We start from the raw sequence: 119,938 nt of genomic DNA on the forward strand, positions 1-119,938 counted from the left end.
TCAGCTACTTGGTGAGGCCCTTTGCCACTCAGTGAGACCCTGTTTTCAAAATAAAGAATAAAAATCGAGCTGGGGTATAGTCCGAGGTAGAATGTCCCTGGATTCAACCCCCAGCACCATAAATAAATAAATAAATAAATAAATAAATAAATAAAGCAAGGCTTCTGCATGTCCTGGTGTGAGCCGTGGGGCTGCGTGGTCTTGGTCGGCGTCTTCTCTGGATCTCTGTGGAGTTACATTTATCCCTTGAGGATCCCATTACTGAGTTGACCTTGTTGGTATTTTGTTTGTTTGTGGTACTGGGGATTGAATCTAGGGCCGAAACCACATCCCAGCTCCTTTTTTAAAATTTTAAGTTGGCCTCCTTCATCCTGGTCCTGACCAGGAGAGTTCCTCAGGGACCAGGGGACCTCTAGCCATTTTGGTCACTTCCTTCCTGCCCCACCCCGCCACGCCCCGGGAAGGTTCTTCCAAGGCTGAGTCCCTGGGTGCTCTTTAGGGCTACGCCTGGGAGCCAGGCGCTCTGCAGTGAATCTGGGGTCCCCACTGGGGGTCTACATTCTCCCACTCCCGTGTTTAGACTACTTCCTGGGGTGTGTCTACACTTCCCTAGGTGTCTACACTGTAGGAAGGACCCTGTGTGTTTTTTTCCTTGCCTTAAAGGCAGGGCCCTGCCCTGTGGGAATTGGCACCAGATCTTCTTCTTCTCCTTCTTCTTCTTTTTGTGTACTGGGGATGGAAACCAGGGGCATTCTACTTTCAAGCTACTACCCAGCCCTATTTTTTATTATTTATTTTGAAACTGGGTCTCATTGAGTTACAAAGGGCCTCACTAAGTGGCTGAGGCTGGCCGCAAACAGTGATTCTCCTGTCCCAGCCTCCCAAATGCTGGGATTACAGGCGTGCACCACCACGCCTGGCTGGATTTTCTATTCTGACCACAGAGTTGCCCTGTTCCGGGGAGGAAGTAAAACAGGGCGGCATACTTCAGGCAGGAGGCTAAGCCCCGGTTCAGTGGAAGCCTGCCTAGGTCCAAGGTGAGGGCCCCCACAACCTGCCCAGCCTTCACCCCACAAGTTTCTCTGTCACTTGTCCAGAGCCGGGGGAGCTGGCAGACAATGGCTTGGATCGTCTCGGGGCCCAGGTTTGTGCCCACAAACACCAGCTTGAGGGTGGCATCCGCCCAAGTTACACTGGTGCCAAAGCCTTGCTCTGTGCTTTTGAGATGTTTTGCTCTCCTCTGACCCAGTCTCTCCCTGCTTCTATGTGCGTGTGTGTGTGTGTGTGTGCGTGTGTGTGTATGTGTGTGTGCGTGTGTGTGTGTGCGTGTGTGTGTGCGTGTGTGTGTGTATGTGCGTGTATGTGTGTGTATGTGCGTGTATGTGTGTGCGTGTGTGTGTATGTGCGTGTGTGTGTGCGCGTGTGTGCGTGTGTGTGTGCATGTGTGTGTGCGTGTGTATGTGTGTGTATGTGCGTGTGTGTGCGCGTGTGTGCGTGTGTGTGTATGTGTGTGTGCGTGTGTGTGTATGTGCGTGTGTGTGCGTGTGCGTGTGTGTGTGTGCGTGTGTATGTGCGTGTGTATGTGCGTGTGTGCGCGTGTGTGCGTGTGTGTGTATGTGTGTGTGCGTGTGTGTGTATGTGCGTGTATGTGCGTGCGTGTGTGTGCGTATGTGCGTGTGTGCGCGTGCGTGTATGTGCGTGTGTGCGTGTGTGCGTGCGTGTGTGTGCATGTGTGTGCGTGTGTGTGTGCGTGTGTATGTGTGTGTGCGTGTGTGCGCGTGTGTGCGCGTGTGTGCGTGTGTGTGCGTGTATGTGTGTGCGTGTGTGTGCGTGTGTGTGTGCGTGTGTGTGCGCGTGCGTGTGTGTATGTGTGTGCGTGTGTGTATGTGTGCGTGTATGTGTGCGTGTGTGTGTGCGTGTGTGTGCGTGTGTGTGCGTGTGTGTGTGCGTGTGTGCGTGTATGTGTGTGTGTGTTGTATGTGCGTGTGTGTGTGTGTGCGTGCGTGTTATATGTACTGGGGCTGACATCCAGGGGCCTCCTATATTATTTTGAAACAGGTTCTCGCTAAGTTGCTGAGGCTGGCCTCAAGCCTGTGATCCTCCTGTCTCAGCCTCCCAAGTACCGGGATTACAGACCTGCACCACCACACCTGGCTCACAGGGCAAATTTTATTTCAGCTCTGGAAGTTGCAGACCTGCATTTGAGCCTGGCCCCGAGGCCACAGTGGCTCATGGGCCTTTGCTGACTACTGGGGTGTCTGTGCCTGCCTGGCCTGGATAGGGAAGGAAGGGCCCTGGTGACAAGCCACGGGCTTCTGGGTGGGGTGACAGCGGAGAGCTAAGCAGAAAATTCACTGAAGAGTGCTTTGAAATCTGATTCTAAAGTGTGGAGACTTTGTGGAAGATCCTGTGGCTGGGGAAAGAGGACACCGGTCAGGAGGCGGGCAGGGGACTTGGCCTTGGAGATGGGGAAGAACTGCAATAATTTGCTTCGTGTGTATAGATCTACACCACGGTGTGCTGTGTACTCTAAACCAGGGGCTTCATTTTCTTGTGGCACTGGAGATTGAACCCAGGGGCATTCTTTTTCTGAGCTACACCCCCAGGCCTTGTTTATTTTATTTTATTTTAATTATTTTGCAGTACTGGGGATTGAACCCAGGGGCATTCTACCTCTGAGCTACACTACCAGCCTTCTTTTTTATTCTTTACTTTGAAAAAGGGTCTCACTGAGTTGCAAAAGGCCTCGCTAAGTAGCTGAGGCTGTCTGTGAACCGCGATCCACTGGTCTTAGCCTCCCAAATGCTGGGATTACAAGTGTGCCCCATCTTGCCCAGCTCTATTCTTTATTTTGAAACAGGGTCTCACTAAATTGTGGAGGGCCTCACTAAGTTGTGGTGGCTGTCCGTGAACCTGCGATCCTCCTGCCTCAGCCTCCCAAGTACTGGGGTTACAAGTGTGCACCACCACGCCCAGCCAGGGACCTCATCCTTATGGGACTAGTTCTTGTAGATTTGTGGAATTAACCCATTCTTGTCAGCCCATTTACTTTTCAGTCTTCTGCTTATATCTTTGTTTTGGGGACACTAGGCATTCCATGTAAACCCTGCTTAATGGCAACAACTAGCCCAAGAAAGCAGATGTCCCAGGTCACTTTGTCACCCAAGTGGTCCTCTCCTTGGGAAGCTCCTGCAGGGATCTCCCTTGTAAATAATTAAACAGTTCCAAAGCCTCGTGGTTCAGGGGGATGTGCATTTGCTGTTCATTCTTAAAACGCATCTGGTTTCTCTCTTCAGCCTAAAGCCAGCAAATTCCAGCGCTAGGAAAACCTGGGCCTGATTAGTCTTGGCAGAGTCCCCGCAAGCTGTCTTCCCGGTTCCCTAAGAAGGAAAGATTGGCTGGCGGGACGCCAAGGTCAGAGGGAGACTCACCCCTGGTGCACATGTGCCTCCTGCCAAGATTTCCTGTCCCTTTGGTGGCAAATCTGCCCCTGCTGGGGGAACAATCGTGCCATCTGCACGGAGTCTGCGGGAAAGAAAGCACGAAGCAATGATGCATATATAATTGGTCCCCCGCCCCAGCCCTTCAAGCTGCCGTAACCACTACTCCAGCACATTCGCTGGGGAAACAGGAAATCCTTTTAAGAACTTAGTGATGACAGCAGCGCTATTTCACCAACTCTAGAAGATGATTACTTAATTTCCAGGTGGAAAATCAAATGCAGAGCAAAGGGGCATTTGGAAGTAACTGTTTTAGAGAGACCGAATTCTAGAGCGGCAGCCTTCAAGCACTCTAGAAACATCTTTTTCTAGGACACATTTTTACACTCTAGAGAAGCATGATTTCTTCATGTTCATGACAGTGTCTGTGGCAAAAGCCCTTGTTCTTGCTTGTTTGGCAACTGTAATTTGTTTGTGTGTTTGTTTTCTTGCTTGATTATTTACTTAGCTATTTATATCGGTGCTAGGGACTGAACCCAGGGATGTTCTACCTCCGCGCTACACCCCCAGCCCTATTCCATTTTTTTTTTACTTGGAAACAAGGTCTCACTAAGTTGCTGAGAGCCTCACTAAGTTGCTGAGGCTGGCTTCAGATCTGCATTCATTCATGTCTCAGCCTTCCAAGTACTGGGATTACAGGTGCTAGCCACCAAGTCTGGCTAGCATCTGCAATTTTAATAGGACCATTGGCAGGACTTATTCATATAGACCCATCAGGAAAATGTATTAGAAGATCAAAGGCCCCCTTCTCTGCTGCTCACACTGCTTTGAAATCTGATTCTCTGGTGCCAGCTCTTTCTAAACATCTCCAGTGGCTAGGGAAAGAGGGAGGCCAGTCAGGAAACGAGGACTTGGAGGCAGTCAGCCCTGGGGACAGGAAGAATACAATAATTTGTTTTTTACATATAGTCTTCACGTAAAGACTGGCAAGTGACTTGGGGATGTGGGGGAGGTGGTGCACATTCGGAAACCAGGCACAGAGGCGTCTAGTCCCACGGTTCCTAGACCTGTGCTCTCAGGACCCATTTGTATTTGTTTAAAAAAAAAAAAAAAAGGAAAGCAATCTTTCCTATGGAAGTTACAAGATCACATAGAAACTGGCAAGCTTCCATTTTGTAACTAGCATGGGTATCCATTTTGTAACTGTTGTAGGCAAATAATTGGGGAGGATCTATAGTATACATGTATTGTAAACACATCCCGTACATATTAGTTTCCTGTTTCTCCTTTTGTAAAATCTGCCCAGGGAAAACCAGCCAATGGGGTTCGGTTGTGAAGTCTTACTCCAGCCAATGGGAGATGGTGCAGTGGCCTACAGTTAGGGGGGATGATAGACCCGTGGCCTACCCACGGTGCACTTGTTTATCAACTTTATGGTGGTATTCTGTTATGAATACTATCTGTGACAAAGCTTGATTAACAGTAAGTTCGATTAATAGTATGATTTTGATTGACAGTACGCTGTGAAATATTATAGCATAGTTGTGAACAGATATTATGGGATGAAATACTAAAGGATAGTTGTAAACAAATATTATGGGATGGAATACTATAGGATAGTTGTAAATAAATATTATGTAAGTGACCAATTGGAGAAAGAAAGCAATCCGCACAACCCACTAACCAATCAGAAGAGAGGTAAACAATCCTGCCATGACTGCACAGAGAAACCCTATATAAAGGATTTCCAGGCAGAATGTGAGTGAGGCAAGTGTTTGTCTCAGCGTCACGACCACCTCAACTCCATTAAGCCCAGTCATCCACCCAAAGGTGTATGGCTGGCCTGACTGTGGATCGCCCAGCACCCAGGCCCTTGCCCCTGAGAGACGCAAGCCGCTGCGGCCTGCCCCTCAGGTTAGGAGCTCCAGAGACCTGCGGGTCGCTCACCTGGAGTGGGCCACGGTCAAAGCCAGAACCCTCTGCTTTGCAGATCGGACTTTTAATTTGAACACTGAACTGATGTGAGTGAACTTTGTGAATGTGAACTTAAAATCTGTGTGTAATTAAAGGACTATGCATTGCCTCCCCATCTGACCAGTCTGCCAGTGATAGACTTGAATACTGTGTGGTGATTCCTTTCCCCCTTTTGCTTTATGATCGGCAAAGTCGACATTCTGGAAAGATACAATTGTGCGCATTCCTTGTCTTATGGCGTGGAGTATTTGTGACATTTGGGCACAGTCTGCAGGATTGCTTACCTTTCTTCTGATTGGTTAGTGGGTTGTACAGGCTGCTTTCTTTCCTCCAATTGGTTATTTACACTTACATAATATTTGTTTACAACTACCCTAAACCATTCTATTCTTTTTTTTTTTTTTTTTTTTTGCGGTAGTGGGGTGGAACCCAGGGTCATTCTACCTCTGAGCTATACCCCCAGCCATATTCTTTTATTCTTTATTTTGAAACAGTCTCACCGAGTGGTGAGGCAAAGGGCCTCACTAAGTAGCTGAGGTTGTCTGTGAACCTGGATCCTCCTGTCTCAGCCTCCTGAATGCTGGGGTTACAAGCGTGCGCCAACACGCCTGAGTCTATCCCATATTTGTTTATAACTATGCTATAATATTGTACAGCACACCGTCAATTAAAAGCACACTATTAATCAAACTTACTGTTAACCAAGTTAATCAGACTTTGTCACTGATAGTACTCATAACACATTCACACCCTTCTGCACAGAAATAAATTGCCTTGATAAGTTACTTTTGACTTCATGAGTTTTTATTTGCGGCTTCCCTAAAATCTGTTTCTAACACATTCTTAAACATTGAGGGTTACACAGAGCTTTTTTTGTATTTTAATAAATTTTTCTTTAGCTGGGCGTGGTGGCGCACACTTGTAATCCCAGTATTCGGGAGGCTGAGCCCAGAGGATCGCGGTTCGCAGACAGCCTCAGCTACTTAGTGAGGCCCTCTGCAACTCAGTGAAACCTGGTTTCAAAATAAAGAGTAAAAAATAGGGCAGGGGTTGTAGCTCAGAGGTTGAATGCCCCTGGGTTCCATCCTCAGACCCTCAAAAAAAAAAAGTTTTTCTATTAATATTCACCATGTTCAAAATTTAAATGGAGAAAATGTAAAAACACAGGAATACTCAAGTCCAGGTGCTCTTAGCTGAGAGATGACATTGCCATGCCTCAGATTGCCTCTGGGGAGCACTATTCTCTGTGTGTGAATGAAGGTGCAGAAGGCAAGGGCTATCTCCCTGTTGTAGAGATGGCCTTGACCTCAGAGACACCTCGCAAGTGTCTCAGGGCCCCCGTGGGGGTCGCGACACCACACTTGTGGGGAATGCTGATATGGCGAAAGGCAAATAGTTCCTGCTCCCTGCTGGGTACCACTGAGGACTAAACTCTGCACACAGGTGACCCTCCATCATTGCTGCTTAGTTAAAAATCTATAGCCCAAGCCAGGCGTGGTGGCGCACACTTGTAATCCCAGCATTTGGGAGGCGGAGACAGGAGGATCTCAGTTTGCAGCCAGCCTCAGCTACTTAGTGAGGCCCTCTGCAACTCAGTGAGACCCTGTTCCAAAATAAAGTATAAAAAATAGTGCTGGGGATGTCGCTCAGACATAGAATGCCCCTGGGTTTCATCCTCAGTACCACAAAAAATAAAAATCCAACAGTTCCTCTGTGTGTGTGTGTGTGTGTGTGTGTGTGTGTGTGTACGTGTGGTGTGTGTGTTTGCTGAGTACTTCCTCTGTGAAGTGTGCACGAAAGCTCTTTATCGGGTGCTCTGCATGTGTGGCAGGGTGCTAGGCACCTTCTATCCATTAGTGACTATACACTCTGGGCCGTTCAGGGAGGTTAAGTAAACCATGATGGTGTTCCAGCTAGAGTGTAGGTGAGCAGGGTTTCTAACTCAGGATGCCTTCTTGAAAGCCAGGTGCTTAATCTCCCACACCCTAGTGTACCCCATAAACGCTCTAAGTGCTCAGGGCCCTGGGGAAAGGCTCACACAGTCGATCCCCTGTGCCCACCCTTATCACACCAACTCAACGTCCAGTACCTACACGTGTCACTCCATGCTGGGTGTCTTAGCTTTATCACTGTGACTTGACAAGAACAATTAGAGGAGGAAAGGTGATTCAGGCTCATGACTACAGAGGTTTAGTCCACAGTCACCTGGCTCTAAACAGAAACATCACGATGGCAGGATACAGCGCAGGAAGGCTGCTGGACACACAGAGAGGAGAGGGGAGACCAGGACTATGCAGGGTCTCCAGGGCCACTCCCACAGTGACCCACCTCCTCTAGACACACACACACACACACACACACACACACACACACACACACACACACACACAATATTAAATGCAACCCCTGCCTTTGAGCTTACCAAAATAAATGCTGAAAGATGGAAAGTCCCCCTACAATACAAGGTGGTGCATATTAAATGTTCCACGAGAGTCAGAGCTAAGGGTGGCCTTGGCATTCGGAGCAGCACGGAGGAGCATGTTGTGCTAGGCTCAGAGAAAAGATAGTTGGTTTTGGGGAAAGACGAATAGAACCGGAGTCAGGAACTCGGATTCAGCTGGGGTCCCAGGTCTGTCATTAACCAGCTGTGTGAACTGGAGCCTGTTGCTAAATGTCCTGGGTACAAAGGCGGCCATGCCGTCTCCAGCTGTCTGGTCCCGGCTCAAGTTCCCCAGTCGCCCTGGCTGGCTGGTGCCCCTTTGCTCACTCACGGTCCCCCAGGCGCTGTCTGATTGTCCTGCATGGCTCTCCCAGGGTGGTATGGCCAACCCGGGGCCCAGTTCTGCAGCCAGCAGCGCTGTATAAACATGCTCTGCTGGCAGGCTCCGGCTTTCAGGGTTTCCACTGTGAGCTGAGTTCTCTGAAATGCCTTTGAAGTCTCACAGCCCTGGACCCAACTCCAGGCCCTTCCACTTCTGCATTCCCTACCCGTGGACCAGTTGCTTAACTCCTACAGCCCTCGACTTGTTTACGTGTGAGGTGAAGGTACTGATGAGAGTCGTCTGTCAATCAGCTAGGCCAATAGTTAGTGCCTTGACAAATCGGAGCCGGGACCTGTTATCCCCCTCTGGTACACCGTACCATTTCTTATCCATCTCTGGCACACTGTGCATGTAGTGTAAGTTGCGAGCACTTCAAGTTATGAAACATTATATTGGATTAATTTATTTCTTTGTCTCAAGTTTTAAATCATGAAACTGGGCCATCGTGAAAAAAAATTAAAAAAAAAGAAGCTGGTGTGGTGGCACATCCCAGTACTTGGGAGGCTGAGACAGGAAGATTATAGGGCTGGAGGCGTATTTTAGTGGTAGAACATCCCTGAGTTTAATCCCCAGTGCCCTCCCACCCCCCACACACACAGAAAAAAAAAAAAGGAAGGAAAAAGAAAGGAATTATGGAGCTTTCCTGGTGCGCTGGCTAGTTCTTGAGGAACAGTCGCTTTGAAAGAGCAAAGCTGGCCCCTCCTTCCTCTCCGGGGCTCCCTGCCACGTTGTGTCACGTGACACGCACTTGAGCCCTCCTCCCCCCACGCCGTCCACCATGACAGAACCCCGGGTAACTCTACCTCCAAGCTACACCTCCAGCCCTATTTTATCTTTTGTTTGAAAACAGGGTGTCACTGAGTTGTGGGGGCCTTCACCAGGTCTCTGAGGCTGCCAACCTGTGGCGCCGGCGAGAAGTTTCCTCTTTCAATACATCTGTGTGTCCAAGAGGCCCAGTGGCGATGTGCGGGAGGGTCTGGTGATGGCTTGACTTGATATTTCCTGAGTCACGGTGGTAGAGCTTCCTAATTTGAACGCCAAAGCCACACACATCTTTGTGTTTAGCGCTCGCAGGAGGTTTTCGCTTAGGGTGACTTTGGCTGAAATGACTGATGACCCAATTCAGAGTGGCTAAAGAAAACTTGAAGGATTTTTAGCTCACATAAAGAAGCCATCGTCACTGACAGCTTTTTCCTAAGGCTGCAGGAATGGCTGCTAGTGCTAGCTGAGCCCATCTGCTGCTGGGCAGTCCTTTCCTGAGGAGACACCAACCTCCTAAAGCAGTCTCTTCCCTCCCTCCCTTCCTCCCTCCCTCCTTTCTCTTTTGTACTGGGGTTGAGGCCAGAGGCACTCTATCTCCAAGTTACACCCAACCCTCCCCTTTTAAATTTATTTCTTCTCACTAAGTGGCTGAAAGTTTCATTTAAGTTGCTGAGTCTGGCCTTGAATCTGTGATCCTCCTGTCTCAGTCTCCCAAGCACTGAGATTACAGGCGTGCCTCGTGCACCACCATGCCCTGCTGTGGCAGTAATTATTATTATTATTATTATTATTATTATTATTTTTTTTTTTTTTTTTTTTTGCAGTACTGGGGATGAAACTCTGGAGCATTCGACCTCTGAGCTATACTCCCAGCCCTAGTTTTATTCTTTATTTTGAAACAGGGTCTCACTGAGTTGCAGAGGGCCTCACTAAGTAGCTGAGGCTGTCCACAAACTGGAAGCCTGTCTCAGACTCCCAAATGCTGGGATTACAAGCATGCGCCACCACCGCTAAGAGCAAGGATGTTGCTCTCCCACAAGCCTCCAGTGATCTTCTGTGTCTCCTCCACATAGGTTTAAGCATGTCCATTTCCAAATGAATATGGCCCAGGAGATGGACATCTGTGATTGGCTTAGACCAATCAGCTGGGGCACGATAGATATTACACGCAATGTCCTTGACCAAGTGTGTCCTTTTGGGGTCATATGGTCATGGGTTGGCACACTACTGTCTTGGGGCCAAATCTGGCTGCCAGTATCCAGGAGTGAAGTGTCCCTGGAACACAGCCACACGCGTGTGCTTATGTGTGCTTGATAGCCGCTTCCATGCCATGAAAGCAGAGGTGAGGAGTTGTGATGGAAACCAGATAGTCCACAGGGGCTAAAATATTTACCATGTGGCCCTTTACTGAACGTCTGCTCACCCTTGTTCTAGATGAAGAAAGTGGAGTTAAGGTTAAACAACCTGACCAGAGTCAAAGAGCTGATAATGAAACAGGGGGCTTCTTGAGAGAAACCCCAATGTTTCCTCGAGATGAAACGGAGTTCCCTAAGAGGGAACTCGACGTTTCCTCCCAAGTTCTTGTCTGCGGTGAGCGAAGAATGACACCCGCAGACCTCAGGAAGGGGAGTAAAAGATTTATTGGAAGTAGCAGTAAAAAAAAGGGGGAGAGTGGCTGAACACCCCCAAAGGGGCTGGAACTCTGGGTCCAGCAGCTGCCTTCAGGACAATACTTGAGAGTAGCCCAAGCCGAATTGCCTTTCAGGTGCAGCCTGCTTTCTTCCAGAGTCTGCGTGGTCTGCCAGAAGGGAATAGAGAAAAGTGGCCGAATACCCCTAAGGGCTGTCGGGTCTCTGTTGTCCAGTAGCTGCCTTCAGGTCACTACTCGAGTGTCGCCCGAGCCAAGTGCCGTCAATTACAAACTACCTTCTCCCAGAGTCCACGCGATCTGCCAGAAAAGAAGTACAGGTCACCCCTAGGGGCCTGGCCAGCCTTGATGTCCAGCAGAGGCCTTCAGGTCACTACTCGAGAGTCGCCGGAGCCACGTGCCCTCAGATGCGCTCTGCCTTCTCTCAGGGCCAACACGACCTGCGAGAGAGAGAGAGAGAGAGAGAGAGAGAGAGAGAGAGAGAGAGAGAGAGAAAGAAAGAGAGAAAAGCTCCCCCAAAGGGGAGGGGTTCCCAGAGTGGGTAACCCACTTTTGCCATCTGACTGGCCAATGCCTGACCGCTTGCAAGTCCGTTTGTGGTTAGGGTGACTTTGAGATTCCAAGGAGAATTTGCATAGGACATTTGCAAGTTCTTTGAAGGGGCTCCTTTCAGGAATGCCAGACTTGCTCAGTGGGTTTGTTGATTAGGAAACTCAGGATGGCTTTGTGAAGCTCTGGCCTTCTTATCTGCTGAGCCTTTGGAATTTCAGGCATTTGTTGCCCCTCAGGAAACTCAGGAAATTAGCTTTTTTCTACCAAGGCCTTTTCCCTATCTGCCTATTTCCTTTCTATCTCCTCAATAACACCCTATTTAAAAAACCCACACAAACACCAACTGGAATAAGATAAAAAAAAAAACTCAATAACTAGTGGGATACAATTACAGATACTCCAAAAATGATGTCGGGAGCTTGGTATGGTGGTGCATGCCTGTAATACTAGTACTCGGCAGGCTGAAATAGGATCACAGGTTCAAGGCTAGCCTCAGAAACTTAACAAGACTGTTTCAAAGAAAAAATAATTTAAATAAAGGGCTGGAGGTGATGTAGCTCAGAAGTAGAATGGGTCTGGATTCCAATTCCAGTACCAGAAAAAAAGGGGGGGCTGGGAGTGGGAGGGGTGCAGCTTGAAGGCGAAATACCCCGGTTCAATTCCTAGTACCAAAACCAAATGAAATAAAACAAAATCTCTGTATAGATGAAATGTTGATTTATGCTTACCTTGAATTCAGGTCATAAAATGTTAGTTTAGAAAATTTTTTAAAATGAAGGAAAACTAAATGAATGAATGAATGTGGTACTTTTTAAGACGGCTCTGGTTTGACTTCATGATCTGCACCTTACGATGGTGTGAAAGCCGTGTACCTTTAGAATAAACCACTCCAAGTCTTTCCCCAGGATTGCAGCTATTCCCACATAAGGCCACATTCTGAGGCTCTGGGGCTGGGACCTCAGCACCTTCTGGGGCACACGAGTCAGTCCATCACGCTTGGTTAGGGCTCGGCCATTCTTCCAGCACCCACATCTCCAGTCCCTGCTGCAGCAAAGCTGCCCCACACCTGCTGTTCCCCAGTCATCAGTGAATCTGCTTGGAACAAAGGCTGGATGCCACGCTGACTCAGCTCAGGGCCCTCCACAAGCCACTTTTCTTTCTCCAAGTTCCTAAAGCCTCGGCAGGTGTGTCACTTGCTGACCTGCTGCCCACGGAAATCCTCACCTTGCCTGTGCTTTGGCCACGTAAGGCCCAGCACATTTCCCAGATCTGTCACAGCACCCACTCCAAGGTGAGCGTCGCCCGCCTTCCTGCTGTTTTATTTTTCAGAACACTGCTTCCTTCAAGGCTCAGCTCACCCATCTCCTTAGGGAACCCTCTCATTCCTCCCGTGCAGTTACATTTATAGGTGACCCTCTGTCTCCCTGGGTTCCCTCTAAATAACCACTGGCCTGCTTGGAACACTGAGTTGCAAATTGTTTGTCTTTCTTTTTGAAACTGTGAGTCCCAGCCAGGCGTGGTGGCACATGCTCATAATCCCAGTTCTTGGGAGGTGGAGACAGGAGGATCTGGGTTCCTGACCAGCCTCAGCTACTTAGTGAGGCCCTTTGCAACTCAGTGAGACCCTGTTTCAAAATAAAGAATAAAAAATAAGGCTGGGGATGTAGCTCAGAGGTAGAACGCCCCTGGGTTCTATACCCAGTACTGCAAAAATAAAATAAAATAAAAAAGAATTACCATCTCTGCTGGGTGATAAAGTGCACACCTGAAATCCCAGCTACTGGGGAGGCTGAGGCAAGAGGATCACAAGTTTGAGGCCCACCTAGGCAACTTAGGGAGACTGTCTCAAAATAATGAATAAAAAGGGTTAGGGACGTAGCTCAGTGATAGAGCAGCGCTGGATTCAATTCCAAGACTGCAACAACAAAAAACAAAACAAAAACAAAAAGACATGACCGTTCCTTAGGCTGTGAGCTCTTTAAGGCAAGAGATAATATTTTACAAGCTTAGGATTTAGCACCATTTTTGGCCCCAAATAGTTTGTCTCTATTCCCAAGAGACTTCTGCCCATGCCGACGGCCTTGTACAGAAAGCTCAGCGTCTGCACCCAGGAGCCTCTGCACTCGCCGTTCTTGCCTGCAAGGCCCTTTCTCCACACTCCGACCTGTTCTCCCAGGCTTGCTTCTAAAGCAATCTCTTTCATGACAAGATCTCTTTCCCAACTTTTTTTTTTTTTTTAAATGTCAAACCTACAGAAAAGCTGGAGGAATTGTATAAGATCAGTTATATGGGTTCACCTACAGTTGCAACTGTTGACATTATTATTATTAATCTGTGGTACTAAGGATTGAACCCAGGGTATTCTACCTCTAAGCTACACCCCAGCCCTATTTTCTATTCATTTTACTTTAAAACAAGGTCTCACTAAGTTGCAGAGGGCCTCACTAGGGCCAAAGTCCTTACCTGCTGCTACCATTGCTCAGGACACCAAGCAGGGACATCCTCAGTCATTTCTGTATTTGGTCTGTCACTTGAGTTTGTGGTTCTAGAGTGAGGCCAAATGTCAGGTACAAGAAGATTCAGCCACTGTAGTAGTAGAGGGATTGGAGCACTGATTCCAGGCCTGACTCTGTCCCATCAGTCGAGGGGTTGTGATAACAGCACCACTGGGTGGTTCAAGACAACAGAAATTTATTGACTCGTGGTTCTGGAGACTGGAGGTCCGCAATCAAGGTGTTGGCAGGGCCGTGCTCCGATGTCTAGGGGATGAGCTGCTGCAGGCCTTTCTCCTGGCTTCGCCTGTTGCCAAAGATCTGGATTATTCTTTATCATGCAGATGTGTCGCCATCCATTCTCACATTGCCCTGTTTTCCTTACATATCTCGGTGCCTTCTCCCCTGTTCTACCACTTTCTCCTCTTTTTCAGATTGAACACAGAGGCAGTCTACCTCCAAGATACTGAGTTTACTTAGACTTAGCACTGTGTGTGTGTGTGTGTGTGTGTGTGTGTGTGTGTGTAAAAGAGAGAGAGACAGAGAGACAGAGACAGAGAAAGACAGAGAGACAGAGAGACAGACAGAGAGGGAGGGGTTGGGGTTTGAACCCAGGGGCATTCTATCTCTGAGCTACATCCCCCAGGCCTTTTTATTTTATTTTATTTTATTTTATTTTATTTTTTCTGGTTCTGAGACGAAACCCAGGGGCATTCTATCTCCAAGATGTACCCCCCAGCCCTATTTTTTATTCTGTATTTTGAAACAGGGTCTCACTGAGTTGCAAAGGGCCTCACTAAGTAGTAGCTGAGTCTGTCTGCGAACCACGATCCTCCTGTCTCAGCCTCTCAAATGCAGGGATTACAAGCCTGCATCGTCATGCCCAGTTTGTTTTATTCTTATTTGAAAATAGGATCTTGCTAAGTTGCTGAGGACCACACTAAATTGCTGGGGCTGGCTTCGAACCTGAGATCCTCCTGTGTCAGCCTTCCAAGTATTGGGATTACAGGTGTGCGCCACCAAGCCTGGCTGTGGGTAGGCATTTCTTTCTTTCTTTCTTTTCTTTTCTTTTCTTTTTTTTTCCTTTTCTTTCTTTCTTTCTTTCTTTCTTTCTTTCTTTCTTTCTTTCTTTCTTTCTTTCTTTTTTTTTTTTGGTGGTACTGGGGATGTAACGTAGGGGCCTTCTACCTATGGGCTACACTCCCAGACCTATTTTATATTTTATTTGGAAACAGGGTCTCTTAAGCCAGCTGAGGCTGGCTTTTTTTTTTTTTTTTTTTTTTTTTTTGTGGTGGTGGTGGTGGTACTAGGGTTCCTGGAAGCCCTTCTACCTCCGGGCTACACTCCCAGACCTATTTTTACATTTTTATTTGGAAACAGGGTCTCCTAAGCCAGCTCGGCTGGCTTCGAACCTGCGCGATCCTCCTGTCTTTGCCTCCCAACCGCGGGGATTACAAGCGTGCGCCACCACGCCCGGCAATGGGTAGGCATTTCTAACTAGCTGGCAGATGATGCCAAAGCTGCTGGTCTAAAATCCACACTTTGGAGAACCAAAAACTTAGAGGTCGGTGAGCTTTGTCTGCAGAGGGCCATATGGTAAATAGAAACTCAAGCCTGCTATGATAGGGAAAAGCAGCCCCAGACAACACATAGGCAAAAGAATGGGTGTGGATGTACTCCAGAAAACTTTATTTACATCAACAGCTGCCTGATTAGACCTTTATTTACATCAACAGCTGCCTGATTAGACCCACACACGGTTGTGTATCGCCCTGGTCTAGGACAGTGCTCCACCCTCTGGGTGGGTGCAGTGGTATTGTTTTAAAACATTGGCACTTTGGAATTGTCCAGCATGATTTTCTTTTAGAATGTTTTGCCATATGAACTTCTCACTTTATACTGATTAGATTTCAGTTAAACTTCTTAGCAAGAATGGTGCCTAAGTTAAGCTGGGCGCAGGGGCGCACGCTTGTAATCCCTGCGCTTGGGAGGCTGAGACAGGAGGATCATGGTTTGCAGACAGCCTCAGCTACTGAGTGAGGTGCTTTGCAACTCAGTGAGACCCTGTTTCAAAAAATAAAGAATAAAATATAGGGTGAGGGTGTAGCTCAGAGGCAGAATGTCCTTGGGTTCCATCCCCAGTACAGCAAAATAAAAATAAATAAATAAACAAACAAATAAACAAATAATAGGGCTGAGGGTGTAGTTTGAAGGTAGAATGCCCCTGGATTCCATCCCCAGTTCTGGAAAAAAAAAAAAAAAGCCTAAGTGACACTGTGTATGGTAGGAGAAAATTGTGAGAACTTTGAAATAGATAAAAAATTATTGGTCAATTGGTCAACTACAATGAAAAGCAAGGCCTTGTTTGTAGTAAACCCTTTGGGATTTCAATAGCCCCCTCTCCCCTTATCTTATCTGCAGGGGATATGTTCTAAAACCTCTAGTGCATGCCTGAAACCGCAGATAATATGTAAACCAATAAAAACTATGATTTTTTTCTATGCACACATATGAAAAAGTTTAACTTATAAACTAGGCACAGTAAGAGATTAGTGATAATAGCTAATAATATATTTTAAAACTTACAAACTATTTATAGAATTTTCCATTTTATATTTTTCGATTATGATGGACTGGTGACTACTATATCTGACTCTTTTCCTGGTCTTTGTGGTATTTAACAACTATGTGAATTATAGAATACTGAGAGCAATATACATGATTGTCTTTGGAAATACACATGTGTCCAGTGTGTATGCAGTTGATTTCTGATCAATCTTCCATCTACTTATTGTGGGCTTTGGTGATGCTGCTTGCTCCATAGTCCTGCCATGGAAGATTGCTGCTCAGACAGCTTCCTGACAATAGTCTTCTCAATGACACAAAGCCTGACATAATATTTTATATTTTATATATTTTTATATTTTATATTTTATTTGGAAACAGGGTCTCACTAAGTTGCTGAGAGCCTCACTAAGTAGCTGAGGCTGGCTTCGAACCTGTGCGATCCTCCTGTCTCAGCCTCCCAAGCTTGGGGATTACAAGTGTGTGCCACCACACCCAGCTATGGGTAAGCTTTTCTTTTCTCTCCTTCTCCTTCTCCTCCTCCTCCTCCTCCTCCTCCTCCTCCTTCTTCTTCTTCTTCTTCTTCTTCTTCTTCTTCTTCTTCTTCTTCTTCTTCTTTTGGTGGTACCAGGATTCCTGGAAACCCTTCTACTTCCAGGCTACACTCCCAGACCTACTTTTTATATTTTTATTTGGAAACAGGGTCTCACTAAGTTGCTGGAAGCCTCACTAAGTAGCTGAGGCTGGCTTCAAACCTGTGCGATCCTCCTGTCTCAGCCTCCCAAGTGCTGGGATTAAAAAGAGTGTGCCACCACGCCCGGCTGGGAAATGCTAATTTTTAAAAATATTGGTGATAGTGATTTTATTCACTTGATTAAGGTGGGTGTGCCAGATATTTCTACTGTGAAGATTCCTTTTATTAGTATTTTCCTTTCATTACAGAAATATACTTTGGGGGGTGATACTTTGAGACAAAGTGAATATTGTGGATTGAAATTATTTTTCACTTGATGGTCGTCAGTGATGACCCTCGCCCTCTCGCTTATAACCCTGGAACTGCAAAATGGGAACTCTTTTTTGATGCTCACACTTGACAGCTGAGGGGAGAGCTCTAGTGCCAACAGTCTAGCCCTGCAGTAGGACACATGGCTAAGTCACAGGCTGAGGTGGTCTGGACTGGGCACAAACCCTTGCTTTTCTTTACCGCCTAGTTAATTTCTCTACATCTCCGTTTCCTTATCTGTAAAATGGGCGAAAGGAAGGTACCTCTCTGAAAGGATGAAGTCAACTAAATGCAAGTGTTACGGCACTAGTTGAAATATGACTACCTGTTCAACAAATGCGGGTATTAATGGGGTTCTGATGGTTTGTTTGAATCTCTGCTTTGCTACATCTCGGGGTGTCTTTGGGTAGGTTACTTAGCATCTCTTGGCTTAGTCCTTCATCTATAGCAAGGAATCCGACTCAGAGGTTTTCCGAGATGCATGCTTAAGTGCTTAGTACAGAGCCTGGGCTGCAATTGAAACGGGGGTTTCTTGAGAGAAAACCCGGCGAGTTCTTGTCAGGGTCACTACCCGAGTGCCGCCCGAGCCAAGTGCCCATCAGTTGCAAACTACTTTCTCCCAGAGTCCACGCGATCTGCCAGAAAAGAGGTACAGGTCACCCCTAGGGGTCTGGCCAGCCATGATGTCCATCAGAGGCCTTCAGGTCACTACTCGAGAGTCGCCCGAGCCACGTGCCCTCAGATGCACTCTGCCTTTTCTCAGGGCCAACACGACCTGCGAGAGAGAGAACAGCTCCCCAAAAGGGGAGGGGGTCCTGAGCGGGAAAGTCCCCCCTTTTGCCATCTGACTGGCCAATGCCTGACCGCTTGCAAGTCCGTTTGGTTAGGGTGACTTTGGGATTCCAAGGAGAATTTGCATAGGGTATTTGCAAGTCCTTTGAAGGGTCTCCTTTCAGCAGTGCCAGACTTGCTTGGTGGGTTTGTTGATTAGGAAACTCAGGATGGCTTTGTGAAGCTCTGATCCTTCTTATCTCTGAGCCTTTGGAATTTCAGGCATTTGTCGCCCCTCAGGACACTCAGGAAATTAGCTTTTTTCTACCAAGGCCTTTTCCCTATCTGCCTATTTCCTTTCTATCTCCTCACAATGGGCACTAAAAAGATGATGGTCACTGGCCTGCATCTTTTCCTTGGGGCGATGGGGACACTAGTTGAGTCTGAACTCTATGTCGAGCTCTGGATCTTTGTTCCAAGGGAAAGCTTTTTGAGCTAACGTCTTTTTAGATTTACCTTTTCCCTTTCACTGTGCCCAGCTCACATAGAGCCTTGGCACCCGAACTGAGCTACATCTATACACAGCTTTGTTGAGTGGACTCGCGGGTCCCTCGCCTGCACTCGGCCGCACGCTGTGGTCTGCGTGGCCTCCCTGGCGGAGCCGGCGCCTGGGCTGAAGCATCCCACGGAAGGCCGCGCGACCCGCGGGAGCCGGTGCGGGCGCAGCCTGCCCTCTCCCTGCGCCTCGAGGCGCTTCCCGCCGGGACACCTGGACCCAGGCCCACCCTGCGGGGCAGAGGGGAAACTGAGGCCCCGACCCCGCCCCGCCTCGCCCGGGGCGGCGGCTCACGTGACGGGGCGGGCCGCCCGCGATCACCTGAACGCGGGGGTCACGTGAGCGGGCGGGGCGCGGTCACGTGACGCGCTTCCGGGCCGCCGAGCCGCCCGCGCCGCTCCGCTCCCGCTCCGGCTCCGCTCCCGCTCCGGCTCCGCTCCCGCTCCGGCTCCGCTCCCGCTCCGCTCCCGCTCCCGCTCGGTGCCGTCGGCTGGCGGCGCCCCGGCCCGCAGCCCGCAGCCCGCGCCCCGCGCCATGGGGGCCGCCTCCCGCCGCAGCGCCCGCCCGGGGCCCGCGCCCGCCCGCCGCGCGCGGCTCCTGCTGCAGCTGCTGCTGCTCGTCGGCGGCCCCGCGGCCGCGCAGGCCCAGGCCGCGCCGTTCCCCGAGCTGTGCAGGTGGGTGAGGGGGGCCCGCGGCCGGGCCGCCGCTCCTGGCCGTCCCGAGCCCCCGCGGCTTTGTGTGGAGCGGCCCGCTCGGCCCGGCCCGGCCCCCGCGGGCCCCGCGTCTGCGAAGTTGAGGGGCCGGCCCCGCCTTTGTCCGCCTGCACGTCGCCGTCCAAGTTGCACCGGCCGGGCGGCGGGAGGCCCGGGGGCGGCGGGGCCGGCCGTCGGGGACCTGGGTGGTCGCGGTTTCGTGGGCTGATGGAGTCGTTCCCCGTGGGGGTTTCCATTTCCTTTTCTTTTAAAGCAGGTTTTCGGCAGGAGTGACTTGTTCTCTGTTTCCACCCAGGGCTGGGGGTGGTCAGCCCGTATTGGCTTTCAAGACTTTATTCCTCACTTTTCCGAGCCAGCTTCCTGTTTGCTGGCTCACATGATGTCATTGTCTCAGAGTGGATTATTCTAGTGGAGTCTCTTGCTCTGGGAACCAGGATTGTGTAATCATTAGTCCCATCGAGGTCTCTAGGTGTTCCACAAGGACTAGGAGTCGGCCCCGGGAACTCCCAGTTCCAGGAGTTTTCTGTGGAACCTACTCTGGACTGTCTAAGTCGATGGAAAACCCAGCGTTCATTATCTAAAACTTTGGTAGAGAGCCAGCGGCACGAAAAGTGAAGTCAGATGGTGAACGGTTTCCCCCTGGGCACGCCAGGTGACTTCAGGATGGGGTGAAGTTGAGTTTGCCTGGAGTTGGACTTCAGGTTGGTGGTGGGGTTTATGAGGCTCTCTCCCTTCTCCTGTCACAGATAAGTTTTATTAGCACTTTGAGTTCAGAACTTGCAGAATTGATTTTTCTAAGGAGATTGAGGCTGAGTTTCTGAATAGAAGCTCTGTGGAATGGCTCGTCCATATTCACTTTTCCCCCTGTTTTGGAGGGGGTGGGGAGCGGGAAGGAGAGCTTACTGTACTGTAGTTCCTAGATTAGTTAGCTGTCCAGAAATTTACAGAAGAAGGGCAGCAATTAAACAAGGTCAGGCTCAGACCTATTTAAAGCAAGAAGTTTTGGAATAAAGGCAGTGGGTCTAAGAACACTCATAAGTTATCTAGGCAGGGCTGGTGGTGTTGAAGTCTTGGTCTTGTTTGCTAATTGGAATTCATTTTTTTTGTGTGTGTGTGTGGTACTGAGGATGGAACCCAGGGACTTTGTACCTCTGGGCTACACTCCCAGACTCATTTTATATTTTATTGGAAACAGGATCTCACTAAGTTGCTGAGAGCCTCACCTAGGTAGCTGAGGCTGGCTTCAAACCTGCGCAATCCTCCTGTTTAATCTCTCAAGTACTGGGATTACAAGTGAGTGCCACCACGCCCAGCCTGGAATTCATTTCTTGATAGTTAAGGTGTGGCCTGGAGGGCAGACCCGCAGGGGCTGATTCAGGGGCCCTTGCTGTCCATGAGGTTAGTCACTACAGCCGTTTGAACCTGTGCTCTTTTACCTCATCCGCAGGTGGAACTCGGCCCCTTGGTCCAGTAGGAATGGCCTTTGTAACTCTACATTCTAGCCACAGTCACATGTGGACATCACTGACCAGTGCTAGAGGGGGTTCTGAGGGTGCACATTGCTAGTGTAAGCTGTGCCCTCGGTGATCTTTGAATATCTCTAAAGTTGGGGTGTAAAAAACACCCCGATCTGCCAGATTTCCTTAGGAAGACAAAACCCCCTGCTGCTTCCGAAGTGGGTTTCACACACTGTCACTGTCCTGCAGCTGCCCACAGAGACTTGTGCAGAGCCACGTGTATTGTCTACTCCACACTCAGTTCATGTACCGTGAAGGTTTTGCTGTTCTGCTTTTGTGGTGCTGGGATCAAACAGGGCCTCCCACATGCTAACCAATTCTAGCCCCCGTGTGCCTGTTTAAAACTGATAAGAGCCTTAACACCTTTAAAGACTCTTCTCGGGAGTATGGGCAGTGATCTGTGTATTGTAAAGAGATGAAAATAGCTTAAAGTTTCTTAAGTCTGGCACATACTTGAGGAATGTGAGCTGATCTTTTAAATTCGGTATGACACGTTCCACGGAGCACTACCGAAGCTGTGTTAAGCTGCCTGTCTATTATTTCGTTCTTGGGCTCTGGTTGGAATGGAAAGGACTCCCCCAGCTCTGTATGAGAAGCGGAGTCCTGCAGCTTTCACCTCTTGGTTTTGCCACTTGGTCACGTGCAGGCAGTTCCGTACTTTACAGGAGGTCATATTCCAGATGTTTGTGAAATGGCTGTTTCAAGTGTGGAGTGCTTTCCCCACAGCCAGATTTCCTTAGGAAACAGTCTTGATGGTTGTGGTTTGGTGCTCCCGAATCTGCCATCCTTGCAAAGGTTTTGGGGTGCTTAGACAGCTCTCCTGAAAGCGGGTACATTTTCTGCATCTACAAGATGGAGTTGGAGTTGGAGCTGGGCGTGGTGGCGCACGCTTGTAATCCCAGCATTTGGGAGGCTGAGACAAGAGGATTGAGGTTCGCGGCCATCCTTAGCTACCTAGTGAGGCCTTTTGCAACTCAGTGAGACCTGTTTCAAAATAAAGAATAAAGCTGGGCGTGGTGGTGCACACTTGTAATCCCAGTGCTTGGGCAGCTGAGGATTACAAGGGCCCCTGAATCAGCCCCTGCGGGTCTGCCCACCAGGCCACACCTTAACTATCAAGAAATGAATTCCAGGCTGGGCGTGGTGGCACTCACTTGTAATCCCAGTACTTGAGAGATTAAACAGGAGGATCACACAGGTTCAAAGCCAGCCTCAGCTACTTAGGCTCTCAGCAATTTAGTGAGACCCTGTTTCCAGATAAAATATAAAAATAGGTCTGGGTGTATAGCCCTGAGGTAGAAAACCTCTTGGTTCCACCCCCAGTACCACCAAAAATAAATAAATAAATAAATAAATAAATAATAAAAAAATAGGGCAGGGGTGTAGCTGGGAGGTAGAATGCCCCTCGGTTCCACCCCCAGGACCTCACACATACAAAAAAGCTGGAATTGGGTTCCAGTAAAACAGCCTCTCATCAGACCAGCTTTTTAGAACCACCAGGGGATTTTTTTTCCCCCAATCTGGAGTCCTGTAGGGCCCCAGGGGAAGTCCGGGCCTGCTTCTGGGGTGCCAGGTGTCCATGGGTCCTTTGGGTTGTGGCACATCTTTGGGGTGAACCTGGGCTGTGACCACTCCTGCGATGGGCTGTAGTTCCTGGTGTGGTTAGGTTTCAGGGCAGGCTCAGGACACTGCACATGGAGAGGCCGGCTTTCCGGGTGGTGTGCACCAACTGCTTGCACGAGATAGGTCCCAGGTGCAGCTGGCTCGAAGCAGTGCTTGCTCAAGCACTTGTTCTTCGGAAAGACTCAGGAGTGTGTTTTGTAAGTGTCAGAGGCATGCTGTGTCAGGTGAGCCCTTGCTGGGTAAAGTTACGGTTCTTACTCAGCTGTTTCTTGGGAGGGGATGTGCTGATACACAGCTGGTTGCAGGCACTTGTTTTCAGAGGCCAGCGAGACTGGCCATGAGGCTGGCCTGGGCAGAGTTCCTGGGGCAGGAAGGCATGACTGGAGGTCAGTGGTGCGAGGTCAGAGAGGAACTAGGGAGAGAGGGCAGAGGCTAGGCCGTGCCGAACCACAAGGTGGCCGAGGTGCTCCCAGCCGCCTTCGCCACTTACTGCTGTGGACATGAGACCTTCTAAGATGCCCAGGATGTATGTGTAGGCACTTTTCATCCTTACTTCAGTTGCTAATCACATTCTTAATTGGTGAAGTCTAAACTCTACTAACTAGAAAATGCACCGGTCCAGTTTAATTTAGGTAGTCTGCCGATTTAACATTGATGCAGAGCACGTTTTCCCCAAATTGTTTGGGTGTAAATGGTGGAAAGTTTTGATTATATTGAGAAAAGAATAATGAAGCCAGCTGGGCGCCAGGGTTGGTTGAGTTGCTATCTCTAAGGAAAAATTTTTTCCTCCTGCAGTTTTTGCAAAGGAACATGCCTGTATGCCTAGTTTGGGCCACATGTTAGCTTGGATCTCATCCATTAGTCTGTTTCTTTTAAACATGTGTATGGAAGCCTAAGGTGGTTAATTATGGTTATGTTAGGCCTCATGCATTAATTCTTAGGACAGCCTCCCAACAGTTTTCCAGGAGATGAATGCCTAACTGGGCCTCATGTCTTTTATCACTGTTTCATAGAAGGGTTTTTAGAAGATGGGGCTTAGAAACACATTCAGATGTTCTCTCCTGTTTTGATGATGCTCTATGAACTGTGTCTTGCTGCACAGAGGAGACTTCAGCGGGCTTCAGAACCGGGACTCGTAGCAGAGTAGCTTCTCTCTTTGTGGGTGCTGGCCTTTGTCTTGTCGTCTTGGATTGTCCCACCTGGTCATGGGTGGTGGATGAGGAGGTGGAAACAGCTTGACTTTGCCAGACTCCGATCCGGAGTGGCGGTGCCGCCTGGCATCCCTCTGGCAGTGGGTGAGCGCGTTGTTCCACCTCCTTGTCCACACTTTGCTGTGCCGATCTTATTTTGGTTTGCAGTACTGGGAATTGAACCTAGGTCTTTGTGCATGGTAGGCAAGCACTCTCCCACTGAACTACGCCCCCATTATTCAGATTTTATTTTCAGATGGTCTCAGTGTGTGGCTCAGTCTTCCTAGTGTCTGAGATTACAGCCCCCCCCACCCCCCCAGTTCCAGTCTTAACTTCAGCCATTCTGGTGAGTCTGTAAAAGTATCTCTGTGGTTTTGGTTTTCATATCCCTGCTGGCTTATGATGTGCAGGCTGTCTCATACTTGCAGTCCTCCTGCCTCAGCCTCCAGAGTCCTGGGATTACATATGTGTGCCATCGTGCCCAGTTATGGTTTTAGGTTTTTTTAAAATTTTATTGTGGTATGTGGATGGAACCCAGGAGCATCCTACCTCCAAGCTACACCCCCAGTCCTATTTTTTATTCTTTATTTTGAAACAGGGTCTCACTGAGTTGCAGAGAACCTCACCAAGTAGCTGAGGCTGTCCTCCTGTCTCAGCTCCCAAATGCCGAGTTTACAGTGTGCGCCACCATGCCTGGCTGAGATTTGAGTTTTATCTGCTTTGTCTATTCAGATTTTGTATTTTCTAAGATCATTTTCTACAAGATTGACATTTACGCACTGTAAATATGTACCACACTATTATTGTTTTCAAAAATATTATTATTTTTTGAGGTACTGGGGATGGAACCCAGGGGCATTCTACCTCTGAGCTACACCCCAGCCCTATATTTTATTCTTTCTTTTTTTATTTATTTGTTTTTGGTGGTACTGGGGTTCCTGGAAGCACTTCTACCTCCGGGCTATACTCCCAGACCTATTTTATATTTTTGAAACAGGGTCTCTTACGCCAGTGTGGCTGGCTTCGAACCTGCGCGATCCTCCTGTCTCCGCCTCCCAAGCGTGGGGATTACAAGCGTGCGCCACCATGCCCGGCGCTTATATTTTATTCTTTATTTTGAAGCAGGGTCTCACTGAGTTGCAAAGAGCCTCACTAAGTAGCTGAGGCTGTCTGTGAACCCCGATTCTCCTGTCTCAGCCTCCCAAATGCTGGAGCTACAAGTGTGCAGTACCATGATAAAAAATATTATTTATGTCTGTAGGTAAACTTAAAAAATTCCTAATATTTACTTGTCTATTTTCCCTTAATTATATTTACCCAGTTTCTTTTTACTCTTTTCAAAAGAATTCTCATTTTGCCATCTATCACCATTTAAAAAAAATTTATTAATGACCGCCCTCACCTCATTTTCTGTTTCTAGTTTGAATTGAAAGCTTAGATCTTTTATTTTAAATTGTTTTACATAATTAAGAAATATGTCTAAAGCTACATGTTTCCTTTCTCTGAGTCCCACAGTCTTACAGGATTTTATTTTTCATATTTTGTGGTATTGGGGATGGAACCCAGGGGCATTCTACCTCTGAACTACATTCCTAGCCCTATTTTTACTCTTTATTTTGAAACAGGGTTTCCCTAAGTTGCGGAGGGCCTCTCTAGGTAGCTGAGGCTGGCTTTGAACCTTTGATCCTCCTGTCTCAGCCTCCCAAGTACTGGGATTACCAGCGTGTGTCACTATGCCCAGCTTTCTTACAGGTTTTGATAACTTCATCCTTTAGTTCTATGTAGTACCTCTTGGACTCAGAAGTTCTATTTAAACTTCCTGGACTCACTAAGACTTTAAAATATTTTTGCTAGGTGTCATGGTTGTGGATATGGTTTAAATGGCTACTCAAGGCCTCCTGTGTTGAAATTTAATCCCACTCTGAGGTATCCAGAGGGTGAAAACTTAATCTACTTGTCACTGCCTGTGCTTTGACCTTGCATGTCCAGAAAGTGAGCCGGGATAAACTTCTTTATTAGCTTGCTTGGAGTGGTAACTCACAGTAACGACACGGACTGATCCACCATGAACATGGTCGTGGTGGGGCTATTTTTGTCTGTTGTGGCCAGTGTATGTGGTAGAATTTCCCTTGTGAACTAGCATCTAGTCAAGTTGGCACTGTAGTGTGTGTTTGAAAAAAAACGTCTTTGGGTCAGAATTAAGAGTTGTGCTGCTTGCCTTTTCCTTATCCTCACTTACTCTTGGCCTAATTTCTTGTTGCTTTCACACTTGGTATCTCGCTGCTGCTTTGCACAGGGTCGTAGAAGGCCAGCCTTCTTCTCTGGTCTTCTGTTGGCCGGGCTCCGAGGCCGGCTGCGCCCACGGCTGCGTGGCTGCGTGTTCTTGCTGCAGGGACCAGGCAGCTGTCCTCAGCCCTCTGAGTAGATAGCCTGAAGTCTGGCTTGCTGGCCCGTCCTTTTCCTTGGGCCCAGTTTCATTGGTTTGAGTTTTTTCATCTCCTTGGCCACGCAGTGACTTGTGTCCCCGGATTGCCCTCTGTGCAGTAGGTTTCCTTTCGGCCATGTCGCCTCCTTGGGCAGCTGCCAGGGTAGGCCTGGGGGCAGTTGTAGGACTTGGCTCTGAATGGTTTTGGGAGGCGCAGGGCCGCCTGTGGCTGGGCTTTTTTTGTCCTCTTATCACTCCGGCCGTTCTGCCAGGAGGCAGCGGCCAACCTCTGCCTGAGACAGACAGGGAACCTGGAGGATCCCGGGCTGTGTCTCAAGGCTTCTCTCTGGGCTCACAGTCCTCCTGGGGAAGTGGGCGTTGCCTGGCTTTGAGCAGGACTCGCAGCCCTGGGCTGGTCGAAGGCCTGGTTTCAGGCTCGTGGGTGTGTGGATTGGAGTGTGTCTGAACGTCTGGCCCAGCCTGGGTGTGCAGGAGTGGTGTGGCCTTGGTGGCAGCGGCACTGTCTGTTGAGATGGCATTACTGTAGCAGTGATTTGTTTTTCTAGCCTGTCCTGGGCATCCTGGGGCTCCCCGTTAGTGTCTTGGAGTTCCTGTCTCAACCCAGAAGGTTTCTTCTGTTTGGAAAAGTTTTAAAGCCAGGGGTGGTGGTTCTCCAGGACCATTTTGCATCCAGAATTCTGAGTTTCTGAGCTACGCCTCCAGCAGGGCTCCTTCCCAGCCCCGACTCCCTGGAACAACAAGGAGCTTGATAGGGTGTGGGGCTTGGGTGGGCGCCAGGTCCATATGGTGGGGTGGGCCGGTCCCTTCCTGCTCCACCCAGCTTCCTGCAGTGGCTGTGTCCTGGGCTGCCGTCCCACTGTCCATGGCCGAAGAAGGAGCCCTCTTGTAGGTCGGAAGTCGTGGCATTCTGCCTGGGGCTCCTGTCCTCACCTTAACCCCCCAGGCTTCCCTGGGGGTGAGTGGCTGCTGTGCAGGGGGAAGGGATGCTTGGGGGCCAGCCGGTGCCCTGCAGCTGCAGAGCAGCTGTTGTGGGCCAGGTTCCTGGGGTGCCCACAGCCGTGGGTCACGTCCTATTTTTGTCTCTGTGTTGGCTAGCCCAGAGAGGTGGGTTGTGTGAATCTCCACTTCCTAGAAGCTGGAACTTGCCTGCCCTCTAGACAGCTAGAGACCTTCATGGGGACCCCCCCCCCTTTCTGTGTGCTTTTTAGGTTCCCTGGGGACAGCCATTGTTCAGTGAACCTAGGGAGGAGGGCAGGTTCCTCAGGACGGGAAGTGGACTTCTACAAGGTGATTGTCCCTAGAGGGAGTCTAGAGATTAGAGAGATTCTGGAAGCTTTGACCCTGTTTTGTTTTGAGATTCCAAGGGACCAAAGGAAAGGCTAGGGCTTGAGGGAAGTGGACAGTGGCCGTTACAGTGGCCATGGATGACCTGGGCGGAGAGCCGAGGACATGGCTTTTTAAGCAGTGTTTTTCACACCTAGCGTGTGCCCTTGTGAATAGGCCAAGTGGACTTGGAGACCTCACTCAGAAGTGGCTTGACCATTGGGTCTTATTATGTGTAAAAATAATTTGATGCCATTTGAATAGTTCATCTCTGCTCAAATCAGTCTTAAATATCAGTACAGCCGTTTTGTTCTTAAACAAAAAGTCCCCTCCATGTCCCGGTTCCTCGATCAGGCCTCGGGCCTGTGGATGGAACAGCGAGCCACCTAGCCACCTTAGATGTGCTGAAGAAGCGGGCTTCCTGGAAATGACCAGGCCGCTCAGTGAGTCATCCTCCTGACACCTGTCCTCTGTGCAGAAGTGTTACTTTCTACACACAGTGTGAAAAGCCACCACTTCTCTTGCCCTTTGTTTCAGAGTCACCCTGTAGACCCTCTAGTGAAGTCTGTGGAAGTCATTTTGAGAGGCCTTGGCTTCCTCTGACACCGAGGAAGAGGCGAGGTGCTCCTGGGACAGGGTGCTGGGGACCTAGTGCCCAGCATCCCAGGCCTTTCCCTAAGGTGACACTGAAGCAGAGGCCTGAAGAAAGTGGCCCGCGCGTCTCACCAGGAGGAGCCTTTGAGAGCCCTCTAGGACCTGGCCGGAGCACGTGCAGCTGTGGAGATGGAAGGGGACGGTGTGGCTGGAGCCACCTGGATGACCAGGAGAGGAGAGGTGGCAAGAATTAGCTGGCCAGGTCCCAGAGTGTCACAGGACTGGAGGTTTTGGAGAGTTTCATGGAGGTTCTAATTCCTTTGATTTAGTGCACAGCCGCTCTTATCTTCAAAGTGCCTTCAAGCTGGTGATGTTTTTACCCTTTGGGGCTGCGCAGCCTTCTTCTCTGCTTGGCCACTGTCTGGCTTTGTGACCGGAGGCCACATTCTCCCTAGGCTGCAGGTTTGGGGGTCTGTAAAGATGGGAAAGAGGCAGGGCCCCCTGGAGCGACCGTGGGGGGGGCGAGGAGAGGGTGAGGGGAGGCGAGGGTGGGGGGGCGTGTTCAGAGGAGAGGCAGCCGACAGCGGGCGCGGGGTTGCACAAAGATGTTCCCCTTATTCTGGATTACTGAGACAGGGCTGTGTCGCCCTTCCCCAGCTGGCTTCCATGTTCCCTGAGCCTAGGTGCCTGGCAGACAGTTGACCCTGTATCTTCATTGTGGGACTTTTGTCCCCTGTTCTCCTAATTGGCCTCTGGCACCTGGTGGCCTCATTGGCGCTGAACTAACCTGTTGAGCTGCTGACACAGTTCCCGGCTTGGTACCTATGGAAGGGAGGGTTTCCTGGGACCTTGGGCTTGGGGCAGCGAAGGGGGCTGAACGCCGTGCCGGTGGACTCAGCTTTATGGCAGTTGTCTTCAGGCACCCCCGTGGAGGACAGTGAGCCTTTGCTGCACCCTCTCTCAGCACCACGAGGAGCAAAGCCTGACTGAGAACCTGAAGGATTACTCCAGCTTAGCAAGCTCACCGAGCAGGTTTAGGGTGGGAACTCTGGCCTGCATCCAGAACGGCAGTCGATGGGACGGAGTTGCAGCAAGGGCAGCATGCAGGTCCTTTCTGGAGACTGTGCCATGGAGGGGCACTTGGCACTACTGGCAGTGAAGCCTCTTTAGAAAGAGTGGATTCCAGACCCCCACCCACAGGAGTTGAGGTTCACCCGCGCTTTCCTCTAGTCGCCGCGGCTAGTGGCTGTTTGGGTGGTATTGGGGAGACTCGGTGGCTTCTGTCCTGAGCAGCAGTGCCAGGAGGCAGTCTCGGTGTGTCCATTCCTCATGTGCCTCATCCGCCCTGGGCTTCTGCCCAGCTCCTTTGGCTCCGGGGACACTGCTCAGGACAAGTGCCCGCCCTGCGCTCCACGCCGCAGTTCCTGCCACCGTCCTGTGACACTTTTTTAGAGGCTCCAAGACAAACAACTTTGTAAAGTGAGTTTGTAAGCAGTCTGAACCCTTCTATCGATCTACGTGAAAGCCTAGGTCAGCTCTCTCAAAAGCGCCGTACCCCGCCCATGCTTTCCCTACCACCTTTGCTGAGCTTGGTCTTGTATGTGAGGAAGCAGGGCTCAGAAGGCTGCGTGGCGCAGCAAGGATGAGGTACAGGCCCAGGCCATGGGGCTGCTCCTGCCTGCTGGGGACACTTCAGAGGGACACCCCCTGTTTGGCCCATGTGCTGCTGGTTTCAAGACCTCGCCGGGCCTGTGTTGGCTGCCCTGGTTCCTAGGCCCCGGTGCTGGCTTGGATGTCCTGTTGATGGAGAGTTTGCAGCCACGCCGTCCTTGTCCACCTGGCTTCCTGCGTCCAGACCCTGTGGAGCTGTCCGCAAGAGCCAGAGATTCATGGCTGGAACGCTCCCCCCTTTGAGCAGGCCTCATATCTTTATCCACAGCTCTGCGGGTTTGTCAGAATAGGAAGTGAAGTACTTCCTATATAAGCCTGGGTCCCGCTGTGTCAGACTCCCGTGCTCCCCAGCCTGGATCGGGGCAGACTCAGCCTGCCGCCAGGTTGTTGCTCACTGGTGTCAGCAGCGCCCTGTGGGGCGGCAGTGACTCTCGCCTCTGCTGCGGCGTCCACGGGACCTGCCCCCGCCGCGCTCTCCTCCCCCCTTTCCCTTGGGTTTAGGAGAAAGGTTCAGAGTTTTGAGGTTACAGGGCTGGAGTATGGGGTGAGAAACTGATATGATAAGGGCATTGTGAGCAGAGGATGTCCAGGTGTTCCTGTAGAGGACCTGGGTGCTCCCCAAGCCAGGCGCCTCTCCTCTGATCAGGCTGGAAAGACTTGGCAGTTCCTTTGTCTCTGGATTCAGAGGACCGCTCCCCTAGGCCAGTCACCCGTGGATCGAGCATCTAGATCACTAGCTGGGGCTTTGTCTTTTGTTTTTTGTTTTTTATTTTTTGTGGTACTGGGGATGGAACCTCGTGGTGTTCCACCTCCAAGCTACATCCCCGGGCTATTTTTTATTCTTTATTTTGAAACAAGACCTCACTAAGTTGCAGAGGGCCTCACTAAGTAGCTGAGGCTGGCCACAAACCTGTAATCCTCCTGTCTCAGCCTCCTAAGTTCTGGGATTACAAGTGGCTGGCTTTTGTTTTTGTTTTTAAAGAAAACCATATTACAGACTCACACATTTGTTAATTTTGTGACTTACTCTGTTGTCCTGCTTTGAGTGCTGATAATTGCAGGCCAGTAATAAAGTGTTTTCTTTTTTTTGTGTGTGTGGTACCGGGTATGGAACCCAGGGGCTTTTTACTTCTGGGCTATACTCCCAGACCTATTTTATATTTTATTTGGAAACAGGGTCTCACTAGATTGCTGAGAGCCTCACTAAGTAGCTGAGGCTGGCTTCGAACCTGCGCGATCCTCCTGTCTCAGCCTCCTAAGTACTGGGATTACAAGAGAGTGCCACCATGCCTGGCTAATAAAATGTTTAATAGCTATGTACCAAAGATTCACAGGGAGTGTGGCGGGAACTAGGGTACACTTCAGAGGATGTGGACCTGTGACAGTGAAGAAGGGACAGAATGATGCATGAAGTGTTGGAGGGAGGGAAGTCTTTTAGGGATTGGGCATCTTATCCAATTTTTTTTTTTTTTTTTTTTTTGTGTGTGTGTGTGTGTGTGTGTGTGTGGTACTAGGAATGGAACCCAGGGGCATTCTACCTTCGAGCTACACCCCCAGCCCTATTTTTTATTCTTTATTTTGAACAGGGTCTCACTGAGTTGCGAAGGGCCTCACTCAGTAGCTGAGGCTGGCCATGAACCACGATCTCCTGTCTCAGCCTCCCAAGTGCTGGGATGACAAGTGTGCACCACCACGCCCAGCTGCATCCTATACATTTTTTTTTTTTTGTGGTACTGGGGTTCCTGGAAGCCCTTCTACCTCCGGGCTACACTCCCAGACCTATTTTTTTACATTTTTATTTGGAAACAGGGTCTCCTAAACCAGCGCCCGTGGCTGGCTTCGAACCTGCGCGATCCTCCTGTCTCTGCCTCCCAAGCTTGTGCGCCACCACGCCCGGCTCATCCTATACATTTTGATCATAGAATTTTATATACTTTATATATTTTTTGGTACTGGGGATTGAACCTAGGGCCATTCTACCTCTGAGCGAAACCCCCAGCTCTTTATTTTTTATTTTGGAACAGGGTCTTGCTAAGTTGCTGAGGGTCGTCTTTATTTCAATGTCAGCTGTTTTGAAAATAGACTCCACGTTTTGCAGGATTCAGAGAGGACATGCATGAAAACCTGCAGAAGTACGACACTAAGGTTCCAGTGTCACATGCCTTAAGAGCGTGGTATAGCTGTTCCCCTGCAGTGTCTCTAGGGGCTTCTCTGGGTGTCTGTGGAGCCCGGTCGGGGGAGGTGGCTGCCTCGGCCTCGCTGGGCTGACAGGATGGATTTGCTTCTTTGCTGCTGCTGCTGCTCAGATGCTCAGCCTGAGCAGCACGGTTTTATAGGTGTCGTTTACAGGAACAGAATTGGGAAAGCAGAAACAAGCGCCTTCCTGTCTCTGGGTTGGGCGACAGTCCGTCTGTTCTCTGTGTCCTTCTGTTACTCTGCCAACCTTGCAGGATATTATGAAGTTTAAACCAAAGGAGTTCAGAGGGAGCGTCCGAGCCGCTGCCCAGCTGTGGTGGCCTTACCCTCCAGGACAGCTTGGCAGGATCTGGCAGCGGGAGCGCTCCAGAAGGAGGGCAGACTCCGGCTGCCTGCTTGGCTCTCACGGTTAAATTAATTGCCCACCTCAAGTGTGTTCAGGACACAGTGACTTTAGGGTCCGAGAGTCCCTGTCAGGCCATTGGGCATGTGACTCCCGTTCCCACTGGGCTGAGGCTTGATTTAGGGTGTTCCCGGGTCACTCGTGGCACTTGCCCTCGGACTCTTCTTGAGCCCAGTGGTCAGTCAGAGGAGAGTGTGGGTCTGAGATGAGAGCAGAGCCTACAGTTACTTGAGGGTGGCCAGGGGAGGGAGTGGCAGGCGCCCGGCTGTACTCCAGGAAGCCTGTGGGTGTGGGGATAGAGGTTGCCAGGGCAACTCGGGCTGCAGAGGAGGATGCAGAACTGGGCTGGGAGCCACGGCACCTGAGCCGGGGAACCCGGGGCCTGCTGGCTCTCAGACGGGATGAGTCTTCAGAGGGCTGCGGCTTCTCCTGGAGGCCATCTTCCTGGGTGCAGACACCTGGGGGAGCCTGCCGCCCTCCATCACCCCTGTGAACGGTGACATTACACTGGAGAAAGGAATTCTATACATGGCTGAAGTAGCTGTCCTGCTCAGGGCTGACATTAATTTTCTTGCCTAATTAGTTTTTTAGTGGATCAAATCATTCTGTGGATGGTTGGCTGCATCGTGTAATAGGAACGTGGGAATCTTCATGCACTTAGTGGCACCCATTGTGTGAGGGTTTAAAGCAGTGTTTGGTGCGATGTTGGCAGTTTTAGTGTTGGGACTGAAGCTAAATAAATGTTTTCTGGAAAGTCGAGGAGAGTCGAAAGTGGAAAACAAATGTTTGGCTTTGGTGGGCCAGCTGCCACCTCCCTGGGGGCCGGGGGGCCGAGGACCCGAGTCGTGCCCGGCTTTGTCACACGTGGAGGGTCTTGGCTGGGGGCCTGGGGGTCAGCGCCCTTGGGCGTGCTCGGTTCCCTTCTCGCCCAACCCGTGAGTGCACGGGGTTCTGTTGGGTCTCAGGTGCTGGGGCCTTGGGGCAGCCTTGGGCACCCGGCCACAGTGACTGAGGCATGACTTGAGTTAGAGAACACAGATCTTCCCACCTCTACCTCCATTTTTGCTTTTTGTGAGCAAGACATTAATATGTACTCGAAGAAAAAAAGTAGTGGTTCTGCTTCTGCTGGTTGTGGTTCTGGGAGCGCGGACTTCACTGTCCTCAGGACCTTGTGAGCAGGTCACAGCTGCCTGGAAGACGCTTGGCCCAGGGGCTGAGTGGGAGGCCCAGGAGAGGCTCCGAGCCAGAGGGGCCTGTGGCAGTGTCTGCGGTGTCAGCTGGCTTTGACAGGAGCGGGCAGGTTTGGCTTGCGGCTGCTAGTTTTCAGAACCATAGCTCTTGCACTTGGGGCTTGGTGTCCAGAAGAGCAAGCCTTGCTGGGGCAGGTGCCACCTTCAGGGTGGGGCGTAGGGGGCAGGGATGTGTGTCCAGGTGATCCGCTGCTTCCGGGCCTCAGCTGGCTTGCCCACCTCCCCTCAGAGGGGATGGCGTGGGCATGGAGTCGTCGGCGTGGAGTCTGGGATTCTTAGAAAACTGACTTGGAAGGGATTGATAGTTTCCAGGAAATGCCCACTGGGCTGCTCACTTCTGCTTTTTTTGCTGGCTGCTGCAGATATTTCAATGGTCTTTCGTGTGTGAGTGAAGACTGCATATCTACACAACTCAGTATCTACACAACTCAGCGATGTTTTCTTCCAGAGTTTTTGTCTCGTTAAAAGTAAGATTTTAGCCGGGCGTGGTGGCGCACACTTGTAATCCCCATGCTTGGGAGGCTGAGACAGGAGGATGGTACAGGTTTGAAGGCAGCCTCAGCTACTTAGTGAGGCTTTCAGCAGCTTAGTGAGACCCTGTTTCCAAGTAAAATATAAAACAGATTTGGGAGTATAGCCAGGAGGTAGAAAAGCCCCTGGGTTCCACCCCCACTACCACCAAAAAAATAAAAAAGTAAGATTTTCAGTTTTCTCCTTGTTATAATGATGTGTTCATCTCATTTTCCTTTTCCTTTTTTTTTTTTTTTTTTTTGGTGGTACTGGGGCATTCTACCTCCAAGCTACATCCCAGCCTTATTTTTTTATTCTTAACTTGAAACCGGTCTCATTAAGTTGTGAAGGGCCTCACTAAGTAGCTGAGGCTGGCTGCACACCGTGATCCTCCGGTCTCAGCCTCCCGAATGCAGGGATGACAAGCGTGCGTCACCACGCCTGGCTAGGATCCACCCTTTCTACCCCAGGCCACTCACGCCTTGATAAGTCTTGTCAAACAAGTACGATGCCAATGGAGCCGTGTTGGAGGAGCCCTGGCTTCAGGTAACCAGGACAGCATCCCTCACCTCACTTCATTTCTCTTCTCCCCAAATGCACGTTCTTGACATTCATCTTCTTGAATGTCACTCTGCAAAGCTGCAGCGAGTTCCGCTTTTAAGGGAAGAAAGCGCTTCAGGCACGTTGTGGGTTCTTCTTCCTTTCCTTTTTCTTTCACTGGGCATTGAAGCCAGGGCCTCCCACGTGCTGGGCCAGCACCGCACCACTGAGATACACCTCCAGCCCTTTAACATTTTTACTTTGAGACAGGATCTCGCTAGTTGCCCAGGCTGGCCACGCACTTTCGATCCTTCTGCTCCAGCCTCCCAAGTAGCTGAGATTACAGGTGTGTGGCACTGTACTGGGCTGCGTGGATTTCTTTCGAGTTGATTCCTACCAGTTGGTTCCTTTTAAATTATACCTTTATGCACCTCTATGATATGCTTAGGACCATGAGGTGCTTTACGGAGGCCATGCTAAGGTTTTAAATGTGCTGTCTAGCAGTGCAAAAAAACTTAGTCATGGTTCTTGAATAGGGGATTAACATTGTGTTGTGTACATAACTCTAATAATAAAGTTTACTAATATTCTGCAAATAAAGACATTAGCTCAATTGTTAGGAAGAGATTTGGTTTTCTGCGGTCTTTGCTTTAGTTATAAAATCACAACTGCTTTCTGTAGTCTGCAAGGCCCTGCATGACGGGGTGGCCAGGTCCCTCTCACCCCTCTGGTGCCAGCCATGATACCCTCTGTCTTTTCTGAGTCCATCTCGACACTTGCAGCTGGTCCATCTGCTGGATATTCTTCCCACTGTGTCTCCCCGGGTCCATCCCGCTTGCCAGTTTGCACGGCAGGTCTGGTTTTAGAACACGTCCTGGTTTCAGGTGCTGCACGGTCACGTCCTGCCATGTCCTGTAGTTTGTTTTCTGAGAGTGTTCCTGGGTGGAATTATCCTGTGTGCTTCCATGCTGGTTAACCATCCCTCCTTTCCACAGGGATGTGCGCTCCCTGCGGCCAGGGGCTTTTGTCTGCTTCCTGGCTGTAGTTTCCTTTGTCTCTCCCGGGGAGTGCTTAAGAACCACTCCTGAAGTGGTGATGTATGCCTGGATTCCCAGTATTTGGGGGCTGAGATAGGAGGCTCGAAGGCTCGAGGCCAGCCTCAGCAACTTAATGAGACCCTGTTTCAAAATAAAAAAAGGTAGAATGCCCCTGGGTTCAATCCCCAGGACCAAACAAACAGAAGCGAATGAATTAGGAGTGCGGGTTAATGAAAGGCGGATGGCTCAGCCTTCCTGCATCCATGATGTTCTCTGTGCAGGGCAGCAGCTGCTCAGGTCTAATCCTCCTTGGGGTAAGCTGTTAGGGGCGCAGAGCTGAGTGGGCAGTCACTGCGATGAACCGCCCCAGGCTGGGCGTTTCCCGAGGAACCTGTTCTGCAGGCTGGTAGTGGGCCCCACGTGCAGGCACCGCCTCTGTTTGAGTGTCCAGGTGTGCTGTGTCTCCTGGCTTCTTGGGGATGGGTCTGATTGCTGCCCCGACCTAGATTTGGGGACACCTGGTGCCTTGTTTGCCACTGACCCCACGAGGCTGTGTGGCTCCTCCGTGGCTGGGTGAAGGGTGCCTGAGGAACATTCTGGCAGGGGGCGAGGCGTTGGCTGGGGGTTTTGTGTGAGTCAGCCCAGATGCCCTGAAAGCAGCAGGCGCCTATCCAGGGGTGCCACAGAAGGTGGGGTCTGGAGGGGAGGGCTGGTCCCACCGCCCGGGCTCTCAGGGCAGAGCTGGCAGCCACAGTCCTGGTTCGCTTCCCCCTCCAGCAGTGCTGTCGAATGAGTCAGGCTTCCCCCTGAATTCTGCAAGGACTTTTTAGGCACTGTCCTGCTTTTGCTGAGGAAAAGGCCCCATTTTACCAAGTGGACAAAGCGTGCTCCCAGGAGGGAGTGGAGACCGAGGGGATGGGACAGAGCAGACAAGCAGGTGGCCCTGCCCACACGCACAGGTCGCTTCCTTAGCAGAGCTCTGACGCACCGAGAGGGATCCGATAATTGGCTCATTGCAGACCTTTATCATGCTGTTTCAAATCTGAACTGTAGCTGTAAGAGGTAAAGCCAGCAGTTGGACTGCCTTCGGTGCCTGCCTGCCATCCATCCATTCTCTTGTCTTCTCTCCTCTTCTCTTTGGTACTGGAGACTGAACCCAGGGTGTTCTGCCTCGGAGCCACTCTCTGTCCTATTTTGTTTCTATTTTGAAACACTAAGTTGCTGAGGCTGGCCTCAGATTTGCAGTCTTCCTTTCCTAGCTTCCCAAGTACTGGGCTTACAGGCACATGCCACCATGCATGTTTATAAAGCTTTGAGTAGCTTGTTTTTTTTTTTTTTTTAATAAAGAGTAAAAAACTACAGAGGTAAAAAAACATCCCCTTGACTTTCCAGCATTTTGGGTTGATTGAAAAGGTTACCCTCTTATATTTAGTATGATTCTTGACAGTTACTTATCTGAGTTGATATTATTAAAGGTAGAATGTGAAGTAGTTTGATGATTGGTAAGTCCTGAGGCGGTTTTGGAGCAAATTTTACCAGAGTGAGGTGGTATTTGAGTAGTTTCTGTCCTGGCTTCATTTCAACCTAACATACTTGACTTCAGTATTTTTGGCTAAAGAAAGTGTGACTTTTATGGTTCGGGGTAGTTTAAACAAATGTGGCGTGAATGTAAAACTACAGAGAAGTTTGGTTATTGGTAAATCGGTGACAATGACAATTTTCTTTCTTTCTTTCTAGTTATATATGGGAGGCTGTTGATACCAAAAATAACATACTTTATAAAATCAGCATCTGTGAAAATGTGGATATCAAACATTGTGGGCCATCCAGCGCTGTTTGTATGCACGACTTGAAGACAGATACCTATCACTCAGTGGGTAAGTAAAACTGACACGATCGCAGCTTTGCGAAGGACTCTGTATGAATGCATGGATACAGCTGGATGCACACTTTTTTTTTTTTGGTGGTACTGGGGTTCCTGGAAACCCTTCTCCGGGTTATACTCCCAGACCTATTTTATATTTTTATTTGGTCTCTTAAGCCAGTGCGGCCGGCTTGGAATCTGCATGATCCTCCTGTCTCAGTCTCCCAAGCACGGGGATTACAAGCGTGCGCCACCACGCCTGGCTGTACGCACAACTGTATACATTTATAATACTTTTATATATATGTGTATATGTGTGTGTATATTATTATTATTATTATTATTATTTTGTGTGGTGCTGGGGATTGAACTCAAGGGCATTCTACCTCCAATCTACACTCCTAGCCTGATTTTTTTTTTTTTTGTCATACTGGGGGTGGAACCCAGGCGCTTTCTACCTCCAGGCTATATTCCCAGACATATTTTATATTTTATTTGGAAACAGGGTCTCACTAAGTTGCTGAGAACCTCACTAAGTAGCTGAGGCTGGCTTTGAAACTGTACAATGCTCCTGTCTCAGCCTCCCAAGTGCTGGGATTATAAGTGTGTGCAACCACGTCCAGTTTATTTTGTTGTTTTGTAATAGCTAAAAGTGGAAGTGATTTTAATATCCAATATGAGATAAAATTAGAGCCGGGTGTGGTGGTGCACGTTTGTAATCCCAGCATTCAGGAGGCTGAGACCAGAGGATCGCGTTTGCAGTCAGCCTCAGCTGCTTAGTGAGGCCCTTTGCAACTTAGTGAGACCCTGTTTCAAAATAAAGAATAAAAAATAGGGCAGGGGTGTAGCTCAGAGGTCAAATGCCCCTGGGTTCCATCCCCAAACCCGCAAAAAAAAAAAAAAGAAAAGAAAAGAAAAAAGATAAAATTAGATTGTCTTGTAGATGGTGTGTAGACTGTCATTATAGAGAACTATGTAGTTGCATATTTAACATAAAAAGAGGCTTCCTATCTGTACGGCTCTCCTCTCAGGCATGCTTTTCTCTTACACCTTTGTTTCCTGTGGTGAGCCCCTGATTCTTTGAACCTTCCAGTTCTCCCCTCTGGTGGTTTTGTTCTCAGGCGATGTGCCTGCGCAGTCAGAGGTGGTTGCTAGCATTAGGCTTATATGAAAAATTAAATAGTCCTAAGCTGGGCTTGGTGGCGCACGCTTGTAATCTCAGCATTCGGGAGGCTGAGACTGGAGGATTGCGGTTCTGGACAGCCTCAGCTGTCCATCCCAGACCCGCAAACAAAACAAAACAAAACTCCTGAGAAGCTGGGTGTGGTGGCACATGCTTGTAATCCCAGCGTTTGGGAGGCTGAGACAGGAGGGTAGCAGTCCACGGACAGCGTCTGCTACTTAGGCCCTTTGCAACTCAGTAAAACCCTGTTTCAAAATAAAGAAAAAACAGGGCTGGGGTGTAGCTTGGAGGTAGACTGCTCTTGGGTCCCATCCCAAGTACTAGGGGAAAAAAAAAATCGAGGCTGGTGTGGTGGGTGGCCCACGCTTGTAATCCCAGCATTTGGGAGGCTGAGGCGGGAGGATCGCAGTTTGTGAATGGCCTTAGCTATTTAGTGAGATCCTCTGCAACTCAGACGTTTCAAAATAAAGAATAAAAAGTAGGGCTTGGGGTGTCGCTCAGAGGTAGAATGCCCCTGGGTTCCATCCCTATTACTGCAAAAACAAAAAAGTTTTTCCTGACCTAGGCCAAAAGGACCCTTTAGCCCAACAAGGGGCGTGGCTGGGTGGGCCTGGAGGAGGGGCTGGAGGCATAGGAGGGGCAGGCCAGGGGCGGGGATTGGAAGCACTGTGGGCTTGGAGTGGGACCAGGGCCTGCGGAGTGGGGAGAGGATAGCAAGACCATGGGCGCACAAAGTGGGGGAGCACAGTGAGGGGCGCGTGGGGGGGGAGCAGGGAGCACCGCGAGGGGCGCACCAGTGGGCGGTGACCGTGGTGAGAGGCAGGGACGGGGAGTATGGTGAGGTGCCTTCTGGTGGGGGGGCGCTGGATGCATGGAGGGGGGCGGGGCTTGGGGCAGAAAGCCCAGAGAGGGGCGGGCCGGGGGCGGGGAGAGCAATAATGGGTGGGGCTTGGGAGCATGGCATGGGGCCGGTCCTCGGGATAGGGGGGTTCAGGGGCATATAGTGAGATGATGGGCACCCAGGGGGCAGACATGGTGAGGGGCGCGCCAAGGGGCAGGTAGGGCGAGGGGTGCACATCGAGGGGCATATGGGTGCGGGGAGCATGGTGAGGGGCGGGCGGAGGTGCTCAGGGTCGGGGGCGGAGGGGCGAGGCCAGGGTGGGGCAGGGTGCCCTAATCATGGTGAGGGGGGGGCTGTGGTGAGGGGTTGGTAAAATGCCGCTGAGTTCATCCCCAGTTACACACACCCCGGGTATGGATGGATTTCTGTACAAAGGCAATGGGTGTAGCAGAGGAGGGACTAATAGGACACATGACTCCGGGTTTGAATGAGATCTGAGTGGATGGGGTGCCATTCCCGAGGTGGAGAATTCTGGGCAGGACCATTTTTGTAAGTATTTGAGCTTCCAAATGTAATGCCACTTTTATTTGCCTGTCCTTGGGAATAGTTTTGTAGTGATGTATATTTCATCCTTTCTTCTCCAAATAGGTGACTCTGATTTGAAAACAGCAACCAGATCACTTCTGGAGTTCAATTCGACCTTGAGCTGCGATCAGCAGGGCGCAGGCCACAGAGTCCAGAGCAGCATTGCCTTCCTGTGCGGGAAAACCCTGGTGGGTACGCGTGCCCTGCCACGCATTTCTTTGGTTAAGTTCGTCTTTTCTTTGGGCTTTCTTGCTATAGAGGTGATTTTGGAAGAACAAGTGCCTCAGTTAAGTCACAAGTAAAATACAACCTCACTTATCCTCCTCAAGAACCAGTAAGTAAGATGTCCCCAAGCAACTTCAGGGGCAAGTTGAACCAGTGGAGAGTGCCTCGTGGCCGAAGCGTGGAGCGCTGTGTGGTAATGCCAAGTCACCTCACGATTCCTCCGTTCTCAAACCCCTCCTCCAGCATTTCACTTTGAGGGGAGTTAGGGTAGTGTGTTCTTTAATTTTCTTATTTACATTAAATTGGAGAGACCGACATCTGTTTAGAAAAACCCCTGGCTAGTAGGTAATAGGATTTTCAGGAACATAATTATATAAAGCATGGTGCTTATTTTCCTCTGGGTATATTACACATGACTTGTTGGTTTTAGCCTTTACTATTTTAGAAAAGAATTTTCAGTAAACAACTGTTGGTTAAGAGAAGAAGCAGTTGGTTTATGAATCTTAAGGGTTTGGAAGAGTTGGGCTGAGCAAAGCTCATTTGGCTACTAAGTTACTTTTTTTTTTTTTGGTGGTGCTAGGGATTGAACTCAGGGGCATTCAACCTCCAAGATACACACCCCAGCCTGATTTTTTTATTCTTTATTTTGAAACAGGGTCTCATTAAGTTGTGGAGGGCCTCACTGAGTAGCTGAGGCTGGCTGCAAACCTGGATCCTCCTGTCTCAGCCTCCGAGGTACTGGAATTACAAGCATGCACCACCATCCATGCCCCGTCTACTTAATTACTTTTAAATATTATTTCAGAATGTGGTACCCTGTTGCATCTTTAGCCCCATAATATTTCACTTGAAGAGCTTTGAAAATAGGGCTAATTGTTAATGTTGGATCAGCCTATAAGTTGTATTCTTGTTTACTTTCAGATCTTAAAAAAATATGTTTGCAACAGCATAAAACGTGAAGGTTTATATTACAGAATAAGCTGCTGTGTAACTAGTTTCCCTCAAGAATTCTGCCTTCACCAGGCATGAAACAGAGTTCTGAAGAACTTGATTTACACACAAGCGCGTTGAGGTTAATTTCTGCAGTGCCGTGTGTGTGTGTGTGTGTGTGTGTGTGTGTGTGTGTGTGTGTGTGCGTGCGCGTACGTACGTACGTACGTACGTACCCAGGGATGTCGCGGTTGACCAGTCTGGAGTTGGCCGGGCACAGTCCGGCAGGAGGCGCTGGCTTGAACCTGGTTTGCGGGCTGTACTGACTCGGTCAGATGCCGTTGCCTCCTCGCGACACCTCTTCTCAGGAAGCGTGAGGTCGCACTTGTGGTTTTGATTGTGTTAACATTTAGCTCAGAGAGCACTGGGAGTTAGAGAGCCGAAGACCCTGGGCATCACTCTGCATGAGTTCACAGTACCTGCATTCTTGGGGCAGTGGAGCAGTTTTGGACTAGTTATATGCAAATTCCAACGGAATTTCAGAAAGTGTCTTTTAATTTTTTTTGGTTTGAGAACTTCTTAATGACCTTATTTAGCTAAAGTGGTTGTGTTCCCTTCTCTTGCTGCTCCTTTATTTTCATTAGCTTTTACTGTGTGCTAACTTTAAAAAAGACAGCTGGGCGTGGTGCCACATGCTTATAATCCCAGTACTTGGGAGGCTGAGACAGGAGGATTGCAGGTTCAAGGCCAGCCTCAGCAACCTCATAAGGCCCTCTGCAACTTAGTGAGACCCTGTTTCAAAATAAAAATAAGGCTGAGGGTGTAGCTTGGAGGTAGAATGCCCTTGTGCTCAATCCTCAGTACCACAAAAGAAAAAAACAGAAACCTTACAATAGATGAAGCTGGGTGTGGTGGTGCCCACTTGTAATTCCAATACTTAGGAGTCTGAGACAGGAGGATCACAGGTTTGTGGCCAGCCTCAGCTACTTAGTGAGGCCCTCTGCAACTTAGTGAGACCCTGTTTCAAAATAAAGAATAAAAAAAAAATAGGGCTGAGGTTGTAGCTCAAAGGTAGAATACCCCAGGGTGCAAACCCAATACCACAAAACAAACAAAAGCAAAAAACCGATGGTATGGTAACTTATTTTGCTTTTTTAAAATAGGGAACACCTGAATTTGTCACGGCTACAGAATGTGTGCATTACTTTGAGTGGAGGACCACTGCAGCTTGCAAGAAGGACATCTTTAAAGCTAAAAAAGAGGTAACAAGGGAATTAAAGATGATGAGTGTGGAGTCTATTCCTTAGATCCTCGAGATCTGAAATGCTGATTAAATTGTTAATTTTATTTATGAGCTGTTCTTATTTTTAGAATAGAACATTTAAAATGTCACAAGATAGCCTAGTATTTGGGAAGTTGAGACAGGAGAGTCACAGGTTTAAGACACCAACCTTAGCAACTTGGTGAGACCCAGAGCTGTGAAACGTGATTTTGGTTCATATTGGAAATAAAATGACTCACCCATATAAGGCAACTTAGTTTTTGGCTTTTCGTGCTGTGCCGCTCAGTAAACTACATGACGTGGTTAGGCTTAGGTTTATTTATCTACCTCCAGGGTTCCCCGACCCCAGTCCTAAAGCTTCTGTCCTGTTCAGATAATGGATCTCTCTCACAGTTCTCCATTAGTTTTCTGTTTTTAAGGATTGCCTTCAGAGATATCGTAGAGATCCAGGAACTGACAAATGGTACTGAGCAGTAATTTTTACTGGTGACCTAATACCACATAGCTTAAGAAAGGCGAAAAGAGGCGTTGGTGCTTTACGAACCAAGAACCAAGTGATGAGTAATACACTCTCAGCGATTGTTCACATACGGCCGTCTGGTAAAGAAAGTGTTCATTGTGAGTGGAGGGGGCAGAACGTTGCCTCCTAGAACAGAGCAGGTCGGATGCTCAGTGGAAGCACCAGAGTAGAAAGGGTTCAGGCTGATATTTGGGAGGTGACGTCAAATTTAACTTTGGTTCAGGTCGTAGAACTGGAGCTGTTAGGCAGTGTGCTGTAGGTGGAGGGAAGTGGATCATGCTGAAGCCGTCTGTGGAGTGGAGAGAGCAGCCACCCTGCAGCACCCACTTGGCTGAGCCTGCCCTTCCCGTTGGACCCTAGGGCCCTCTCAGCCTGTGGACCTTCTCTCAGGTTGGACTCTCCACCGATGGCGATGCTTCTAGCTCGCTTTTTCGTCGAGTTGACGGCGTGACTCCCAACACCTATGAAACGATTGCTTTCCAAAATAAGCAAACGGGCTTGTTCTGGAGAGGTCAGAGCTCAGTCGGCCACCCACAGGCAGATCCCACCCCTGGCCCTGTCTGCACAGCTCCAGAGCCAAGAGGGATTTTACGTTTTCATGTGTTTAAAGAAGCATGAATACGTGTGACAGAGACCTCGGACACACAAAGCCAAAACATATATGGAAAAGCGTGCTGATGTTTAGTTCTAGGTTGGTCTGGGGTTAGGAGTGGGGAAGGCGCAGTCTGCATTTTTCTCAAAACAGTAACGTTTGCTTCTCTTGGTTGGTCTGAAGCTGCGTGAGGAAGGTTAGCAGTTGTTCTCAAGTGTTGTCTCTTTAGGGGATGGGGGCAGCTGGGGCTCCACTCATTTCTCATTTGTTGAGCCGTTGTGGAGTATGCGGTCAGATTTCATTACAGTTTGAATGATTCTTGCTTTCAGGGAGTCCGTGGAGTAGTTATGGGGATGTTCACGAGCTGAGGTTTTTTTCTGCCTTAGAGATAGATTTACTCGATGGAAAGAACTGAAGAGCATGCCTGCGGAGATCGTGCTGTCCCCGTTAGCAAGTCTTAATAAAGTGCATGCCCCTTTTCTTCTGGCTTCATTATGGTGTGACTGTACCTTTTAGGCTGTGGAACTTCAGAACTTGGAAGGCTGAGACAGGAGGATTGCAGGTTCGCGGCCAGCCTCAGCTACTTAGTGAGGCTTCATGAAATTTAGTGAGACCCTGTATCAAAATAAATAAAAATAATAATAATAATAATAATACCAGGCAGCTGGGTGCAGTGGCACACACTTGTAATCCAAGCGCTTGGGAGGCTGAGACAGGAGGATCACACAGGTTCAAAGCCAGCCTCAGCTACTTAGTGAGGCTCTCAGCAACTTAGTGAGACCCTGTTTCCAAATAAAATATAAAATAGATCTCATAGTATAGCCTGGAGGTAGAAAGCCTCTGGGTTCCACCCTCAGTACCACAACAAACAAACAAACAAACAAACAAACAAAAAAAACCCACACAGGGCTGGGAGTATAGCTTAGAGGTGGAATGCACCTGGGTTCAGTCCCCAATACTGCAAAAAAAAAAAGGATAATTAGAGATTTTATTTCCTTGTAAAATGCTCCTCACGCTCCAGAAGCGCACCGTGGCTTTAGTGTCAGAGCAGTCTTGTTCCCACATCTTATTGCCAGGTTATTTCTTTCAGCACGTAACATAAAAATAAAAGAAAAAATTTTAGGAAATGTATCCATGGAAAGTAATAAAGCTATTTTGGAATGATTACAGAACATTAATAACATGAGTTTCTAGAATATTCTTGGGGTAGTTATAGTGATTCCAGTACATTAAATTTGCTCTGTCAAATTTAAAGTGATTCAACGAGCATAGATTGTGGTAGTTCCAAACATGTCTTTTAAAACTACAGTTATTATTACTGTTTTTTCAGCATATTCTGAGAGGGTTTTTAAAGATAATTATTATATTATTTAAAATGCTGTGTGCATACATCCCTTCCCCTGCGGTCTTGGGGACGTCTGAATTGCAGAGGCAGCATGCTGGTGTTCCCACCAGAGTTGCGTAAGGTAAGATCAATAGACATCAAACAGTGCCAGCCACGGTGACTAAGTTTGTGCCGTGTCCACGCTGCAGAGTGACCTTCTTTCCAGGCTGTGAAGTCCGGGCCTCCTGAGCATCTCCATGGCTCTGTGCAGTACAGTGAAAGTGGGAGGACCTTTCCCAGAGGCCTTGGCTGATTTCCAGATGCACACCCCAGTTCCGTGGCGCGTGTCTTCCCCCGACCTGGGGCAGCGAGACCGCTTGAAATCACTGGCTTCTTTGAGCCAGGGTTGGAGACCTTTCGGTTTAGAGTCTTCCCAGTGTCTGGTTGAAATGGATCTAGTTTCAGAATGAGGAGGAATTAGAGCTCCTTCCAGGGTGGCCCCACCTCTTGCTGCAGGCTACTGCTCCCTTTTCTACAGGCACAGCCGGGAGAGTGGCTTCCTGGCTCCTGTGTACCCAGCCAGCCGCCCACCCCCCCAGGAGGGAATGCTTTTTTGTGTGGTCTTGTAGGTGATGAGCCTTAGATTTGCAAGATGGAACACTTTGAGTTGCTTTTCACTGTAACCCAGTTCTCACTCATCGGGGTAACCTTTTTCTCACCTCTCTGTGGGGATGTGGGTTGCGCTGGGGCTGTGCACCCCTGGAGGCTCCAGCTTCTCCAGCCTCCTTCCTCACCAGTGCAGTGCTTCCGTCTGAGCAGCTGGCCGGGTGATGGGAGACTTGGCTTTAGGGATCTGGTTGCCCCAGGCTGCATGGAGGAGTAGGCTGTTTGATGTGCTTGCCTAGCTCTCCATGAAACCCCTGGACTCTGGCTGGCCCCTGGGAAAAGGTCAGTGGGCTGAGGCTTTCCTGCAGGGTTGATAGCATCTTTCACAGAAACTGGAAAGCTAAATATTAAGCAGTTTACTTTGTACACAGATCTGCCTATGAATTGCATCAGTCTAAAAGAAAATTTTAGGAAATTTATCCATGGAAAGTAAAAAAGTACTTTGAAATGATTACAGAACATTAATAACACGAGTTTTTAGAATATTCCTTGGGGGTAGTTATAGTGATACCAGTACATTAGTTTAGAAATGAAATTTCAGGGGGTATTTCAAATAAAGTCTTGGTGGTAGATGGTATTCATTAGTGACCAAGGCCTCCCCCCTTATTTTTTAATTCCTGTGTGCATCTTTGGGCATGAATGCTTTGCTTCAGAAAGAAGCGAAACTATTTAAAGCACAGGATCTGCTAACTAATGGGGTCCTTGACATTTTTAAAATAAAAAGCCACTAGTTCATGGGGATGAGTGCGTGGTCATAAGTTAGCATTGTGTTAGAGCTGCTGAGGACTGGGGAGGAGCTATCTCCACGTACTAAGCAGATGTTGGCTGAGGTCCTGTTACGTTCTTGGCGGTGACCTAAACCTTGGTTAGGACTACGGCTCTGCACAGAGGAGCTCCCATTCCACTGGAGGCAACTGACCAGTCTGCAGATAGCAGGGTCTGGTATTGTACATGTCCGTACTGTGAAGGAAAATAAGGCGAGTGAGTAAGGCGTCAGAGGCAGGAGCCCTGTTTAGATAAAGGTCTCAGAAACGGCCTCAGCAGTGACATTTCTCCCAGGACCTGAGTGAGGCGGGGCTGTGCCACACCAGCTTCTAGGGACAGACCTGTAGCAGGAGGCTGCTCTGAGGGAACAGGGGCCCAGGGCAGGAAGTCCAGAGGAGCCTGCAGCCCATCCCCTGTGTAAGAGGAAGCTGTTTGAGAAGGGTGTGGTGAGAAGGGTGTGGTGTGGCCTGCTTTCACTCTCAAAGATGGGTCCTGTGGTTGAGGAGATGTGGGGACATGACCAGGAGGGCCTCGAAGCAGTCAGGGGACTGCTGCAGGCAGGCTCTCCCTTGGCGAGGGCGAGGGCGAGGGCGGGCGGTGCTGATGGGACCTGAGTGATCTAGGCCTTTGCTGGGAGGGAGGACTGACAGGACTTGCTGGAGGTCGGCTCAGAGTATGAGAGAAGCTAGGTGGAGAGTGGCCTCACGGCCTGGTGGTGGTGGAGTGCTTGTCCACGTACTGAGATGGGGAGCGTTGGGATAAGAGTATGTTAGGGGAGAAGTCAAAGGCCTGTTTTAAACGTGCTCAATGTTCAGCTGAGACCTTTGGGCCCAGGCGGGACATGGGTGCCGGTGCGCTGTGCGGCCATCACACGGCTGGAGCCTCCAGCTGTTTCCACTCTCCCTCTTTCAGGTGCCGTGCTACGTGTTTGATGAAGAGCTGAAGAAGCATGATTTAAACCCACTGATCAAGATAAGTGGTGGCTACTTGGTGGATGACTCTGATCCCGACACTTCTTTATTTATCAACGTCTGTAGAGACATAGGTGAGAATCCATGGGCGTGAGGCCTGGGCTGAAGGCTTGCTTAAAGGGCTGCGCCATCTCTGCTTCCTCCTTTGAGTTTGGACCTCCGTGCAACCAGTTAGGCTCTCGAAGAAAACTCGTCCTAAGAGATGTTCTTCGCACAGCCCTCCCCTTCTCCCCCAGGAAGTTCTGATGCTGTGCCTTTGCTCTGCCCTGCAAGTACCATCCAAACACACCCTGTGAAGTCTGCCAGACACTTGGGGTTCAGGGTTCCGAGTTGAGGGCTTGGTCTGGCCTGCTCTGTGTGCCCAGGTCCCTTAGCTCTGAGTGTGGGCAGCGTGGAGAGGACTGAGGGTCGGCGTAGGCTTCGGGTACTTGGTCACTATGCATGTTTTGGGCTTGTTGACTTCTCTGCCTTCCTATGTAGATGCCGGGACATGAGAGAAGCTTGTGTCGTCACTAAATGACCTGGAGCCTGTAAATAAATGGCCTTCATCTAAAAAGGGCCCTGAAAAGTGTTACGAAGCCCTTCAAGTAGTCGCTAGTTTTACTAAGCTGCCGGCTTTGTGTGGCCCTCAAGCCTGTGGGCTGCGTCCCGTAGGCCAGGCTCGGTGTTGCTGCCAGTGCTGGCTGGGAGCAGAGTTTGGTAGGAGTAAGTCATCAGGAAGTCATTTTTAGTGTTTTCTTTATGTTTTAATATTTCACATAATACATAAGATTTTAGCTTAGAAAGTTGGAAATTTAAAAATAAGCCCAATACATGAGGGCATTACTGGTCAGTAGGTCATGACTATTAGTGTGTGACTATTTATACTTGTATGAACATACTGCATACCATCTTGTTTGTGTACCTATTTCTCAACAATTAAGATAATGAATATTACTTCCCACACACCCAGGGGCATTCTAGGGTCATTCTACCTCTGAGCTACACCCCCAACTCTATTTTATTTGAAACAGTCTTGCTAAGCTGCAAAGGCTGACTGTGAACCTGTGATCCTCCTATCCCAGCCGCTAAGAACTGTAATTATAAGTGTGCACCACCATGCCCACCTACTTTTATAATTTTTCAACAATCGATATTATAAAAGTTGTTTTCTTCTGATTAACTTACTAGCATTTGGGGTTGAACTCTAGGGTCTTTGGTGTCCTCCCCCGTCTCCCTCCATCTCCAGGTGTTCTGCTCAGCATCCCTTGCAGCCGTTATCTGAAACCTGGTCGCACAGCTGAGAGGGAGGAAGAGTTACTCTCTTACGGTTTTGGGTTTAGTCAATGTGAGGCGGGGACCGTCAGGAAGATTTATTTTCTTATGGTTTTGGGGACTGTGGATCTCATGGCATGGCGGGAGGCAAGGAAAGAGCATGGGCTCTGTTCACATCGTGGAGGTCTGAAGCCAGAGAGCCAGCCGGGGGAGCAGGAGCCAGTTCCATAACCCCAAGGCTGCACCCCCGGGCTTCCGCCAGCCGCGCACACCCTGCCGCTTACCTGGTACCCCAGTTACTCCATTACAGTGGCCTCAGCCACCTCTGGGATTACAGCCCTCTGACTCACTCACATCACCTTCAGGCATTACTTAGTGGGCTCTGTGGGGGCGTTTCTACCCAGCCACAGCACCAGGAGGTTGCCCTGTGCCTGAAACCGACCTTGAATGCGCCAAGTGCCGTGTGCTCGGTGTTAGGTGTGCAGCGGAGCGCCTCTCGCAGTCGGGTGCTCGCCCTGCCTCTGCCTTCAGGAACCCAGGTGGTCCGTCTAGCCCGAGGCCCCAGGAGGGCGGCTGGTGCCTGTGTGCCGTGTCTGAACAGACAGCCTGTCAAGCGGGTCTGTGATGCCACGTGTGTGTGGAGCTCGGAGCTGGTTGCTCCCCTGTTCTTTAGCCGGTGGTTGCTTGTGGCAGGAGGCTGGGTGACCTAATAGGGCAGGTAAAGCTCAGGGAGCTGGGGTCCGTCCCTCGGCCAGGAAGAAAGAGTGCTTAAACCCACCCTGTATGTGGACATGATTTAGGGCTGGATCACTGCCTTCAGCACTCGGCATTCCTGCTTCCCTGGAGCTTAGGGGCAAGTCGAAGACACCGTGGACAAGTCAGCGCAGCAGCGTGTGGCACCGGCTGTGAGGAGGGCCAGGCAGAGCCCAGGCAGTGCACTTACGGCCGCAGCTGGCATGCGGCTGTCCTTGAGGCCTGGGCACCAGTGTGCTCGGCCTCTCGCCTCCCCCCAGCCCGGGCGGCCGCCCAGGGCAGCTGGGCCTTTCTGCATGTGGAGAAGCCAGAGAGTGGTTGATGGGCGTGAGCCCAGAACTGTCTAGTCGTTGCTCTAATCGAATCTTTTGTCTCCTCTGTGGAGCGCTGCGTTTTTGTCTCTATGGATTAGGAGGAGGGTAATGTTAAAGGCAGCAGAAATCTAGAGTTGGGAACCTTCCTCACCACGGTGATGTGCTGGTCCTTGTCTTGGGCCACTCTCATGGCCCAGCGCAGGGAGCAGGGTGTTCCGATGGCTGAGCTCTGTGCTCCACAGGGTCGCCTCTGGAGGCTTGGACCCCACAGTACTTGTGTCCTCAAGCCCTGGACCTCAGGGTACCGGGAGCGCCGCTTCTGACAGTCTGTTTTAAAGTAATGTGATGTTTTACAGACTCGCTCCGGGACGCGAATCCGCAGCTGAGAGCCTGTCCGGCTGGCACTGCCGCCTGCTTGCTGAGAGGCAGCCAGGCGTTCGACGTCGGCCAGCCCAAGGAGGGCCTGAAGCGAGTGAGCAAAGACAGGTCAGTCCGCCGCCGCCAAGGTTGGGTGCGGTTAATCTTCAACAAGAGCTTGGCCCTTGGGGGTGGCACGTCCCTTCCCAGCCGGGCTCTGGACAGGCCTGCTCCCAAGGCCCCCCGAGCCACCGCCGGGTCGCTGGCTGCTCACTTTCTACCCCCTCGTGTCTCATAGCAGTTGAAGTGCACGCCGTGGCCCGGCCCACAGCTCGTGCCTGTTTGCTGTATGAGCTAACACCCTGGATGCGTTCCACGCCACCGTGAGGTTGACCCTGCGTCTGTAGTGCTTCCTCCTAACGGCGTGGCGGCGCTCCAGCGCGGCCGCTTGCTCCTGTTCTGCTCTGTGCTGTTTATGTATGCTTCTTACTGCCTGCGCACCTCGGCGGGGCACGACGTGTCTTTTTCCAGGGTGTTGTACCTGACCACGTTCTGAATATAGGTCAGGGATTTTGGTTTCCTCCCCATCCCGGGGGCCTTTGGAAGGTTCTTTTTATCTGGCTGCTCTGGAACCAGGGGGGCACCAGGGTGATTGTAGGAACGTGCAGTTTTAGTTTGCAGTTTTGTCTGTAGAGCACACTGCAGCATGCCCTAAGTTGGAAAGTGCTGGAGGCTTTCTGCACATGTGCTGCCTGTATTAATTTGCTCTGGCCGCTGTAAGGAAATCGCACAGACTAGGGTTTAGACAACACCTTCATCTCTTCACAGCCTGGGCATGGGATGTCCAAGACTGCGTGTGGTTCCTCTGAGGGCCATCCCGTCTGGCTGATGGTGTCTTCTTTTGGCCAGCCCACGTTTGTGCCACATTGTCAAGGACAGCAGAATTGTCTTGGACTCGGGCCACACGCTCACTTTGCTTTCCCTTTTTCACCCCTAATGTCCTTGTCGCCACGGCCACTGCTGAGGTGAGGGTATGACGGTGTCACCACATGTATCATGACAGTGACTGTTGTCCACGGTGACAGATCGTTGGGTTCCGAGTCCTGGGCAGCTGACGAGCTTTAGTGGAACGTAGGGTGCTGTGAGGCTCTAGCTCCTTGGAGGGAGCTAACAGGGCATCTGTTTTCAGCTGTTCTGTCGCACAGGACCTGCGGCATCCACCAGCAAGGACAGGAACCTGTGTACCAGTCCAGGCCCTTCCTGGGGCGCAGTGCCAGGGGCTCCGGGCATAGAGTGTCCCAGTCTGACTGCAGGCTGACGCTCCAGGATCTCTTTAGGCTTGAAAAAAAAGATCCTTGGCTCACGCCTGGAGGCTGTTCTTGGCCAGCTCAGTTGCGTTGCTTTTCTTTTGCTAGTTCTTTTACAAAAAAAAAAAATTTTTAAATTGGTGTACACAGTAGTGGGGTTCTTTGTGACATAGTGGTATGAAAACAGCTTTTCTTTGTTTTTTCAGTTTACATGTTGGTCATTTTATTTATTTGACTTTTACAGTGGTATTCCTTGAAGTTTTTTTTTTTCCAAATGGAAATCTTTTGTACTCTAGCTTCTTTGTAGTTTCTGTTTCTCTGTTATGTTTCTCTGTTCAGGGTAGTTCATTAACTGAATATCACTTAACCTGGGTAACACTCTTTCTTGATGCGGCTCGTGCAGGCTCGTCCTGAGTTACGTGAAGGAGGGGGCAGGAAAGCCAGACTTCTGTGACGATCACAGCCCCGCAGTGACGGTCACGTTTGTGTGCCCCTCGGAGCGGAGAGAGGTGAGTGGCTTGTCCGCAGGTGACTTCAGGGCTCACCTAGGTGCCCACAAGCAAGCTGGGGTTGGGGCAGGTGGCCGGTGCCAGCAGTGTCGGTCCACAGATGGACTCTTGGGGGAGATGGGCCTTCTGGGAGAACTGTGCCCCCGGCTCCCCAGGACCGCGGCTTGCTTGAGCATCCTTACGGTGCAGGAGGGACCTCCACGTCTCTTCTGTTCGTTATGAGTTGGATGACTTTAAGTGCTGTGTGAACAGGTTATTCATTTTTGTCCCTAGGATTGAACCTAGGGACATTGTACCTCCGAGCTACACACCAGTCCTATTTTTTTAGCCTCTTTTTTATATTTTGAAACAGTCTCACTGAGTTGTGAAGGGTCTCTCTAAGTAGTTGAGGCTGTCTGCGAACCGCAATCCTCTGTCTTCAGCCTCCAGAATGCTGGGATTATAAGGGTGTACTACCACGCCCAGCTACCCTGTCCCTTTTAAACTTTAATTTTGAAAGGAAAGATTGCTGAGTTGCTGAGGTTGGCCTTGAACCTGTGATCCTCCTGTTTCATTCTCCCCAAGTGCTGGGCTGACCGGTTGTAGTTGGGTTGACGGGCAGGTAGTTGAAGGGCTGTAGTGTGAGCTCACACCTGGAGGCCTGGTGGGCGGTGCGCTGCCTGCCTCTTCCTTGCTGTGCTCCGAGTCCCCTCCTCTGCCTTCTGTCCCCTCACTCACAGTGTCGGGCACATGTGTTCCCTTGTCTTCTGGCTGCATTTTATCTTGTATTTTACTCATTTGTTTTTCTGGTGCTGGGATGGAACCCAGACCCTCGCACATCCCAGGCTGCTCCGGCTGCTCTCCAAGTCTCTAGTGCCCGTGCACCTCCTGGAGGCTGGTGGGTGGGGGAGTCTCCCTCTTCCTGAGGCCTTGCCCAGTGCTGAGATCAGGCTGTTCAGGACTGGGTGTGCTCATGTTAGGGGGCCAGGTGCTGAGGGGAAGCAGGCAGCCCCGGGAGGAAGGGACATGGCTTTCCTTTATTTCTGCCTCTTTGTAGGCACCTGAGAAGGCGGGAATGGGCGCTCACCCCAGGGAGGCACGCCCCTACCCCACTGTGTGTGTGGCTTGCTCTGGTTTCCCAGCTGGCTTGCTGGCTGTGTTGGGTTATGGGGACAAAGGTGAGTGGACGCTCAGCTTCCCGTCTACGTCTCCAGCCTCCACACTGTGTCGCCAGCTAAGTGAAGACCGCCTGTCCTGCCTTAGTTCTGAATATGAATGTTGACCAATATTTATACTTTGTATTTGACCTATAGATGTGAGTTTTGAAGTATTTTAAGCCTGGTGAGATATTCTAAGCTGGTGGTAGTTTTAGAATCGTCTTTTTTGTTTTGTATTTGGTGAAAATTTCACACTACCTCAATTCAGAGAACTGGGGTTTCCGCAGGAGCTGCTGGGTGTTCTTGGTGTCAGAAGAGCCTGATCATCATGGGGCTGAAGGTTCCCTATAAGCTGTATGGCTTGAGGGCAGCGCTTGGGTTAAATGTGCTTGGATTGCCACACTGGGAGGGTTTATCAGAGCACTTATGTGGCCTCATTGAATTCTTTTGGCAACTAGTATTTTGTAAATACTAATTGTCTTACAGTTCTTTAAAAAAAAAAGTGAATTTACATACGAGGTTCATCGGCTTTAAGTACAATTCAGTGGTTCTTAGTATATTTACAGAATTGTGCAACCTTCGCCACAATCTAACTTTAGAACATTTTCATACCAAAAAAGAAACCTCATGCCCATTAGCAATCACTTCCCAGTCCCACCCCCGGTCCAGGCAGCTGCATAGCCATGAGCTGCTTTTCTGTCTCGATGGGTTTGCCTTTTCTGGACCTTTTACATGAACGAGTCATACAATGTGTGGCCTTTTGTGTCTATTTCTCCAACACGCAGCTGTGTCAGTGTGTGGCTGACTGCTCAGTCAGGCGCTGCAGGAGTGCCTCAGCTCTGACTCAGGAGGCCTGGGCTGCCGTGCTGCTGCTTACCCGTCATGTGACTGGCCCACTGTCGGCCTGGCACTGGGCCTGTGACCAGCCTGTCGCGGGTGCTCAGTAAATGCTAATGGAAATGATGGTGTCTAAAAGCAGCACTGCTATTCCTGGTTCTAAGACCAGGAAGACATTTTTCGTAAGGGGCATTACAAAGAAGACAGGTTCACTGATGAAGTGGGCCTGTGAGCATTCTTCACGGTTCCCGCAGTGGATGAGCCCTGCATCAGCCCGCTCTGCAGCTGGCTCAGTGACTGGCTGGTTCATGAGGGATGATACCTGAGGGCAGGGAAGACCGTGTCTGCATGCACACACGCCAGCTGTGCCCCGCTGCTCTGGGCTTCTGGGTCCCCTGTGCCACGTGACCCGTTGCGTGCCGAGGTCATCAGGATTCCCAGGTGACGCTGAGTTCAGCGTGGACTTGCTGGATGAGGCACGAGTGTCTGTAGGTGACCAGAAAGGAAATGGGGGCTGTAAGTCAGTGGGACGGAAAAAGGTAAAGAAATGAAACCCGCAAAAGTCAATGCAGTTATTATGGCATATAACCAAACTGCATCGGGGCAATTATGATTCAGAAGTGAGAAACAGAAAAATTAAAACACCAAACACCTATCTTTGAGCTTTTTAGAGAAAATTTGAACTGGCTGTGGTGGCACATGCCTGTAATCCTAGTACTTAGGAGGCCGAGACAATAAGATCTCGGAAAGTAGTGAGAGTCTTATTAACCTAGCAAGACCCTGTTTCAAAATAAACATAAAATAGGGCCGAGGTTGTAGCTCAGAGAGAGAGAGAGAGTGTGTGGTGTGTGCCCCTGGGTTCAATCCTCTCTCTTTCTCTCTGTCTCTCTTTCACACACACACACACACACACACACACACACACACACGCACATCCTACATTTAAACTGCACTTATTTATTTTTATTCTGTTTATTTGAAATCATTCCTGATAGGGCACCATTCCTAAGCTCACGGCTAAATCCAATTGCCGCTATGAGATTGAGTGGGTCACCGAGTACGCCTGCCACAGGGATTACCTAGAGAGCAGGGACTGTGCTCTGAGCAGCGAGCAGCACGACATCGCCATTGACCTCAGGCCGCTGGCCCAGCCGAGAGGTGAGTGGTGCGGGGAGGGCCAGGATGCGGGGCTGGCTGGGTTTAGGGCGAGAATTCGGGCTGACACCAGGATGCTGCCTTTCCCCACATCCATCCCTGGAAATAAGCCCATCTTCTTTACTCTGTCTTTTAGGGTCCTACTACACCGCCAATGGGAATGAGTATCTGTTCTATATGAATCTCTGTGAAGGAGCTGAGGTCCCAATCTGCATTAAGAAAGAGGCTGCAGTCTGCCAAGTGAAGAAGACTGATTCCACTCAAGTCAGAATGGCAGGAAAATACCAGAATCAGACCCTCCGGTGTGTAGGCCACTTCCACGACTGCCAAGTGCATTGTGTGTTCTGTGAGCATTTCCCCTCCTCCTTCCTCCCTCCTCCTTCCTCCCTCCTTCCTCCCCCTCCCCCTCTTTTATTTTCCTCAGTACAGGAAAACTAAGTAAGCCAGCATTCCTTTCTATTCAACTTCAGCAAATTGCCGTCAATTGGATGTGTTTCCTGTTTTACAATAAGAGCGTGTCTGTTAAAATAGTTTGCTTTGTAAATCGATTGGAAAGAACTGTATTGTAGGAAATTTACTGAAGGGTTTATATTGGATACTTAAAATTTATGATTTTGAGGAATGTTGATACTCCCTAGAAGTGGGAGACTCCAAAACACTGTTAGCGTTGTATAGCAGTTTTAAAGGGCTCCACACCGCACAGTTCACGTGGCCTTTAACCTGGCAGTCACCTTCATGAAGCAGGGTGAAGAGGTGGCTGTCTGAAATGAGCCTTTTCTGGGATCCTTCAGCTGAGAGTGTGCCTACAGTGTTTGCCTGAAAGGCTCTGATTTAGGGCATTACTTGTTTGGGACACAGCTCGCTGTGAGCAAGAGGCATCTCGGGGCTCGCTACAGCGTGGTGGGCGTCCTGCTGGAGCCCGCTGTGGCTTTGAAGGGAGCGCCAAGGGCTTGTGCGTTTGGCGCACATTTCCTTAGGCTGTCTCCCCAGCTGGCTGGAGAGCTTGCCATTTTGTGTCAGTACTGATTTGTCGATGGGGTGTAAAAGGCTTAACGTAGCTATTTTTACAAATTCAGTTTTCTTTCTCTGTTCTACAAAACGCATTTGCGTGTGTATTCTCACAAATTAGCTACTCTGATGGAGACCTCACCTTGGTCTATTTTGGAGGCGATGAGTGCAGCTCAGGCTTTCAGCGGATGAGTGTCATAAACTTCGAGTGCAACAAAACCGCAGGTGAGTGTGCCCTGGGGCTCGCCCCTGCTTTTCCTGAGGGGCCTGTGTGCGTGCATCTTTTCTTGGAAGTAGAATGCTGACCGTAGTGTCAGATGTCCTCTGCTGGGCCTCCCATTGCTGCTCCGCAGACCGTGCTTTGCTGCTGGAGGAACGTCCTTGCCCGCTCCCCACTGACGCGCACATCCTGTTTCCATTTTCTTCTGCTCTGTTTGTCTTGGGAATGGGCCCAGTACTGGACTTGCCGGGAGAGTTTCTGCCTTGAAGCCTGGTGCACACACATGGCAGCCTGGTGGACCCCGCGGAGCTGGGCTCGCGCCAGCTGCCAGTGCTCTTATTTCACTTACTACCTTTGAGACAGCTTTGTGCAGGGCGACGGCCTAGTGGTGGAGTTCAGTGGGGTGTTGTAAATGTCTCTGGGAAGGTTTGAGCTGAGGCTGTCTTCCTCCAGGTGACTAGGAGATGCATCCCTGAGTTGCCCAAAGCCAGCTTGCCCCTGCCCTGAGTTCTCCATCTGGAGCCAGGCCCAGCGTCCTTGCTGCATCTGTGCAACTGGCCCTGCATGCAGCTGCCCCACCGAGGGTCTCCCTGGCCCGTCTTTCTGTTTGTTTGAAATGTTTCTACGGCAGGGCTCACATGGTTTGGACATGGGCCCATTTCGTGTGGCTCACTGTGGGATCTGGGAGAGGCAGCTGTACGTGACGCTCATGTCTGCAGTAGGAGGTGGGGTGATCATAAACATGCCAGCAAGCAAAGAAGGAGCCAGGGTCTGCAGCTGTGAGGGCACCCATCAAGGTTGGGCTCCAGCAGAATCTCTTTCTTGGCTCTTATCGGTCTTCAGGCTTGGGAGGCCTGGAGGTGCTGTGGTAACAGTTGGTCCCGGGGAAGATCAGAAGCAGAAAGATAAGGGCTTTAACTGCAAGAGCTGCCTACAGCCACCAGGAAGGAGGCCCTGAGTCATTGTGGGCTGGCTCTGGGACAGCCACTGGTCAGGCAGTTCAGAGGAGCAGGGCCAGCTAGGTGACGGTGGCCTGGGGACCAGGACCTGGAGCCAGAGAGGCATCAACTTGCAGCTGTGAGTGGTCTGCAGCTGGTGCGCAGCGTGGCTTGGTGTGTTCCTTGCCAGGAGAAGGGAGCAGTGGGGAGGAGCTGTGCGTCCTGTGGGAGCTGGCTGCACTGCGCCAGCAGGCCTCGCTGTCTGCCTGGAGCACACCCTTCTCGGCTCTCCATCCTTCCTGGCCTCTTCCGAGCCCGCCGTTAGGAGCCTCTGAACTCTGGACTCCACCCCATGCTGTGCTCCAGGCCCTGACTCCCCTGATGCTTGGTGGCCACGCTGTCATGTCGCGTCTGTGCCCGAGTGCCATACTTTGTCATTGCTTCTGCCGTCCCTGTCCTGTTCAGGGCATTTGCTGATGACTGGACTGAGATCTTTGAGAGAGGAGATCTCATTTGGAGATGTTGGGAAGAGAAGAGTTGATAGCCCAGAAAGTCAGTGAGTACACACACAGAGAACGCAGCCGCTTGGCAATCAGCTTGGTAATGAGTGCTGCTGCTGTGGCTGCTCTGGCAGAGAGCTGCCTGGTGTCGTTGGAAAACTCCCTCCTTTAGCTTGGCACAGAAGCCAGGTTCCACAAAGTATGCCAGGCTGGCGCCTGCAGGATTGTGCATGAGAAAGAGATTGTGAGACGTGAAAAGCCCAGGTAACCACGTTCCTGGGTGGACCGGAGCCGTAGGCCCCAGGAGGCCTGGTCTCTGAGGGAAAGCCTTGTAGCTTGCTATTCTGCTAGAATTCTGTGAGCAAGTGATTCAGGGAGGTAAAGCACAGCACAATAGCTATTCCAAAGGGGCTCGCCCTGCAGATCATTAGTTTCAGATGCAGAACCAGCCGAATGGCAGGAGAGTTCCAGAATCATTCCAGAACTTCTTTGCAGCCTTATTTCACATTGCTTATCTGAAGTGGTGAGTGCTTCAGGTTACGGAAGCATCTTCTCCAGCTAGTGAAGTAGCCAACAGGCTAAAGCTGCAGGTCCGGTAGGATTAAACAGGGGTAAACTGAGAGTTGGAAGAAGACACGATGGTCCCAATTAGGGATTGCAGTCCTGTGTCTGCAGGACTGTACCCCGAAAGAGAGTTAGGAGTCACACTCTCGGAAAGAGAATGGCTGGAAGTGCTTATTAACCCTTACCCTTGCAGAGCCAAGCCAACCAAATAAATACACTAGAGGGTGGGACTCACATGCACAGAAAGAAAAATAGACACTAACCCTAATCCTCCCCAGAGCACACAGAGTGGGCAGATCTTGCCTCATGGCTATGACTCGCGTCTGGGGTCAGACCATGTAGTTTGATTTTAAATCCCATCTTTTCTAGCTGTGAAACTAGACGAATTATTTAGCCACCCTAAATCTGAACAGTGGGGCTTCAGTATCCTGCATGTCCTGGGGTTCTGAGGACAGATGTATTGCTTACACTTCCTCGGCCTGTCCATCCCATTGTAGATGAGGTGCTCAGCTTAGTACATGGCTCAGATTGTGTAGTGTCAATTAGCTGCCCTTACTGGCATTATCAAGATTTAATAGAAACTATAATCAAGATGTCCTTTGTCCTTGGCATTAAACTTATTAGAATGTTAAGGAGCTCAGGACAACAGACCTCTCGCAGGTGGGCAGGCGGACAGGCAGGCAGGTCATGCCTGAGGTCCAGGCAAGGGTTATGAGACCGTCTAGGTAGGAAAAAGGGAGCTTTGTGTGGCAGTCATCAGCCTGGAGAGGGAGGGCTTGGGTTTCCAGCAGGGGTGAGGCTGCATTGGCTGGGTGTGGACTATGAGGAGCAGGCTTTCTGATGCCTAGACTGCCCTGGCCATGGCGGGAAGCCTGTAGGGGAGGTGACTGGAGCCAGGTGTCATAGGTGTACACTGACAAGTCACGGTGCCGGCAGCATTTGGAGGCCTGGCACGCCTCTGTCGAGGCCACTGCGCTCTTTTGGTTTTGTTGGAGGGTGGAGTCCCAGGGAGCTTGTGGTGCTCAGGTTCGCTGCCCTCTGAGCCCTCGCTCACCATCTCACAGGGGTGCTCACGGGTGGCTGTTTGCTTCTTGCAGAGCTTTCCATGATACCCCTCGGGGCTGTATCATCAAGATGAAGGGGACGCAGCCTGCCTGCGAGGGTTGGCATGGCTGCACCTTACTAGAAGTTACTACTAAGTGTGGACGGCTGCCATGGCCCTGGTTACTGTAATGTTGATGGAGTTTTCCGTCTCCTTTGGTGTTGCACAGGTAACGATGGGCGAGGAGAGCCCGTGTTCATGGGGGAGGTGGATTGCACCTACTTCTTCACGTGGGACACGAAGTACGCCTGTGTCAAGGAGAAGGAAGACCTGCTCTGCGGCGCCAGCGACGGGAAGAAGCGCTACGACCTGTCGGCCCTGGCTCGCCACTCAGGTAGCGCCCCTCATGCCAGCGGACCTCGGCCGTGCCCTGGACAGCTGCCCCGTGCGCATCTGGAAGCTCTGTCACTGTGTTTAGTGGCCAGCTCAGTGTCTCAGCCCTCTTGCCTTCCTTGTGTAGCAGTACAGGATGATGATGAACTCTGACTGGGGCGGTGAAAACCCGCGTTGGAGACCAGCATACCGCTTCCAGTTCAGTGACCTGAGAACAGTCTAGTACTTACTGTGTGCCAGGCCTTATACTTTGTTTAGAAACCTTAAGAAAAGTCCAGCTCTGCCAGCTGTCTTCAGTGGGTGGTATTGGCACCGCACAGGGACCGTGGAGGCTGGCAGAGTGGCCTCGGCTCCCCGCCTCGTTCTTCTGGGAGGGCTGTAGGATGGCTGTGCCTCTGGGCAAGGCAGGCCTGTCCTCCTGCCTCAGCCTGGGTAGACCCACCCAGCCTGCTGCCCTGTGGCCACACAGCAGTGGCCTGGGACAGCTTGCCTCTGCCTCTGTGGGCCTCGGAGTTTAGCAGGAAGCAGAGAAGGAGGGATAACAGCGTGGGATCTTCCGACAGGGATCCCAGACCTTGCTGGGGGGGTTTCTGGTTGTCCTCTTTAGCAGCCCAGAATGTAGGAGCTGGGCACATCTGGGAGGTGGAGATTGTTCCTAAAGCAGAGACTGACTTACGTAAAGTCACAGGAGTACCAGTTGTGACAGGACTGTCATGCTGTCTTTTGAGTACGACGTGAGGAGATACCTCATTGGAGGGTTCGAGAGCTTCCTGAGAACTCAGGAGGGGGTGCCCTGCTGTTAGTTCTGTTAGCTTCAGTAGCTGCACACCCTAAGGCTGTGGTTGAACTCTGTATGCCCGCGAAGGGGTTGGTTTTCTGCAAAGCAGCAGGTGCTCTAATCTGGAGTTAAGAAGCCTGGTTGAGCCTTGCATTACTGTAGCGGACACTGTTGGCTCCCCGAGTTTCCAGGCCCAGATTCTTGGGGTAGAACGGTGTCACGGGTCCCTTTGGTTAACATTTTATGTTCTGAGCCGGGCGTGGTGGCGCACGCTTGTAATCCCAGCACTCGGGAGGCTGAGACCTGGAGGATCGTGGTTCGCAGACAGCCTCAGCTACTTAGTGAGGCCCTCTGCAACTCAGTGAGACCCGGTTTCAAAACAAAGAATAAAAAACAGGGCTGGGGGTGTAGCTCGGAGGTCAAATGCCCCTGGGTCCCATCCCCAAACCTGCAAAAAAAAAAAAAAAAAAACCAAAAACATTTTCTGTTCTGAACGTCACTGTGTATGAGTTCTGCCCTGGATCTGTGAGAGACGCAGAGACGCGTTTTCCTGCTGAGTGGACTCGCTGACACAGCTTTGGTTCTCTAGGAATCTGGAGGGTTTTGTAGCGTTTGCGTGGAGATAGCCCAGAGAAAGCCCTGAGGTGACAGCTGAAGTCCTGCTTGGTACCTAAGGGGAGTCCTGGCTGTGACTTGTAGGCACCCCACAGCGGCCGCGCCTCGTTGCAGCAGGGAGCCCTACGCTCATATGTGCCATCCTGCATGGGTTTTCAGTCCTTCAACATGGGGCGCAGCTCCCCCAAAGCCTTGACCCATTGCTGGCCGACTGTGGGTCTTGGCCTTCTAAACCCCAGTCCCCAGGCTCAAGTGGACAATTTCAGAGGACGAGTACATTCGTGTGTTTGTGTCCTCCACACTCAGTTCCAGCTTCTCTGGCCCTGTTTATGGATGGTCTGCCTTTCTTCTCTGTGTTGCTGACACTCAGCACGTGCACCCCTTCCTTCTGGGACCCTCATCACTGCCTGCTGGCTCCAAAGGCTGTGGGGTCAGTGGCCGTGCACGCCCTGCTTCCTCAGGGCGGCAGGCTCAGGTCCTGCTCTGAGCTGCGCGTGTGCGTGCGTGGGCGAGCCTGGGGGTTTCTGCAGTGGCCGAGCCTTTGCAGGGCCTGAAGCTCGTTACATGGTCAGTGGCGTGCTCTTCTGCCAGGCCCCAGGCACCGCTGGCTTTCTGATTTGGTTTTCCCTCTGTGTTGTACTGCGGGGTTTGAGAAGGTGTGGCTTTTGAATTCTCTGTGCCCCGGTAAGCCTATTCTTCTGAAGGTGTTTCGGGGCATGACTTGTTTCTGTTAACGTTCAATGAGAAATCAGAGACCCGCTGGGAGTTCCCGTACCTTCAGCCTTCCAGAGTTGAACCGGGGATTTCCTGAGCAAGAGCAATGTCTTTGGTTCTTGACTTTTGGCTTAGTCACCTTTAGTGGTGTGACTCTGGGGAACCGGTCATTGTCTTTGGGTGAGGAAGCTTTTTATCTGGTTACAGAATCAGAACAGAATTGGGAAGCGGTGGACGGCAGCCAGACAGAAGCAGAGAAGAAGCATTTCTTCATTAATGTCTGCCACAGAGTGCTGCAGGAGGGCAAGGCCAGAGGCTGTCCTGAAGACGCGGCCGTGTGTGCTGTGGGTGAGTTGCACGGGGAAGAGCTGAGCCCTTTTCTGAGAGGGAGGTGGAGCCTGGCTGCCTCAGCCACGTGCATGACTCAGCCCATCACCTACACCTCCTGAGTGTAAATGCAAAGAGGGTAAAGAAAGGTTTCAGTGGCACCAGTGTCAGGAACTGCTGGGTGCGTGCTCAAATCTGATGTCGGCTGAAGCCACACGTGGAGCAAAATGAGCCCCGCTGGAAAGTACTTGACCATCCTTCATTTGTGGCCTGGGCTGGCAGTACTTGTGCAGAACTGCTTTAGATTTTTAACAACCTCCCTGCTGGGACCTGCTCAGCGGTTCCTGTAGGGGAAGTGATCTCAGAGCTTCCGATGTGCCACTGTCCCTGGGCGCCTGTGTGGCCTTGTTTTGGTCCTGTAAGTCTCTGCTTTCATGCAGAGCTGTCTCAATGTGACGGGGAGGCTCAGCATGTCAGTTGCTTGTTGTTGAAGGCACACCTTGAACATGCCGGGCCATGAGAGTAATGGGAATCTCATAAACACTTGGTAAGGGTTGTGAGGCTTGCAGTTTTGGAATTACCCCTGTATCTGAAAGCAGATATGTCTACGTCCATGTCATAAGAAGGGCTGAAGACACTTAATACTTTATAGTAGAAAGCAGCTGAACCAATATTTCAGTGGATTCCTGCTTGGGTTGCCGGGCAGGTTTAGTGAGTTCTGCTTCATCACAACTCACCCTTACCCCTTGGCTGTGCTTTCAAGAAGCTGTTGATCAGGGTAGCTGAGGCCCTGGAAGGAAGCAGACAGATAGTATTACTTTACAGGAGGTGAGGACGCAGGTGCTAGCCATTCACTTGTGCTGTGGAGGGCACTGAATGTTGTTTACACACTTTTCCTGCCAGGCCTAGAGGTGGTTAGAGTCCTCGGTATGGCTGCTACCACCCCAGTTTGTCACTCAAACACCTGTTCCCATCCCAGCCAGGTTAGATGGGCTGGAGAAGGGACTGTGCTGCACCTGCTGGGTTTTGGCTGGTTTGGGGTACCTTTTTGTGTGTATCATGACTGGGGGAAGGGACTGAGAGTAGAACCCAGGACCTCCTGCATGCTAGGCAGATGCTCTCTCTGAGCTACACCCCACCCCTGCCTCATGATCATTTAAAACTATGTCCTCCTTCCACTGCCCTTGTTTTCCAGATAAGACTGGGGGTAAGAATCTAGGAAAATTTCTCTCTTCTCCCACAAAAGAGAAAGGAAACATTCAGCTGTCGTACTCGGATGGTGATGATTGTGGTGGCGACAAGACAGTAACAACTAACATCACACTCGTATGCAAGCCAGGTAAACGGTCGGCAAGGGCGCCCGGTGGCCGCTGTAGAGGTGCCGGGGTTCTTGCTTCTCCACCTCGCTGCTTTCTGCAGAGGGAATCGCTGCAAAGGGTGGCGCCGAATGCGTTGTCCAGACATCGGTCAGTGGGGTCTCAACCAGATATGGAGAAACCATAAGGCAGCAACAGGAAGTTGGGTTTTCTTTCATTTTCCAAATGAGTCTGGAATCTTTGCACAGCTTCTTCTTCCCCAGGACTGAAAGGCCCTGCGAAGTGGGTGCTGTGTCCTTCACTGGCTCCAAATGTTTCCTGTGATCTCACCATTTAAACACAGTGTTCCTTCTAACTTACTTTTATGTATAGAAATACATTGTTTTTACTGAATCAAGATCAACATTAGTTACACATTTTGAGTACTTTCCTGTGTTGCACAGTTCTATTTATAGTCTTTAGGGATTTCCTTGTTGGCATGGCATGATATTAGCATTTTAAACGTTTTCTCTATTGTTGGGTTAATAGCATGTTTCCAGTGTTGGGAATGGTGATACCACATATCCTCTCTACCTCCCACTGAAGTATTTCCTTTGGATAAATTTCTAGCTGTGGGAGGTTAGGCTAGGGCTAATTTTTCTTATTAAGGTGAAATGTATATAAAATTTGTTCCTTTCTAAATTCTGTTAAAATATGCATAACCTAAAATTTGCCATCCTGACCATTTTTGAGTGTTCCATCTCTGGAATTTTCTCATCTTCCTAAACCAAAACCCAGGATCATTAAACAGTCACTCTCCACTCTTGAACGCTCTAGGCTCTGGCACCCACCATTCTAATTTCTGCGTGTCCCTCAGGCTGACCATTCACTTTCTAACCCGGAACTTTCTGTGCCTTACTTCACACTGTTCCTTCTAAGTCCACCCCCCCCCCCTTTTTTTCCAGTACTGGGAATTGTACCTAGGGACATTCTAGCACTGACCTGTATACCCAGATCTTCTTAAACTTATTTTTCATTTTGAGATAGTGTCTTACTATGTTGCTGAAGCTGTCCTTGAACTTGCTAAAGCAGGTCCTCCGGCTTTCGTCCTGAGTAGCTAGGATTCCAGGTCTGCTTTTAACAGGGCAAGAATGGGGAAGGTTTTCAGAACAGATTGCTGATCAGTCTTTTTCCTTGTTGACAGGTGATCTAGAGAGTGCTCCTGTGCTGAGGACGTCTAGGGACGATGGCTGCTTTTATGAGTTTGAGTGGCACACGGCAGCAGCCTGTGTACTGTCCAGGACAGAGGGAGAGAACTGCACGGTCTTTGATTCCCAGGCAGGTATGTGTCTGAGTGTGTCTTGGAACGATCCAGGGTTTTTTCCTAAACAGTCTGTGCAAGTGTTTTAGGGGTTAAGTTGCCTTAGAGTTTTACTAATGCTGTTTGATGAGCATTCTTGCATTGATGTCTGAGCTGTTGAAGACATCTTCAGTTCGTGGTTGAGTCTTGTTTGCTGAGTGCAGCACCTCAGGACACAGGGACAGCTCGTGTTTAAGAGACGTCACATGTGCCCTAGCCCAGAGCCCCACGGAGCAGACTTCACAAGGAGGCCGCTGGACTTTGCCCATCCTGCTTGGAAATGTGGGGACCAGCAGCTTGCGGGCTTCATGTAGGGGAGTGTTAATACAGTCCAAGGGCAGGGTGTGCTGGCTTTGTCTCCGGGCGGGGAAGCGTTGGTCACTGCGGACCGTGGAGGGGCAGAGTGTCTTTTCTGCCTCTCCAGCTTCTCCCTGCCTGGGGAGGAATCCTCTTCTCACAACCGAGGGGAGAGGGCACCCTGTTGGCCCTGTTCTCATTGACCTTACATATTTTGTTGTTTTTATTCTTACTTAGGATTTTCTTTTAATTTGTCACCTCTCACCAAGAAAAACGGTGCATATAAAGTTGAGACAGCCAAGTATGACTTCTACATCAACGTCTGCGGCGCGGTGTCTGTGGACTCCTGTCAGCCAGGCTCCGGGGCCTGCCAGGTGGCAAAAAGGCAAGCGACTACCCAGTCGGGCTTATTGATTGGCATTGCATGCTAACCTTTCACTCTGGAGTCCATGTGTCACCTCCCGATTCACGTTTAAACACAGAACACCTGGCCCCAGACTGCAGGATTCTGGGAGCATCACCTGCCAGCGAAGGAGCAGGAGCATCCTGGGGAGGGAGGCTGGCTCTGTGCAGTGCCCCACCTCTGTGTATTTGGTGCTCTTTTCTCATGTCTTTACGTATGTATTTCTCCATTCTCTGCAGTATCAATCCAAATGAAGCGAGTTGTACCTTTAACCTGTGATGCTGAGAGTAAACCTGGGTTCCAGCGGGGGCGGGGAAGCCTCTTCTGCTGTGTTTAGGAACCTGCCCATGGGCTGCGGCTGGCCTGGCTTGCTGTGCCCCTCTCTGCCCACCCTGGCCTCCCGGGCAGTGCAGCCTTGGAGTGCTGCTGCTCGCGTGGCTTTGCTGAGAGGAGGTGTGTGTTTCCTTTAGTGAGAAGAAGTCCTGGAACCTGGGACTGAGTAACGCCAAGCTGTCCTACTACGATGGGATGATTCAGTTGAACTACAAGGACGGCACACCCTACAACAACGAGAAGCGCACGCCGAGAGCCACACTCATCACTTTCCTCTGTGACCGCGATGCTGGAGTCGGCGTCCCCGAGTACCAGGTAGGGTGTGTTCCATCCCATGGCCTTCTCCCTGGGGAGAATAGAGCCTGTTTTATTTATTTACTTATTCATTGGCACTGTGGATTAAACCCAGAGGCATTATACCTCTGAGATACACCCCCAGTCCTTTTTATTTTTTGTTTTGAAATCGGGTCTCTGGGAATTTTACTGTTAGTTGAATGTCGCCTGGAACCCTTGGTCCTCCTGTCTCAGCCTCCCAAGTGCTGGGAATACAAGCATCTACCACCATGTCCAGCTAGAGCCAGCTTTCGACCCTTTATCAGTAGAACTATTATTAGTCTGGTTTAATGATTCCTTTCAGATTTGCCAGGGTGCATAAGCAGTATTTATTCATTTATTTGTTGTGGTGCCGGGGATTGAACCCAGGGGCATTCTACTTTCGACCTACACACCTAGCAGTATTTTTAATTTTTTGGAAACAGGGTCTCCTTAAGTTGCTGAGGCTGACTTTGCACTTGGAATCCTCCCATCTCAGCCTCCTGAGTACTGTGATTATAGTATGTGCTGCCATGCCCGGCTCAGTCTTCCTTTAAATAAAATGGCAGGAGATAGGCAGAGTAACCGTCTTTCTGGGCAGTGCTTTAGAACAATGAACGCCCTCATCACTTCTTTGAATGCCGTCCTCACATCCCGCTTATTTTTATTTTGCCTCCTGTGCCAGTTGCTTTCCGTTACTGTCACAACTACGTCAGACGATCAGCTTATAAAGCGAAAAGGCTGATGTGGGTTCGTGGTTTTGGAGGCGTCCGTCTGATCTGTTGGCCTTGTTACTCTAGACCTAGGAAGGTAGCACATCATGGTGGGACACTTCCCTCATAGCTGGGAGCAGGAGACAGAGGAAAGGGCCAGGATCCCACTGTCATCTTCGGGGGCACACCCCCAATGACCTCAAGTCCTGGCTCCACCTCCTGAGGGCTCCACCACCTGCCGATGGTGTCAAGGCTTGGGGACCAGTTCTGTACCACATGGGCCTTTGGGGGACATTCAAGATCTGAACTATAAAATGGGTACAGTGGTGTATGCCTGTAACCTCAGTAATTGAGAGGCTGAGACAGTAGCATTGCAGATTTGAGGCCAGCCTCAGCAATTTAGCAAGACCCTCAGCAACCTAGCAAGACCCTGTTTCCACATAAAAAATAAAAGCCAGGCATGGTGGCATGCTTTTAATCCCACTACTTGGGAGGCTGAGATTAGGAGGATTGCAGATTTGTGGCCAGCCTCAGCAATTTAGGTTCTCCACAACTTAGTGAGACCCTATTTCAGAATAAAATGAGATATAGCTCAAAAGTCAAATGTCCCTGGGTTCCATCCCCAGTACCACAAAAATAAATAAATAAATAAAAAGTAAAAAGTGGTGGGAATGTAGCTCAGAAGTAAAATGCCCCTAGATTCAATACTCAACCCCCCAGCCAAAAATGTCCACATTATATCTACCCCGTTTCCATCGTGTGGCCAGGAGGAGGACAATTCTGCCTACAACTTCCGGTGGTACACCAGCTACGCCTGCCCAGAGGAGCCCCTGGAGTGCGTGGTGACTGACCCCACCACGCTGGAGCAGTACGACCTCTCTAGGTGAGCAGGGTCTGCGGCCAGGTCTTGGTCCGCTGTGGTTACTGAGGTTGTGTAGGTGTTGCTATGAGCTCGTGGCCAAGCAGACAGTGGGCCCTGTGCTGTGGTGCCGGTGTGCAGGCCCGAGGTGGGAGGTGAAGCCGGAGGAGTTGCAGGTGTGGAGCCTTGGTGATGCCCTTCCTCCTGGCCACCGCCAGGCCTCAGCCGGCAGCGTCATCATTTAAACAGTGACTTTCTGTTCTGGATGTGGGGCGGAGTGAAGGTCAGATGTCACCATGGTCACAGACTGGTCCCGGGTTCCAGTGAGCCGGCTTCTCTAGTTTCATTAGTTACACATGTTTGACATGTCCTGCTCCTCTGGAAGTGTGTGCTCTTTTTTATTTTTATTGGTGCATTGTACTCATACATCGTAATGGTGGAGGCACACACCATTCATTTAGCCCTTTCCCAATCCCCTCCCCACTTCCTTCTTCTCGTGTTTAGCTGAGTGATGGACTTGCCATGTCTGTGAATGTACATCATGTACCTTAGGGGATTTCCCTCTGTGAGTGAGCTCTTTGCTTGTTTATGTCTTGCTTTGGAATGTTAGTCTAGCGAAGTCTGAAGGCAGCCGTGGAGGAAACTGGTACGCCCTGGACAACTCTGGGGAGCACATCACCTGGAGGAAATACTACATAAACGTGTGCCGGCCCCTGAACCCGGTGCCGGGCTGCGACCGATACGCGTCTGCCTGCCAGATGAAGTACGAAAAAGATCAGGTGAGCCGTCCTTCCTGGCCGTCTCGTCGTCCCTCTGCAGTGGGCTTCACGGGTGGAGGTGGTTACCCTGGGACTCCCAGATCAAAGTGGGCCCGGCTGCGCAAGTGGCCTCCCGCCGGCCTCCCGCCATGTAACCCACCCCCAGCAGGGGCGTACCACTCCGTTCAGATTTGAAACCTAAAGAAGATGCCGAGGTGGTGTCCACCTTTTATCACCTATTCAAAGGAAGCTCTTAACAGTCGTGCCTTGCCTGGACTCAGAAGTCTGATTCTGCAGACATCTGTAAGGAAGAAACTAAGCTTCTGAAAGCTTGGCTAGATTCATTAGCAGCAGAAGCCAGTTTGGGAGAGGTGCTGTGGATGAGCTTGGTTCAGGCCTTAGCTGCCACTCGGGGTACTGAGTGCTCTGTGCTTAGTCCTCTGAGTGAATGCCACGACTGTAGGACCTCTGTGTGTTTTCTTGTGTGGTTATTAGGTGGTGAATCTTACAATAGTGATGCACATGTGCTCTGGAATTTGGCATCTGTGAAAACAGCATGCCAAGAATGTGCCCTTCTTGGGAAAAACTTTTTTTCTTTTTGGCCATACCAGGGATGTTCTACCACTGAGCTACGTCCCCAACCCCTTTTTAAGACAGGATCTTGCTAAGTTTCTGAAGCTGGCCCTGAGCTCATGGTCCTTGTGCTTAAGCCTCCCAAGGGGCTGGGGTTACAGGCGTGTACCACCATGCCCCGTTTCTAGGCATATGTTCGTGGCACGCTCTGGTGGTAAGAGTTGAGTTCTTGGGAGTTGGGAATAAAGCTCAGTGGTAGAGGCCTTGCCTGGCAAAGATGAAGCCCGGGTTCAGTCCCCAGCACCAAACAGCGAAGGGTGAGGGAGTGCCCAGCTACAGGTGTCTGTGCATGGGTACTTGTTCCTTGTTGGAGCAGCGAGTGTAGCCAGTCCTTGTTACTGCGGTTCCCATGTTTGTGCGTCTGTCTGCTCACTAGCGTCTGTACCCCCAGCTCATCCGCAGAGCGCTTCCTTAGCGTTCTTGGTGCGCAGTGGCCTGACACGCTCGGTCCTGGTGAGGTTGAGTAGGGTGACATTTGCCCTCCTCTTCTGGTCTCACACGCAGGTGCCTAGAGATGGAGGGCAGGGAGGGAGCGCACAGAGCAGAAAGCCGGGCTCTGGGCCAGCCACTCCCAGGTCTGGCCAGTTGTCAGGTCATTCACTTAACACTTCTGAGACTGAGTTTTCCCTTTTGTAAAGTAAAATGAAATCTGTTGCATGAATAGTTTTTAGGATTTAAAAGTATAACAGATGTGAGCTAAGTGTAGATACTATAATTCCCTTAGGAGCAGTATTCAGTAACTCGCTGTTCGTGGAGACTTTATTGGCAGTGACAGCACGCGTTGCGGTTGGCTGTTTTCGGGAACCTCCCCGACACCAGTGTGTGTTGCAGGGCTCCTTTGCCGAGGCTGTCTCCATCAGCAACTTGGGAGTGGCCAAAGCTGGCCCTGTGGTGGAGGAGAGCGGCAGCCTCCTCCTGGAGTACGTGAACGGCTCGGCCTGCACCACCAGCGACGGCCAGAGGACAACCTACAGCACCAGGATCCACCTCGTCTGCTCCAGGGGGAGCCTGGTGAGGCCTGCGGGAGGCCCGCGCGCAGCCCCGCGCTGCTTTAGTTTCTATTGTGGTAAAGCGTCCATAAAAGCGGCCCTTTTAGCCATTTGGGGTTACTACAAGATGCAGTGTTTAAAACGATGCTGTGGGCTCTTTTCCTTGATTCAAGTAGATATGTTGACTTGAGTAAATTAAAAAAACTGATAGCTCAGTTGCAACTTAAGCCAATTTTTATTACAAAGCAAGAAACGGAAGAAAAAAGCAGCCTGCCAGGGAGATGCGCTGGAGAGTCCTTAAGTGGGACTCTGCCTCCTCTTGGACCCCCAGCCCTCAAATCCAGCGTTTACTGGTGTTTCTTTATTGGTGCTACCCAGCCAGCAGGCTAGCAACTCATGTTCAGAGGCAGGTGCTATCTTGTCCTGCTTTCCTGCCTTAGCTGCTTGGCAGATACCAGTAGTCTCTGTTTTTCCTGTTTCTGTGTCCTCGCTGCCTGCCAGTTAGGGGTGCTTTGAAGTAGCATATGAACTTTTACATCCATGTACCCAGGCAGGCCGTAGGGAAAGAGGGAGACGGAGGCGCTGACCCAGCCAGGGCAGCTGCCTTTTGGTCTCCATGGGTGAGACGTAGCTCTTGATGTCCTTACAGCTTTAAGATGTGCCGGGCAGAGCTATGTGTGATCTCAGGGATTTCATTGTTTTTCTATTTCTAAGCCTCTAATTGCTTCTACATTCTTGCTATGGTTAACACTGGGGCAAAGGAGAGGGGAGGTGAAGTTCTGAAGTGTAACAGGCCAAGCAGCAGTTCTTCCCTGCCTGAGTGCTTGTGCAGCACTCAGGCTCTGACCACCTTTGGCATTTGGAATTGGTACCTAGACTATTTCCCAATCTGGCACACAAACATTAGGTATGTTATCAGTGTTCTACATGCGTTACCAATATCCACGTGCAGAGCTGGGCGTGGTGGCGCACACATGTAATCCTTGCGCTTGGGAGGCTGAGACAGGAGGATCGCGCAGGTTCGAAGCCAGCCTCAGCTGGCTTGAGACCCTGTTTCCAAATAAAATATAAAAAAGGTCTGGGAGTGTAGCCCAGAGGTAGAAGGCCCCTGGGTTCCATTCCTAGTTACCCCCCCCCCCCAAATCCACGTTCAGACTATTTTTTTAAATAATCATAAACCCAGTTGCTTTTATCACTGGGAGTTGCAGGTTTATACCAGGGGTGCGTGTTTTTCAGTAATTAAGAGTCAGGTAAATCCCTAGTGGAGATGCTGGAAGCCATGGTCACTGTCAGCAAAGTTGGTCACAGCCCGTTTATCAAGGGTGAATTGCGGCTTCCTCTGGCTTCGCTGAGATGGCCCAGCCACTACTGTGCACTGCTCTGCAGCAGGACAGGGCCACTGAGTTCCCTGTGTTCCAGGTACCTGCAGATGTGCAGAATCGTTGCCACTTGAGAGCCCTCTGTGATGAGGGATGGCACGCCCAGCTGGCGGAGCATGGACTGAGCTTGAGCTGTGGGTTGTGGGCATGCTGGTGGAGCATGGGCCGAGCTTGAGCTGTGGGTTGTGGGCATGCCGCCCCTGCCTGGCTCGAGCCTGCCACCTCTTCCTCCTCCCCAGCTTAGAGGGACCCAGGGCTCTGGCCGCGCAGGGGCTCTTGCTGCCCAGCCACACTGGCAGGTTCTGTCCCGCACATGCATGCATCCACTCCTGGGAGCCTTACCTTGGACCGCCCTTCTCTGTTTTCTTGTTGCTGTTGCAACTGAGAACTTTTCAGAAGTTCCAGACCCTCCACTTTCCAGCTTTGCTGTGGTACCTCTTTAGTTTCCAGAATGGTTTTACGTTGTCACTGACCCTGGTACGTGTACGAGTGAGGCCCCGGCAGTGCTCACGAGTGAGGAAGGACAGGCACCTTTGCAGGGTACAGTGGGTGCAGGACTTGCAGGGCAAGTTACTTTTCAAAGTTGCCGCCCAAGGAGGCTGGAAGTGTGGGTGTGTTTCTGGTTTGCTCTTGGGGCTGCTGAGGCTGATGGGGTGGTATACAGGTATAGCCTTGGTGTGGGGGTGTGCTGGGGGGGCAGATGACCTGCGGCCCTCGCTGAGCCCCTGAGCAGGTATTTTCCCCTCCCTGGGCTGCAGGTCGTGGGTGTCTCTGGATCCACACTTGTGAGCCGTTCAGGTGCTGCCTGTTGAAAGGGCCAGGGTCTCGATGCAGCTCCTGGCGGCAGTGTCCTCGCTGGTGGGCCAACTCCTGCCCCCACAGTGCCAGCGGCACTTGCTAGAGGAGCCTGACTCTCACAGGGAGATGAGACTTTATTAACACAGTAGCAGCTGTCCATTTCACAAGTTGAACACACTCAGTATAAGCAGAACCCACATTAAGAAGCAGAGCCTCACCCCCAGCAGCCTCCCATGTGCCCTCTGTCACCGACCAGCCTCCCCTCCCCGATGTGTAGGAAGGCTTAGCCTCCCTCTGAACTAAGTCTGTGGAACTGTGTGTAGTCATCTGCATCTGGGTTCTTGCCTTCAACTCTTAGTGTAGAAAGTTTTTTAAAAGCACACAGTCTTGGACTCAAACTAATGCTGGGGACCCCAGTTCTCCTAATTTACTGCTGGCTTGATCTCAGATTTCTTGACATCCAAGCATAAGGATGACGATGGTCACCTCTCCTTCCTTGGGATAATGAGGACATTAAGTTATAGATGATGCATGTACGTGCTGATGTCTACTCAACAGTATGTCCTGGACACTTGTCTTGGACTAGTGTTGTGTTGGGTGAATCCCGTTCTGTTGATTCTTACCTGCACTTGACCTTTCAGAACACCCACCCCATATTTTCTCTCAACTGGGGGTGTGTGGTGACTTTCCTGTGGAACACCGAGGCTGCCTGCCCCGTCCAGACGATGACAGACACAGACCAGGTAGGTGTGTTGTCCCTGGCCCCCGCGGAACCTCCAGGCGATTCCCCCCTGGTGCCCAGCTCTGAACTGCCCCGCCCCCTGGGTCAGGTGTCGCTGGCCCCTGCATCGACAGCAGGTGTCTGGAGTCATCCTCTGCTCTTTCCCCCTCCATATTTGACACCCAGATCCTGGCACAAGAATCAGGAGCCTGGCTTCGCTCCCTTCCCTTCCCACACCCCGTCCCTTTCGAGGGGGCAGTGGCGTCCCGAGGGCTCTCGGGTCCTCCAGCACCGCAGAGGTCTGACTGGTTCATAGGTCGCTCCATGCATAAAACATTTCAGTCACCTAAAGGGTGGCTTCCATGTTTCATGTGATCATACAGTAAAGCCCGTGCACATAAACATACATACATGAATATGTGCATACACACACCCACTCACACACACACATAATTTTTTCAGTACTGGGGATTGAACCTGTTCCCAGCCCTTTTATTTATTTTTATTTTTCATCTTGAAACAGGGTCTATGTTACCATGGTTTGGCCTTGAACCTGCAATCTGCCTGTCTCAGCCTCCTGTGTATTGGGATTACAAGTGTGCACCTCTGTGCCTGGCTTAAAGCCTGTATATTCTAATGTGACCTCATCCACAGGATGGAGCCCATGTGCCTCCTGTGGTCCTGTCTGCAGGGTAGCGCCCACATGCTCTACTGTGGGTGGAAGGCTTTAATGCTCCCTTTGACCCACATTTCCCAGCCTTTTTCCTCTCACCAGGGCTGGTCCTGCTCCCCAGCCACATGCCGTCCTGCAGAGGGTAGCAGTGAGCTGCTGAGGTGTTCTCTTGCTTCCCTGGGATAGCAAGGTGTTTCCCCTCCCTCCCTCTTTTTTTTTTTTTTTTTTTTTTTTTTGTGGTACTGGGGATGGAACCCAGGGGCATTCTTCGAGCTAAACCCCCAGCCCTATTTTTTATTCTTTATTTTGACACTGAGTCTCACTGAGTTGTAGAGGGCCTCACTAAGTAGCTGAGGTTGCCTGTGAACAGCAATCCTCCTGGCTCAGCCTCCCGAATGCTGGGATTACAAGCGTGCAGCACCACGCCCGGCTCCTCCCTCCCTTTTTAATAACCTGCACCGGACCGCAGAGGCCGTAGCTTATCATGCAGCGACCCAGCTCAGGGTCTGGCTTGTACATGCTTGCTGAGGGTGGGAACAGCGGGGTGCTAGGCACCCTGTCCATGGTTGGTGCTTCTGGGGCTGTCATCGCCACCTCGTTGCCTGCATTTGGTGAGCACAGGAGGCCCAGGGCAAAGTTACTGGTACCTAGAAGAAGAATTCATCTATGTGTTACCTGATGATACTCCCACTAATACCCTTATGAGAATAATTGAGATAGAAACCACAACTCAGCACTTCCTAAGACTTCTTTTTTAGGAAATGCCCCGCCTCCTTTCTCCTTAGGGTCAGCAGTAGTCTTCACACCTGGGTGGACGTGACCCTGGAGTCTGCATCACACTTGTACAGTGGAGGGGCTGTAATTGAACAGGACGTTGAACGCACCTCGAGCTGCCTTCTGAGGGGCTCTTAAAGTTGGTGGGGAGCACAGCTCTGCTGTGCGAGCATGCGGCTTCCTGGAGGCCGTGTGTGCTAACTGTGCGCCTGTGGAGTCGGACTGACTGTCGCTTTCCTTTCTTGTCTCCTGTAGGCTTGCTCTATAAGGGACCCCAACAGTGGGTTTGTGTTTAACCTCAGCCCACTCAACAGCTCACAAGGATACGTGGTCTCGGGCATTGGGAAGACTTTCGTGGTAAGAGTGATGAGATGAATCTCCAGTGTGCTTTGAACCAAGGTGGCAGCGTGTTCGTCTCTGCGGCCGGTGACTCAGGGAGGCAGCTCCTCAGGAGCTGTCCACAGCAGTGACAGCAGCCCTCACCCAGGAGATGCGAGAGTCCAGGTTCAGGGGAAAATGAAGGCACTCCACCACCTCCATTCTACCACAGCTCACTGGCGGGGCGGTATTCTTCTTGATTGGCAGCTGTGTGTCTGGCAGCAGTGGCACCTGGGACTGACCCTTGGCCAGTTGGAGGTCCTGGCCTTTGGCCCCACCCTGGACCTTGTGACTTAATGATCCTTCCAGGCGGCTCGTTGCCCACTGATGTTCGAGTCAGAAGGGAATGGTGATGAAGTTGCCCTGTAAAAGGGCGGCTGCCTAGATGGCTGTGTTCTGGAATCTCCTGAGTGCAGGTCCTTCATAGACAGCCTTCATGAATTTGTCTTCATGAATTTGCCTGGATTTGTAAGGTGGCAAATCCCCATGTTGAGTCTGTTCTGTCTTAAATAGTACCACTACAAGGGGAGAAAGCTTTTTTTTTTTTTTTTTTTGCCATATCGGGGATGGAACCCAGGGGCAGCTTACGTCTGAGCTACACCCCCAGCCCTATTTTCTGTTCTTTATTTTGAAACAGGGTCTCAGTGAGATTCAAAGGGCCTCACTAAGTAGTAGCTGAGGTTGTCTTTGAACCGAGATTCTCCAGTCTCAGCCTCCCAAATGCTGGGATTACAAGTATGTGCCACCACGCCCGGCTTCAAGGGAGAAAGCTTTTAAAACATCTTGATTTTGATTTAGTCTCATAACAGTGTCCAAATTGGAACATGGAATAAGCTTTAAAGCGGGAAGTTGGGAGGAGAAGGTCCTGCAGTAGTTAGGTGTGGAGGACTCTGCAGCTGAAACGCAGGCAGAGGCCTGTGCCCATCCCCTAGCCAAGGGAACTCCTGGACAGGATCCGCCCCTAGGAGGCTTCGGCCTGGGCTCCTGGCCCCTGAGTTCACGGGGATCTCTTCCGTTTCACAATAAATCGCAAACGTTTAGTGGTCTCAGTGTTAGGAATCGGGTCTAGTACGTCGGCGCTCCAGATCTTCTGGCTGAACGTCACGCTCGGCATGGGGAGGGGCTTTGATCTGACACTGCTGTAGTTTGGTTTATCCCAGGCGGCACATGGCAGGGCCACAGCAAGTGAGGTGTGTCTGGCCGCCTGCACAAGTGTGAGAGGCAGGCGAGACCCTCGATGAACTCCTAGAAGACATGCTTGGAGAAGGGACTGTGAGCTGCAGAGAATATGCTAGAAGCTGACCAGAGAGCTCATGCCTGTACAGCCACCTGGGGTGTTAGGAGATGGCATTTTCACGCCACGACACTCGACTGTGAACAGCAGAGACTAAAGCTGAGAAGAGAAAGTAGAAACAGTTGATGGGAGGGGTACAGACTCGGTGTTGCTTCCAGGAGAGAGCTGTCTGCTTGGGGCATCGCTCTCCCCTGCCAGTTCCTGGACATAACAGACGAGCTCCCTGCGTTCCTGCCACCCTGTCCTGCAGGGCTCACCTGCCTTGGACAATGCCTGGCATCTCCCACACTGCTGGAGCTGCACTGTCTGGGGGCGCCTGAGCCCCTAACTGTAGGCTGTGTAGGTGCGTGGCAGCCAGATAGCTGGTGCTCACGGCAGGGCTGGCCACAGCCCAGCCTCCCCAGCTCTGTTGTCAGCCAGCAGGAGGCCTGGAAGGAAGGAAAGGGAACGGCCACCCCATTTCCACAGTCACGCACTCCTGGGTGCAGCCCACGCGGCCACGGGGGGGGGGGGGCTGTTCCTCACTGGCCTTCTCTTATGTAGGAAACTGGCCTGTAAGAAGAGCACTGTCTGTATGTAGTCCTGATGTCTTCATGGCCTTTTAACACTGACAACAGATAGGAAAAGCCTTTCTTTTAAGTATTTTCATACTGAAGAGCATAGTCTGTTTTGTTTCTGAAGCTACAATAAATTTAACTTTTAATGGAATGATAGCAATTTTAAGAAATACACAGATATCACTTTATATTTATTTATAATAAATCGGAGTCCTCTACTTTCTCTAATATAATTAAAATATAAAGTTATAGCTTACATATATTATCTTTCTTAAACATGGTCCATTATTACGTGCAACTTATCTTTTGCATTTATAGATAAACGGCTTTATAAATAAATAAAAGCATATGGAGCCAGGTGTGGTGGCATTCGCTTGTAATCCCAGCATTTGGGAGGCAGAGACTGGAGGATCACGGTTCATAGAAAGCCTCAGCTACTTAGCGAGGCCCTTCGCAACTCAGTGTTGAGACCCTGTGTCAAAAATAAAAGGACTAAGCCGGGCGTGGTGGCGCACGCTTGTAATCCCCGCGTTTGGGAGGCGGAGACAGGACGATCACGCAGGTTCGAAGCCAGCCGTGCTGGCTTGAGACCCTGTTTCCAAATAAAAAGTATAAAATAGGTCTGGGAGTATAGCCCGGAGGTAGAAGGGTTTCCAGGAACCCCAGTACCACCTTAAAAATAAAAAATAAAAATAAAATAAAAGGACTAAAAATAAGGCTGGGGGTGTAGCTCAAGGTAAAAATGCCCCTGGGTTTCATCCCCAGTACCGCAAGGGGGGCGGGGTATATGTACAAAACCTTAGCGGAAATTTATGGACATTGTTATTTGTACTTTGATTTTTGCCTTACTTACTTTACAGCTTAACGCCCAAATGTGGACAGTTGGTAAATTTAATAATAAACAACAGATACTTAGCTCGTGAGATTCCAGGCCGCTAGGGCTCTTACCTGTGTAAGTTACGTGGCCTAACTGCACCTGTATTCTCCTACCACCGGCCTCCAGTTCAACATCTGCGGCACCATGCCTGCCTGTGGGACCGTGAACGGAAAAGCTGCTTCTGGCTGTGAGGCAGCCACCCAGGCAGAAGAGCTGAAGAACCTGAGGCCGGAGAGGCCGGTCGGATTCGAGAAGAGCCTCCAGCTGTCCACCGAGGGCTTCCTGACTCTGACCTACAAAGGCTCTCCCCCCGCCGACAAAGGTGAGCCCGCACCCTGGTGTGCCTCGGCTGATGGGCTTCCGCGGCTGGCTGAGCCCTGGCCTTGTGCCGCGAGCGTGCCCTGGTATTCACAGGGTGCTCGCCCTGCTGTCCTGCTCGCCCCCATCCTCTTCGGCCTGTGCTCTGGCCAGCTCTTTTGGGGTTACTTTGTCCTGGCTCCCGTTGCCCCACTCTTACCCTGCACCTCCATTCCTTAGACAGGGAGTTTTACCCGCTCACGTTTCTTTCAGGTACTGAGGAGGCATGGGGTAAGATTGTAAAAGTTACTCTTCCTTTCCCAAGTTTCTTAGGTTTCCATTCTACCTGTATGTGTCTTAAGTAATAAGCATAATTTTGCTGTGCAAAGTGGCTCACATTTCAACTCTTTTCTGTAACTGCCACGCAGCGGCAGCAGTTGCCGATTTTTTGCACCCTGAAGTGCAAGTAAGTCTCTGTCCTGCGTGATGTGCGGGCATATAGCGCCGCTACCTCACGATGAATGATTCCTGTGTGCCAGTCGAGTGTTAAATACTGCGTGCACGCTGGTCGGTTCTGACACCAGTTTTGAGTGAGTCTTGCCCTCCTGTGCTCCTTCCCTCCTCTGCTCATTCCCTCCTCTTATCCATGCACTAGTGATCACGACCCAGGCTGGGCAGAGCTCCTTGGTGAGCAGCTTGGTGCAGGTTCCCTGAATTTGGATTTTGCAGTGGATGAGGAAATGGTTCCTGGAGGTGCACCAGCTTGCCCAGGGCCACGCAGCTGGTGGGCGCTGGCGCTGGAGCTGGACATTGAATCCACATACCCTTCGTCAAAACTCTGCTGTTTCCATCGCGCAAACTTGAGTGGAGTTGGGCATGTGGCGTGGTTGCTAGCGATGCTGCTGCCACCTTGGTGAGCATCAGCTGTCTAGTGCCTTGAAGGGAGTGGAAGGTTCCGCTGTCCTGCATTCATCGCACGGCAGTCTGCAGTCTGATGAATGTGGCGCCTCGCCTTAAGCTTACAGGAGATGAAAACTCACCATCTCCCAAGATCAGCCCTGGATGAATAGGGTGCTCATTCTGTGGGAGGAGGGTAGGTAAGCAGGAGGTCCCCAGCGGCCCCACTAACACCACAAGCACCCGAGGCGTGTACTGCTGGGAACCTGTGGCCCTCATAGGGAGCGAGCCCAGTTGAGGGAGCTGCTGGGTTTTTACACTACTGCATTGCCCCGGAGAAGGAGCTCAGACCACATTGTGCTGTGCACAGAGCCAGCTTGAGATCTCACTCACCAGGCACCCTGTGAAGGCGATTCCCAGTAGCTCTGCTGATAAGGCCTGCTACCAGCTAGGAGGCCCTAGCCACCCCCCACATCTCCAGGGAGCACAGGGTGCTCCATTCTCAGAAGCTTGGACTGCAGACGCCCCCAGGAAAGGCAGGTGCTCTACATCACCCTCCACTACAGAAAAGCAGCTGCACAGCCCTGCTCCACCCCTCCAAGAAGCAGTTGAGCAGCCTGTTCTCAGAAGCTGAGCTCAAACATGTTCAGCCCCACCACCTACCGCTGGCCCCAGGAAGCAGCTGGGTAGACTTCCCTGGGCGTGTTGGCCCTTGAAGGCTGTGTACAGGCATTTGTGCAGCCTTTCGATGATGACGAGTACTCTTCCTGGGCCCACGAGTGCAGCGTCACCTCCGTATGGCCCTCAGTCTACTGAGCATGTGCTTCTGTACCCACCGGTGACCGCTAGCGTGGTTCCACCTCACACTACCTGCAGAAGTGGACAGGAATGCCACGCTCAGATCCTCTGGCATGCCCACCCCACCTAAGGGAGCGACAGCCCAGTAGGTGGCACAGTCTCAGACATCACCGACATTGGTTACAACTGAAGAAACCGTGTGGACACAGCACTGACGTGCCCACCTGGAGCCCAAGCCAGCGCAGCGTATGCAGCCAGCACATAGGTCAGGCATCTTTCACTGTGAAAGCCATCATACAATCGGCAGAGGCAGTTGACTGGCCAGATGTGTAAGTAAGAATGTAGGAACACAAGCACGGAAAACACTGACGACTAAACCAAGGCGGCACTGAGCCTTACAGAAATAGTCACTTTTTAGCAACAGATCCCAGGGACGAAATCGACGAAGTGCATGACATTCCTAAGGAAACCTAGAGTTACAAGGGAATACAGATAGACAATTCAATGAAATATAGTTGGAAAAATAATTCATGATGCAAACCAAAGGATTTAGCAGAAAGAGGTCATAAAGAGGAAAGTAATCAAATCTTAGAGCTAAAGAGATCAATCAAATTTGAAAACAGTTGAGAGCCCCAGTAGTGGGTTTGTTCAGGAGGAAGAATTTCTGAGCTTGAAAAGAGGTCTTTTGAAATAACTTAGATTTTTCTTTTAAAAAAGCAAACAGCTTTCAAAACTTCAGAACTTACCGGACATATTAAACGAGAAGACATTTGCACTATGTGTATTCCAGAAGAAGAAGGTATAGAAAAACTTTCTGTGCCTAAAACAGTTCAATAAAGTAATTTCTGGAGGCTTTCCAAATGTTGGTAAAGTCAGGATATCCAGGCTGATGAAGCTCCAAGGACCCCTAATAGATCAGACCAGAAGATATCTTCTCTGAGGCTTATCATAGTTACACTGTTAAAAGTGTAAGACAGAATCTAAAAACAGTGAGAGAAAAGCATCCTGTTACTTACAAGGGAATCTGACAGCAGACTTCTCTGCAGAAACCACTGGACTGGAGACCAGTGACACGATATTCCAGTGGCATGATATTTTCCAGTGGCATGATATATTCAAAGTCTTGAAGGAAAAATATGTCAACCAAGAATATTCAGCAAGAAGGAAGACTTTCCAAGACAGGACAAACTGTCACTGTGAGAGCAAAGGACAGGACAGGGTGCATCAGCAGACCAGATAAATGGGAGAAGCCCTCTCGGCACAGAAGGCTGGAGTGCACAGGGTGAGCACGAGGAGATAAGGAGCAGACAAGTAGAGCAACCGGACAAACAGTAACAGGATGGAAGAACAAGGACTGTTCCTCTGTTGTCGGTAGTAAACGTGAATATAAATGAATTAGATTCCCTAATTAAAAGAGAAAGATACACAGAGTGCATTAAAAAGCAGACTAGACCCAAGTATAGTCTAACTACAAGAGAGTAAAGACTATATACATAGACCAAACGTGAAGATACAGAAAGTAAAGACATACACAGAAACATACATAGATAGCAAAGATGTGTAAGACCATCGACTATAGAAGTACTAGAAGAGGAAATAGGGGAATCTCTTCAGGACATTGGTCTGCGCAAAGATATTTTGGATATGAAGTAACTAGGTATTTCAAAATAGCTAGTAGAGAGGACTTTGAATGTTCCTAACATAAAGAGGTATGTCTTAGGTGATAGGCTTGCTGGGTACCCTGATCTGATTATTATACAGCTTATGCATGCACTGAAATATAACACTGTATCCTATAAATAACATACAGTTACTATGTATCATTTAAAAATAAAAATGTAAACCAGGCATGGTGGTGCAAGCTTGAAATCCCAGGACTTGAGAGGCTAAGGCAGGAGGATTGCGGGTTCACAGCCAGCCTCAGCTATGTAGTGAGGCCCTTTGTACCTTAATGAGACCCTGTTTCAAAATAAGCAATAAAACAATAGGGCTGGGGGTGTAGCTAAGACGTAGAATGCCCTTAGGTTCCATCCCCAGTACTGCAAAGAAAAAAAAAGTATTCTAAAAAAGAATTAGAATTTTATTTTATTTTATTTTTTGGTGCTGGGGATTGAACCCAGGGGCTCTATTTCTAAGCTTCATCTCCAGCCTTATTTTTTATTTTGAAACAAAGTCTCACTATGCTGCTGAGGCTGCCCTCAAACCTGTGATCCTCCTGTCTCAGCCTCCCACATACTGGGATGATAGTTGTGTGCCACTGGGCCTGGTGGTCTGTAGCCTGCCCTGCGCTCTGCCCAACCCCCCTTGCTGCCGGAGCCTCCCCTGGTCTTCCTGCTTTCCCCTTCACAGAATTGTCGTGTCCAATGCAGCAGTTAACTTTTAACCAGTTAGAGCATACGAGTCTCTGCCCATCTCAGCCTTCGGTGGCCCTGCATTGACCCTGGAGTAGCAGCCCTCCCACGGTGGCTAAGGACGCGTGGCCAGGGGCACCGTCAGCCTCCCATGTGATCGCCCACTGCCCTTCCCACGACTTGTGTACTGCTCTGTGGCTAGTGGGGTTTGGAGGGACTGCTTGTGTTTCTTTCTCCAAGGTAGCAGGAGCTTAGTATGTGTTGCCCGTGAATGAGAGTTCCATGGTCTTCCAGTGTGTAGACTGATACTGGTTACTGATACAGTGATGGGGATTTGGATGCTCTCTGGTGGAGTACGAACGCTGTGACATTAGGCCCATGGTGTGAGCCCTTCAGGATGCAGGTTACTCTTGCATGAGTGTGGCTGCTGTGTGACCAGATCAAGCCTCGTGACACGAGCGAGGGTGCTATGACTGATCCCAGGGTGGCGGTGAGGCTCTGTGCAGCAGGGCCGCAGTGCTTGTGAACTGTATGCTGGGTGGATCCTGCTGCTTCTTTCTTTTTTTATTTTTAATTTTTGTGGTCCTGGGGATCGAACTTAGGGGCCCAGCTGAATCCTGCTGTTTCTTAAAACTTGGCTTCCTCCTTCCACAGGTACCTCTTTTATTATCCGCTTTATCTGCAATGATGACATTTACCCAGGAACGGCCAAGTTTCTGCATCAGGACATCGACTCCGCACGAGGCGTCCGCAGCACTTTCTTCGAATTTGAAACGGCCTTGGCCTGTGTGCCTTCTCCAGTGGACTGCCAAGTCACCGGTGAGGCTGGCGCCTGGGGGTTCCTAGGCTGCTCAGGAGTGAGTGTGTAAGGGCTGTGTGTCTGTAAATATCTGCGTCTGTGTAGATGCATGTTTATGACTTTTACACGTGTAAATGTGCACACATTTATATGTACACATTTGTCTTTGAGCACATGTGAATGTGTATGTTTGTCTGTGAATGTGCGTGTATGTGTATATGTATACGTCTGAATGTGCACGTGTATATGTGTATACCTATGTCTTTGTACACGCATAAATGCGCGTGTGTATACTATATGTCCTCAGACATGTGTAAATGTGTGTATATGTATGTGTGAATGTGTATACCTATGTCTTCGTACACGCGTGAATGTGTGCATGTGTATATGTATATGTGTGAATGTGTGTGTATATGTGTATGCCTATATGTCTTTGTACATGTGTGAATGTGTGCCTATGTATATATGTCTTTGTATAGTTAATTGTTTTAAACTATGCTTTGGGGTTTGATGATGCCAGACTACAGAGGAACGCTCAGGAAACCCGAGTTAACATGTCAGTGTTATTGAGGAAGATAAAGCCCTGAGCATTCCTGGAGCTGTGCCCTGCCGCCGAGCATTGTCCTGGCTGCTGCGGCCCTGGACCTCCCTGCTGTCTCCACAGCGCCGCGCCTCCGTCTGAGGTGGTTTGGGGGAGCGAGTGGTGCGTGTCTTGGGCCGAGCCCGCCTGCTGCAGCTTTCCTTGAGTTTCGCAGTCAGGAGCACCAGTTGCAGCTCAGCTGTCTTCTCGGGGTGGGATCAGGTAGACCCAGGCCTCACAAGAAAGCAGCTGTCTAGCGTATTTCCTCATGTTTCAGACCCAGCTGGAAATGAGTACGATCTGAGTGCCCTGAGCAGCATCCGAAAGCCGTGGACTGCGGTCGACACGCTGGCCGGTGGGAAGAAGAGGACTTTCTATCTGAGCGTCTGCAATCCTCTCCCCTACATCCCAGGCTGCCATGGTGAGCGCTGTCGCGTCTGTCCAGTTAACGCTGATGTGTTAGGGTACCATTTGACTCAGGTCAGCTTTCTGCTCCTCCAGGCAGTGCAGTGGGGTCGTGCTTAGTGTCAGAAGACAACAGCTGGAACCTGGGCGTGGTGCAGATCAGTCCTCAGGCCGCGGCGAACGGCTCCCTGAGTATCGTGTACGTCAATGGGGACAAGTGTGGAAACCAGCGCTACTCCACCAGGATAATATTTGAGTGTGCCCAGACGTCGGTGCGTGTGATTCGGATCTGCCATGGGGACCTCGCCTGGGGGTGGAGCAGACATTTGCCCTGGTTTTCATGGTTTTTTGGCTATTGTTGGGGTTTGACTGCAACGTGCTGTTACCACTAGGTCTTAGCAGTTTAACTCCTATTTTCCCATCATTGCCAGTGTGGAGTACCTATCAAAATTTAGATTAGCAACAAGTACCTCTAATGGTAATTTTGGAATATTATGTCCTCAGAATTGAAAACTTAGGATTTAATGGGTTAATACATACCATGTATTTGGCTCCTGGAAGTTAAAGTTAGGATATTAGGGCTGTCATTCAATTAAGTAAAATAAAAGTGGAAGCACAGCAGGCTGCTTTCTGTTGTAGGGGTCACCCACGTTCCAGCTGCTGGACGACTGTGAGTACGTGTTCGTCTGGAGAACAGTGGAGGCCTGTCCAGTGGTCAGGGTGGAAGGTGAGTGCCGCTCGACACAAGACCCTGGGATTGTGGCATGCGTGCCAGCAGGCAGATAATCTCTATCCTGGAGTCTTTTACTCCAGCACATTTGCCGATTTTCCCAGTGACCTTTTCTTATTTATCTGGATTGATGGATTTGGGGCTCTCGACACTTGAAAACACTATTGTGTGATTGGGTTTGTTTCAGTTTGATGAACTGGATCTTCAGCCTGTGACCTAGGCCTGTCTCGAAAGTTGTTTGCCAGGCAATTTATATTTTATATATAAGCAAAATGATGTGATGATAACTTTGAATGCTCATTTGAACAGCATTTACCTGATTTAAAATTGTGAGGCCTTTTGCGTGGACGTGGGAGGCATGTGCTCACTAGCTGTTGGCTCCGTGTGTGCTCTTGAAGGAGACAACTGCCAGGTGAAGGACCCCAGGCATGGCAACCTGTACGACCTGAGGCCTCTGGCCGCCAGTGACACCGTGGTGAGCGCCGGCGAGTACACCTACCACTTCCGGGTCTGCGGGAAGCTGTCCTCAGACGTCTGCTCCACCTCCGACAGATCCAAGGTGGTCGCCTCCTGTCAGGAGAAGCGGGGACCGCAGGGATTTCACAAAGTGGCAGGTACCGTCGACTCTCTGCTGTAGTAGCAAAAGAATAGAATTAAACTGTTAAGACACCAGGCTAAAGATTACATTTCTCTGAAGTTGGAAAATGAGAGCCGTATTGTGTCGAAGTGACATATTAGTAATGTTTCTGATTTCATGTGTTTTCTTAACCCGAGTATACACTAGAGGAGGTTGTTACAACAACTTTGGGACACACTGAGCTAAGCCATAGCAGATTTTTTTTTTTTTTTTTTTTTGGTGGTACTGGGGTTCCTGGAAGGCCTTCTACCTCCAGGCTACACTCCCAGACCTATTTTTACATTTTTATTTGGAAACAGGGTCTCCTAAGCCAGCGCGCGTGGCTGGCTTCGAACCTGTGCGATCCTCCTGTCTCCACCTCCCAAGCGCGGGGATTACAAGCATGTGCCACCATGCCCGGCCCATAGCAGATTTTTTTAAGGGGTCCTTGTAGTGTTGAGCCTAAGGGATGCATTTGGTGTGGGGTTGGTTCATCTGGAACACTGATGGCAGATCATTGGCCACTCCTGCCAGCACAGTATCTGGGCACTTTAAAGAACTTTCAGAGCTTTCAAAAATGAAGTTGAAGCCTGGTGCAGGGGCACAATCTATAATCTCAGCAACTCGAGACAGGAGGATGTCAAATTTGAGGCCAACCTGGGCCTCAACTTAGTGAGGCCCTGTCTCAAAAGGACTGAGCTGTAGCTCAGTGGTAGTGCACCCCAGGTTCAGTCCCCAAGTACCATAAAAGTGAAACAAAGCCTGCTGCTGGGGTGGTGGGGTGGCGCCATGCCTGTGGTGGCGTCTTGCTGTATCTGGGCAGGAGGCACCTGGCTCTGCTGTGCTGAAGTGTGTGTTCCGGGGACTGCAGTCCTCTGGAGGGGGTACGCTGTGCCGTCTCAGCGTGGGCGGGCAGCCTGGCACTCCTTGAACTGAGCCTTGCTCCACCTGCCCTGGACAGGCCTTCTCACTCAGAAGCTGACTTACGAGAACGGGCTGTTGAAGATGAACTACACGGGAGGCGACACCTGCCACCAGGTGTATCAGCGCTCCACCACCATCTTCTTCTACTGCGACCGGAGCACGCAGAAGGTGAGCCGTGCTGCGGCCTGCCTGGGGCCCTGCCCTCCCGACTGCCAGCGTCTTTAAGAACGAGTCTGCCCTCACGTCCTGTGAAATCCCCCCGGGGAGTGTGGCTTGAACTAAGTCACTTACAGAAAACACGGTGACATGCGGTTTGTGTGGGTCTTAATGAACATAGCCACCCCTCCATTTTCTTCCCTATAACAGCACGTGTAGAGGGCCAGGTGCTGCATCCCCATGTTCATGTGTCTCTCAACTCTTGCAGCCAGTGTTTCTGAAGGAGACCTCAGATTGCTCCTACTTGTTCGAGTGGCGAACACAGTACGCCTGCCCGCCCTTCAACGTGACTGAGTGTTCGTTCAAGTAAGTTGGCGTGTGTTGACCTCACGAGGGTCGGGCTGACCTTAGAGAAGCTTGCTGTAATAACTAATGGCTGGGGTGACATTCGATCAGTCAGTGGGAGCTGATCAGGACTTAGCTCCCCAGTAGAACAAGGAGCCAGGTAATGCAGTACGGCCCGCCGCACCTGGGAGGTGCTGTGTTTGTTTTGTGTCTGATGTGCCTGAGGCTCCGCCTGAGGCAGCTGGATCAAAGCAGAATGTTGACCTGGGTTCCATCTGGGTTCTCGGGGGCGGGGCAGGCCGGCTCCCTGCCCTCTGCTCCTTCCATAGGAGCTGCAGGCTGGGAACACAGTGAGGACAGCGTGGCCCTCCCCCATCCTCATGGCTGGAGAGGTTGGTGGCCGGAGGGCGAGGGCTGGGAAGAGGTGCCAGCCTGTGGCCTCTCCGCGGTCTCCCCGGTCCCTGTCTGTCTTCCCTCATCCCAGTGTTCTCTGTGGCCCCAGCGCACTTTTGAGACGAGCGACTTGCCAGATGAGGTGGAGTTTCTTTGGTGTGAATTTCTACCGTTGCCTTGGAACTCACCAGGCTGACGCCGGGGTTCTTCCCTGGAAGTGTGGGAGGTCGCATCCGTGGCTCTGCGGCTCCAAGGCCTGTGCAGGCGTGCTTGGTCGCCCTGGAGCCATGAAGAGTGCTGTGGCCACTGAGTGCTTTCCCGGGCTCACTGCAGCCGTTCTGCCACGGCGTCTGTACTTTACAGAGGCAGCAGGATTTAAGCTTTAGTTACATATGTAATGCATGATCAGTAATTTTGTGTAGTAACTAAACCATGACACTTGTAATGACACTTTCAGTTCCCATTTCATAAGTATTTTCACATGAAACAAATTCTTTTTTTTTTTTTTTTTGGTGGTACTGGGGCTCCTAGAAACCAGTCTATACTCCCAGACCTATTTTATACTTTAATTGGAAACAGGGTTTCACTAAGTTGCCGAGAGCCTCACTCAGTATCTGAGGCTGGCTTTGAACCTGTGCAATCCTCCTGTCTCAGCCTCCCAAGCGCTGGGATTACAAGCTTGCACCACCACGCCTATCGAGCTTTGGCAATTTAGATAGACCCTGTTTCAAAATGAAAATAAAAGGGGCTCAGGGTGTAGCTCAGAGGTAGAATGCCCTTGTGTTCAATGCCCAGTGCCACCACCAAGCATGTGCGCACACACACCCTACCATGTTCATGGTCTAGTAACTTCGGTATGTTTCCTAAGACTGGCAACATTTACCTGTTCAGCACGGTACGCAGCTTGGCACGCACTTCCTGGCGAATGGACACTCCCCCTCAGTGCTCTGGCTCTTGGGCACTCGCTTGCCTTGGTCTGGGCCTGGCACACTCATGTTAGTCTGGAACCTGGCACGTGTTGGTTCTCAGTAGCTGTCCACATCTGGGTGTATAATGATAAGCCTTCATCCTGGACAGGTCAGCAGAAGCTTATTTTTCTTTCTGTGACTGTCAGTGGCCTTGGGTTTGGACAGCAGGTGGCCTGTGGGCTGCTCCTGGGCGTGGCCCGGGCTCTGTTGGCCAGTGCCACTCGCTTCTCACTGCCCTCGTGAGGACAGCACCTCTGGACTTAGTTCTCTGGGTAATCCATGATGTAATTACGTGAGTCTTAGTGTCCCCGGGCCTCAGAGCTGCATTGCGATGGTGCTGATCTACCTGCGCGTGGAGAGAGGTCCTGCGTAAGTTCCATCCTGAGTCAGGTTGACTCTCAGGACTTTGGGGCAGATGGAAGCACTTAGCTAAGCACGTAACTGGATCCCTGCACCTGACGGCCTGCTCTCTTCCCTGCAGGGACGGGGCCGGCAACTCCTTCGACCTCTCATCCCTGTCGAAGTACAGTGACAACTGGGAAGCCGTGACCAGGACAGGGGCCACGGAGCACTACCTCCTCAACGTGTGCAAGTCCCTGGCCCCGCAGGGTGGCACTGGTGAGGCACTGCTGGTGGGGCGGGGTGGAGACCAGGTGGCTTGGGCACGCGGGAGCCCAAGCCTCCAGTGAGCCTCTTGGAGCCTAACAATGAGAGCACAGGCTTGTGTTTTGGAGCGCAGTGTAGCCACCCACAGCGTGGCTGGCTCAGCTTGGGCCTGCCGTTTTTAGCATTTTTAACAGGAAGAGTTTTTTCTCCCTGGTGAGGTTTGAGCCGGGGCTGATTCCCCTGTGTGGGGCAAGCTGTGGTCCCACTCTCGTGTGGGGCTGGTCCTTCAGCCGGCACAGATGGCACAGATGTTTTGGGTACTGGGCAGTGAGTTCTTGGTAACTTTGTGGATAAGGAGAACATAAAAATACATGCTATTGAAAGTGTCCCTTGGCTGAGGGATTGTGGCTTCATATGTAGGGTTCAGAAATTACGTATCGACTGCCTAGGCCCCCCACCCACTCCACGCCTGTCCCAATGTGACTGTTGTCATCTGAGTTACGTGAGACCAGTGGTGGCTACTAGGGTAGAGCCAAGGAAGGCCATGGCGCCGTGCCATTGTATCCGGCAAAGCTCGGCCCAGTGCGCGGAGTCCCAGGCCAACCTTCCCGTGTCTCTACACCCTGCAGAGCCCTGCCCTCCAGAGGCGGCCGCATGTCTGCTGGATGGCTCCAAGCCCGTGAACCTTGGCAGGGTGAGGGATGGTCCTCAGTGGATAGATGGTGTGACTGTCCTCAAGTACGTGGACGGTGACTTGTGTCCAGACAAGATTCGGAAAAAGTCAACCACCATCCGGTTCACCTGCAGCGAGAGCCAAGTGGTGAGTGGTTGGCTGCCGCCATTGCAGAGGCGCAGGCCCGTGGGTGGTGGCATCCTCCTGTCCCTGGGTTGTCAGTCTGGTCGAGAGGGCTGGGGAGCAGGGTTCCTGTCCAGCTCCCTGGGTCTCCAGTCCTGGGCTCGGGTCCTCCAGGGGCCATGGACAAGTCAGGACCTGACAGGCCCTATTTTCCTGGGGCAGCTGGGAGGAGTGGGCGGCCAGCCCGGTTACAGCTAGCCCACTGGCCAGCTGCAATCCTGCCTCATGACTTCAGCCAGTGCCCAGAGGTGGTGGCCTTCCCACGGAGCGCGAGCCATCCCCAGTGCTGGTGTGTGGCTCAGCAGGTGTTGCCTGCACCTGTCTGTGAGACAAGGGCCCCGTGCTGCAGCATGTGAGGGGCGGCTGCGAGTGTGGCAGCTTGGGCAGGCGGGCACAGCCCTCTCCCCAGGAGGTGGCTTGCCCAGCCCTCTCTGCAGTATCGGCGGCCATGGTGGGCTGGGGGAGCTGCAGGAGCTGAGCCTCCCTCCTGGCTGCAGCTGTGGTCTAGGGGTCTCCTGCATGGGCGCCCTGGGCCGTGCCTTCTCATCTCTGATGGAGCAGGGGCTCATGGTGTGCCTAGCTGGCTGCCTGACACGAGGCAGGGAAGAGCATGGTGCAGGTGCCACTGCGTGGCATGCACTGATCTGGGTGAGAAGGCTCTGTGCCAAGGCTGCGGTGGACCCCAAGTATCTAAGACAAGGGAGCCGGAGCCCGTGCCAGTGGGGTAATTTGTAGGTTTGTGACCAGCTTTCCTGGAGGGTCTTTGGGGGGGGGGGCAAGGAGATCGAGTCCAGGAACATTCTATCTGAGCTATACATCTCTCTATCCCTATTTTATTTTTTATTTTGGAGCAGGGTCCTCAGCTAAGTTGCTGAGGGCCTTGCTAAGTTGAAGAGGTTGGCCTCGAACCTGATTCTCCTGTCTCAGCCTCCCAATTATTGGGATTACAGGAGTGATCTACCACACCCAGCTGGTCTTTTTGTTTCGACTATAACAGACGTTAGTGCAGTTCTCTAGAGTTTTAGTGTTTACTGGCTGCCTGCACGCCGAGCTCAGGCGCCTCCGCTTACCTCCGCGGGTGTCTGCGCTCTGGTGTTTCACCGGCTGGCCTGGGTGAGGCTGTGGGGTGCTGGACAGTCATGCCGTGGTGACTGCTGGGAGCTGGCAGAGCAGCTCCCCTCCACGGGAACCAGCCGTGTGATGTGGGAACCATCTGCTTTGTCCAGAACTCCAGGCCTCTGTTCATCAGTGCTGTGGAGGACTGTGAGTACACCTTCTCCTGGCCCACGGCTGCGGCATGCCCTGTCAGGAGCAATGTGCACGACGAATGCCAGGTCACCAACCCCAGCACAGGTGAGGAGCGGTGTGTGCCCAGTGCCAGTGCAGGGAAGGGGGGGCCTATCACCAGCCAACACATGGGAGGGGGGACCATTGACACCCAGCACAGGGGAGGGGTGTCATCACAACCCAGCACAGGGGAGGGGGGACCATCAACAACACCCAGATGATGGAGGTGGGGGACTGTCACTACACAGGTGAGGGGATGGTTACCAGCCAGTGCAGGTGAGGGGGGACTATCACCACCCAGCACAGGTGAGGGGCAGTGGGACCTTTACCACCAAGCACAGGTGGGGGCCCAAGGAGAACTGTGGGCAGCCAGGTGCCCAGAGCAGGAGCGTTCTGTGGTGTGTGGGACACGTTTGTCCTCTTCTGGTTGGCCCGTTGTGCCCACGCCTCACTCTCCATCGGTGGAGAGGCTGCCTCTCTGAAAACCATGTTTCCATGGGAGAACGATGTACTTTACTGATGGCCACCGCACCAGCTCTCCAGAGCTGGCTTCCCTTCAGCGCCGACCTGGCAGGTGGCCAGTAGGCTTCCACCCGCCTGTGCTGAGCCCAGAAGAGCAATGCCCTGGGCGCTCCCGGCCCACAGGAACGCTGGTGATTTGTAGGAGGGAGCCGATGGTGGCCCCTGGTCTTTGGGGAGAGATGGGCTGTCTCATAAATCTGGGGACTGATGGTCACATGATGTGGACTAGCTTGTTGGAGTGTTCGGTGAGGAGGCAGAAGTCCCGAGGTGGATGTGATTGGTGGGAGCTCACAGGTGCGGGCATCGTGTCTGGCGCTCTGGAGTTACTGTGCTCTGTCGGCCCCGCAGGACACCTGTTCGACCTGAGCTCCTTAAGGGGCAGAGCTGGCTTCACGGCTGCTTACAGCGAGAAGGGGCTGGTCTACATGAGCGTCTGTGGAGACAATGAGAACTGCGCTCCTGGCGTGGGTAAGTGCTGCGCTCGCCCACGGCTAGCTTGCCCCCGAGGTGGCCCTCAGCCTGGCTGCTGCGCGTCAGTGGCAGAGACGAGTAGAGCCCGGATCCATGCCATCGTCTGCGGCAGCCACAGGGAATGCATTGCCACGTGGTGAAGTATTAGTATGAAAGGCTGCCTAAAGCACATAGCAGGCTCACAGGGATGTTTAAGCACTGGGTTTACAGAAAGTTCTCACCAGAAAATTGGGCACTGCGTGCTAACTGGCTTTTCTCCTCTCCACGTGGTGCAGGGGCCTGCTTTGGACAGACCAGGATCAGCGTGGGCAAGGCCAGCAAGAGGCTGAGCTACGTGGATCAGGTCTTGCAGCTGGTGTACGAGGAAGGGTCCCCATGTCCCTCTAAATCTGGCCTGAGCTACAAGAGCGTCATCAGCTTCGTGTGCAGGCCGGAGGCCGGGCCTACCAACAGGCCCATGCTCATCTCCCTGGACAAGCAGACGTGCACGCTCTTCTTCTCCTGGCACACGCCCCTGGCCTGCGAGCAGCCGGTGAGTCGGACGCGGAGGCATGCCCACCCGTGCCAGCCACCCGGTGCCCAGTGGCCCCGTCCACCCTGACCCTGCTGCAGCAGTGATTGAAGGTTTCGCGTGCGCTGTGACGGCGCACTTTGAGCCTTTACCCTTTGTGTTCCTGTTGTCCAGCCTTTAAGTTCCTGTGAGTGTTCATCTAATTAGACAAGACCTTGTAGACTCAGATGGGCTCTGCCTTGTTTAACAGACCGAGTGTTCCGTGAGGAACGGAAGCTCAGTCATCGACCTGTCGCCCCTCATCCACCGCACTGGTGGTTACGAAGCGTACGACGAGAGTGAGGATGGCAGCTCCGACACCAACCCTGACTTCTACATCAACATCTGCCGACCCCTGAACCCCATGCACGGCGTGGCCTGCCCCGCGGGGGCCGCTGTGTGCAAAGTCCCCGTCTCCGGCTCCCCTATTGTGAGTATGGGCGTCCAAGGTGGACACTCCGCAGGACTCGCAGTGACCTTCAGGCGGTGCATCTTGCTTTCAGTGCGGGAGGTGTGAAGCAGAAAAGTAGAGCAGTGAGCTGGTGTTGTGTATGTTCAGCGTCCACAACGGCAGGTTAACTGAGAGCTTGTACATTGAGCTGCCAGTTAATAAAAGCCAGAAAGACCTTGAGCCATGCAAGAACATGTGGGCATGTGTGTAGAGATACACTTGGTTATTGCATTAGCATCCTTAGGGTCTTAGAGTGGCAAGAAAGAACACTGTTACAGTTTGGTTGTTTGGTTTGAAATACTTGTGCTATACAATTAAAATGCTCAAAGTACAAGCACTTTCTTTGGTGTAGTGGGTTATAATTAAGGGCAAGAGCAGATTTGTTGACAGCTAAAGATTGTGCCTTGAAAGTTTTGGTTTTTTAATAGTATTTTAAGTACTGATTTGCATCGTTACAGATGTCTCTATGAGTTATATTCATATTTAGTCAAAACCTTGGTATATTGTTTTAGTATTTGAAATGCTTCTCAACAGTTATCTACTTGCTTCTGTGTGCTCAAACAGGCGAGTCCTGTTGTAGGTCGCCTAGATGTCCTTTTAAAAGATGGAGGTTTGCTGGGTGTGGTGGCACAGGCCTGTAATTCCACTGCTTGGGAGGCTGAGACAGGAGAATCAGAGACTCAAGGCCAGCCTCAGCAACTTAGCAAGACCTGTTTCAGAATAACTAAAAAGGACTGGGGGCATAGACTGGAGGTAGAAATGCCCCAGGCCCAATCCCTAATGTAACCAAAAAAACCCCCCAAAAGTTCATGAGTAAGACCTGTTTTCCTCCTCTGCGAACACACCCGCAGGCGCTGCTGAGCTGAGGAGCTCGGCAGGGCTGCAGAGGGTCCTGGGTCAGCACCAGGGGCCTGGGGGGTGTTGTGCAGGCTCTTGCCTCCTGCCATCGGGTCAGCAGGACCATGTAGAAATTCCTGTTACCTAGACTCTGAAAATTGAATATGAATAGAACTACTCTTAGAACTCGGACTAACAGCTGTGCCGCACCGCTGTCCTCAGGAGCATCTCTGCGTCCAGGGTACCCATGCCAGTTGGCATTGACTCAGTTTCCTTAGATGCTTTTGCATCTAATTTTGCAGTTATTAGCTCTGTGTTAGCTCTCATTTCCGCTAACCTCGGGAGCTACTCATTTTCTGAAATGTTGTTTACTTCCTCCTGTCTTTAGGATATTGGCCGCGTCACAGGCCCTCCCATATTCAATCCAGTGGCCAATGAAATCTACCTGAACTTTGAAAGCAGCACTCCGTGCTCAGCGGATAGGCATTTCAACTACACCTCGCTCATTGCATTTCACTGCAAGAGAGGCGTCAGCATGGTGAGTTGGGCTGCCGGTTAGAGTCTAGATTGCAGACGCTCGAGTGTGAGTTGGGGAGCGGGGCTTGGGAGCCGGTGGGTGCGCTTGTGCTTAAAGGAGACCTTTCTCCCAAGTGCCTGCCTCGCCTGTGGCGCCTCAGTAGAGACCTGCGGCAGTGCAGAGGCAGGTTCGGTCAGCGTCGGCTACACGTGAGAGGGTCACACCTCTCTCTCTCGGTCCGTTACACTATTCGCTTTCTTACTGGGAAGTCGGACTTGGGCAGCTACCACCATTTGGGATGTCTTAATTCAGAAGTCAGCAAAGAACAGAAAACACCTGCAGCCAACATAGGTACAGCGAATAGTACGTTTCACTCATAAGGAGGTTAGCAACTTGAGGTTAGCAACTTCTGTTTTCTCTGTCCTTGAAAAACAAGACCAGTTTCCATTAACAATAACTGTTCTGTGATGAACAATATTTGCCCTCGTGTTCTTGCCCCACTCGGCGAGTGAACGGAGGTAAGGGGGAGGTTCCGGCCCTGTCGCAGGCTGGGGAGCGTCTTAGAGGATGCCGCCCATGGGGACAGCTCTCTCTGGCAACGAAGCCCATGGCCCAGGCTGTGCTTCCGAGATCCACGGAACTCTGGAGACGTGTCGCTCCGCTGACAGCAGTGGAGCCAGGTGCTTAGTCTTTTCTTGTCCCACCTAATGTGAATATTCCTAAGTCTTCCTGTAAGAATATTAATGTGCTCAATTATAGGGCCTGTGTACACGTGGGTGTGAGTGTGGGGGTGTAATAAATATAATATCCTGACTTACAGATCAGAATAATACATCTTAGAGCCCTAAAGACAGTGGGCTCTGAGGCCCATCTGCCCTCCAGGGTCAGGTGATGGATGATGTGATATGGTCCCGTTTGCTGTCTAATCATTGCTGTAAAGACTACTATGATTTCTTGGCCTGGAGCAGGTCGCCATAACTGCAGGGTATGCGCGTGCCAAGAGTGCCAGGCAGTGACCCAGCAGCCCCGGCAGGGAAAGGACAGTAATTGAGAGGGCAGAGGACAGCCAGGGAGCGCGAGGCTGCGCTTGAGCAGCTCCGACCCTTCTCGTGAGCATGGGCCCGCGCCTCCCCATGCCTGGCATGAGGCAGTGGCGAGCCCGGCCTCGTCCTCTGCAGCACTCCCTTTGATGGGACCCTGCATTTGTCACAGCCTTGGCATGGGGAGATGCCTCCCGCGCACAAGCACGCACGCGGAACTGTCCTTGGCTCTGAAACTGCGGGCAGCTGGACGGATGGGATAGCCAATGTGATTTAGGCGGTGCTCGGAGCAGCCATGCCTTAGAGGGCCAAGGCTTCCTTGGTGGTAGAAACGGCGTCTGCTGCGCCTGTTTGGAAGGATTTTGAATAGATTTCCCTGCTCTGCAGTTTTTGTCTTCAGTGGAAATGTTTTTCCACTTTGATCAGAAAAAAGGATTTTAAGTAGCAATTATAAGTGGAATTCTTTTTTTTTTGGTGGTACTGGGGTTCCTGGAAGCCCTTCTTCCTCCGGGCTACACTCCCAGACCTATTTTATATTTTTGAAACAGGGTCTCTTACGCCAGCGCGGCTGGCTTTGAACCTGCGCGATCCTCCTGTCTCCGCCTCCCAAGCGCGGGGATTACAAGCGTGCGCCACCACGCCCGGCTATAAGTGGAATTCTTGACCAGCAGCCGAGTGAGGAGGGAGTAAACGTAGTGAGAGATTCAGGAGTGCTTGTGCTGTGAGGTACCGGCACCTTGCCTCTGGCCCGCATTATCAGTGTCCCCAGGGCCCAGACGCTTGCCCCCATCCTCGCTGTGGCGGGCGTCACTCTCACAGACCGCTCTCGCAGTGTTTAAAGACCCCTTTCTGCTGACTCGCAGCACAGCACGCGTAGGCATGCTCAGCTTCGTGTTGAAGTGGAGGACGCTGACCTGCCTGAGCCGGGGCAGGGATGCACGGGTGTTAGCGCTCGTGCCTGTGCCACTGGGCGGCATTGGTTCCTGCTGAGTTTTTTTCCAACCCAGTTCACAGAGCGACCACTGTGGGCTCCAGGGTCGTGGTCGGTTCACAGCCTGCTGTCCTGGGTACAGCATAACAGGGCACGGACCTCCTGCCAGGTGGAAGCAGCACGGCTGCTGTGTTCATGCCCTGTGCTCTCTCGGCCACAGGGAACTCCTAAGCTGATAAGGACCAGCGACTGCGACTTTGTGTTTGAGTGGGAGACCCCAATTGTCTGTCCTGACGAGGTGAGGACGGACGGCTGTGCCCTGACGGACGAGCAGCTGCTGTACAGCTTCAACCTGTCCAGCCTCTCCAAGAGCACCTTCAAGGTAGCGCGCCACCCCTCGCCCTGCTGCCAGAGGGCCTGCCAGCGCTGTGACGTCACGGGCGCGTCACACCACCGTGCTCAGGGAGGGTGGCTTTTGGGCGGGGCGCCCAGGATCAGTGCGACAGGGAGGTTTCGGGATCGTGTAGCTAACTAAGCACTGCCAGTGTCTGCATTGAGCTGTAGGCTTTCTGTACGTGGGGCTTTGTGAGGCTGAGATGACCCCAGGCATGGACTCAGCCACAGATGGAGAACGGGCAGGGAGGCTGGGGGACCATGGGAACCGAGGGCGGGGCCTGGTCTAGTGTGGCCAGCAGAAATCTGGAGGGGACTCTTCATATCCAGCCTGGCTTTAAGTAAAGAGGCAGCCCTCTGCCAGCCCCATGTGCTGTGAGAGCACTTGGCGTGGATGCAGTGCTGCATCGGGGCCCCTGGGCGTGTGTCTGGACCATTGACTGCCTCAGTGGTCGCTGGTCACTAAGCACCTGGGCCTCTGGGCCGGACAATCTAGACATTACTAGTTAGTCCAGTGCATGGGCCAGGCCACAGGCCTCCCTCAGGTGTAGCTAAGATGTGAACCTAGAGAGGAAAAGCGTGTGAGGAGAGCGGCTGCCTGTGACCAGGTGAGTAAACATGGCCTGAGAGGGCGCGCCTGAGGTCCCAGCACAGGCGTCTCCACAGTCCAGGCAGCACAGTGGGAGAGAGCAGGAGGAGGAAGAGAGCTGGCTTGGGTGCCGCCTGCTAGAGCCGGCAGGGCATCTGGGTGCTCTGGAGTGGCCAGGCCTGGGGAGAAGGCGCGTCAGTGTGTCCCCACGCACCTGGATGTGGCCTGGAAGCCGCCTCCAGCCTGAACAGCAGTAGCGGTGTGCTCTCTGCAGGTGACCCGGGGCCCGCGCACATACAGCGTAGGGGTGTGCACCGCCGCAGCAGGTCCCGACCAGGAGGGCTGCAAGGACGGCGGCGTCTGCCTGCTCTCCGGGAGCAAGGGCGCCTCCTTCGGGCGGCTAGCGTCCATGCAGCTGGACTACCGGCACCAGGACGAAGCGGTCATTCTGAGTTATGTGAATGGCGATATCTGCCCTCCAGGTAAATCTGCGCAGCAAGGTGACTTTTAAATTCCTAGTAGACTTAGCAACGGGAGAAACTGAGAAGTGAGTTTTCAGTGCGGTGAGCGCTGAAACCTCGGCTGTGAGCACTGCCCCGTCCTGGGCGAGAGAGCGCTCGTGCTTGTTAGGCGGTGGCAGGTGTCACCTGGTCCTCGCGGGCGCGGGCCCTCCGATGACGTCACTGACTCTGGGTCGTTGGTGTGCTTCACTCCAGAAACTGACGAAGGCGAGCCGTGCGTCTTCCCCTTCACGTTCAACGGGAGGAGCTATGACGAGTGTGTCCTGGAGGGGAGGGCAAAGCTCTGGTGCAGCACGACTGCAGACTATGACCGCGACCACGAGTGGGGCTTCTGCAGGCACAGTGAGTGGGAGCCGTGCGGCTGGTGCGGGCCTCTGGAGGCCCTCTTACTGAAGGCAGAGGTTCTGTTGTATAAGTTCTTTTCTCACTAGGGCTATTTTCTGCGGATGAATGTTTGAGTTGCTCCATGGGCTCGGTGGGCAGTCGCAGCCATAGACGGCAGTAGAGCGGAGTTGAGCTGTGGGTGCTGGGTGGCCAGCTAGGTTCCTCACTACCAGAGGGACTTGTGCCACACGCCCAGGTTCAGCCCTGGCAGCTCAGATTCATACCTGAGCAGGATGGCTGCCTGTCACAGGTCTCCCACTGTGGGGCTGGTGGGCAGGGGACTTGGGGTGTGGGGGTTTCATGGCGAGCCACTCCTGTGGTACTTATGGACCGCTGTCAGGAGGCTCCTGCTAATGCGAAGGGAGTTCCCAAGAAGAGCGAGGCAAGATGAATGCATAGAAAATTGCATAATTCTCATGAGTGATCGGGGCAGGCAGGGACATACTGAGGAGCTCAGATGTGGATCTTACGAGGGACTGCCATACCCCGAGGCTTATTTTGACAGAACCTTACTCCTTATCCATGGGGTTACCCTGAAGCTTTTCAGTAATAGCAAGTATTTTATTGCTTTGATTTTTTTTTTTTTTTTTTAATCACAAGTACCTAGTCAGATGTTGACTACCTCTGTACAAGAAATCACACGAGTGCTGTGGGGTCGGAGGGGATGGTGTTTGGAGTTAAGGTCTTCGTGAGTGAGACAAGCCAGTCAGGGCCAGGCAGCGCAGCTCTCACTGTCCCTCTCCGCTGTTCCCAGGCAATAGCCACCGGACCTCTGCTGTCATATTCAAGTGCGATGAGGACGAGGACATTGGGAGGCCGCAGGTCTTCAGCGAAGCTCGTGGCTGTGAGGTGACGTTCGAGTGGAGAACTAAGGTTGTCTGCCCGCCAAAGAAGATGGAGTGTAAATTCATCCAGAAGCACAAGACCTACGACCTGAGGTTGCTCTCCTCGCTCACGGGGTCCTGGTTCTTCGTGCACGAGGGGACCTCGTGAGTACCCTGCACCGTGGGCCGCTGGGCAGTGCCTCTGAGGGCCCTGGGTAGTTAGTAGTGGGGCCCGTGGTGCTTCACCCCAGGTTGCAGGTGTGGGCGCCACCTGCCTGGGGTGCCAGTGGTGGCTCTCGTGTCTGCTCCTGGAGCGGCCTGGAGCGTCGCCCACAGACACCGTGATCACTCCGCGGGGAGCAGGTGCAGTGGTGGACGGCTGGATTGGGCCCGGCTACATTGTGATGGTCCCGCTGCTCAAGCCTGTGGGTGGGCGTTATGTCCTCATCTGTGGTGACAGACAGCTCTGTAGCCACCGTGTGCAGAGTGGGGGGTGCCCTCAGCAGCGCCCCTCTCAGGGCTTTGCTGCGCGGCGAGGATGGGGTGCCTTAGGGATTCCAGTTGCTGCCCGTCTCACCCACGGCCTTCTTTCTCCTGAGCATGACGTGTCAGGCGGCTGCGGGTATAGCACTCACTGTGGGCCTGCTGGCCACCTGCCTTGGTGTGTGTCTGCTCTGCCCTTTTGTGCTGGGGGGCTGTGTCAGGGCTCCTTCTGCAATGACATGGAGTGCCTGGTCAGCTGGGGGATCAAGGCAGAGGTTAAGCCTGCATCCCTACCCATCCATCTCTCTGTCTTGCTGCAGGTACTTCATAAATCTGTGTCAGAGAATATACAAAGGGCCCCAGGAGTGCTCCGCAAGAGCCAGTGTATGCAAGAAGAGTGCCTCTGGCCAAGTCCAGGTCCTGGGACTCGTCCACACACAGAGGCTGGATGTCCTGGGTAAGGCCTCGGGTCTGTGTTGTGCCTGATTCCAGGTGCTGTGTGTAGGCTGGCAGGGCATGGGAAGGCTCAGGTGGGGAGAGTGCCCTGGCCTCTGGGCAGATAATCCAGATAATCTCTGGAAGCACCAGGGATTATCTCCATCTTTGGCATCATGGCAATTCCAGGGCGTGGAAGTCAGTGCCACCTTGTATTGCCTGAGGCCCCCAAGGTGACAGGTCCTGGTCCCTGTGTTCAGAGCTCTGCTAATGTTTATGTTCCAGGAGCTGGACATCCATACACATGCTTGTTTAGGAGAGCTAGGTGGTTGCATAAGAAATTGGTAAAGATAATTCAGGGACACATTTTTTAATACCTTGGAAAGTAATGATGACCACCTAGTTTCAATAGAAAGTTTATCTTGCAGGTTTGTTTTGGGGGAGATGGCTGGGTCCTAGGGGTTGAACCTAAGGGGTTTTTCCTCTCAGCCTGGTTGGTTATTGAGAGGTTCAGTAGAGGGCCTATCAGGAAAGCACAGAGGATGATACCGAAATAGTACGACGTCAGAGCCATAATAAAAGCAGCTGCCATTCATCAGGGTCCCGTGCTGTGGATGTGTGCGCGGGCTTGCTCTGTGCCCTGGAACTCCTGGACCCCGGGGCGCTGGGTAGAGTTCTGTGGAGGCTCAGCAGCCGTGTTTCCAAGTCTTGACACTCACAAGCCAAGGGCCTGGTGTGAACCCAGGCCTTGCTGTTGACATAGCAATGGAGGTGAGGCCAGGGGACCACGGTACTGAGAACCAGTTAATAAACCCCTACGGAGCTAAGCACTTGCTTTTTTTCTGCCTTTAGTGTAGGTTTTGACTGCTGATACTAAAAATGTGACGTGAATTTAAAAATGATATTGACTAAAAATAATGTCAGTTCAACCATTGTTGTGTTTCAGATGACAAAGTTGTTGTCACGTACTCAAAAGGCTACCCCTGTGGGGAGAACAAGACGGCCTCCTCTGTGATAGAGCTGACCTGTGCGAAGACTGTGGGCAGGCCCGCGTTCAAGAGGTGAGGGCCGGAGGTGCGAGCGCTCCCGGTGGGGCCACACTTGCAGGCCGGGTCACTGCTGAGACTTGGGGGCTCGGGTCGGAGCTGCAGAGTGTCTAGTGCATGTGCCGGGCTGCTCTCTGCAGTGAGGATCCCCTGGAGCCGTGCCAAGACATGCTGCTACTAGGCGAATGCCACTTCTCTGGCCTCGTTCGCCTCAGAAAATAGGCCTCCGACCTGGTGGTCACTCTGCGCCATCTGAGCAGTGTGTAACCGGCCTGCCTTTCAGTGTCATGGTAGATTGTATCACCAAAGCCAGCTGGCCCAGCACCCTGTCTGGGAGCCCCTGGCATGGTCCTGGATTACTTCAGAATTCTCAGTTGCAGCATCAGGCTCTGCTTGGGGGAGTTTGGCCAGTAGGGGGAGCTCGCGAGCTACTGTTTAGGAACAAACCTATTTGTTCTGGAATCCCAGCTTAGAAAAGGGCAGTCCCTTGAGCCAGGCGTGGTGGCGCACGCTTGAATCTCAGCGCTTGGGAGGCTGAGACAGGAGGACTACATAGGTTGGAAGCCAGCCTCAGCTACTTAGGCTCTCAGCAACTTAGTGAAACCCTATTTCCAAATAAAGTATAAAATAGGTCTGGGAGCCCCGACGTAGTAAAGCCCCTGGGTTCCACCCGAGTACCACCCCCCCCCAAAAAAAAAAGGGCAGTCCCAGAAATTGCCAAAAGACTTTCTAATGTATGAGTGACCGTGTTGTAAATCAGAAAATCAGAGATCTAGAAGCACATTTTTCTAGCTTTAAGCATGGCATGGTTTCTGTATTTGAAGACACTTGTATCGGGTGCCTTTTCACGTTACTGATGTGCTGTCGTCATCTATTATGGTTCTGAAAAAAAGTGAATAAAGCTATTGTAACCCAGAGCTGCCATCAGTGCTATGCAGCATGGGGGCGGCCAGCTGGCCCTGGGGGCCCTGGGTAGTCAGGGAGGCCCGCACCCAGAGGGCCAGGTGTTTCCCGGGGGCCAGCACCCTCCCTTCCAGGGGCTCTGCAAGCGTCTGCCAGGCATGACTGGAGTCTGTCTTTTCCCTCCAGGTTTGACATCGACAGCTGCACCTACTACTTCCGCTGGGACTCGCGGGCCGCCTGCGCTGTGAGGCCTCAGGAGGTGCAGATGGTGAACGGGACCCTCACCAACCCTGCGAATGGCAAGAGCTTCAGCCTCGGGGATATTTATTTTAAGTAAGTGAAACATTTTTCTTTTGAGCATTGAAACATAACTCAAAATGTAAACCAGCAATTCAGGTCTTCCCCTGGCAGGAACGTGGTAAGATAAATAGGCCTGTGTGTCTTAGTTACAGTTGCCAGAGTAGTCATTTTATTTTGCTTAAACCTAAGAAAAGCATTACTCAACTGTTAAAGTTTAACACCAAAGATGGTGAATTCTCGTGAGTGTAAAAATAAGGTCCCCTTTCGTCTCAATTTCTGAGAAGCCCCAGGGTTAGAGCCAAAGCCCTCTGAAAGCACGGTCAACCAGGAATCTTCTGGAACCACCAACTTGTGGCTGAGAAGGCTCCTTTCTCAGCAGTGTCCCTGAGGCCATCTTGGGGTCCACTGGGCCTACAGGGGCAGAGAGAGGGGTGCATAGGCTGGACACAGTGGTCACAGCATTTGAGAAGGGAGCTGGTGGAGCATTCGGCCAATCACATTGATGTTGGTGGCCCTGGGATCAGGGAAGTGCTGCCCGGGCTCGGGAATTGGGAAGGCAGGAGCAGGGCCCTGTGCTCAGTGACCTTCCCGAGGTACGCGCGGGCCACTGTGCTCTCTTCTGCCTTGCAGGCTGTTCAGTGCCTCTGGGGACATGAGAACCAATGGGGACAACTACCTGTATGAAATCCAGCTCTCTTCCATCTCCGGCTCCGCTAACCCCGCGTGCTCCGGCGCCAGCATCTGCCAGGTCAAGCCCAACGATGAGCACTTCAGTAGGAAAGTGGGCACTTCCGACAGAACCAAGTACTACGTTCAAGGTACCTCCTTGCTTCCTGTCCGCGCCCATGCTGAACTCTGAAAGGAAGAGCCTTCATCAGCTCGCTCCTTTCAGCTAAGTCTCAGATCAGTTTTAAAACCAAGCCCTGGTTAGATGTGTCTTGTGTCTCGATCTCTCAAAACAGAGTGAGCGTCCGTGTAAGACCGGAGCATCCACTGTAGGAAATGGCTTCTCAGTGACCGCGCAGAGGGAAGGACCAGTGCGGGGCAAGGGGGGCCGGGCTGGCCTGCAGAGTTGCCTTGGTTTGGCTTTAGGCCTGGGACTTTCTATTTTGAAACTTCAAGGAATACTAGAGGGGGTAGAGATCCCACACTTTGAAAAGGATGAGAGGGGTAGGTTGCGGTGCCTGGGTGAGAGGTGGGCGTGGCGAAGGGTTTCTCCTTCCAGTCACGTGCTCCTGGAAGGCAGCACCTGCGCTTGGTGTTAAGCAGCTCACCATTCACAGCTGCCTTTTGTGACTTGGATTTGGAAGCATGTCAGTGTATGACATTTTTTTAGAAAGTATATTGAAAACCGTGGACTGCACCCCAGTCTTAGTGAGAAGGCGCATGTTTGGCTCTGGAGCCCAGTGTATTGCTACAGTAGCAGTGCCTGAGGTAGGGAGGAAGGCAGGGACCCAGGAGCTGGGCCAGCGCTGCGGGTGCCAGCTGCAGCCAGCCCCGGCGCCGCGGCAGGGCCCCGGGCACCGTGAGCTTCGTGATGGCTGCGCAGTGTGCCTGCCGCCCCGAAGGATCGGGAAAGTGCACGCTCCGCTTTGTGGTCTTGGGAGGCGGAGGAGTCGCTCAGCAGCCCATTCCCTCTCATCGCTCCAGGCTGTAGATGCATGCCTTGTGCTTCTTTTCTTTATTACACATCTGTGACGGCTCCAGTAGTTTGGAGTTGGACGTGCACATCACATGCTGTTGTGTGTGCCCCTCACTGCCCTGGCTTTCAGTGCCTGGGCCCATAGGAAGTGCTCAGTGAATATTGGTTGACTGACTGATGGATTGCTTTGAAAGCCTTCAGGGGACCCTGTGTGCAGAGAGGGAAAGGCTGGGCTTCTTTTCACACCACTTGGAGATCTGTTGACAGGCTGTACCTGGCCTTCTAGTGGGTCATACAGGCCGCTGGTGACTCCGTGGCCTTGAGGTCATTCATGACCCCCGGAGTCCTCTGGAGCTCGGCGCGCCGCCTGCTACTCCTTGGTGGCATGCCTGGCCTGGCCCACGCGCCTCCCGATCCCACCTCGAGCCTGCCTTTGCATACCGAGCTTTCCACCTCCTCGTGGGTCTGCAGGAGTGGCCAGGCTCCACGCACCGTGCTGGGGATGCGTGGAAACCTTCACCATGTACGCCTAATGGACCTTCCAGAGTCTCCGCTGCCAGGATGCTGGTGCGCACGTCTGCGTGTACCTCTATTCTTCATTAAGATACCCGTCTCAGGCCTTCCCACTTTCTTCATTCCTTAGTCTCCTGTTCCTTGGAGAATGCAGTTTGTCAGCCTCTGGTCCTGGTTCCCTTGAGGGAGCGAGAGCAGGACGCGCAGAGCCCTCCCTAGCTGCGCTGCACAGCTGCCGCGCTTCCCACCAGCCCCGCAGCACCCTCTGTTCAGTTCCTGCCTTGGCCCATCCCGGGGGGATGCGGGGCCCTTCCCAGCCCATTCTGCGCCGCCTCTGCCCGCGGCTCTTCCCTGTGGACAGGTGCATCTGCATTAGCGCTCGTCTCTGTGTCCCTGGGTGATCCCAGAGTCAGCTAACCACACAATGAGGAGGGTGCGTTCAAGGCTTCCCCAAGCTGCCCTCCCACTGGGTAACTGGACAGAACTCGCCAGAAACTGCTGTACCCATGTTTGGGGTTCTTTCAGCAGCGCTGCATAAACTGCGGTCAGCCACAAGCAGGCGCACGTCGGCAGGGTCCAGGAGGGATCAGGTGGGGCTTCCTCCTCTGCAGAGCCAGGACGCGCCGCGGTTCCCATCCTGCATGTGACACTGTGCTTGGGTATTACCGGGGATGTTGACTGAGCCCTGGTGTGTTGGGGCCCCATCATGTAGGCACATTTGATGGGCTGCCCATGCGATTGATCTCAGCCTCCAGGCGGACTGATCAGGCTGGCCAGCCCCACTCCACATCCCACCATTAGCCGAGGCCCAAGGCCAGACCTCTTGTGGGATGAAGTTAAATTCTTTACTGTGGGCTTAACTTAGGGCAGGGGCTTCGTAAATGGCTCAGGTGGCATTTCTCCTGCCAGTGACGAAGGCGGAGTGCAGGTGGACGTTGATGGAGCGTCTTTCCGTGTGCTTTTAAGTCTGCACCCACTTTTTGGGCTTGGTCCGTTGCTGGGGTTGGTGGTAACGGTGCTGGGTGTCTGCCCCTTCCCGCTTGACAGATGGTGACCTGGACGTCGTGTTCGCCTCTTCCTCCAAGTGTGGCAAAGACAAGACAAAGTCCGTGTCTTCCACCATCTTCTTCCACTGCGACCCTCTGGTAAAGGACGGCATCCCTGAGTTCAGTCATGAGACCGCCGACTGCCAGTACCTCTTTTCCTGGTATACCGCAGCCGTGTGTCCTCTGGGGTGAGTAGTGTCCTGGGCGCCTGGCAGCTGTGCCCTTTTTCTCTCTCCAGCGCAGCTCCAGGACGAGTTCCCCCAGTGTTTCATTGCAAAGTATTTAAACATACACAAAAATAGAGACGAGGACAATCACACCCATAGCCAGTACCCTGCCCTCCCAGGGGTCGGCCTGCTGCTGTCCGTGGTCTGCACCTGTGCCCACCACCCCAGCCCCAGTCACTGCTGCAGCATGCACCGCATCCCAGCTGCGTCCGGCCAGAGCGGCACCAGCGCCAGGCTCTGCGCGGTCCTGACCCCACGCACCCCTCCCCTCAGCCTGCCTCACCTCTGTACCCCTTGCATCTTTCCTTTGGGTACGGGTTAATGTGGTGACACTTCGCTTGCACTGGAGGGAACTATTTTCTTTCTTTGAGTGAATGAAAATGATTCTGCAGATCTTGAAAGCGGGGTGCGAGGGGAACGTGGTTCTGCCCTGATGGCGCCAGGCCAGAGAGCAGAGACGGCGTTCTCACATCCCGGGGCTGCTCACGCCTTTGCTCAGGACCACCTGTTAGCAAGTTGCTTTTCTCCTGGGTCTTCTTTCTTTCCATTTTACTCAGGTCCCCATCTTATTTAAGTTTTCTATTTTCTGTCCTATGATTTCAAATTCAGGGGGAAATGGATTTTTTTTTTTTTTTTTTTTTTGTGGTACTGGGATGGAACCTGGAGGCTTTCTGCCTCCAGGCTATACTCCCAGATCTATTTCCTTTTTTATTTGGAAACAGGGTCTAAGTAGCTGAGGCTGGCTTTGAACCTGCGCAATCCTCTTGTTTCAGCCTCCCAAGTACTGGGATTACAAGCGAGTGCCACCATGCCTGGATTGGAAAATGGATTCTTACCACATCACTTCCTGAGAAAGGGATCACAGCCAGCAGTGGGGAGGACGGGGCCTCCGATCACACTTCTAGACCCTAGTTACCTTCACTTATCCGTGGATGTGAGCTCAGCAAAGCAGCCAGCTTTGTCCTAGTGTATTCTCGTGTTTGTGTAAGGCACTGTGGACTGAATGCAGGGCACTCTACCTCTGAGTTACACCCCAACCTTTTTTTTTTTTAAGTGGTGGTACTGGGGTTCCTGGAAACCCTTCTACCTCTGGGCTACACTCCCAAGACACCTATTTCTTTTTAAATATATATATTTATTTGGAAACAAGGTCTCTTAAGCCATCGAGGCTGGCTTTGAACCTGAGCGATCCTCTTGTCTCCACCTCCCAAGCATGGGGATTACAAGGGTGCGCCACCACGCCCGGCCACCCCAGCCTTTTTTACCTTTTTTTTTTTTTTTTTGGTGGTACTGGGGTTCCTGGAAGCCCTTCTTCCTCCGGGCTACACTCCCAGTCCTATTTTATATTTTTGAAACAGGGTCTCTTACGCCAGCATGGCTGGCTTCGAACCTGCGCGATCCTCCTGTCTCCGCCTCCCCAGCGCGGGGATGACAAGCGTGCGCCACCACGCCCGGCTCTTTTTTACTTTTAACAAGGTTAAACTTCCTAACTCGCTGAGGGTCTCACTAAGTTGCTGAGGCTGGCTACAAACTTCAAATCGTCCTGTCTCGGCCTCTCAAGTACTAGGATTGCAGGCATGTGCTAGCATACCTGGCTTACATTTCTAAACCAAATATAAAACACAGGCAGCAGTTACCACCCAGAGAGATGACCCTTCTCAGTTCTCGCAGCATCCCTTTAGAGTCTGCTCTGGTACGTCTATGATGTGCCTGTTTCATCATCCGCCTCGTCTGCAGTGCTCTGAGAGCTAGCTCTCTCTCACTTCCCCCTATTTTCTCAGAATGGCTGATTCACAATGTAAGAGTAAAGCAATAGTTAGTGCTTGTGTATTTATGCTTCCATAAAATAAACCATCATCCGCTTGCATCTCCAGGTGGAAGGGACCCACTCTACCCAGCACAGTTAGCAGCAACAGTGGACAGACTCACCCTGTTGTGAAACACCAGGTGTGAGGAAGACGTTCAAGGCAGTACAGGAAGCTAAGTACCGAGTTAAAGAGTATGTTAAGAAAGATTGAAATACTGGGCCACAGTATTATGTAAGCTATATGAAAGAAATGGAGTTTCAGCGGGCGTGGTGGTGCACACTTGTAATCCCAGTATTTGGTTGGGAGGCTGAGACAGGAGGATCTGGGTTCGTGGCCAGCCTCAGTGACTTAGTGAGACCCTGTTTCAAAATAAAGAATGAAAGATAGGGCTGAAGGTACAGCTTGGAGGTAGAATGCCCCTGGGTCCAATCCCCAGTATTTAAAAAAAAAAAAGTAAGGATGAAGAGTTTCTTGTTAGTTGGACCACTCATTAATTGTAGAGTTTATCTTGGTATGCCTGCTAATATTTTAAGAATACCTACTAAAATAGTAGAATTATATAACTTTCAAAACTGGAGAAGAAAAGGAGGAAAAATGAAGCTCCCCTAAGAAGACAAAAAAGGAGAAAAACAAAATCAAAGACAAGTAGAAATAACAACCCATGATGGTAAAAATGAATCTTAAGTATATTAGTCATCATGATCAATATAAATGGACTAAACTTCTAATTAGAAAATTTGTCAAATTGGACTTTAAAAACAACTCTGTTTTCAGGGAAAGCAGTATATCTAAAAAAGATATAACCAAAAAAAAAAAGAAGGAAAACCAAAGTTGAAAGGCTAACAGAATCTGTGCAGCCGCAAAGGGATGATCCGAAGGGCGTTTGCGCCATCGTGTTGGTTTCCGAGAGAGGGGAAGTGCCGGTGACGGAGGGGCGTGGGGATGTTGAAGGGTCCGTCCAGTAAGGTGCAGAGACCTAGGCTCACATCCACTCTGTGTGAAGGCAGGGCCGGCAGGGCTCACAGGGACAGAGGCCGCTGGCCTTTGCTCAGCGGGTGCTGAGTCAAGTCCACATCAAGGAAGGCTTTTTAAAAGATTGAGACAGTGGCAGAAGCACTGGGTTGAACAGACATACAGAGAACATGGGTCCCGACGGTGGGAGGATGTTGTTTCTCTAGCTCAGTGACTGTGTAAACAATTAACCATGGAGGGCGAGTGTCTGACTATCTAAATAGACCATAGAAACTAACATAGGTTACAGAAAGTTGAAAACCAAGAACAAGTGGGAACTAAGACACAAATAGACTTAGTAACCAAAACTCGTTTCTAAGTAATTCATGGTTTAAAGAAGAAATCAAGAGCCTGGGGCACCTGAGCGGCCATGGCCGGCTCGGAGGGCCACGTCTGCAGGCTCCCGCACGGCTTGTTCAGTAGAGAGGCAGTGGGGCCGCGAGGCGAGACGGGAGGCATGCACTCCCTGCTGCTGCTTGTCTTTCTGTTTTAGAACAGATTGTTTGACCTAAACTGAGCTTGAGCGGTTACCGGGGCAGCCGCTGTTCCCTGCTCAGTTTTGTGCATCAGTTTGGAGGCGCACGTGTCATGCTTAATGGGTCTGAAGGAATAGCCGCCCTCAGCCGGGCCTCCCACCCTCAAGGTTGCCTCTGCCTCTGGTCCTGGTGGGTGCAGAGACGGCCGGCCGCAGCTCCCTGCCTTCTCTGGGGGGAGATCCCTCCATGTCCTTACCATTCTGCGAGACAGATTTGAAGCACCAAGCCGTGACATGAGCATCCTCTGAGCAGAAAGGAAGGCGAGCCGGGTGGCTCCCCCTTTGCTGCCTCTGCTCACTCTTTGACGTGAATGTTTCACAGCACGGAAGCTCCTGCGGCTCTGAGCGTCTGTGCTGGGGGAGGTGACATGGCTGGGGGTTCTCACCGCCACTCCTGGAGCAGGCTGTGTGGGTTCTGTGTCCAGACAAGCACTGTCCTGAGTTTTTTCATCCTATAAGTGCTGGGGCTGGATACTGAGATGGAGCTGCCGCAAAAGCAGCTGTTCCCTGGGCTGTGGCCCTGGGGGTGGGCCTGCCTGAGCTCTGCCGCGGCAGAGGCGTCCTCAAGCCCTGCAGTTCAGGATGCCTCTGAGGCTTGAGCAGCATTGCCTGTCCATGCGCCCACCTCTCCTAAACGCCCTCAGGAGTGGGTTGGTTTGGTTGCTGCGGGGGGCGGGGGGGGTGACAGTGTTTCTGGGCTGGGGAGGCCGGCATGGAGCCTTCTGGTGAGCACCAGGCCCTGGCTGGCCCCCGGCCTTGCTGGTGCTGGCCGTGCTGCTTGACAGCTCTTCCCTTTCCTTGCAGGGTGGGCTTTGAAGGTGAGAGCACCAGCCAGGAAGGGCAGGCACACAAGGGGCTCTCAGAACGCAGCCAGGCCGTGGGGGCGGTCCTCAGCCTGCTCCTCGTGGCGCTCACTGGCTGTCTGCTGGCCCTGCTGCTGCACAAGAAGGAAAGGCGGTAAGGAGCGCGGCCGGCCAGGGTCTAGGCAGCAACGCGTCTTCAAGTCCTCAGTTCAGGACTGTGGCAGCAGGTTCCATGTGTTTTGGAATCTTTGCATCTGCATGCCATGAATATGTGATCATCTGCCTGAGGTTTGGGTTCTGAGCTCATATCCCACAATGGGGGACAAGGGACGGGCCCTGGCCCTCAGCCTGCGGAGTTAGCACATGGAGTTCGTGTGTCAAAGATGAATAGAAGACAAGAGCTTTGACAAGAGCAGGCTTCCTGCTGATCAGCTAATGCCTGTGCCCCTCCCCTCATAAATGAGCACTTATTAAGTGCCCGCTGTGTGCTAGGGATGCTGCCCTCCTGTTACTCCACTGGGTCAAGGGGCTTGTCACAGGACTGTCAAGCAGATGTCTAGATCCTGTGTTGGGTCCTGGGAAGTCCAACCTGAGGCCTCAACACTTAAAGTCAGAGAAGGGGGGAAGTCTCAGGCAGGATGTGAATCTCTTCCGAGCCCGAAGCCTGTGTTCTTTCCACTGCATTGCGGCAGGTCTGCCAGTGTGCAGCTCTGCCGTCAGTCAGTCAGTGCTGCTCAGGACGTCCATGCCTGGTAGGGGTGACTGTGGGGACTTGCAGCCATTGTGACCCGGCCCTCAGGAGCTGCCGGCGCTGGGCTGTGGCTGGCCAGGCTGGGCCGCCCAGCTGCTGCTTTTGCTGCACTAGACTAATTACGATCTCCTTTTTTACAGGGAAACTGTGATGAACAAGCTTACCAATTGCTGTCGTAGGAGCTCTGGCGTGTCCTACAAGTACTCTAAGGTACTTTCTGCTGTGTCTGGGTGGCTGCTCCCCTGCTTCCCACTGTGTGGTCCTCTCGACAGCATTAGAGCATCTGCTGTGATGCTGGGAAGAGGCACCAGGGAAACTTTTAGCCAGCCGGGAAGGGAAGCGTTGCCGGGACCTCTCAGCCTGACAAAGGCTTCTTCTTCTGTCCTTCTGGTTTCTCTCATTATGGTTGCAACTGATTTCCTTAAGAGTATTTTGTGGTGGCTCACGCTTCTGATCCCAGCACTTGGGAGGCTGAGACAGGAGGATCACATAGGTTTGAAGCCAGCCTCAGCTACTGAGTGAGGCTCTCAGCAACTTTTAGTGAGGGACTGTTTCCAAATAAAGTATAAAATAGGTTTGGGTATATAGCCTGGAGGTAGAAAAGCCCCTGGGTTCCACCTCCAGTACCACACACATAAAAAAAGTAAAAATAAAAAGGGGTGGGGTATAGCTCAGAGGTAGAATACCCCTAGGTTCAATCGCCAGTGAAAAAATGAATTAAAAAAAAGAGCATTTAGCCGGGCATGGTGGTGCACACTTGTAATCCCCGCTCTTGAGAGGCTGAGACAGGAAGATCACACAGGTTTGAAGCCAGTCTCAGCTACTGAGTGAGGCTCTCAGCAACTTAATGAGACTCTGTTTCCAAATAAAAAATAAAATAGGTCTGGGAGTATAGTCTGGAGGTAGAAAGCCTCTGGGTTCCACCCCCAGTACCACAAAAAAAAAAAAAAAGAGTACTTAATGTTTAGGTTAATTGATTGTTTGGGTTTGGTCTTAAAACCTTTGCTGATGGCCATTTCTATGCCTCTAGCATTGGGGTGATTTTCCTCAGATAAACTTCCAAGAGAGGCTTCATCTGAGCTAAAAGGCATAAATGTTGAGGCCTTGACTAGATGTGGATTGCCAAATTGCTTCCTAAAAGTGGGCTCCTGGCTCTGGTTTCTCCCGCACGTGGAGTGTCCCTCCCTGGCCACAGTTGGCCCTGGATGAGCCCTCCCAGCTCTGCTGCTGGGTGGAAGGCCGGGAGGCTCCTGCCGCCTGCTGGGTTCGCTCTTGCCACGAGCGGGCAGGTGTCGCCAGTCCTGGTGGGAGACTGGGACGTGGGATCATGATCTGTGACAGCAGGTGGTTTCCCCAGCGCACGGGTCACACAAGGAGAATGACAGGCGAGAGCGGGGCATTCCCCAGCTCACGTGTCTGCCATTGCAGGTGAACAAGGAAGAAGAGACGGACGAGAATGAGACGGAGTGGCTGATGGAGGAGATCCAGATGCCAACGCCGAGGCTGGGGAAGGAAGGGCAGGAGAACGGCCACATCACCACCAAGGCGGTGACGGCGGAGGCGCTCACCTCGCTGCACGGGGATGACCAGGACAGTGAGGATGAGGTCCTGACCATCCCCGAGGTGAAGGTGCACTCAGGCAGAGGGTCCGGGCCAGAAAGCTCGCACCCCGGGAGAAACGCACAGCGGAAGGCCCGGGCGGACGGCAGGGCGGGGCTGGGCCCGGGCGAGAAGGCCAGGAGAGGGAAGTCCAGGCCCGGGCCGCAGAAGGCGGCGAGCTCCACCACGCTGGTGTCCTTCCACGACGACAGTGACGAGGACCTCTTGCACATCTGACTCCGTGGTGCCTACAGGGACGCGAGTGGCGGGGCAGCCCAGCACCTCCAACCAAATAAGACTTCGGCTCCACGCTGCTTCTGTCATTTTGCCTTTAACAAAAACTGCTTCAAAGGGAAGAGTTTTTGTGATGGGGGAGAGGGTGAGGCGGTCCGGCGCCGCTCCTTCACGGTTGTTTACAGTCATTGAAATAAGGCGTTGCTCGAATTGGCCAAAGGGCGGTACCTGGTGCCAGGGTTTTGCCCCAAGTCCTCGTTTCCCAGCCTCGCCGCCGCGCTGCTCATGGCGCCGGCCGGACGCATCTCAGAGGGCTGTTTGAAAAAACCCTTGCTGCTTTAGCCCCAAGAGGGTACTTGACCATTATATTTTAGCATCTTAATTCTCTCCCCCTATTTATTGACTATGACAATTACTCAGGTTTGTGAAAAAGGAAAAAAAAAACACAAGAAATCAGCTGCCGTTTCTTCTGCCGGCAGGATGCAGCGCAGTAGGCGTCGCCGCTGACGGGCACAGGCGGTTTCTCGTGAAGTCGCCATTTGTGCTGCCCTGAGCTGGAGTTCCGCGTTCTGTCTCTTCTCTTTGGCTTTCCTCGCTCGAGGGCACATGCACGTGTGCGGTGTCCCTGGGTGAGTGCCTAGGTGGCAGGGGCTCCTGTTCTCTGTTCCCGCTAAGAACGGCTGCCTCTCTGCGTGCTGTCTTCAGCCCTAGGGATGGAGCACGTCGCCAGTATTGTGTTTGCCCGCGGTGAATGCAGACAGCCCGGCCAGAGCGGGTTGAGCTTGTGTGTGCGGGGACTGCGGTGTCAGAGAATGCCTTCTCGCCAGGTGTGGGCTGTAGGTCTCATCTCTTCAGGTTCTCACGATGCCACCATTACTGTGCTTATTTTTTTAAGAAGAAAAGTGTTTATCGACCATTCAACCTATAAGAAGCCTTAACTTGCACAGTGTGTGACTTACAGAAATCGCATGAAACGCGACAGGCCAGATGTCGCCCCAGCATTGTGCTAGGGTTCGCCTCGGAGGGGCCCGGCCCGCGCTCCCATGGTGCAGGACGAGGGCCAGCCCGGTGGTCGCCGCTGGCTGTTGATTCCTTTCTTAAGTGTTTAATGAATGACTTCTTGCATTGTAGAATTGTACATAGACTCAGTGGTATTCATATTCTGAAAAGCAAAGCACCCTACAGAATTTCTTGGTTTCTGCTGGTTTGGCTGGCTTATTTGATTTCAACATGAGTGTATTTTTTAAAATTGATTTTTTTCTCTTCATTTTTTTCAATCAACTTTACTGTAATATAAAATATTCAACAATTTCAATAAAAGATAAATTATTACATGGGTGTCATCGTTGGCTCCCCGAGTAGGGTACACTTGTGGAGCTAGCGGCCCGTCTGACCGCCTGGCTTTTCTATTAGGTTCAACAACTACTGAATTTGGGTTGTAACTTTAGTGATGCCCTCCTTGGGCCCTTGCCGAGCAGCACTGAGGTCCTCTGGGGTCTTCCAGTTGTCCACGTTAGTTCCAGCATGTCTCCTCAGCTTTATCTAGATTCAGTGTTTTTTCTCTTTCCAGGTTTCCTGTTCACCAAAACAGCTACTGCAGAGTTAGGTTCCAAGGATACAGTAAAGCTTCTTCATATGCAGTCCAGTCGAACATGGGGGTATTTCTGTGAATAAACCTAGTCTCCTATCTTAAATTACTAATTAGTTATTGAGAGCTGCTTACTCATTGATATGAAAGCGGAAAGTTTCTATAATAGCCCCTCTTAGGGTTTTGCTGTTTGAGGTTTCAGTTACTCCCCATTGTTGACTGCAGTCCAAAAATATTAAATGTAAAATTCCAGAAATGCACAACTCATAAGTCTTAACTTGTGCGTTGTTCTGAGAAGGTGAAATCTAATGCCACCCCATGCCATCTGCCCAGGATGTAAATCATCCTTTGTTCATTGTATCCACTCTGTATACACTACCCACCCATAAGTCGCTTAGTGACAGTCTTGGTTATCAGGTAGACTGTGATAGTTTACTTAACAATAGCCCCAAAGCATAAGAATAGTGAGTAATACTGGCAGTTCAGAAAAACTGAAGTGCCGCCTCTAGGTGAAATAGTGGAAAACTCTTGACTTAAGGAAAAAGTCTTGAGGTTGGCTAAGATCTATGGTACGTTATTTCTTACTAAGCCAGATTTGTTTGTTTGTTTATTGGTGGTACTGGGGATGGAACCCTTCTACCTCCGGGCTACACTCCCAGACCTATTTTTTATATTTTATTTGGAAACAGAATCTCTTAAGCCAATGAGGCTGGCTTTGAACCTGCGTGATCCTCCTGTCTCCGCCTCCCAAGCGCGGGGATTACAAGTGTGTGCCACCACACCCGGCCTGAGCCAGATATATAGATGAAACTTTATCATAGTTACAGTACTGGTTGCAGGCATCCCCTGGAGGTCTTGGGATGTACACCCCAAGCATAAGGAGGGCTGTTTTACAGTTTACAACCAACATCTTAGAGTTGGCATCCTTCTCTCCGCCTCATTTTTAAGTTAAAAGTTGGATTTACTTTATTTTCTACCTAGGGATATTACAACATATCTCCTGAGACAGATGTCACAGGGTCTCACAAAGGTTGATATCATGGCTGCAGTCACCAGTCCCCAGGCATTCCTTGTGCAGGGAGCTGCTCCACAAGCCCCTCCTACTTCCTGCCCACAGGGACCCGCTGGCCCTGGCCCTCTGTGAACTTGGTGGCTGGGAGGCCTGTTGTCAGTCCCAGAGGCCCCCCCTTCCGTGCTCATCACACAGTGATGATGAGTGCATTCATGATGACCCTTAAGAACCTGCATCATCTCTACCCTCAAGCCTCTGAAAAGAGTAGAGAAACTGTCCTCACCAGGGAACCTGCCCTGATAGCAGAGAGAAACTTAAGGCTTCAGACAATTTTACTGATAAGAGTACAACCCTGATGATTTTCTTTAGGTAGCCATTCCGGACCCCTACTTTGATCTTGTTCATTGAGTGGCAGAGACAATGGCATGTTTGGGGGAAGGGTGGGGTTTCAGATTCTACAGGAACCTGTGCCAGGGAGCTCTGCTGTCAGGAAACCTGCCTCCGACCATGGGCGTTTTATTTTATTTTTTTTTATTTTGAAACAGAGTCTCACTAAGTTGCAGAGAGCCTCACTTAAGTAGCTGAGGCTGGCCGCGAACCTGGATTCTCCCGTCTCAGCCTCCGAAGTACTGAGATTACAAGCGTGCGCCACCACGCCCGGCTGACCATGGGCATTTTAAAGCATCTGAAACCTGTTCACCGACAGCAGCTTTTACAGGCTGCGTCTCGGGAAGGCCAGCTTCCTCGGTCTCCGGAACGCTGGGGTAGTCAGGTCCTTTGTAGGTGGTGAAGGCCTGGTGTGTCCGTGGGCCTCCTTTCTTGGGGATCAGGTCACAAGGGTCAGTGTGTGTCAGGACGGCATGGGTGCAGCTAGATGTCCGGACACCCTTGTCTCGGCTTTTGAAGGACATCCGGGTTCTAGGCGGCGCACGTGTGCGCCTGCTTTGCTCCGCTCTGCGTTGACTTCTTTGCCTCCCGTGCCCTGCAGCTTACCTGGACTTTGTTCTGTGGCTACCGGGTAAATGCAGTCATGAGCGAGATCTGGGCCACCCTGCCACTGAAGCGGAGGCCCAGGGACACAGTGGCCGCGTTCTGTGGGGACAGTGGCTGGGGACGGCAAGAGGGGTCAGGCCGAAGCTGGCCCAGACCTGGCAGCCCTCCGCATAGAGGAGTCTGTTCTTGCCCTGAAAGTTGAGAGCCACGAGAGGTCAGGCTTGCGTTCGAGACAGTACAGTCGAAGGAAGTAAAGCACTGGCGTGCGGCTGGCTGAGGGGCTGGGTGCGGAGGCCCCGCTGAGAAGCACAAGCTCAGGCTGGAAGGAGCCATTCCTGGAAGGAAAAAGACATTTTCCGCTGAGGGAAAGCCCAAACTGGGCTTCAGAGGTTTTACAGTTTTTTTTTCTTTTAGTACTGGGGGTTGGACCCAGGAATGTTCTACCTCTGAGCTATACCCCAGCCCATTTTGAAACAGCTGCTCAACTAAGTTGCCAAGGGTCTTGCTAAGCTGCAGAGGCTGGCCTCAAACTGCGATCCTCTTGTCTTAGCCTCCCAAGTACTGAACAGGAGTGAGTGTGTTGCTATGCCCAGGTCTTCTGCATTTCTTCTTCCTCTATTTTGTATTTTGGCCATTAGCAAATGAAAATCAATACAAAATCTTTTATAACATTGCCTTGATACTTGTAGTGTTAAAAGGAGCACAGTCGTATGAATGGTTTTGCTGGCCGTCACCCTGGGATGGATGATGGTAAGTCCAGGGCCATGGCAGCCTGTCCAGGAGGAATGAGCCCCGGGAGCCCACCGGAAGCACCAGACCAGGGAGGGGAAGTACAGCTGGAGCCAGACTCTCCTGCAGGCAGCAGGTGGTCGCGTCCACACGGGGCCTGGGACCACCGCCTCAGCTTTGGGTTTTGTTTTTTCTGTTTTGACACTGAGCACGCAGGCAGTTTGAAGGCAAAGAGCGCTCTTCCCTGGCTGGTTTGGAGATGCTGTCTCCCTGATGTGCCTGCACCAGACCCCAGCACGTCCTTCCTGCAGACAGCCACCTTCCCAGGGCCTTAGCGCCCTCAAGAAGGCCTCCGCGAGCGAGGGCAGTCGCCCCCTAGGCCTCAGGAGATGCCCGCTTCAGTAGAGCACCTCCAAGGGCTGTGTGGCCCTGGCCGCGTCACTTTTGTGTCCTTCAGTCTAGAAAGGGCCTCCTTTCTTTAATGCCCATGCTCTCTCCTTGGCTTTGAGATGCTGTCTTCGCCCATCCCTCGGTGTGCCTGTGTTCTGATCTAAGGACACAGTCATGAGGGCCCACCCATGTGACCCTTAGTTACCTCTGTGAAGATTCCGTCTTCAAATAAGGTCATGTTGGGGGGCAGTGGGCGTTAGGACTTTAGCATGAGTGCACGTGACGTGTGACAGAACACGGCAGAGCAAGGAGGCAGAACAGGACGACAGGCGCCACCAAGCTCCCTAGAGGTGGGGCGGGAACCCAGAAACTCCTCAGGGACACACACACACCCTTCTACAGTCATAAGAAGGGTCTGCTCACAATACCTGTGTTCTTAGTCTATGGAGCTCCGGGTCGGGAGCAAAGTGGAGGGTTTCCATGTCTGAACACCGTTAGTGTCTGCGTTTCCATCAGACACCAGTCTGAGAAACACTTTCTCCAGGACAGGGAAGTAGGAGCAGCCAGGGAGACAGTGGTCGCTGAGTCTCGCTTTAGGGCTGTAGGAACAGTGGCCGCTGGCTCTCCACCTGTGCCTGACTCACGGCTGGGCGTAAGCTGCCCTTTTTTTGTTGTTTTTTCAGTACTATGGATAGAACCCAGGAGCATTGTACCCCTGAGCTACATGCCCAGCCCAATTTTTTAGTCTTTTTTAAAATTTTTGAAACAGGGTCTTACTGAGTTGTGAAGGGCCTGGCTAAGTAGCAGAGGCGGTCTGCAAACCATGATCCTCCAGTCTCAGCCTCCAAAGGCTAGGCTTACCACCACACCCAGCTGTAAGCCGCCCTCTTGCCCTGGGACCTCCGGTTGCCTGCTGAGTGCAACCCACAAGCTGAGAATGAGCTTTTAGTTCTGGAAGAGCTGAGAAAACCCAAGGGGAGGTTCCAGCCAGCATTTCTACCGCCCTAGTCTAAGGACCTGGCCATGTAACGTAAAGAAGATTTATTTATTCTCATGGCTTCAAGCCCAGCCCATGTGAATCCAGGGACCATGGGTCTCAGGGCACAAGGGCAGAGGTGGAGAAAGGGAGCACAGGGGCTGAGGTCCTCACGTCATGGAGGCTGAAGTAAGAGTGGGGGGGTGCCATCTATAGACTTCCCCAGGGCTGCCCCAGGGACCCCTCCAGCCACGCCCTGCTCACCGCCAGGCAGTCCATTACAGCGGGGTTATCCACCGCTGGGATCACAAGCCTCAGGACTCAATGACAGCTCCAGACATTAGTAAATGAGCCCTTGGGGGACATTTCAGATCTAACCCTAACAGCGCGTGTCCCCTCCTGCAGGGTGAAGTCCAGTGACCGACCCGTCCATCACCTCAATTCCTGGTGGCCTTCTCCTTGCCAGCCCTACCCCAGGTCCCCAGGCCGGGCTCGGGGCCTCTGCCCTGTGGCTCCTTCTTTCTGGAACACTTTCCTGCAAACATCTGTGAGGCTCGCCCTCCTGCTTCCCCTGGGCTCAGTGTCACCAAGGCCTCCCTGGTCCGGCTTGAGAGGCGGCTGTCTTCTGCCCAGCCTTCCAGCGGAGACGCTCTTGTCACTGGTGTGCCTGGCACTGTGCCGGCCTGGCAAGCATGGCGCTTGTGTGTTAAATGAGTAGCTGAGCAAGTGAGTGAGCCCATGGGTGAGGGCGGGCGGGGGAGAGTGGCAGTGCAGAGCAGGCCGTGCCCGGCCCGGAGCCGCCCCTGTGCACAGCAGTGGTCGCCACGACTCCCGTCACTGGAGTCCAGGCACTGGGTGGGAGGACCCCACGCTTGTTGGTATAGCACAACCATAAGGCGCACATTGGTGATAAAGATGGCCGCCTGGGGACTTATCAAACAGGTAGCACATGGATGTGTGGTGTGTCAGCTCCACGTCACAAGAGCCAGACCGTTGAACGAAGCCACCCCTCCCTCACCTGAGACCCAAGAGCAGAGGAGCCCCAAGACTGGCCACAGCGGCACCCTGACCCCTTGCAGGTGCCCAGGCTGTCTGGCCTTCCCTGTGTGGGCCTGAGCCTGGTGGTTGGGAGACTTAAGAGGGAATGGGGCAGGAGTGGGGGAGGCCAGAGCCCTCTGAGCCAGGAGGAGGAGCGCCTCCTGCCACCCGCCACCTGCCTCCCGCCACCCGCTGTCTTTCTGCATGATGGGGGGGGGGGGACAAGCCAGCGTGTGTTGAAAGCGGGACCTTTGCACCCGTTGGAGAGGACTGGGCACTTCTGGGACTGGCAGGGCAAACGTCCAGCTCTGTGTGTACCCCTGACCTCCATTTGGAGGGCTTTGCCACCCTGCCCTCCTCCAGGGTGTATTCTGCCCTCCCAGCAGCCGCCCAGAGGTGTTCCAAAGGAAAAAACTCAGGGAGATCTCCCCACGCGGTCCCCAGGTGCGCACGCTTTGGACCAAGCCAGAGGATTGCTGGGCTTGACGTCCCAGCTCCACATGCCCTCGTGCAAAGGGTCACCCAGGGCGCCTGAGCAGCCACGTACCTGCCTGCCTCCTGCTCCCCGGTGCCTGGAGGTGCCACCCGGCATACCTGCCCTCCTGGGGCCGAAGCAGGGGCAGCGCCTGGTGGCACTTTGATGCCTCTTGTCAGCGAGTCTGGGCCACAGTCCCCTGGGGTCTCCCGCCTGTGCAGAGGCAACCACAGGCCAGTTTTCCCGGGAGCTCAGGCTGCTTCACAATCAGGTGTCTGCTCGGGGACGGCCGTGGCCCTCGCAGGTGGGTTCTGGAAAGCACGTGTCTGTTGGAGACTGCTGGGCTGCTCTGCGTGGAGCCCCAGTGTGCCCCTCGCACCTGAGGCAGGGGAGCTGGGGAACCTGGATGGAAGCTAACCCGCTGCCTGGCTCCATCTCTGAGCCCCAGGTGAGCTGGGCCGTCTCTGTGTTTCCCGGAGCAGGATAAGTGGCCCAGGTCAGAGCTGGCTGAAGGGGCCTGCGTGTGGCTGCCCATGAGCCCTGCCAGGCTGGCGGCCAGGGGTCCCGGGCTGCGGAGGCCCTGGCCTGGGAGCCCACCTGGGTGTGGTGGAGGATAATAACTGGATGCAGACCCTGCACGGTGGGAGCAGAGCAGAGCTGGGCTCACCCCCGCCAGGCCCCTAGAGCCAGGGCTAGCAGCCTGCTGCTCGTGACCATGGAGAGGGCAGCCCCAGCGCAGCCCGGCAGCTTGCAGCGCGCTGTCAGCCACGCTACAGCCCAAACAAGGCTGGTCTGGAGGGAGAGGTGCCTCCAGGCCCACGAGCTTGCTGGTGAGACCCAGCCCCTGAGGCTGGGACTGGGTCTCTATTGCTCTCTGGCTACCCACAGGTTCC

The 119,938-nt window shown here is 51.7% G+C and overlaps 1 protein-coding gene across 1 annotated transcript; it reads left to right on the plus strand.

Annotated features, from left to right (window-relative positions):
* Nucleotides 1-19,119: 19,119 nt before the first annotated feature.
* On the plus strand, nucleotides 19,120-111,847 carry IGF2R (insulin like growth factor 2 receptor; the record flags this gene model as incomplete). Its single annotated transcript, XM_080700474.1, has 48 exons — nucleotides 19,120-19,259; nucleotides 37,336-37,475; nucleotides 40,135-40,259; nucleotides 42,390-42,488; nucleotides 47,288-47,420; nucleotides 50,024-50,153; nucleotides 51,735-51,840; nucleotides 54,809-54,971; nucleotides 55,105-55,270; nucleotides 56,098-56,201; nucleotides 59,470-59,634; nucleotides 61,948-62,088; nucleotides 63,263-63,406; nucleotides 64,567-64,704; nucleotides 65,257-65,404; nucleotides 65,893-66,070; nucleotides 67,548-67,663; nucleotides 68,250-68,418; nucleotides 69,862-70,041; nucleotides 72,838-72,939; nucleotides 74,620-74,721; nucleotides 77,597-77,792; nucleotides 82,468-82,632; nucleotides 83,470-83,613; nucleotides 83,694-83,869; nucleotides 84,237-84,324; nucleotides 84,726-84,941; nucleotides 85,905-86,035; nucleotides 86,292-86,389; nucleotides 88,211-88,347; nucleotides 88,965-89,155; nucleotides 90,418-90,544; nucleotides 91,349-91,468; nucleotides 91,747-92,003; nucleotides 92,233-92,451; nucleotides 93,698-93,847; nucleotides 96,018-96,179; nucleotides 97,054-97,261; nucleotides 97,496-97,642; nucleotides 98,439-98,673; nucleotides 99,312-99,448; nucleotides 100,373-100,487; nucleotides 101,562-101,708; nucleotides 102,306-102,493; nucleotides 104,878-105,064; nucleotides 109,262-109,414; nucleotides 110,152-110,221; nucleotides 111,440-111,847. The coding sequence occupies 48 exons, from the start codon at nucleotides 19,120-19,122 to the stop codon at nucleotides 111,845-111,847; spliced, it is 7,461 nt and encodes a 2,486-aa protein (XP_080556600.1).
* Between the last annotated feature and the right edge of the window lie 8,091 nt (nucleotides 111,848-119,938).

The sequence above is a fragment of the Muscardinus avellanarius genome (genome assembly GCF_963383645.1).
Source record: "Muscardinus avellanarius genome assembly, chromosome: 8".
NCBI lineage: Eukaryota > Metazoa > Chordata > Mammalia > Rodentia > Gliridae > Muscardinus > Muscardinus avellanarius.